Here is a 103,927-nt window from a genome sequence, read left to right as displayed (position 1 = left end):
GCAGGGGAGGAAAGCACTTAAGCAGGCGTGAAAGACATGTCGATGAAAGAAAGAAGAAAACATCACATCACCCTTTATTAAAAAGAATATGAATAAAGTGACCTCAAAAATATTTACTCATGACCTGGGAGTCATTAATAACCTGGTAAGTGGACCTTGAGTTAAGATTATTGTCGCAAACTACTCAAATTCATAACCAAGTTGCCTATAAAAAAAATAGAAGCAGAAACCGTTTTCCCTTCCACCCCTTTTGCTATTACTTTCCACTCATCTTAATCTGACAGACAGCATTTGGCATCACAAATGCAGTCACACACTTCATCACATGATGGTTTATGATATATTTATATTTCTTGAAGGATTAAACCTTTAAATGCTCGCCTTCTATGGACCGACAGCACAAACAAGATAATTTAAAAAAAAGAGATTTAAATTATGTTTGCTTCATTAATTTAATTAAATGTGTGCATTAGAAAAGACAATTTAATACAATTGCTCTGTTATCGGTGACACAGTAAAGAGTTATTTTGCCAACATTTGACTGCTTCACTTGTTTGATTCTTGTTTACATCCAATCTGTAGTGAGTGCTGAGGTGTGAAAACCAGCCTTCGTTGCAAATTCGCGAGGATTTAAATTGTTCTTTAACATTTCATTACTGACTAATGCCCACTGAAGTCAGTGTTGTCAGGATGTAATACTGCTTGCAGTACAACAGGGGGCAATGCTAAGCAGCCATGAACTAGTGGACATAATGAAAGGTTGCTCAGTTTTTAATCTTTATCATTCTGCATAGATATCAAATCTGAACTCAAAAAGCACTTCCTTCACCAATTAAGGCTGTTTAATTTGGCTTAAACCCCTGTGGTGAAAGTTAAGTGCATTTGTAGCTCAATAACAATTCAATCAGATCACAAACCTGAGGCATTCTGAAATGAATTAGCATCCTACTTTAGAGAAAAGTATGCTAAATGAAACATAAACTGGGACTCACAAAAGATAAGACCAGGAAATAGGTCAGAAAGAGATATGTTTTTGATGTCATGTTTATATATAGACAGCATTCGTGTAAATTATGATTAATAATCAGGCGGCGATATCTGGTGCACTGTGTCCTCTCCTCCTCTGAGCTGATAGATTCAGCAGGCCAGAAGGCAGGAAATGTGATTAGGAGCAGACAGCACAGCTTCAATAAGATTTCTTCTCAGTCACTGTCCGGCCAGGTGCAGTTCACGAGCACAGACCACAGGACAGAAGAAAGCCTGAAATGTTTAATTATTGGATTACATCATCTCTTTTTTAGAAAGCACTTTGGACGTAAACATCAGCGCTCGCGTTGTTGTTTCAGATTGATTTGGGTTTAATCCATTAATCAAATTTCTTCTCCTCATTTCCAGATTGCCTGACCTTCAGACAGCTTACTGACGGGAGAAACACAAGAAAAAAATCGAAACAAAAATTGAATTAATTCACAGTAAATGCTTTAATAATACTTCATTATTTCATTTGGTTCTTGGAATGATATAATACAATTGTAAAATGCTTAAATTTGGAAATTAAAAGATGGATTGAAAACTACAAATGTAAATAGATACATACATACAAAACTAAACATTAAAAGACTTTAAGTGATCTTATAAAATGCTTCACAAGTTGACATTTACCAATTAAAATACTTCCTACATATTCGTTTTCCTTTTTGCCTTTCCGATTTGTCGTTAACAATACTCATGTAAACTGAAACATACAACTCAGGGTCGTAGGATTGAAGAAAGAAAATGAGTCCAAGTTCCCAATTACTGTTCAATTGTTTGGATTTTTCATATTCTAATGTTAAAGGTAAGTGAAGCAGTTATTTCAACCATTCCTTTGAAAATAAACACATTTAAAAAGTCAAGTCTCATTGAAATAACTGAGTCTCTACAGGACAACATTACATAGTACTTTCCATAAAATGTCTTATGAGGAAATTGCAGGAAATGTCACCTTTTTACTCAAGTCTAAATACTTTGTCAAAGTAAACTTTTGGTTAACATATTTTTTAGAATACTGAAATTTAGTAATAAAATACACACCATGTGATATTTTTACTGTAGAATATGAATTCCTCCCAGGTTCAGAAAATAGTACTAAAAATGTCAAATCCCCAGACAATAAACACAGAGGACTTGACCTCAGTGTCCTCAGTAATATCTACAACCCATAAATTGATATCCAATAAGAGACAACAACCCAGTCATATGTCCTCCTGGTCCTGTGTTTTACCCTCTTCCTTCACAGAGCAGTTGGAAAAGGAAGTGTGTTGGGTTGTTTAAACATGGCAGTGGACAATGGCAGAAGACATTTACGATTTGAAATACATCTGAAGGATATCTCAGCACCTAAAAAACTAAATGTTGAGAGAGGATCCGACAAACTTCCATCTATGTGATGTGGGCCAAACACTTGATTCTCCATAGCTGGATGGCCTGCTTGAAGGAGGGTGGAACAGAAAATAAACACATGATAATAACCCCCCAATGCTCTCAATTGGATAGTTTATATGTATTTTTTCATTTAATTATTCTTTTTTTTCAATAGCCATGGGGTCATATCCATAGGGGGTAAGGTTTAGGTGAGTATTGGCACTGGTATTTGTGTTGCTTATCTAATCTAATCTAAAGTTTTCTTTTTTCATTTCTATGTTGTAGAGACAGAGATGTAAATACATGTTGTGTGTGTCTCTGACTGTATACACAGATACATTATAGATCAATAATGGTGTAGGTTCTTTGAACGAGTACGTTCAGACTCCTTTGTGTCTCTGTCCGTTCGCTGAACTAGAGTGGAAAAAATAAATACAAAATAAAAACTTGGCAACAAAGAAAAGAGATTTCACTTGAACATATTTGCTTCTGGTATTACAGAAGATCTTGGATATGGGACAAACTTAGCGCTGACGGGTGTGAAACTGCTTCTGCTTCTCTCTTTGCACGTCACTATGTGTGGGTGGGTTTCACAACTCTTTTCACACTCTTCAGATTCATGTGAGCCCGTGTACACCAAATAACTACTGTAAATGGCCTATGAGACAGAGATACGTCTGTATATGCAGCCTATCTATGCTGTGTGAGAAGTAAACAACGGCCTTTGTACACCACTGTTGTTTTGAATATATCTTCCATTCCACTTCCCAGGATGGCCAACCTACGCTCACTATGTCTATGACGAGATCACGCGAAAATGGGGCGTTTGTAAAGGAGCCTTTACAACCAGTTAAGTGTGGAGATACGTCCACCTCACATGATCTACGACCCGCAGAAGCATCTCCATGACCTACTTTCCATACATAGTTGACTCTTGATGGGAACGGCCCCCTTACAAAGGTTGCTTTGCTTTGGGGAGTGTCCTTCCATGGCCTGCAGCTGCATGCACTGGCTGACACCAAATGTGTTGTGCAACTGTTACGACACTTTAAAGAAGGTAGAGGGGAAAGTAACTTTAACCTTGGACTCATGAGTTAATCTATCACGCTAGTTGTTTTGTATTCTTCCGACTTGGAATAGCAGACTCCCAAAAAAACCCAGCTGTAAGAGCATCTTCCATTACCATTGTCCTTGTAAAGACTCAAGAGAAGTGTAAGGACTGCATTTTTCAAAAGGCAAACATTAAGTCAGTGTTATAAGAATATATAAAAATGATATGAAGCCTTAAAGCTGAATAGCAATACAAGTAATACCAGAGAACTCCAGGCCATATTGTAAGCTTTAAACAATGATTTGAAACCAATAACACAACAATGATTCAGGGGGTAAACGGGTTCTATGCTCTCAGTCAGTTAGTTAGGCTACACACTGATCTTTTTTTAGCAACCCCCACTCACATCTGGAGTCCATTCACCATTTGAGGTGCTGTGGCTCACATGTAGCGAGATTTATGACAGCGTGACGTTAACATGAGACTCATTTTGCATCGTAGTAGTTTAACTCTGAGTTAGGCCTTTGTAAAGCTCACATTGGTTTATGGCACAAAAGTTGTAACAACATAATGTACCTTGTTTATTAAAGCTCATACCAATATCTAAACAGACAGGGATCAAAACAGGAAAATCTCACGTTTCCTTTATTGTTGTCATATACTCTCGCTGCACATAAACATTGATAGGAGGGCTAATCGATTTGTTTCAATAACATGGTCAAGGTTTTTGTCTTAACCAGAGGACTGAGACGTGGGGGATGGGCAGCAGCTCACAGACAAGAGCTGTTGTGTAGGCTCTCATTACAGCCTGTTGCAGCTGTTTCGCAGCACACCAGTTAACCCACACAAACAGGGACTGAGGAACAACAAATCCATGTTCATACAGCAGACAAACTATGAAGCAGGCTACATCAATAGATCTAAACCCTGGACGTGTTTACCTTTTTATTTGAACGAGGGATTGACATCGACAAATATACATATTGTTGCTCCAAATTTAATTATTACGTTGTATGTAACCGTGGAGTTTTTTCTTACGTAAGATAGCGTGAAAACTGAACAGTTATGGTGCTTTGAAAGAGTTTTTTTTTGTCGTTGTTTTCTCAGGAAATACCCGTGGTCCAACAAAGGAATGGAGAGGAGTGTCAGCGATTGACGTCACCGGTCTGGCAACAGGCGTGAATGCGTCTGGTTGTCTCGTCGCTGATTGGCTGCTCGGTTTCGAACTTGGCGCATGATTGGTCAGATCCGGGCTAGAGCGAGCTACATATCTCCGCTGTGGATTCCATTTTGTTGCAATTCAGACGGAGACGGGAGAGAGTGTCAACGGCGTCGCGCGCGGCCACTGTTAAACAACCACCTAAGCTTTCGAGGGTGACGGGGATTTTTGTAGGAAATATAGCGCTTGCTGTGCTTCCTCACATTATCCGCCGAGGGATCACATATAAAGGCTTATCGCATATTTTCTTGGACGAAGGGCTCTTCAACAACCAAGCCTGAGGAAGTCGGTAAGAGAAGCTGTTTTTGTGCCTCGTCGCCATATTGAGCTTACCAGTTCCTTTGTTATGGTTCACTTCCAAAACCAGTGGTACTGAGACTGTAAACATGTAATTTAATAAACATATAGTTGGGGTTATTAATTAAAAACCACGGCCGTCGAGATTATCATGGTCTTTTATTGTTTTGTTTTTTTTTAAACCCGGAAATTATCTTTACATAAAGCGACTTGGCAGGAACAAAGCGACAGCTTGATAAGTAGAATAACATGTCGCAGTTTGCTTATGTAACACTTTGTTGTGATAATGGACCACATTAACAGTTTTGTACACCTGTAATGTTTTAAGAACGGATGGCTACCTGCTTATTATTTTTTTAAGCAGTATTCGCCGCAATGACGCACTCTGAAATACACGTCCGCTGGTAGAAAACACGAATGCACTAAACAAGATAACCGTTAAAGTCAATTTAGCATCTCTAACTGACATCCCCCCCCAAAAAAGGTCTTCTTGGAGCATCGTGTGCCGAGTGTGAATTGATGTTCAGCTCGGCTGTACGGGAAAACAACGCTCTTTGGCACATGAGAACTTCAGACCTCGCTGGACACAGAAGTACAGCGAGAAGTAGACAGAGAACTACTTCGAGGACCTGGGGCCCGATTGGAGGTGAACGATTGAAGAGAGATCTCTGGTGCACCGACTTTCTGACAACAAAGAGGTGAGCTGGGGCTGTTTTGCTCTCGGGTTGTGTGTGTGTGTGGGGGGGCGGGGGGAGGGGTGACGCAAGCTGTCTGGCGTTTCCGCACGTAACCCTCTTTGCTTGTTTTCATTGAGGTGCGTGTGCTGTGTGGACGGATTAGGCATTACCGAGTTTTACCCCTGCCAATAACAATGATACTGATCTCGGAACACGATTTAAGGTTTCCGAGCACTTTCAGTAACAATATATATATTTTCATCACGCAGGTGACACGTAGTGCAGAAGCAGTATGGGAGGTGGAGAGAGATACAACATTCCAGTTTCCCACCCAGAGCGCCCTTTGCCCAAGAAGAACCACCAACTGGGCCGGGCTAAACAGAGGAGCCGTGACCAGAACGGAGGAGCAGCAGCGTCTGCAGGAGGGGCGGGTGGCCTTCACCACCACGGCCACCGCCGAAGCGACAAAGTCGCAGCTTACCACAGGTCGCCTGAGGCGCGGCAGGCCGCGTCTGCAGAGAAGAGTGCTTCTGTCCGCTTTGCCACCAACTATGATCAGAACTGGGAGGGTGCGGTGTCTCACCTCAACACGCTCCTGGCCACACAGGGAAGTCCGAGCTACGCGGGGCCCAAGTTCAGCGAGCCGCCCTCACCGAGCGTGTTGCCTAAGCCCCCCAGCCACTGGGTGTCCTTCCCGATGGGCTCCTGTGACCACCGGGAGATGATGGCCTTCCAGCTCAAGAGCCTGCTCAAAGTGCAGGCCTGAGAGGGATACCCGCACTTGACCGAAAAAGCCCACGTATGAACTGGGACTCTCTTGAGGGCAACCTACCCACCAGGAACACCTCAGTGCTGTAATACTTTTAGCTGTTTTTAAGATTGACCTCTGTGTTAGGAGGCATTTGCAGCAATGTTTGCTGTGAAATGGGTCGTTCAACACAAAATTTTTAAGCCTATGTTTCTAGATATTACAGCCTTGGAGCCTTGCTGGTCGGTAATGCCTGTCAGTGGAGTCAGTTTCTGTGACTAATGACAAACTGGATATCCCTTCTACTTCTCTCTTTGTTTTGTTCTTTTTAATGTTGGCTATCAAAAGCAGATTTGAGTGTCCTGTTACATCCCAAACAACGGTTATAGTATAGGTCAGGTAAATTCCCATCACTTTTACGGTCCATTTCTGTGGACAGAATGCTTTTTCATTTACATAAGTTTTATGATGAGCCTTTAAGGTCAATTCTAAAGCTTCAGGTGCTAAAGCAAACTCACATTTGTAGCATTTATTTTTTTTGGACTAGGGCCCACCTTTTCTTTTATGTGTAACAATCCTTGTTTGGGATGGAAAGGGCACTCAAAACTGCAATTCTGCAGGGAAAAAAAGCTTTCTTACTGGAGGTAATACGCTGTTCAGTACAGGTCAAAAGTATAACCTCAAACTGAAGGGTAATAAGAGACCATGGCACACAGGCCTCGGACTGTCCACTCCTGTACCTTTTTTATTGCGCTGTGCGCACATGCACTATAGGAGTTGAGCTTGTCCGAGGCCCATAACACTCTATCATAGCATTATTTTGTACAAGCCCTTGATTGTTGTGGTTGAAAGATATAAGAAAGTGCTGTGTAACCAAAGCAATGTTTTTGCTGTATTTCGTTTCTTTTTATTTTCTTCTTTTTTGGACATCCTCTATGCGGTCGGCGTTGTTGCCGTTGCCACTTAAACCTTACGAGCCCGTGTGGTGAAAGAGTGACGGTCCCCGCGGCCACTTCTAACCGTTCACCTGTTTCTATCAGTACTGTTATTGCTCCTCGGTCTCTGCCTTTTTTTCAGGACGGTGCTGCAGCTCTAACATGCGGAAGAGGGCCAGGCTTAGTTTGAGTTTCACTCTCTTAAGTCATGTGACATGGCCCTGTTGGCTGCATGCATTCGTAAGCAAAGGTAAAGCAGAGCGGAGGAGGGTTTCTGAAGTGAAGTGGCCCAAAGGACTCAACATGAGGCGGGAGGTTGGTGTTTATGTTTACAGAATAGGTTTCAGTAGTTGACCATCCCATAATCAACAGACACACTTGCCTCTTGTTAACCCTCTTGCACTGCAATCAGACTAGTTTTTAATAAGTTACAGGCCAGGATGCTATTGAAATGGAGGCGTAATTGACTATCTCCCTATGGATAATTTGTTTTTTTTGTTTTTTTCCACTGAATTCTCTATTGAGGCTCTTTTTGCTTTCCCCTTGCAGAATTGGAGCTGTTTTTTTTTTTTTTTTTTTTTGCCAGTCTAAAGATGACAAAACAAAGTATGAGAGCTTGTTAATGTGTTCAAGAGCCATGTAAATAATGAAATGTATAAAGTACTTGTAGCATATGTACATTTGCAGGCCGAGTTTGAGGCCTGTCTGACAAAAGTATTTTTAGTAATAACACTGAATGTATAAGACATGCTAAGGACGTGTCTTGACTTCAATGTCTTGACTTCAATACTGAAGAATATTTTTGTTAAAAAAAAAAAAAGCTGCAAATAGCATTTCTCAGTACCCCTGCACTGTTATCTTTCCAGAGATCTTGCACATGTTTTTTTATTGTTTTGTATTATGCAGTGTAGGGTGACATATGCTTAGTGCGAATTAAGTAAAACTGCAAAACATCGATTGGATCCTAGAGGAGACTTGCCTATGTATCAATTTGAGTTCTGAATGTGCTTACATTATGTAAGTGTGATGTTTTTAATCTCGAGTTGACCTGTTTGTGCCTAAGTTGAAATCCATGCTGAAACTGATTATTTTCATTTTGGTGGCAATGCCACAAGTTGACCAATGTTTTTTCATCAGAACCATCTTCAATCGTCGGCTGTTCTTCCGCCAGCTGACGACTGAATGTGGCCTAATGCTGTTTTAAGTTCTATTTACTATTGGTTGTTCATGTAAACATTTGTCTTTCTTGCCCTGATCGAGTTGTGCATGGCAGTCTCCTTATTCTAAATTTGAAACAGTGTAATGAATTGGCTGTTAATTTGTCCCCCTGATGAAACGTCACTGACTATGGAAAGAAAATGCCCTGTTTATGATTGGTATCGGTTAGTTAAAAAAAAAGAAGCAATTGTTAAAAAAAAAGCACTTTGTGAAACAATTACAAAATTTTACCCCAAAAAAAAAGAATAAATCCCTTTCCCTTCCCCCCTATTCTTCTGTCTGCTTGAGTCTCTTCATCTGGTGCCAACACTTGTTTAGTATAGTTATATCTCTTTATTATCGTATTCTATTACAGCACTCCTTGAAAGCTTAGTCACCAGAATATTGTTTTAAAAAAAAAAAGTTTCTTTATTTTCAAAGCATATCAAGTAAAACTAGAACAGTACTAAGAAACACTTGAAATATTCAACCGACTTCAACTGTTTCACTCACTGAACAGTACATGAAAAATGAATGCAGTTGATCTTAAACATATTGTCACATAGCATACTGGACAACACATTAGGTAGCAACTAACTGCATTCAATACATCAGCTGTTTGCAATACTAATAACAGCTACTGCAGTTTACAGTTTGCCTGCTGGATAATAGCTGAGACAGCATAGTTGGTAAATACTAATAAGTCGCGGCCTGTGAGTAAAATGTAACTTTTATTCATGTTTAGATTACACACAAATAGAACCAAACTGAGACGGGCATCAATAAACATGAACAAATCAAAAGTACAAAAATATTATTGGCAACGCCAAAACTAAAAACTGACATTTGTCCTCCTGCAGTAACCGACATTACACAAGTCCAAAAACAACTTATCAGGTATCAGCCGTGCTTTCACGAATCACTTTGGAACAAAATACCTTTTCACTAAAAGAAATGCATCAGCTCTCTGCTGCTCTCGTCCCCCCTTTGGCAACAGACTCCATTATGTGATGATAAACAAAAGCAAACAGAGCCTAATACTCTAACTGAACGCAAACATCCTTGGAGAGATTAACAGGGCCGGGGGGGGGGGAGAGACAGTCAGTGGCCTCCAGACTTGCGTCCAGCCCAGGACCTGGAGCGAGACCGAGAGCGGGACACGGATCTAGAGTAGGAGCGGGATGGAGATCGTCCCACAGGCGGTTTCTGGGAACTGGAGGTGGGGTGGTAGTCCTCACCCGGGGTGTGGGACCGGGACTGGCTCTTTTTACCTTTGGGCATGGGTCTGGAGGCTGAAGGGGAGCGGGACGCAGAGTGTTCACGGTGTGTCCTGTGGTGGTCACGAGGAGGCCCTCTGGACCTGGTGAGATGAACATCACTTATCAATGAGAACAACTGTGGGTTGGAAAGCTGCAGTACAATAGCCCTCGTTTATTTTACATACTACAAGATGAGAAATTAGACTACTTGTCATTTTCATGGCTTCTGCTCCGTCTGTGTCGACTGTAGGACCGGGATCTGTAGAGAGAACAAAACACAAACCGGTTCATCAGGGCGTAACTCGGATTCTATAAAAAGGCCAGGTGCAAGAGAACAGTGAGTTATAATAATTAGGCAATTAGTGTGGCTTCCTGCTTCTTTTACTGACCCAACTGGTTTACACCATCTCCAGAGAGGCTAAATATCGAACTTTTAAATCATTAAATATAGTATAAAGTTGGGAAAGTTTACTGAATTTTGATGCCACAGTAGTAATAAAGTATTGAGTCGGCTCTAATTACTACACACATTGTAGGACAGGACTGTCACTCCGACTAATTTGTAGATAAAGTGAGCAAACATTTGAACTATTGAAGTGATTTAAGTTACTCCAAGTGCAATAAAGCAAAAGCTGCCAGGACTCACTCTCTGGGGCTTTCAGACCTCCGTGGCCGGCGCTCATAGGGGCTCCGGGACCTGCGGCGCTCGTAGCTGCGGCTCCTGGAGCGTCTTCGGCGGCCGTCCCGATCGTCGTCGTGGCGGGAGGAACTGCGAGGTGAGTGCTCCTTGGTCTTCATCTGGTTAGGAGCTGGGTGGAAAAATGCACACCAGAACATCCGTTGCTTATAAACTCAATAGTTTCCATACGATGCTGAATGAGGCTTTACTGAAGTTAAATGTAATGATGATTATTTTCATACTCTTTCTGTCCCCCTGGGCGAACTGGATCTCGATCTGACGCCCACAGACCCATTTATGGTCCAGGTTGTGAAGAGCGTCCTCTGCATCCCGGACATCTTCAAACGTGCTGTGTTGTTAAGGCTTTTTATTTTGATATTTGGAAAATAGGGACAGAGAAGGCTGCACACATGCACAACAATTTCATAAAATAAAAAGGCTGCAACACAGGTTGACAGCTCCAGTCTATGAAACACAGCTCCTGGACTTAGATCATTAAAACAACATGAAACTGACCCCATCTGTGATCTCAAATTGTGAAGACAAGACAAATATGGATGATCAGATTCGGTAGGATACAAAACGTTTGGCTTGTTACCTTTAACCTTCAGCTTGATCTTTATTGTCTTGGCAGAAGAACTTGAGGTTTCCTGCTTGTCTTTGCCCAATAAACACTTTGCTTTTCCTCCCTTTGGTAGACAAATGGAAGCCTGGGTGCTCTCTTTTCTCCTCTTTGTATCTTCATGCTTTTGCTCTCTCTTTATTTTCCCAATTCCACTATTGCTTGTCGCCTGGGTGTGTCTTGTGCTTGAATCTACTCTACAACCGCCTTTCAACTTTCTTTGGTGTGGGATCTCCAGAACTGTATCTTTACCATTCTAAGGCAACAACAGAAGAAATATTGGTTAGGAATAAGTTTGAATCTGAATACATGAATTATTAGAAACAAATACTTCTCAGAAAATAAAATTACACACACATTGTCATCAAGTGTCACTGAATCAACAGTAACCAAAAAGTCAGATTCAATGCTTTACAATCGCTTTGTTAAAACACCATTTTCAAATGAAAAGAATAAAGGATATTGAATGTAAGCAAATCCTCTTCCCCGCCGCGTATAGAAGTCAAGTGGAATGTAGACGTCTACTATAGGCCCATAACGACCAAACTCACGTCGTAAATCCTCTGGCCTAAAGTGTCATGAAATAAGCACATTTATTCTGCTGGCTGTCATGTGAATTTAGCCGGAGCTCAGTGAGCAAGATGTACACAAGAGCCGGTGCCAGCATAGCAAACGACAAAACTTATTTGCAGACAAATCAAATTTACTCTCCCACATCAAAAAGGAAGTTTTCTCATTTAAAATGTGCAATAGTACAAATAAAAAAAACAGACAGTCAAATTCACACATCCACAGCAGACATAAAAGATAGAAATTGCATGAATTATCTATTAACAAGGTGGCAAAGTCACAGGGGTTAGAAACTTGTCAGAATTTATTACAGAAACATCTCAAAATCACTGATAATATAACAGAAATACGTATTAAAGTGTGACGAGGTTTTCTGTGTTCTGCCTACTATATCTCATCATCAGCAATTTTAAGTATTTTGTTTATGCCTACCCAACGAATTTGGGGGGCAGCGCCAACTTAAACTTTCCAGTAAAAAGGGAAATTATGTACATAAATAGATGTAAAGTGGCAGAAACGTGACTGAAAACTGAACAAAGCGAGGTCTGTGCAACGTAGCTTCTGATTATTCCACGTGTGTTCTTTTCATGAGCACAAATGAAAACCAAATGATCAAAAACTATCTGCATGTTTAGATACCTTTTTAAAGGTGTGAGAGCGCGCGTGTGTGTGTGTGTGTGTGTGTGTGTGTATATATATATATATATATATATAATGTGATCTGGGTGAACATTGTATAATTTCTGTTTCATGAATAACAGCAAACAAAACATGTACCTTTTAAGAAAATCTAAAATAAACAAGTCATTAATAAGTAACTAATGTAAAAAAATAGTGTCAAGATATTGATTGTAAAGTCACAAATTGCAGGTTACCTTCAAGGAACATTTTTATTTAGGTTTTAGGCAACAAGTCACTGAGTAGTTGCAATTGTCTGATTACACGTTTATTATTTTACTGTGTTAATGGACAATCATTTTATAGTTTTTTTATGTAATACGTTCTGAACAGTGGTACAACAGCTCGGATAACAATAAATATCAAAAGTTTAATGAAGCATTTAGGCTTCTCTGCATTTCGTTTTCCACATTAAAATGGACCGACACATTAGCTCGACATGTTATTAGTGTTGTGTCTGTGTTCGGCTAACGTTACCGAGGTAGCTAACGTTACAATAATGTCTTGCTACGTCTGAAGAGAGGTTGACGCTGGTGGCAAAACTAAAAATAGACCGGTGAAAAATAGACACGCTCGTTAACGTTCACGTTACGCAACGTGATCCACACAAACACCACCGACTATTATTGTTGTAGTCACGCTAGATTACTCATTTATGTCCTTAATATAGAGGCAGTGAGTGACGTTAGCTTCTCCCAGCTTCGTGTTTGCTAGCTTAGGTATTAGCAAACCGTATGCAGGGAAACGAGTTAAACTATGTGATGTTAGCAGTTATATGGAACAATATTCGGTAAAACGTAACTAAAACCTTTGTTGTGTCCATCCCTAATTTGGGAATCACTCGTAACGCTGCCGTGAGATAGCCATTTTGGTGATGTTTGCTAACTACCTAGCATTATGTTAGCTTGACCATGAGTGCACACACACACACCAGAAGGGTTAAACCGACAACATACCTGGAGTCGTCTGCGATGTTTCTGACGAAGAGAGATGTATTAGGCGGCCTCAGATACCTCGCCATGTTTTTAACGAGTCGTTGTAATAATTATGTGGCAGTGAATTTGTTTACTATAGCAATTTTCTTTTCCACAAACCCTGACGCTTTTAACGTTACAGCAACCGACGGGGACTGCGTGGTCTAAGTGGTCCCTTCGCAGTGCGCATGCGCACGGATGTACGGCCACGAAGGCAAATCAAATGAGCGCGCGCGCACACATACATAAACACAAACATAAACACAAACAACCAAATATATCCAATGATTCTAGTATTTCATTTTACATGATTCTATTTTTTTTCTTGCATAACAGGCATCTATGTTCACTGCTTGTCTGTTTGACAATAAGGATGTTGGAAGTAGGCAGTAGAGTGCCATTTGCTCAAAAAAGATGGTGCAAAAAACACACTTATTAAGTAACATTTTTATTTAAATATAAATTGGTTTCTTCACTGCCAAGTTTACATCTTTTTGCTCCTCCTGATGAGAGTTGTTGAGCCCATGGTCAAGGTCTGAAAGGGGACACAGGAAAAGAAAACACTTTTAATTTGTGGTCAGGAGACACATTTTACAATACATATTAGCTTAGGATACATCAAGGTGAAACAGAATGAGTGAGTTCTTGTAAGAGATACCGCACCTCAACCATCTCTCCTCCCTTGAGCTCTTGGATGTGGCAGGTTTTGCCGGTGTTGCAGACCAGTTTGCCACCCTCCAGATTGACAATGCACTGCAGGTCAGAGGAGGAGACAATTCATATCACAAAAACCTCTGAAACAGGCCAACCTGAGCAGGCAGGAGTTCATGAGACACTGTTCGCTCGTGGGCAGTACTCTACAACATTTTTCGGTGGAGGGGGAATTACACAGATAAGAATCAGATAAGAAATCATATGTAGAAAAAACAGTGATGTGGTATAAAAATCGATAGTAAACTATAAGTACAAACCTTGAGCTTCTTGCCGTCCATGGTGGTGATGTCAGCCTCCTTTCCGATGGTAAAGGTGTTGGTCACAGTCTTTCCAGGTGTCTTGGAGGTGACAACAAAGTCATTACCTTTCTGCTTGATCTCAGTAATGGGCTTGATGTCCTTGGCCATCTTGATGACCTCCTCTGGGAGTTCTGGTAAGCAAAGCGCATGTGTTTTTGTTAATTCCTGCACAAGTGTCATCTGTGTGGTTACATTTAACATTAGAAGGGTGTCGTCGCATCAAAATAGCCACTTTGTCTTTAGCTTCCAAAGATATTAGATGTATTTATGTTCTGAAATGCCAACCAGAGTCACTGGTTTGTTTTCTCACCCATGGCCCTGAGGAACGCCTCGTAGTTCTCCTGGGAGTAGACCTGCCATGTTCCGTTGAAGTCCATGTTCTCAAGAAGATCTGGGTTCTCCTTCAACAAGGTGGGCTGGAGGCTGAGACAGCTGTGTGAAGCTCAACACAATGTGGAGGATGTGACTGTTGTGCTGCACCTTCTTATACAGGAAAGCAAGTGTCTAATGAGTAACAAACCCCCCTCTGGAGTAATCACTGCTGTTTGAACAACCTGGAGTTCACTTACTCCTGTTAGGACTAAACCTTGGCTTCCACCAAAGAGGAATTTAGATAGTCATTTCTGTCATGTGTGATCAAAAGTCTCACTGGTAAGAAATATGTACAGACTTCTTGTTTTGTATTTCAGAATTAAAATGACAATTATTTACATGATCTTCATTTACTGGGAAGTTCACAGAGCCCCTAGTGGAGTTTGAGGATTTTAACTTGCAGGATCAAAAAGAGAAAATGATTTATTTAATGCACTATCAGACATATTTACATGCATTCTATTTCAGGACTCATTCATTGAACATTAGATAAACTCCATGCATGGCTGCAACCTTTCCTCAGAGTGTTGTTTAACCTACCTGACTGAGGCCCAGGAGGTTAATGACACTACGGACTGTTTGCTTTTAAGACATGATCTCTGCCTGCAAAATCACACACAAAGAAAGCTGCAGACCACATTTTATTTCATACTTAATCAAAATGAAGGTAGTTTACTATTTAGGAATCTGAAGATGTAATATAGTATATGTGAGTGCTGTTGATAAATAAAATAAAAGATATTCACTTGAAATTGCTTTATTCACAACACACACAGAAACAAATGACACACCTGACATACCAACCACTCTACAGACTGGTAGGGTTTTGCACTTTTTCTTTTGATAGATTCTTAGTGAACACTTAAAACAAGACACTTATATAATAAAGGTTGAACAATGAAATGTAATGTGACAGTAGCACAGAGAAGAGTCAAAAGTCGGCAAACTGGCTTTCTCAATCAGCAAGCTAATGTTAGCTCATTTATGCTAATGTGAGCTGACATCCAGTTGCTTATAATATATAAGTTAGCGGACATACCAGACCGAGTAAGTCTGTATAGCAACGAATCCTCTGAGTGTATTTTTAATTGATTAATGGTGCATTTTACTGCTTATGAATTCAACTTGTTATTTGGGGGAATTGATGCAATTTCCTCTTTCAAAATAAGTCAGCTCAATCATTTTAATAAACAGAACTTTGCTATTCTGCATCTCAGTGCAGCAAAAGCCTGACATGTTTGACGGCATACACTGTTTATAATTTAAATGATATAGACAGTTAGCAATATAAAGTTTCCTAACACATGAACAATCCAGCATCATTCTATCTCATCATCTATCAATCCATCCACTTTCAATTTATTCTTTCTCTTTCAATTCACATAGAAAATCTCCATCTCAAGCATAAAATCCCATCTCCACGGCGTGTGTTGGCGGCTTATCCCCATGCTTGTAAACGCTCACGGTCACGTCGACCTTCTCGGAGCCGCACTGGTTGCGCACGAAGATGCTGTATTTTCCAGAATTTGCCATGTTGACGTCGTTGATGGTGATGGTGCTGCACTTGGGCTCCTTAGTGATGACAAACTGGGTCTGGTTCGCGATCTCCTTGTCGTTCCGAAGCCAGATGACCTCTGGGTCTGGTTGGCCGTCGATGAAGCACGTCAGACACAGAGACTGAAGAGAGGACGAGGAGCAGTCAGGAAAATATGAAATCAAAAGTGAAACTGTTAGGCCTTCAACCACGCAAAAATGATGACGATAGTACCACAACATAGTATAATTGAGTATGAATGTGTCTGTAAATAGTACTGCTTCCCTGACAATGTCGTACCTTGCCTTCCATAATGGCTACCACATCAGGAAGACCCTTTGTCACTTTGGCCCGATCTGAAACAAAACAAGCGACAATAACTCCCTGCTGACACGCACTCTAGACTCTTTTAACCTTTGTTGTAGGCAGAAATATCTCAGGATTCACACATAACCTGTGACTCACTTTTCTCAGCAATGGCCTCTTGCCTGAGGGACGAACACAAAGGGTCAAATCAATATGATGTCTCACGGCGTCAGGCCACAATAATCTGTCCTGAGATGTTTTCAACTAATAGTTTGTTACCTCTGACTGCTCAGTGTTTTCTGTTAGTGCCACTGCAAGCCATGCTAGACGCATCATCTATTCTACTGCATGTAGCGCAGCACTTACTTCAACCTCTGGTGCTCCAGCAAGGCATCAGCAAACACTGTTGAGAAGGAAAATAATCATGATTATTATTTATCTGCTATGAAATTCTTTTCTCAATCTGAAATTGTCTTTTAGATCCTTTAGAGCAAACTTGTCATTTCCACCCACCTTGTCCAGACAGGTCGAGATACCGTTTGTGTGTCTCTTTGCCGTCGAACATCTCCAATGTGTATTTGCCTTTATCATTCTCTGTTGGGTTACAGATTTCAATCCAGACTTTCTCCGTATTGCTGCCAGGCTTTGTCCTGGTTTCCTGGTCAATCCTCTTCTCCCTGCACGGAAGGAAGCAAACACGTTCCTTTGTACGTCAGCTTTACACCGACACTTACAAAAAACATGGTATGGACATAATCCTGCTCTGGAATCATACATTTTATTCAGGACTAAACAAACTTGTCAGTCTTCATCACACTAGTCAGAGTTTCTTCAGCTGTTTGTTCTCGTTTGTAAAGGCTTTCCTTAAAGCCCCCAGCAGGTGGTGCTAGTAGCCTTGCTATGGATGCTGATTTCACCCTCAACCATGCCATAGTCATGTTTCAGTTCTCCCTTTAAATCATTTTAAATGTATTAAATCTAATGTCACAGAGTCTTTCAATTAGATAAAATGCACATGCACGACAGACCACCTTAGAAACACAGTTTAACAATCAATCCAGTGGAACAGCTTTCTCTCTTTCTTAGTTATTTTATGGACTGTTCATAATTTTATTCATCTGCAAAACTCAAACTGATATATTTGGCATGTTTAAAAACTTCCAAGCCTCCTCTAGAAGTTCTGGGGTTTTCAAAAATGTTTGGCTCCACCAAATTATTAGTATTGATCGATCATAACAGATGATAATAGGATGAACCAGGTGTTACGGTGTCCAGATGTGCCAAAAGGTGCCACATGAGAACGTTTGCATGAAGACAAGATCCAGCTCTACTTTCACATCTAAATCCTGAACTCTTTAAGCGGTCAGTAGTTGAACTTTGATACTCATTTTAGAGGCTGATCTTTAGTAAAGGAGCCCTAAATGTTGCCACCATGGAGACAAATGTCACAGTACATTAAAATACTTCTGAACTTTAATGGGTTTGTATGTGTGTGTATGTGAGGCAGTCAAGTCAGTATGTGTGTCTTCGTTTTATGGTCTGTCATCTGCTACTGTGGCTGTGATGATTACCTCCTGTAATACTCCACTTCTGTGGCTTAAACAATGTGACCACACTGCTAGATGTTCTGAACACAAAAAGAAACTTTAAGCTACTTTTTATTTGCTTTTGGAAGAAGATGCACATAGGGTGTTAGGTCAGAGAGGAGCTCTGCATGTGGACTCACTTGAAGAGCCAGCTGGTCTTCAGGTGGCTTGTGTAGTATTTGAGTGAGCAGTAGAGCATTAAACCCACAGCGGTGCTCTGAACCTTCAGTGGGCTGGCAGACAATGCTGCAGAGACGGAGAGAGAGAGAGAGACACGGCAGAGCTCCTGGTTATTTAATGCCACAGTTTGCATTCACTTTCATTTAAACGCATTCATTTTCCGAAACAACACACACAACAAATAATTAACATGGCTTTCAGTTGTATCATCCTCATCCCAAACACAGCAAATCTGCTGTAAATTCATTGGCACATTTCACAAACGTGAATAACTCTAACCAGCTGTGAATAACTCACCGCACTGTTTACTCAGCTGCTGGAGAAGCTTGTCATACTCTGTAAATAAAAAGAACAACGAAGCTTTCAGACAGTCTTTTATATCGATGATGGAACTCAATAAGTACTAAACGCAAGATTAGTGACAGGTAGCGGAATACTGAGGATACATAGTGAGATGAAGAGTGTGAAATAAAGATATTAATCCCCTCACTTTCATTATGGATTGACAATTGAAATGCACACAGGAACAAATGGGGACCGCTGTTTGTGGATACTTGCTCGCTGGTGACAACGTCACACCGTCTCACCGTCATCCAGTAGCTCTAAAGTGCTGACGTCCTTTCCTCTCCCGTCTGACACCACAGCTTTGAATGAACCCGCCTCTTTCTTGGTAACCTGAGGGGAAAAAAAACATCCAATCCTTATTCATAGGTTCTCTGATGAAATATTGATGACTCCGGAGAACAACCAAACACTTTAATTCATCTTTTATTTAACCTTAAAATATACTCCAGGGTGAACCTGGGAACATTTCACAATAATACAGAATACGAGAAATCGTATAAACATTAACCAACTGCTTGTCTTGTTTTGTCTCACTACACAGCTACCATTTATAAATGCTGGTTCACACTTGCTTGAGCTCTTAACTCCCCTCCCACCTCTAGTAGTCTGAAAATAGAGCAGAATCGTTTTAAATACCTGTGGGATGGTGAGTGTGCTGACCCCTGATGACTGGTCATACACAACTCGGGTCACCGCCGTGCCTTCTTTAAACCACTTGAGTGACGTGTCCTTGTTTGTATTTGTCACCTATGTATGGAAAAATAAAAGTCCTCAAAAATGTATTGTTTTACGAATTAAATAGTGAAATCTTTGTAATAAATGCAACCCTGTAAAGGTTTGTCATTTTGGGGAAAGTAAATGAGGGAAGTCACCCAAAATGTAAAAATATTCCTCTGATAAGTAATAATAAGAGTAGAACGTTGTCTTTGCTCTGAATGATGTGGGAACTTAGCAACAAACTCAGCAAATTTTACAATATAAATGATTTTATAAGTAATAATGAAAGATGATAATTTAGGCTAATTCTATTATTGCCATTAGCAACTTTATTATGTGAAAAATGTACCTTGCATTTTATAATCAGTTCACAGTCCTCATTTACACTCCACGACAAGTATTCCTGGAAATACGGTCCTTGGGAGCCGAGAGAACAGAACACATGATTATCCCACTAGAAACAGGGACCACCAGACGATAATTTATTCAGAGCAACCACTCAAACACAAATGCATCATTATATGGCAATCTATGGCAATTACTGACAGTGACAGCTGCCTGAAATAAGAGTGGTGGGATAATTCATAACAGCATGCAGGTAATAAACACGTCCCACTTCAATATCTGCTTGCATCATGCTATTCTGCACGTAATAGACAAAATGTGCTGTGTGGACTCTGGGTGTCACGAGTACTTTGAACAGTAGACAATTTGTAAGGCTGTCTGTTTGCACAAGCGGGCACTGGGGCACTGGCCTCCAGACACAAAAGAGTTGTATAGCTTCTCCTTATCACATCTGAGAGCTCAGGTGATAAAAACTCAGAGTTCAGTAGCAAAGGAGGCTTCCTTTCTTTCTGTAAGCGACTCTTTAGTCTTAAGAGGTTTGGACAAGATGAAGCAGCTGTGTCACGACACAAAAACATCATCAAAAAGCTATTGCCACTATTAGATCTAATCATATTTACTATAAAATATGTTAGTGATGTTTGGAGACTACTCACCAGATTTCCTCTGATGGTCACGCCGGTTTTTACCAGCCAGGGCCAGCGTCTGACGAAACTCTGACAGAGACACAAACCATATCAGTACAAAACAGTAGAATCATGGAGGTCATATGAGGAGAAGTGATGACGATCTGTTGCTCCAAAAAGTTATTTTACTTCCAAAATAATCTCAACTGTTCGGCCAATCGTAGGAGGGGTTTATGTGTGGGGTGAGGAAGTGGACTTTTGAGTGAAAGCTGCCAAAAATGGATAGTAGAAATCAATCAGAATAAAAACAAACACAAAATAATCTTATGAATTGAGAACAGGTTGTTCATGTGCCGTACAACAACATGTATAAAGCAACACAAGAGAAGATAAGTATAGGATCATTTATTCATCCATTCCTTCCTGAAGTCATTGTGGCACAAATCAGGTCCTCTAATTGTTGTTGAAAGAAGCAGGTAATTACAAATATATTTTCCAATCAGAAATAAATGCTGATAAACAATGACTTTTCCACATTTTACTGACATATTTGAGCTCTACATGTCTCTCTCGGGGCTGTAACTTGGATTTTCTTGGAAGTCTTGATTATTGTGGTTTTTCATATTTCCTTCAATTATTTTTGTAAATGTTATTTATTTAAGACCTAAGCGTTCAAAACGCTTCTCTAGTCTGCCAGGAATAAATATGTGGTGGAGAAATTCTGAATTATTTATCCCTGTCCTAAAGCAGAGGGCTTCAGAGGGCCTCCCCAGCGGGGCTCCAAACAGTTTCAAGGGAGGCTCAGTGAATATAAAAGTGGAAAATATTAGATTAGTTATCAAAAGAAGATCACATAAAAAAGATTAAATGTGTGATGTGAGATTTGGTTAAAGAGATAGTTCAGAGATAAAGTGGTTTTGGGGAATTTGTATGTTTTTTCCCACTTTCTCAGAGTCAGAAACAAATAAATTACATTTTTATATATTTGGTGTTTTATGAAGTTATGTAAAACAGCAATACAAGATTATCTTGACTCAATTATTGAGCGTATATGGGATTCAATAAGATAATTATGATCCTATAGGTTAATTGAGCAAAGCTAAGATTTGTCTGAGGGGAGGCCAACGTGGAAGTGCCAAAGGCTGCAATTCCTCAAATGACCACTTGAGGATGGCTCCAAACGCAAGCAAGCCCCATAGATCACAATGTTAAAATGCCCAACTTAACAGCCTTTGGTCTCTATAGTCTGTCACTTTCAGGAAGAAATATTTCATCATTGTGTAATATTTAGCTAATATGATGTCTCATTTACATTACTGCCTGTTCTGTTCTATTCTGCCTCTACAATTGTCCTCGTCTTTTTATCATGGTATGTTAAAAAAACCCTGAATGGCAGCTTAGTGGCACCTGAGTAAAAGACTCACTCTGATCCACAAAGACCAAAGTGGATTGGTTCTTGGCGCGGCCGTCCTTCAGCTGAGCCGTGTACGAGCCCTCGTCCTCCAGAGAGAGCGGGTCAAACAGTATCTCCACCAGACCTTTGGCCTTGTCGAAGTTGATCTTACGGTGCTGCAGAAGAGCAAACAAGCATTGCCACACATGCAGTACACATCAGCTCATGTGCGGACAGATGATCCCCGATGGCAGGTAGACACGCCACTTGCAATCTATTGCATAGCTAGAATATAGTGGGAATCGGTGCTTGAAAAGGGACTGAAACGACAAAATGCACAGCGTAGATGAAATATTCCTTTTTTCTAACACACTTACACACACACACACGCACACACACACACACACACACACACACACACACACACACACACACACACACACACACACACACATACACACACACACACAGACAACCAAACAGGAGGCAGCCTCGTTTTCATGACTTTTATGTTCATCGAGATAAGTGTAGGCCTTGCATGTTGATAGGCCTCAGTGGTGGATGTGATTTGTGATGTATGGCAAGCCTGAGGGCCCTAATGAGCCAAATGGCTTTTGGATTCGCAAACCTCAGCTGTGATCATTTAGAAATAACGTGTGATCAGTGCTGTTCAGATGGAGCTCTGATATTGAGAAATAATGTAATAAATGAAAATGCAACAGGAGCAATGAACGCATGCTGCTGAATACGAAGCAGTCGCCCCGACTCGCACAAACACAGTCACACAAAATGTATCTGACAGAGTTGTGAAAGCACAATAAATAGGCTGTGTTGTATTTGCTTTCCTCTCTGTGGACACGTCAGTAGAAGGTTCAATAACCTTGACGGCAGCGCTGATTATTTTTAACTTGGTGTCATAACACATGTGAGTGCTGAGGAGGTTTGTTCACATTCAGTTATTGTTCCTTCATGATTATACTGTTTCATTTTAGGTCATATGATTGCGCTCCAATTGTACTTGAAAGTGAAATCCCTCCGTCGCTATTTTCCACATTCATCCTTGTTGAAGCGTTACATTATCTTGTCAATAACAAGTTGAGAATGTTCATGGCTTTTTTTGCAAATAGCTTTGGCTTTCACTGAGCTGTTTTATAATAGTAAATCTGGAGGACATTTTTGAGATTTGTGAAACACATATTAAAATATTAGAGTAGGCAGTATATTCGTGTGGCATCATTGGGCAAAGCATTCCATAATATTCTTTTAGCATATTGTAATTCAAGTAGTAACACAGGGTAGGCAGTTTTCTGGAAAAGACAAAAAAAGTTTGATATCACAGCCCTCCTCCTGCAGCTCTCTTCAGACTGAATCAGACAGAATTTTCTTTTCTCTTCAGAAGAAGCACTAACTAATGAATGAGGTACTTTATACATGGTTAGGTAGTTTAGTTCAGGAATGGTTCCGAACCTGGGGGTCAGGGGCGCTCAAGAGGGTCACAAGATAAACCTGAGGGTTGTGAGATGATCATGTAGAGGTTAATCATGTGTAATCTGTGACACAAATCTGTGTATACATTTACTTTTTACATATGTTGGAGAGTTTGACAGCCTTATTTAAATGAAACCATCTTGGAAGTTTACAGGGATTTTTTCCCATTTTTTCCCACTCCCCCCCCCACACTTTTTCCCATTGTTTTTAGCAGTTCCTTGGTGGAACTGCTAAAAACTCCTAGACATTTGAAATGTGACATGGGTGAACTGTTTTTTTAACCGAGAAAAAACGCTCAACATTTCAGAATCGCTGAACAAATCCGATGTTCAGCGATTAGGACTGGGACGAGGCTAAGAAAGTTATGAATCACAGTTGATATGATGGTTAGTCTCACCAAACTCCCTTCAACTTAACTGAACCTAACACTGAAATCATTCACCAAAAACAACATAGTAAGATTAGTGATTGTTAAAATTGTAGTATGGATTATAGATTTTGCTCACACTTCACTCTCATGCACTGGTGAAATTATTTGAATAAATGATGGTTTGGTGATGGGCCCCACAGAATTGTATTTGAACTATCTTTTTCCAAACCTGGCAACCATGAATTGGTCAACTTGATGAGCAGCAGGCTGACAACTAAAGTGCTCTGCCATGCGCTCATAAAAGTAGAGTAGCAGTTAGTCTCCTTTCCAGAATATAAAAGCCTAACACATGCCGGGTGAATCATTTTAACCAAAACCTTTTAAGAACTGTGGATATCAAATCTCTGTGATCCTGAATAGGATAAGCGGATACAGGTAATGGATGGATGGATATCAAATCTTATACTGAGCTGCAGTATCACGGCGGTTCTTACCGGCGTGCTGGTGATTTCTCGGTCATTGAAGATGAGACGGAGCTCAGCGGCGTCGCTCAGACTCTCAGCCTGAAGCCAAAGACGGACGTCGCCTTGCTCAGAAACCTCCACCTGCCAGCCCGACTTTAGAGCTATCACTGCAAAACAAACAAACAGAGCATTCAGGACAAGCTGAATGAGTTTCGATGATCATTTAATCATGATCAGTCTTGCTATTTCTTTTTACCATGTGTTTGAACGTACTGTATTTTCAAGTCAAAATAACAGGGCACCAATACCAAAGTTTAGCACATTTAATGATGAGAATAACTTTTTTCAAAGTATGATTTCTATTATATGCCAGCCATTATATGTCTTTGGTACATACGTGGATTTCTGACTTGCCAGCTGAGTTCTTTGAGTCGTTCAAGGTCTGTAAAAAAAGTGAAACAGTAGCTGGAGGTTAATTCAACTTTGAACAGGACTAACATTTCTTAGCTCCTACTTATTGCCAAGGAACAACACGGGTCACATGGCTCTATTTTCAAGCCGAAAGCTGATTGAGAACATATGCTTAGTTGGACGGGTGACCTTGTGGAACCGGTTGTGAGGCGCATAATTATTTGCTTGAGAGAAAAGCTTGACAACCTTTAAAATTGAAAATCCTGCTATTCATGCTGCCGTCAGCTCAATAAACACAAGAGACAACTGATGTTGAATTAACCGTTCTTGTCGCTGTGCCTGAGGCGAAGTTGCGAATTGGACGAGACAGTTTCCTAACCTTCTACTCACTCTCAGTTTACCTTCAGCTGTGAAGTCGTAGCTGGACGACTGGTTTGGGTTGTCGCTCATCTCAACTGTGTAGAGACCCAGATCCTCCTCAGAGGGGTCTGCGAAGGTGAGGACCGTCCTGAAATGGAAAATAACAGACAGACCAGCACCCTCTTGTTTATCTGTCCACCATGCAGCGCCCACGGGGGATGAAAGTGCTGTTTTGTGCTGTCAGCCATCAGACTTCACAGTGCTTTCTGTCCCAAAAGTGTAATCCCAATGTCTTTCAGCTAGCTATTGTTTTACATGATATCAATGAGCGCAACAGTGGGCAGACAGGCTTTCCTTAAGCTAAGAGAAGAGATAATTAAAGGAGGCTTTCAGTGGGAATCCCAGGGAGAAAAGCTTTAAAACTATTTGCTTCTCACAGCAAATTGAATTGGCCTGGACCAAACCTAATGTTAATGTAATCTATCTCTCTGTATTTTAATTCGGTTATTATTATATTGTATTATCTATCCAAAGTTGCAGGGTAAACAGAATTTCTCACAAATGTAATAAGCCTGTCTAAATATCACTTCTTGTTCCAGCAGACTGCCACAGACATTTTGGATCTAAACAAGAGCAGATGTACAGTGGATGTTGCACATAAACAAGCCGTACCCGTCCTTGTTGGTTTCTGCCTGTGCCCTCCTGGCATCGATGGGCTCAGTGTAGTTCTTATTCCACAGAAACTTGCTCTCGTCGTCCATCTCATCAGCCTCGTAGCCCAGAAATATGAAACCGTCGTTGTCCACTCCGATCTCAATGTCTTTGGCACCTGAAGGTGAAAGAGTCGGTTAGTGCGGCTGCAACGTGCTGCAGACCCTCTTAGCCAATTCATAGCATTATAAAGGAGATGGATAATTAGATTTATCTCCTACATATGGTGCACATACTGCATATTTCATTGTACTTCATACTTTCACTTATTTTTATCCAGAGTATGTGCTTATCTTTTTATTTCTAATAGAATTTTTAGCATTTTCATTTCTTTCCCTGCAAATGCTTGAACTCATTTTGTTCAAAACCCTGTATGATGTCAATGTCTTTTTGCGATATCACCACTTGATTAAAGAGAACCGATGTTGACAATGTCTGTTTGGGCATGAAAAGATGCATTTAAAGGAATGGTTCAAGATGAAAAGATGAAAAGATTGATATCACTCTGATGTCTGTCTGTTGAATATGAAGCTGGAGCCAGACGCCCTTGGAAAAGCCAGGCTAGCTGTTTCCCCCTGTTTCCAGTCTTTATGCTAAGCTAATTAACTGGCTCAAGCTTCATACTTATAAGTAAGTTAATAAGTGTTAAGCAGTCCTTTGAAAAGCATTTGTCATGTTTTATTTGTATAACCATGAATGTCCCTGAAAGCTTGACTTAATAAATAACGATTCCACAGATTTGAGTGTGTGGAGGCTTTCCCTATTATCATATATCTTATGTCTAGAAGCCTCCAACAAGCCATGGAGGTGATTTTTCTTTTTTATTGCAATATTTGTATTTCTGGAGTCGTGCTGGCTGACCTGGTCGGGCCTCAGCTGTGACCGGCTCAGTGGGCAGGGAGGCACAGCCCACTCCAGCCTCATTGACAGCCGACACACGGAGACGGTAGGTCTGACCCGTCTGAAGACCAGACACCTGGATGTCATAAGAAACACATCAAATATTTACAGCTGATTGTCATAATGTATCAGGACTATTTAAACATTTAGACCCACAGAAACACTGGAGGAATGAAATATGGGGTTTTTGGAGTAATAATAATTTAATAATTTACTGGCACTTGCAGTTATTAAATACACTCATACTTTATACAACGCAGCAATAGTTAGCCCGATCAGATAATGGATGAATCCTAAATATACATTTTTGTTATCTTGAACTGAAGCTCGTAAACATTCACTCACCTTGTAATGTGTGTCACAGATCGGCTTTTCATTCAAAGCAGTCCAGTTGTCTGATTGGGCACCCTGGCTGATTTCCAGGAAATAGCCAGTGACGGGGCTCCGTCCCTCATACAACGGAGCCTCCCACAACAGCACCAGGGAGCCGTCTCTCACCTCCCTGAACTGCGCATCATAGGGACAACCTGAGAGGAGAGGAGACATGCTGTATATCAGGGTCCATGCTTTGGTGCAGGGGAGCTTCAAGTGCAAAAGGAAAACAGAGTGTGTGGCCAAAAAACTGTAATAATATTCCCACAAAGAAATAAAAAAACAAGGAAATATATTCTCTCAGTGACCATATAAAATGAAACCACACAGGACTTCTTGGAAAGTCATAACAAAACAAATCAGAAACAACACTAAAGTCAAAATGAGTACAGTGACTTTACTTAATCTACCCCCACTGACTGCATGCCGGCACTTGGTAGTTAATTTGCTTAATGATTTTCGGTCACTTTTAAATTATTAACGGCACAAAGGGAAAGCCCATTTGCCAAGATTAATGAGCTGCTATTTAAAAGTGGCATGTGTGAGAGAGCCTCTCTCCATTTTCAATATTAATGTCACAAGAAGCTTAGAGGAGCGGGCCATAACTGCTGAACCAACACATACTGGAGTGACTTTGAATGTGTGTGTGTGTGTGTGTGTGTGTGTGTGTGTGTGCAAATACAGTATGCGTTTGTAATAATAATACAATGGGTGTGATTTCACCTTTTAAAATCCTATCTATGCCCCCCCACATTTTTATTGTTTCAGGCTCAAATCTAAAGATTGTTTTCTTACTGTCCACAGTCCAAATGAGAGAAGAGAGGAGTTGATAGAAATGTTGATATTTCCATCTGAGCCTCCTTCAGACTTCCTTCTTTTCTGGACTTTTTTGCTGGTGGATGTTTTTTCATGTAATCTATATTTTAATTACAGTTTAAAGACACATGAATACAACAACTAGCAAAGATGAGGCAGGAAACGACAGAGTTCCTTGTTGCAAAGGTGCAAATAAATCTTTCATTCAAAGGAAACTATTTTGAGTATTGTTACTGCATCAACAATACAGCAGAGATTAATATAGAATCTCTATTTTTAATGTGTACATTTTTTGCTATGCTGCCATTTATATTTAAAAAAGTTAATCATCATTATTTCTTAAGCGCTAGATTGATTTAAGTGTGACTGTAACTTAAAAAATACATTTATACTATTAATAAAAAGTAACAAAAAATATATGAATCTGTTTTTATTCACCACTTTTCAGAGCAGCTGATATCTACCTCTAACTCTTGGATATCACTTTGGCTTTTTATTATTGCATTTTGCACTTTAATAGCATAACATGCGTTTTTTAAATCTATTTTGCTGTGAGAAGACTGTTTGTACTTTTAATGGTGTAATTAAATAAAAACAAAATGTTAGAGAGTGGTATGGATCCTCCAGTTGATGGATGGTCTTTGTATCTATCTAATCTCCCTTTCCAAGCCGGGGTCAATAAACTTTCAGTTTTGTGAACTAACAGCCTTTAGCAGAAACTGCAGGTCAGGGTGTTAATAGCAAAGGCTCAAATACTCAATGCTAATGCTCTGAAATAATTGGATGATTTGGAAAACGATTCATTTCATGTCAAAGTCCCCTTAAACTAAAAGACGTATGCGTCTCACATTCACCGAGGAGAAAAGTTTCTCACTGCTATCTTCAGTTTAACGCGTGCATGTAGAAGCAAGTTTGGAAGCTAATCCTGCTCAAACATGCAACCTACACAAGTGTGGTGTGGAAAACTGAAACCTTCAGTGCATCTACACTGAGAATGGAGCTGTCAGAGAACATCTTGAGTAGTTCAAGTTTTAAAAGGAAAATACTTGCATGTTCAGATATTCTAGAGTTTTTAATGAGGTAGGGATAAATGTCATTTACTAACATGGAAATTGAAGTTTTTTTTTAGGAATAACCTTAAAAGATACACAAAATATTCAAAGAAGAGTATTTTATGTGTCTTGAAACATGTTTGATGGAGATTTTTAAATAATCCTACAAGCACCAAGATACCGTGCAGGAAGGTTTTTACTTGTAAGCCCTCCAATGCACCCGTCACACATTGACACAGAGATATCTTCTCTGTAATTTCTGAAAGCGAAGTGACATTTTCTCCTCACCTGGCTCTGGCATGGTCCACTTCTCACACAGGAAAGCTTCACTGGCCTCAGATGGCTTCCCCACGCCGGCCATGTTGGCAGCAAACACACGGAATTGGTAGAAGTGTCCACTTGTTAGGTTGCAAACCTACAGATTTGCATCAGGCACAGAACAACTCATCAACTGTAAAATGTATATGCAGCATAAAAACTTTCCTACATATCAATAACATTCACATTGACTTTCGAGGAAAACACGGATCAGTTGGCACATCGCACAGGACCAAAGTTCCCTGTTTGTACAGTCACACCTCTCCAGACTCAAGCAGGCATTTTACAAGGTATTAGCTCTGCTGCTGCTGCTGCAACAGCATTTTTTTGCTGAGCCCTCGGGGCACTTTGGCTTTGGGAAGAGAAGGGATTCAGTCTTATTGATCCGTTCATTGATCTTCCTATTCACAGCCACTTAGACTTTAAGGCCCTTATCGCCTCAGTGAACGGTTGTGAACTTGCTGCTGCTCCCGGCAACTAATTGACACAACCAGTGGGAGCTTATTTCACAGTAATAGCAATGCCTATCTAAACCCCCCCCCCCCCCCCCCCCCCCCCCACACACACACACACACACACACACACACCACCACCACCACCACCTATAGCAGTCCCTTCATTATCTATAGATCCTTTTCTAACCACATTTAGGTAGAACGACAACCTTCTTATCAGATCGATATATACAGTTCACCCTGAGGAATGCAGAGGTTGTCTGCCAAAATAAGTGGGGGAGAGTAGAGCCTTCATCCACTAGATGGCGAACAGGCTCCACTTGATTCATTTGACATATAGCTTTTCTCCTCAGGGAAACATCAGCAGGTTTGACTGTTGGGAGACTGAAACCATCAACATATGCTTCATCATGACAAACTCACTCACAATACAGCAATCCTGATACCCCATTTATATTTAGCAGTGATTGGAAGTAACTAAGTACATTTACCCAAGTACAGCTCTCAACTGCTATTTTGACTTTACTTGCATATGTCCATTTAATGCTTCTTTTATTCCTACTCTGCTTCATTTCAGAGGGAAATATTGCAGTATTTTTTTCCACTATGCTCATCTGACAGCTAAAAAAAGATTTTACATTAAAACACATGTGATAAGCTTAGAACATTTAACAGCGGTTGCCAACATGTTTGGCTAGTAGTTGGGCCCCTGTCATGTTTCAGATGTCTATGAGTTGTTAGCAGTTCCAAAGATTTCTATTCTACTTCTTCTAAACTTAAATCATAGTTCGGTCACTCAAGATAATCCACAGTCCCTTGTCGTGAGCAGTTATAAAGTGCTTACAAGAAGGTCATGATTTCTGGAAAGAGACGTTGCTGTTGAGTTAGTTTGTTTGTTGTTGCTTTGAGCACTACCATGTAGTCACATTAAGTTAGAGAGAAGACAGACATCTCTATGGCCGATACCTCCAAAACAAGTCAACTAACACCAAAACAATGTAGATTGATAAATAGCACTATGGCTAATAGGACAAATGTCTTTCAAAGTTTGGGGTGAACTGTCCCTTTTAAGTATATTCTGCTGATAATACTTCTGTACTTTCTCAAGTTTTTAAATTAAGGACTTTTACTTGCAATTAAGTCATTTTACAGTGTTTTGTTGGTATTTGACTCAAGTAAGTAATCTGTGAACTACTGGATGGTTTGTGGTGGAATTTAAATCCAAAAAGAAAACCTTGTTTTTGTTCTAATGAAGCAGGATCAGTGACATCCTGATATCTAGATGTGGAATCCTTCATGGCAAAGTCATTCACATGTTCTGCACACCTTCAACCTGGAAAATGATCAACATTCAAATTAGTATCTAAATTGCATCTAGAAGGTCAGCAGCCTGATTTAAATAGCAACATAAAACAGTGGGAAGTGGACACTGCACATGGTGAGGGTGTTGAAGTAGCTAATTTACCCCAAAAGGGGGAGCTGCATGTTCTCACCAGAGGGTTCCTTCAGACAGAAGGATCTCCAATCCTCAAGGCGCTGCACTTCACAACATGCAGGGCTAATCTTCCTATACAGTCATTTTCTTTCTAATTGGCTTTGTCATTGTTTTTCCCAGGAGCTAAAAACAACCACTCACATACAACACATTTGAACAATGTCTAATTACGGAGCACCTGTAATCTCCCTGAGACAGGTTAAAGATTTAACTTTGCTCCAGGTCTCCATGGACACTGCTTGTTGCCTAGTGACACAGCCAATGTGGATGTTGGAGCTTTGACAAATATTTCCATTACTTTGAGGCCACTGCTAAAAGGAGAGGTAACTTGTGTTTTTGTGTTTGTATAATTATATTAAAGTAAGCCCTTATTGGTAGTAGTGACAATAAATATCTCTCTTACTTGGAGGGATTTTTAATGATTGTTTCTCCTTCATCTCCTTCATTAAATGTGGAAAAATGAATTATTTGTTGTCATACTCTCAGTGAACAGAAAATACATTGTTGTGCATTATGGATACTGCAAGTTCACATGTGTATTATGTAAAACATCTTTCTAGATTGCTTCATGCATATGATGTGAAAGAAAAAAGAGAAAAGTATACACTTAGAAACAAGAGTCTCCAGCCTTGGTGGCAGCTCTGTGAGACTTTACACGCTGTGACCTAAATGCTTAAGTCGGCATTCCTACATGCTCACAATGACATGGCTAACATGCTGATGTTTAGCAGGTATAATCCATTTCATGTTCACAATCTTAGTGTAGCGTGTTAGTGTTGCTAATTAGAACAAAAAAAGCAGAGCTGAGGATGATGGGAATGCCATTAGCTTTGCAGGTATATATTGTGCCAATCCATTGTATTTACTTTATATTTTAATTCATCTTTATTTAATTTAGAAAAGATACTCCCATTGAAATTTTTAATCTCTTTTACAAGGGGGTCCTGGCCTTGATGGCAGCATAAGAACACAAATAGCAAGACAACAGACAGTAAGAGATAACAAAATGTCTGTGTAGCTCTTGCAGCTACGAATCATTATTGCCGTCAGTAAAGAACATAGATGAAGAGGCAGTCTGTGACCTTAAACAGAAATGTGTACCAATGTTCCATCTCACAGTTGTATAAGGAGGACAAACCATCAAATAGTTGTCAAGATATTTAAAAAAAAAAAGCCCGAAAATGTCAACCTGTTGGTGGCGCTACAGGAAAAGCGAGAGGATCATCAACGTCAGTAGGATCGATCCTCTGGGCACCAGACATGTTTGTACAAAATGTCATGGCAATCTATCCAACAGTTGTTGAGATTCAGTCTGGAGCAACGAGTGGACTGACTGACTGACTACATCATAATCGCACCATGCTGGAGCATTACTGACCTTAAACTGCCTCTCTTTGGCAGGCTTGACGTTGACCTCCCTCCACGTTTTCATGCCCCCTTCCATCTGGTCCAGGTAGTACCCACGCACAGGGTCTCCCCCGTTACGGGCGGGGGCCCTCCAGCCCAACACCATCTCTGATCCAGTGCACAGTAGCAGGGCGATGGCAGAGGGAGCAGAGGGAACGGCTGGATCAAGCAGAGGGGATTAAAACAGAAGGAAACATAAGTGATAGCAGAGAGAATCTCAGAAGGCACCTATTCTTGCTAAATGGACCGAGAAATGCCAATAACTCCCCGGCCGACTACAACTCCAGCCTAGAGTTGCAAATTCATAACTAAAGGCTCATATTGAGCGTTTCTCAATGAGAAGGAAAGAAATATTCATCTCAAACTCTATTTGATAAAAATAAATTTCTTGCAAAGAATTGGACAGAGGCCATTTATCCTCAGGTAATGGCTGAGTGGCAGAGTAGATGTGAGGATATTCTGAAGAGTGAGTGGCAAGCAGAATGAGTCATCGTTGCACTTTACTGCAGGCTGCAGAGAGCACATTATCTGAGACTGCAACACGGGAAGTACGAAGGGTCAGCAGCTCTTCAGCAGGTACGTCTCCACACAGCTACAGTACAAACCAACCACAATAAGAGCAAGCATGACGTGTGGAAGGAGCACATTCTAAGTTAACTATGGTACCAGTAGCATTGAACAGTGTTGTTTGACAACATTATAAGCTGTATAACTTGAATAAAAGATTTGAAAAAATACATGTCTTAACTATAAAGCTATTATGAAAGGTGAATGCAAAAAACATTCTGTAACGCGTACACATTTTTCAACTTTGGAGACATGCATGCAATGCTCCTGAGGCTATGAAAGAAAACTACAAAGCATGAGTGAGTCTGTTTGGAAAGCTCTTGTGAATATACTTTAAAATCGAGTCAATAATCTGATAGCTCAAAAGGAGGCCAAGGCATTCAGTGCGCAAAAGTAAAATAATTTGATCTCACATGCCAAGAAAAGATGCGTTTTGGTCTAAAATCTAACCTCACAATCACACAGGAAATGTCTCTAATGTGAAATAAAACATGAATCTACCTGCCGTGTTAGTTTTGAGTACAGCGCATAAGAATAACAAATCTGCACAAAACCTTAAAGAAGAATACATTTAAATGCTACATTTTAATCATACCTGCTGTAAAATAAACCTGTGCAAGTGTTGCTTGATAAGTAAACAAGTTAGAAAAGACTTGAGAATGTCCTTGAATTGTGTCCTGAAAGAAATTTCATGTCCACTATTTTGGGACCTCAAGGGTACACTTACAAATGGCTGATTTGACGAGGATGGGGAGAGACTCATCTGAATAGCTGCTGTTTCCCGCTCGGCTCACCGACTTCACCCTGAACACATATTCCTTTCGGTTCTTGAGGCCATGAACTGTAAATCTGAGAAGATGAGACGAGGTTCAGGCAGGATGAATCAACCGCTGCACCTTTAGCTCCATGTAATTACCTGGCTGTATTGATACTGTTGTTGTTTTTTTGCTGTAACTATTCTTTATTTTTCTGTTTAGACAGAAACATGACAATAAAACATTCTGAGACAATGTTTTAGCTTATCTGTCCCTACTACCTGGTTTTGGTAACAGGCTTGTTGTTGACAGTCTTCCACTCTTGTTTGCCAATTTCACTGTAGTACAAGTAGTATCCCAGGATGTCGTCCTTTTCTTTGGGCTCCTGCCACAGGAGCAGCACCGAGGTGTCCGTGTCTCTGACGGCCATGACGGAGTGAGGTGGAGCTGGCACCGCTGATGGATATCAGAAACTTAAATCATCAAATGGAAGTTCAATAAAAGAGAATTCAATCCACTCTTCCTTTGATTTTGGAAAATTCCCACAGAACTTTAAGTCTTATCTAGAGAAATATTTCCATTTTAGGATACTTTATACTTCTATTCCTCGTCATTTTACAGATAAATATTGCTCTTTAACCACCCTATTTGACAACTAGTTATCAGCTACTTTTCAGATTATTATATAGAATAGGATCATCAAACACAATGATGCATTGTTACAAATAAAACTTGCCATCAGTATATAGAGTAGTTAAAATGAGCTCCAATGAAACAGCTACAACATTACTGCTTATATGTTAAGAAATACATCATTAAGATCTAGTATGTAATAATTGAACACTCTAAAAGGGGCAATGCTGTATCATGAGTCAATTTCCCAAATTTTGAGGCAGGTATTTTTACACTGCAGTATTGCTTCTTTCACTTATATGGGATCTGAGTACTTCTTCCAGTTTCCTTTGAGTTGCAGGCTATGAAACATAGATTATCACTACACAAATTACTGTTATTATTATTATCAAACCCAAGGTATAACTGTGCAAGTTGTGATCCTGAGTGTGCAGCTACACAAGCAGGCAGATGGTCTTACAGGACAAATCAAAGTTAAGAAATCCCCAGAGAATATAGGTGAACTTTATCTGTTATGATGATCTATGTTCGCACAACTACAGTAGATCACTACTACAAAATCCAATTGACCTTCACAGGCAGAGTAATTGATGGTTACAGTATCGTACGTAGCACATTTCTCACCTTGTGGCTTTCCCAAGGAGATCGGTGCACTCGGCTCAGAGGGGTCACTGACTCCGTACTTGTTGATGGAGCGCACTCTGAAGCAGTACTGCTTGCCCTTGGACAGGTCGAACACTGAGAACCTGGGAGAGTTTACCTCCATGTCCAGACTGGCCAGCTCCCAGCTGTTCTTCCCTGCCAGGGACTGATCAAAAAAAAAGAAAGAAAAAAAAGACACAAAGATAATTTCAAAGCACTATCTACATCTATCTCAAGGACATGTTCATTATTCAGTCTCCTTCAGACATGTTGGAGGAGTCAACCTGCCAGGACTGCCAAATACTCTTGCATAATCAGTTACTGTGTGGTTGCAAAAATCTGGATTCAGAGCATTAATATAGCAGCAAACTACTATTTGCTATGTAAATATATGAGCTTCTCATTGCTTGATTGACATAGCGGGGCGGTCCGCACACCCTTTTAGTGCATGTTCGTGCATTTGAGCATGCCCGGCTAGCTAACTTTAGTTTACAGCTCTGCACTGCTCTCATACAGGCGTAACAGCTGAAAACGTTGCAGCGGAAGCGTAGCGTAGCGCCCACCCTCCCTTCAGATAAACAGCTTCGTAAGCACTTTTGCTGTAGTTTGCACTGTTAGCGCTGTTAGCACCATTAGCCGGCTCAGCCGACGACATGTTTGAGAGCCGTTTAGAGGCAATGGAAATGCTTGCACCTTTAACTGGCGATTAATTTGTTTTGTAGTAAACCACTTATATTGCAGACAAGAGCAAAGAGAAATAAAGATCAGCAGTCTGGTGTGACTGGCAGAGAAAGACATCTTCAGTTTCAGAAAGGCAAACAAATGTGCAGATGTAAACAAATCCCCAGATTGAGAAAAAAACAAAACAGATATGCCAAGATGTAGCCAAAAAGACAGATGGACATGTACTGTAGGTAAATTGTGGACAACCACCACCTCACATTGACGTCTTTCTTCATCTTTGTCAATTAATCGTTTCAGCTAATGAAGCTATATGACAATAACCTTCTCTATTTCATAGTCTGCGTTTACTTTTCTGTTAGCCTCCTCAGAGTTACCATTATTTCCTTCCCTAGCTCCCTGTTTGAAGAAGAAAACCTAACAAAAGGGTACATTAAAGAGATCAGGGATTATAAAGTGCTTGCTCAAGGGGCGAAGGGGATATTTGAATGTTCACCTCATTATTTAAGCAGTGAAGCAGCAGACTTTAGTAATTTCAGGTGCCTTTGACAGATTTGACAGTTTTATTACCACGGCAAAAGTCCAATAAAAATCTATTTCCTATGGCAGTTTTCTGATTATTGGAGCTATAGAAGCTGGGTGTATGGGTTGATATTGGAAAGCTGAAGCCCTTTATTGTTGTAATGAACAGGTCAGCCCCCACACTTTGATTTGTTGGAAGAAAATGTTATTTTGGTATTCTTTTGAACACTGCAATTTGAAAAATCGCACTATAAGCTGTTTCTTTTATAGAAATGCATCATCAAGAGTAAAACAGTGCTGCATGCACTACTAACTACAAACTAGAATTCACTTTTGACTTATTTGAAACCAAAACTTTAGATCCCACGTCCAGGTAGTTTTAAATCACCAGTTAGAAAGTATGAAAGCCAGAAAACCAAACAAAAGGCAAGTAACATCAAGGTCTGCTCACTTTTAATGAGTCCACAAATTCCCACTTAAACTGACACAGTGGTAGAAGTGTGCGTGTTTCCTCCTTGTGTCTCTTTAATTAGTGCTGCGGTCAGGAGCCTGCTGTTAATTTGGCTCACGCTCCAGCAACAGACGGCCAAAACCCAGCAAGTGAATGGAGGAACTGATGATGCAAGAAAATTGATCCTTGTGCTCAGTGGATGTATGTTACTAATTACAATGGTGGTTAGAGTTTGAATATATTCATACTTGTACACGTGATCTTGTGTATAAGAGATAGCATGTCTGTATCTGACTGCTTGAATACCTCTTTGTGTGTGTGTGCTTTCTTGTTTTCTATACTAATGAAGACAAAAGAGCTTTTGACATTAAAAAAAATTGAAGTAACCAAAACAATGAGTTGAAAGATACTAAAACACCTCCTAAAGCTGAGAGAGACTACAGATTTTGGTGAAAAATCTGTTGGTTTGTCACTACAAGCGACCCCTTACGCAAAAAAAATTACACAAAACCATCTGACCTATTTTCAATTAAAATGTACAGCCGCTTAACCTAAAAATCATGTCTATATTACATAACTGCTGCCCAATTTTCACAGCTATAATACATTCTTAGATTAATTTCCCACCTTCAAGGCAGCCATTTATTATTTTATTTATTACTTTGCAGTCATGCAGTTGTGAGCAGTCTGTGATGGTGTGATGTCTTGCAGTCAAAAATGACTTCAATGGATTTAAGAAGTTTGACCTTTAAAGGCTTTTTCCGACCTGAAGAGAAACTGAAGAAGCATTTTTGATAAACAATAAAACATCTTCAATCAACACTCCAGACCAGTGATTTTCATCATCCCTTTCTCCAGACATTGCATTACCTCAATGACTGAGATGAACCTTTACAGACATATTGCTACACAGTTTGGCAAAGAGAACCTTAAACTTTTATGTGAATGTTTTAAAAAAAAAACAAAAAACTTTGCCCTATTAGGCAGCAGGATCTGAGCTTTGGAAGAAACCATTTTTTTAATGACAAATCACCAAAGTTCTCCATTACAACACAGTTAAAGGATAGAAGCCTACTCTCAAATATCAGATTTTGTTGCTTCCTTGAATGCACCAGCTTTCAAAACCTTCACTGCTCTCCCAAACTTAAGTATCATAAAACGACAATATTATAATCAACTTCAGTCAGAAAAAAAGGATGACCTATTTTAAGCCAGTTTCAGCAAGTTGTCCATTAGGAGGACAGGGGTTATGTTTAGGTGAAGGATAAGGGGACAACTGTCATCAACCAAGCTCCCCAGAGTTACTGTGATATATACGTGTGTGTGTGTGTGTGAGTATAGACTGACCCGCTCCACGTAGAAGGTGAGCGGCTCCCTGCCTCTGGGTTCAGGCTCGGTCCAGCTCAGCACCACGTAGGTATCGCTCACCTCACAGGCGTGGACATTGGTGGGAGGGAAAGGAGCTTTGACCTGACCTGCAGGGCAAAGAGAGGAAGAGGAGGAGGAGGAGGAGGAAGAGGTGGACAAAGAAAACAAGTTAGAACAAGGTCAGTGAGAATGTGGAATCCTTACTGCCCCAAAATTCACCTCCATTCCTAATATATAAGGATATCTGATAACATACAGCCAGATGTGTTGAGTCAGCACACTTTCAATGACTCTCCAAGTGATTCAAGGACAATGGAAGCGTTCAGATTTAGTCAAAAGTCTTGCGTTTTTGTGCCCGTCTGTCTTTTTGTAAGTCTTTGTTTGTATCCCCTGAAGAGCTATAGAGCTGCAGGGTGGATCAGAGAGGAACTCCAGAGCAAAGAGAGTGCAGTGAAATGAAAGAAGCTGATCTGGTAGAAGCATAGACTGTATATAAGAAGGGGTAGAAGTAGCAAGCCTGTGTGAGTGTGTGTGTGTGTGTGTGTGTGTGGTATGCAGTAATATTTTTCTGTGCAGTAGCTCTGCACTCAAGCACCTTTGAAATGAAACCATGACTATAAGGTTAAAGTGCTGATGTTTCATTTTTAGGGTGAGGTGGATGTTCACATCCACGTTGGGTGAACAGTGTACGACTCAGGACAATGATTCTAAACATGAGGCTAAAGAAATGTATATAAAGATATTTAAGGTCAACATGTAACTGGAATGTAACCTGAAATAATAGTCTTTGAAACATGCAAGAGGTAACTGTTTTGAAATAATCTTTCTTTTTGACCCGTTCAAGTTTTATTTAGTATTTTACATAATATTTTATTGAAAGGAATAGTTTGAAATTTTGGGTATCCACTTTCTTGCTGAGAGTTAGATGAGAAGATCGATACCACTCTCGTGTTTGTATGTTAAGTATGAAGCTGGAGCCAGGACAGGATTAGCATTGCATGAATAAATAGGTCCAGCAAATAGCTCCCCATAAAACCACAACTTGTCATTCTTACATTCCTGTACCGGTTTAACAAGATAAACAAGGTATAACGTTTTAGCTTCAGGTATTGGCTTAATCTTCAACTTTGGACGGACTCAAGCTCATTGTTTCCTGGGAATAAATAGCGTTAACATAAAAAGGATTCAGGAAATCAATTGATTTGCGGCACACTTTTCAAACAAAATACATGAGTCATTGCCGTTAAAATCCAAGTCGAGTTTTGAGCCTTTTTTCATTAAGTCAAGTCTAAATTCATAACATTTGTGACTCTCTACCTGTCTCGAGTCCAAGTCATGTGACTCGAGTCGACACCTCTGGTATTTGGTAGATTTTAAAAAAGCATTTCAAATGTGTATTTGCTTGAATGTATCTTTCTCTCTCTGTCATCTGATAACTTGGATTAAAGCTGCACACAAACCCACATGCATGCATGCTTTCTCTCTTTATTTCACACACACACACACACACACACACACACACACACACACACACACACACACACACACACACACACACACACATACTTTCTGCTCCATTAAAGAGCAGGATAAAGAAAGCATGAATGCACTGTCTATGCTACATTTATTTTCTTGTTGCCTCGTCGAAAACATCTTCCTCCTCCTCTCCCTTCATCTCTGTCTTTGAGTTACATTGCCAAGGTTAGCAGTCCTCTTCACAGGCATTCACACTTCCTCGGGCCATTATGTGCATTTACCAGGACACCACCGGGGATTGTTCATTCTTTTCACTTCTGCAAATGGGGGAAACGCTCATTGCCTCAGCCATATACAATTACTGCAGCTCGTTGTTAAATATAATATGAAGATGCATTAAGCCATGAGCCCGAGGCAGCCTAAAGGCGAGGAGGCGGCACCCTGTGTGCCAGTAAAATATAGATGCTATTTCAAATCACAGGTGAAAATGCTCAGCGTTCATGCTCTTTTTATGAGTAAATTATACACGGTGAAATAAAAATACGGCATTCTCACCTTCGAGGTCATCTTTGGTAATGGTGACCGTCCTCCCTCTGTCTACTTTGACCACTGAGAAACGGGGGGAGACAGAAAGGGAGATAGGTTGAGGGCAGAGGGAATCATGAGGGACCTCGTATCAGTGTAATGAAGTTATATGAGCGCCCGTGATAACACTATTAGCGCTAATGTTAGAGGAGCAGCCACCGGTGAGAGAGCCAGAGACAGACACAAAGAGATGAGAGGGAGCGACATGGAAGGATGGACAGCAGGCTGGAGGCAAGTCAACCTTCTGCCTGTCCTTCATCTGTGGTTAATGATCCACAGCGTCGGACCAGAGCCCATCTGTCCTCCCTCTAACACACACACACACACACACACACACACTCACAGCCGCACACACTCAGTGATCCACACGACATCTCTCTGCATCACCCCTCCACTGTGTAAAGTATTTAACACAACCTTAAACACATTTAGCCCTTAAGGATAAAAGTGTTATAATGCAGGTCGCTGCAAAGAAGCTGTCGCAGTAACATCTGCAAGAACCTTGAAGCGTTATAAAATGAGATCCACATCTGTTTTCTCTGGTGGTGCTGATAGTTTGCAGGTGTAAACACAGCAACTGAGGCAGATGAGGCGATTTAACAGCAGGATTGAGTGGTTGACACATTGCTGATGCTCTTTGTAGTAGCAGATGCAAAGTGACAAATTAAAGGTAAAAACCTGAATAAATAAGGGCACGATGTGTTGCTGAATAATTTGAGGAATGTGAAAATGATGTGAATTGTGTGCTATGACCCTCACAGTCCCAGATCTCTCCTCTACTTATGGAAGATTTTAAAGCAACGTATTAGACAGCAACACCACCATCATCAAAAGACAGATGCAAGAATGGTGTTCATCCCTCCAGTAGATTTCTTTAGACTTGGAAAATGTACCCCAAGTGGTGGTGTAGTCGTCGTGACGTCGTCATATGATTTGTGGACTGCGGTTTTATAGCCTTGAGTTTGGCATTCTGGCCATCGCCATCTTGGTTTTTGGCTGTCGTCACATAAACTCATGTTTACAACGTTTCCTGAGGTAATAAATCAAGTAAGAACTAGTGTCATTTCCTCATCGACTTCTATACAACCAGACTTTTTTTTTCCCAACCAGAGGGTTCGCCCCCTGATGGCCAGTAGAGAAAATGCAAGTTTAGGGCACTTCCTCATTGGCTTCACTTTTCAGAACTGGAGATTTCCGCCTGGTCCAGGGCAAGGAAAACATGAAGTAATGTGAACTGATAGGTACTGATGGGACAGTTTGGGCGATTGCAATAGACAGCGTCAGCTGAGGCGATCAGGTGATCAGAATTTGGGGATTAACAGCAGGCCATGCTGCACTTTTACTGCACCATGTGTTTATTTATCCTCTCAATCGAGCTCACGAATAAATAAGTGAGTACAAGCATTAATAATATAAACTGCATCTTGTAATGTAACATAACAGGGGGGACAGTTGTGTGACCGCTACTTATTTCACTCACTTTTTATAAGGAATCTGGAACACGGTGTGGGACATAAGCTCAGCACGCCTCTGTTTTTAATAGCTTGTCTGATTGAAAAGCCTACGTGGCTACTAGATGATGAAGCATACATTCCTTGAGAGGAAATTTCATGACTAGCATACTGATTTAATAATGATTCATCCTATTAACTTATGCTAAAATCCCATAACTACAATCACTAAATCTTGTGGTTGTTCTGTTTTTGCTTTCACACCACTAATGAACTTTGTTTGAACCAAACAGGTGTTGTTGTTTTTTCCTTTAAATTTGTCACCAATTTGTGTTTATCTACTGGTGGTGTTTATGCCATGCCACAGTCAGACTGTCAGAGTGTGTAATGTGGTACCCATGGTCCTGGTGTGTTCCAGGGGGTCTGCGGTGCGGACGGGCTCCGTAGCCTTGGAGGGGCGTCCTGCTCCAGCCTGGTTAACAGCACGAACTCTGAACTGGTACAGAGTTCCTTCCTTGAGCCCAAACATCGGGTAGTGGCAACTTTTCTGAATATGCACATTGCAGCGCACCCACTCACCCTCACGGAGGTCATATCTGAGAGAGAGAGAGAGAGAGAGAGAGAGAGAGAGAGAGAGAGAGAGAGAGAGAGACATTTAAATAAGAGGTAAACAAAGAACAAAACACATAATGCTGTGTTCAGTATGCAGGGTGTAACATTATGGAAACAATTTGAAAGCATTTTAGGCTACATTTTAGTCAGTAAATATCCCACCTAGACCCATAATTGGGACCAGACACCGACATGGAAGAATAATGGGCCTCCAAACGGTGAAAACTGGCTTTTAAAGCAGAATGCGAGCTCAGATTATATAACATTCACAACAAACTGTTGCAACTTGCAAAAAAGACAAAAAGAGTGCAGTTTTCTAACCATAAGGAGGTTGCTAGGGAACTAGGTATCTTATGTTATCCTCGCCTCACCCAAAACCCCCAAAACATTCAGAAGTCTTCTACACTGAATAAAGAAGGTATGCAGGAACACAAACACACATATGCAAATAGACAAGCTTGACTTCCATTTAGCAAAGACACACTTACAAATGCACAAATTAACAGGTTTTTACTCACCCACACACACACACACACACACACACACACACACACACACACACACACATATGTAAACTCACATACAGGACAATCCTGATTGATTGATTGGTGTTAGTGATAAGTGCAGCACCTGTTCTCCTGCGGGAGTCTTTGACTCTGCTGTTAACATAGTGTTGAGGGCTGATAATTACCATGTATACCATCCATCTCATGTGAACGCTGCCAAATGGATACAACACAACTGCTGGCCATTTTTACCTGCCCTAATCGAATTTCCTCCACAGCAGCATGCAGAGCAAGACGAGGTTCAGCAGGATAAACTTACTGTTTTGTTGACTTGCAATACAGGAAATGGCGGTAAATACGATCTAAAATAAGACTTTTTATTATTATTTATTTCTTAAATCAATGTGAGTTCACTGTGAGAGATCTATTCTTTGTTCTGGATATTCCTGGCAGTGGAAAATCAAATGCAGTCAAAAGACTTTTCATCAATACTCTAAAAAAAAATTCTACTGAAGCACAAATGCAATATTAAATACATATAAAATCAACCATATGTAATTAAAGGCAGATTTTACTGCAAGTTTATTATTATTAACTAACTGATAAAAAATGTATTGACAAATCAATAAAGCAGTAATGAATAGATTCTAATAATCTGACATTCTAAATGTGAAAAAATATACAGAATAGTAAATAAAGTAGATTAATCAACTTTCAACAATAATGAAGTTGAAAGTTAAAAAATAAGTAATTTTTTGTATTATTTTAACAAATCAGATTTCGAATGATCATTTAGTCAAACGACAAAAAAATGATCAGCACCTATTTTCAATCAAAAATGCTTCATAATCTCTAGTTCCAGTTTCTCTCTTTGAAAGATTTGCAGCTTTTCTGTGTCTAATGTGACAGCAAAGTAAACATCTTTGGCTTTTCAACTGAATTTTTGTCAGCTTGGGCATTCATTGGGCACAATGTTCGTTAATTTTATACACCAAATGTTTAGTTGGGTAATGGAGAAAATAATCGTCAGATTACTTAATAATGAATCTCATCATTAGTTGCTAATGATGATCATTATGATTCAATTCATCTGCTGAAGTCTTGTGATTCATTTTCTAGAAGCCGACGCCGGTTAATATGTTTTGTGTTATTGAAAGTTTGCAATCACACTTAGTGTTCAAAATCACACGACCATTTGACAGCTTCTCGACTAGCTCGACAATCAAACTTAGTTGCCAGAGAAGTGAAGAAAATTCAGAGATTCAGGCTCACTCACCTTTCCACATAATAACCATCCACAGGTGAGGCTCCATCAGCACTGGGTGGCTGCCAGGTGAGGAAGACGTAGTCCTTGTTGACATCAGACACCTGGACAGCCAGAGGAGAAGCGGGGCCTCCCAGCACTGCAGCTGATGCATCTGCAGCATGAGGGGGAGAGAGAGTCAGGGAGAGCAGAAAACAACCAAATACTTTGGAAGGAATATTTTGCACGGAAAAAAAAGCAAAGTGAGGAATTACACAAATAGGAGATGGATATGAGTCTGAAATTGAAAATCGGCAAAAAGAAATGAGTGTCAGAGAGAAAAGTGATGTGAAACATGCAAGAGAGGAAAATGCCATTTTGGTATTAAGGAGTTGAGGCTTATGGCTTCCACGTATTATTTGAAAAGTGATGGCAAAGGCCGGAGGAAATAACATATTAACATATGTTGCTCAACATATTCTATAAAATCACAACCAGTGGATGTGAGGCCATAGAGAGAAGGCAGAACAATTTAATGAGGAAATTATGCTAAGCGGTTTGAAGCGACTGGATGTGTTCCCAAACCTTTTCTTGAGGCTGGGAATAGATGCCTTTTTCAACAAAAGACTCAAGCCAACATCAAGCTCATCTCTTTCCTGTTTTTAATTTGCATCCTCACCCTCCCTTTTCCTCCTTCTCTCTCATTTGTTTTTGCTCGCCTGTGCTGCCTATTTGTAATGCAAATATGATGGCTGAATGAAGGAGAAAACCCAGAAGCAGGAAAGTTCGCTGATTCACTAATTAGTACCTCCAGCTCTGGTAAAGAAGCTCCTTAATAAGAGGGAGAGAGAGACCTGAGCCAATTTTTACATAAAAGTGTTGGCGAACATGTGTGTGTTTGGACTAGTAAGATCTTTAGGTATGCGCATACCAAGTTCATGAATGATTCAGTGCACATTCTACTGTGATTGCGGCTGTTAAGGTGCAATACATACAGGAGTAAGCACTGGCATTATATCGAAAGATGCCAAGCCTCTTTGCAGAGCTGCCCGGGTACATTTCAAATGTTTGATGAGTCAAGTGGGGCTGTTTCTCTGCTTTATTTGCATGCGGCAAACAATGTACGAGAGAAAATAGCAGCCTGTGAAGAAAATATAGTTTCAGCCGAACAAAGTTAACAAGCCCTCTGCAGCAGAACAGCATGATTGATGGTGCAATTCCCCTGTATGAATCAGGGAAGTTCGCTGACAGGAAATGAAAGTAGACCCCAAAATGTGGTGAATGCAAATAGTGTTTTGAGTGAAGGTTACAATCAAAACACCATTTATCCAGTTTGGGACAACAAATGATGATTCCACCCTCTAAAAAACACACAGGTATGTTGGTATGCAAGGGTCTCGAGGTCACTCCAAAAGCATTTGTCAGGTTTTTCAAACAGCGGATAGATCACTTCAGAATGAAGCATACCATTTGAATTGCAGATTGGCCGGCAGTTTAGAGACACCATTCAGCATTAGAAGGGGTTTCTGATGTGATCTGTTGTGACAGCTATTTAAAGGCCTGCCCAGGACAGATGTGATCTTTATACAGAACATCTTTAAAGGAGTTGTTTGCCATTTCAGGATGTCAGTGATGACCCAACTCCAAAAACCCACATGTACATAGCTTTTATTCTCACCAGATAAATAGAATAAATGATGAGGTATTGAAATTAGACAGGCATCTTTTGGTAGATCAGCTATCTATCATGCTATCTACAGTTCCTGCTTTAATTCATTTTCATACTTTATTTTAGAATATTTCCTTTAATGTTGACAAAACAATCTTAGCAAACAAAGATCCACTTATAGCCTCCTCCAGGGCTTTCAACCATCTCATTGTCTTCATAATAGCCCTGCATGGAAAAAGCTTGTGAGCGGACCTTGTGTTAGGATTATTTTGCCAAACTATTATATCGGTTAAAGACTGAAACTTTACCCTCAACATCCTCAACATTTCATAGTGAAACGCAACGAATACCAACACATTTTGTTATGAATAAAAACAACCTGACGTTTGAGAAACAGCATAATAATTACTCATTTCAAAACAAATGACAGGATAAAGGATAAAAGAAACAGGAACAGTATTTACATCACAACCACTCTCTTGTTTGCTCCTCACCTTCGACATAGACAAAAGCACTGTGTTCCTGCATTTCCTCCCAGGTCCTCAGTCGGGCAGTGTAAACACCTTCATGTTCCTTGTGTGCAGCCTTTAGAGTGATGGAGGCCTTGTCGTCCACTGTCTTGATGTCCACATTGCTAGACGGATGCAGCTGGATGCCTAGAGAATGAATAGAAAAACGAACTGACAAGCCTCGAGCACGAATCTAAGATGTCAAACATCTGACTGATATGATTCATCTCTAACAGTACTTACCGTCTCTGAACCAGGTGACGTCCTGCTGGAAGGGCAGCAGAGCTGAGGTGAAGGTACATTGCAGGGTGAGGCTGTCACCTTCTGTCACCCATGTCGGGGGGAAGGTGCTGCCAAACTGGGCTTCTTTCTCACGCTTGAAGGCTAGGGGAGAGGGGGGTGACACGGTAAGAGATAAAGGGAAAGATGAAAGTGTGAAAGTAGAAAGACAAGAGGAGCAAATCTGAGGAAATGGTAGACAAATCAGTAAGAAGAAAAGTAAAAAGGAAGCAGAGGGAAGAACTTTTCATCAATATGTATTTGCTTTCTCGCTGGAGTAGGGCAAAGATAGCATTAATATTGAAATGTAGACTCCAGATACAGACTTACTGCTGGAAAAACACCACATGTATTAAAAGTGCAAAGACCTCCTTTGGACCGCTACAAAGGAAAGAACCATGACAGGTAAGGAGGAGAGGAATCAGGGAGCCGAGGATGTGCAGGAGTTGTGAGCAGGAATACAGATGCGTATTCCTGAAAATAACAAATAAAAGCACACTCCATCATCCCAACTGTTTTTACCAAACCGGGTCAAAAAAGCTCACGTCTCTGTACCATGGTTTGTGCTCAGTTTTTTTCATTATTCTCTGCCAGCTAGCAGTAACACACTCTATCTTCCTCAGGTTCTCTCACTAGTGGCAGAGAATGAAACCAAACAAAGCAACCAAGAGGGTCTTCAGCAGGCGGCTACCTCTGCTTCTGAATGGTCTCAATTGCTAGTTTCTAGTCTTCTTGAATACAGCATGATGTTCATTTAGTAAATGATGGTGCTATTTAGAGGAAAATAGACAATAAAGCAGGATATGCTTTAGGGCGAGGCTACCTTGAGCCATATACAGAATCTCTACAATGCCATCAATACCAATATGGCGATGGCCAAAATATCAAACTTGAGGCTTCTAAACTGCTGCGCACATTCCAATGGCGTCAGACAACTACGTCCATTTTTCATATACAGTCTATGGTCTTAAGAGATAAGAGAATGACCGATGTGAGGCATTTTACTTTGAAATTAGTGGAGCAAAACTGCTGAAGTAAAGTCAACCAACACACACATATTATAAGGACATATACTGTATATACTGTATATATATATATATATATATATATATATATATATATATATATATTTTGGCTACACAACATCAATCCTTATACATGAATGTGTTTTTTTTTCTGTAGCTATCTTGCAAATACACCGTTGGCTCTGCAGAAGTAATATGTAGGTGTGTTCAATACATTCCCCACACACTCAGAAATTAAGTGGCAATCATTTTGAATGAAGCTTCATCAGCTTGTAACGGTTGTGGGCCTTTAGTGCTACATGAATGTCCTGAAGAATTGCATGCAGCCATTTTTATGTAACTGATACTTGATTATCTCACATTAAGCAGATCACATTTTACAACGTGAATCACTCAGTAAACAAAAGCGCAACTGTGGTGAATTTATCATAATCATCACTGCGCTGAGGGAAAGTTTGAATTATGGTGAAATAAAGATCCAAGCGGTGGGTTTTTTTTTTTTATGAAGCTATACGCGCATTCCTGTGATATTCTGGACTACTAAGCATAACTAGATCATTATAAGAAACATGTCACAGACTCTCAGATGCATTCCTGTAAATAGGATTTGACGATACCTCGTGGCACACATATCTCTCACTTCCAGATTGTATTGCTTCAGTGCTTTGACAAGTGAGAGAATGGCAGCTGAAGGAATAACTTGTCAGGAATTGTTCACTTAAAAAAAAAAAGTCACATCTTCAGCCTTTTCTGCCGTCGTCTGTTTTTTTCCTCCGGGGGATGCCTCGCCTCACTGTCCCTTTGTCTCTTTGCACTCTTGGATGAAGCAGAGGGTCTTCGTCTATTATGGCTAAGCAAGTTTAATCTTAAAAGTAGGGCTGGGCAATGGAGTGGAATCATATGGAGATGAAATCATATATCAACGTATTATGAGACAAAATTACTGTAAATTGATAATAAAAAGAACACACTAACTCAAATTTCACAGAAAATCTGATCATCTTGCTTTTATGAACAGCTACGCTGATCAGATACTGAGCATATGTGCAGGTACAGGCTTAAAATGTCATGATCCCCCACGCATGGTGGAGGCTAATCTAGGCCAAAGAGTGCCACGAGCCAATATAAGATGCTGCACAGCTTGGAGCAAAACAGAATAAATCACATGCTGTCCCTGAAATTAAATATGCTGTCGCTTTTGCTCATTTGGAAGCATGTCTTTCTATCCCCGCAGGAACTGTAGTCTTACATACATCCCATGGCCCGCACACCCACACAGAAACATAAACTCCCATGACAAACAAACAGCGTCAACGCACTGCTCCCCTTCAATGCGTCCATATCGTCATCATGAGGTGCAGCATGCACAGCGGAGGAGAGCGTTGCGTCACAGTCTTCAAAGCTAACCCGGCCCTCCCTCCCCTCGCTCACTGGTGGAGGGGGGAAGAACTTCAAAGGGTGGCGGAGAAAATGAAAGGGGACACTTTTCATTAGGCCCTGGCGTGAAACTTACCGGGGGTCTTCGAGCGCTCTGAACCAGCCAATGCTCCAAGATATGCTGAATTGCAAGGGCGGCAGCAGAGCGGTAGAGCAGGACAGATTGGAGAACGCCAGCAAGGGTCAGAGATGGAGACAGAAACAGAGACAGATGTTGTGAAACGAGACACGGCAGATATATCAAACCTGGCAACGCCACATTTATGCAAGTCACATCTACTATTCCCTTTAACCTATTTTTAACAACCGAAGAAAGCGGCTGAATTATAGATGACAAGGAGAGGCCTTGACGTGCATCATTAAAGCCCTGACCATCCAAACAATCTACGACATTATGGAGCTTTACTGCCAGGCACCGAGCGGGTCATTTAAAAGATGTAAAGAGAAATCACCAACGGAAATGTTTCTGCCACAATGCTGTAAGGCCACAATGCTGACTGTAGATGTTTGCCTATCGGTCACCACTACACCCGCTGTACTCTTTATAATTCATAATGCATGAGTTTTGCAATGAGATCTGTTCTTCTCATCATTTTAGTCTGGTGCAGATTCTCATTCAAATATCAAATATATATACAAACTGTAATAATGGGGATAGAAAACGACACTGTGCACAGAGGAAAAAAAAGGAGAAAATAGCATCCAAACTACAAATCATTCTCTTTGGGCTTACTTAGAAAGAAAGAAAATATATCTGACTCAGGCAAGGACAAGGTTGGAGGTATTAGGAAGATGGGGATATATGGTAAAAATTGTCAAAGATGGTGTCAGCACCTTGGGGGCATAAATTAATGTATGTGCCCCTGCAAAATAAAGTGAAAACAGTAAATGCTCTTTTAAAAGCCAGACCAATATTGGATTTCTGAGGTTGTTAAAATATTGATATTGGAAAGTTTTAAAATATGATAATAGCCTACCGATTAATATAACTACATTTCAAACTTCAACTCATTACATCAAACTTTCCTGATAATTAAATATGATTATGAGATTTTACAACTGTGACCTAGATATGTAGCCTAGTTAGCAGGACAGTTGGACAAACAACACCATTTCTAAATTACCTCAATTACCAATCTTTGACATGTCTTTATTGCAATTTCTGGTTATTCATTGGCCAGCATATATATTTGGTCAATTAATCAATTTGGGCTCTATCATGAGTATTGTACAAAATAATCAATGTTACAATAAAGTAATACATGCATTTTATTCCCTAGTACAATATTTGGAAATTGTTTACCAAAACCATGCAGATTGTGACTCATCTCCACTCATAATTAATTACTTTTGACAGCCTAAACAATGGCCACACTCATAGAATATAAGGTATCTGATGTGTGAAATAGCTCACACATAAATAAGTGGATTTATTCTTATATTTTGAGGTCAGGGATTGTGACATATGCTAATTCTATGACTATCTTCTATGACGAGCACTAACTCTGGATAACTCCACATGAGGCAGCGACTAATATAAATACAGTTAGCAAGCTAACTAAATAACTTTAATTTAATTTAATTTCTTCTCATTACTCAAGGTCTTCACTAGCAGTTGGGAGACCGGATGTGGAAGCAACAATTTGGGAACAATTCGGCCCGAGCGGTGTGCAAAACGTGGTGGAGTTAGTTGCTGCCCACCAGAGCTGACTGAAGCATCAGCGGCTACCTGTGGCTGACGTTCGTCAGGTGTTTGCACGCAGCTGCGTCTCTCGGCTGTTGGACTTTCGTCAACATTGTCGTTGAATTGTGAATGACGGTGAGTACTAGTACACACGTGTGTTTTGTTTTGCTCTCTGTGCACTGCGGTCAGGTCAGCAGACACTCCGATATCCGTGGTCAACTCAGCAGCAGTCACTTAACTTTTAGTGCGCCTATATGCTGAAATTTATGGTAAAAGCATTCAAACAGCACAGATCAGGAGCGAGCGAAGGACTTTGTAACGTTAGCGGAACGATTAACGTGAGACAACATCCGGTTTTCTTCAGACGAATATCTGGTTTTCAAAATAAGATGTTTCGTCTGAATGTTGGATACTTTGTTGTATACTTGAAACAAAGTATACATATTGCATAATGGAAATACGATGAAATGAATTATATTCACTTAAGTATGAAACATGTTACCTGCATCTTGTGAGTAAAAGGGAAAATACACCTAAATTGTGCGTAAAGTGTCTTTATTCTTTGATTTGAGGGTTGCTGGAAAGATATTAAAATCAATAATACCTGACTGACAGTCAATTAAGATATTTTACTAAGCAACAACTGAACTGAATTTGTACCTTAAAATGGCAAATTTCTGAAATTTTTAAGGTGCTATAACATTTTTTTTATCAATAATTCCACACAATGACTGATGTATATGATAAAGGCATCGTTGACTCCACCCATACAAAAAATCAAACATTTTTACTGTACGAATTAAGAGATATTTCAAAGTAAATGTCATACATTTGTACCAAGAAAATATCTAATAACTGAATATTTGAGGTGTTCTAAGAACAATTTTCTCAATAATTCCAGGCAATGACTGATAACACATACATATCAGTCATTGTCTGGAATTATTGAAAAATGTCTGCTTTTCAGCATGGTTGTTGTCAAAGATGTCTTGAACACATATACATCACTCATTGTTTGGAATTATTGAGGAAATACTTTTAGAACACTTCAAATATTCAGTTATTAGATGTTTTCTCGGTAGAAATGGGGTGACCGTGGGTAAGTGGAGAGCAGGGCTGCCTTTCAGTCAGAGGGTTGGCAGTTCGATTCCCAGCTCCTCCTCTGCTAGTCTCATATCAATGTGTCCTTGAGCAAGACACTTAACCCCAAAATGTCTCCCGTAGCTGCGTCTACGGTGTGTAGATAGATACTGAATTGTAAGTCGCTTTGGATAAAAGCGTCTGATAAAATGACCGTAATGTAATGTAATGTAGAAATGTAAGACATTTACTTTGAAATATTTCCTAATTGGTACAGTAAAAATGTCTGATTTTCAGTATGGGTGGAGTCAGAGATGTCCTCAACACATGCATATCAGTCATTGTCTGGAATTATTGAGAAAACTTTTTTTATTACACTTCAAATATTCCATTTTTAGATATTTTGTCAGTAGAAATGTATGACCTTTACTGTGAAATATTTCTTAATTGGTACAGTAGAAATGTCTGATTTTCAGCATGGTTGTTGTCAAAGTTGTCTTGAACACATATAAATCAGTCATTGTGTGGAATTATTGAGAAACATATTTTTATAGCACCTCAAATATTCAATTATTAGACGTTTTCTCAGTTCCAATTTATGACTTTTCCTATGAAATGTCTCTTAATTGGTACAGTAAAATTGTTTAATTTTCTACATGGGTGGAGTCAGAGATGTCCTCAACACATATACATCACTCAGTTTGGAATTATTGAAGAAATACTTTTATAACACTTCAGATATTCAGTTATTAGACGTTTTCTCGGTAGAAATGTAAGACATTTACTTTGAAATATCTCTTAATTCGTACAGGAAAAATGTCAGATTTTCTGTATGCGTGGAGTCAACGATGCCTTGATTACATATACATCAGTGATTGTAGCACCTTAAAAATTTCAGAAATTTTGCATTTGAAGATACAAATTTTTTGCATATTACAATATCTTAATTGACTGTCAGTCAGGTATTATTGATTTTAATATCTTTCCAGCAACTCGCAAATCAAAGAATAAAGACACGTCACGCACAATTTAGGTGTATTTTCCCTTTAATTCACGAGATGCAGGTAACATTTTTTTTACTTAATGTGAATATAATTCATATAATCTTATTTCCATTATGCAATATATATATATACTTTGTTGGCATCTTATTTTGAAAACCGAATATTTGTCTGTAGAAAACCGGAAGTTGTCTCACGTTAATCTTTCCGCTAACTTTGCAAAGTCCTTCGCTCGCTCCCGATCTGTGCGTTGAATGAGTTTACCGTTAATTTCAGCATATAGGCGCACTAAAAGTTAAGTGTCTGCTGAGTTGACCACGGAGATCTGAGTGTCTGCTGACTTTACCGTAGTCTCTGAGCTGTGTTGCTACTTGTTATATTTAGTTAGTGCTCTTGATCGTCTTGCTGTTCAGTTCTTCCTTCGTGAACCCTGTTTGTAAACCTTTTCTGCAAACCTTTTTCTGTAAACCTTTTTCTGTAAACCTTTTCTGAAACCTTTTTCTGTAAACCTTTTTTGGCCTGGCATAAACGTTTCACAGAGATTTTACTGTCTTTGCACCGAGTTAGAAAAATGATGTTCAAATAGGCTATAATGCAATTTGGTTGCACGAGCAAATCACATTTTTGTATGAAATTAAGTAAGTGACATCAAATCGACCCTTGTTAAAAATATTTTGTTTAGTATTTCTTGATTCTGTTACTTAGATTTACAAATATCAATACGTGTTGATACTCTGGAATAACACACAATTGTACACATACTATTAATGCTATCCAAGTGTTTTTCATAAAATATGTATATTAATCACAAACAGACCATTTAATCATCTAATGATGATTTTACGAATAGGAAGATGTATTATTGTATGTTTATGTAAGAAAAAATCTTTGTTTACACTTGCAAATGTGTCAAGCTTATTCAAAAAAGACACTAGGGGGCAGTATCATCAATATTTGTAGTTTTTGAGTAGGGTGTGCAGCGTTTTAATGGACCCCTTGAGCCAAATGCAGTTGCTCAGTCCTAAAGCTGACCAGTGTATGTTTTTAAAGGTGAGTGCACCACTTTTAAAAAAACCTTCATATCCCTGCACTCATGCTATTTGGACTTTAATATCACTGACAGGGTCTCAGTGACCCATAACCAGTTTAGAGCCTGCGACAGAGCTCTTGTATTTCAGTCATTGTATTGTAACCCATCTTTGTATTATACATAATGGATTTCCAGCAGGGTGGAGCTGATATGAAACAGAAAACTACTCACAGTTCACCAGAAGTGTTCCAAATGTCATAGCTTCACCCAGGGGACTCTTGGCAATCACTTTATACTCGCCAGCATCATCAGGAGAGCACCTGAGGATATACAATGTACCCAGAGCTGAAATAAAAATGTATCTGTCGGGTTACAAGTCTGTGCTTTCGTTGCACGTCTTATAGCAGTAGTAGCAGTATTTTGATTGCTGTTAAATTAATCCCAAATACCACATGTGGTGCCTTACGATCAGAACACTAAACTTAATTGGCTCTCTTCGTTCTTTGAAGTTAGTTAACGGAGCAGACTCACAATTTAGCCCCATCATTAATTTCTCAGTTTGACAGCCACATTATATCTCATAACGGCAACCTTTCCTAACCTACGTTTCTTAAAGGAGCTGCATTGAACACTCTGAACATAATATAGCAGCAACCAACAGACATGGTGGAGTAACGTCTACCTGAGCAGAGTACAATGCTGTTAGCGCTGTTAACTATGAGCCGTCGGGCACGCCGTCGACACGTTAAGAGCCTTGCAGATCTTGCACCTTTTTAATTATTAATTATATTCTAAATTAATCAATAGCAAGGTTGTGCTATCCACACATGCCCCATCTTACTCACCTCTGCCTCATTCTCTTCCTGCGTAGAGCTTTGCATCCTTAATTAGGGATTTGAGCTAGTGACCTACCTTCTGATCTCCAGTGAGTTAAGACCAAATTTTTGTTGAAGACTGTAATTCCATGGCTGGTCAGACATTCTCAGTGGCGCACCGTCCTTAAACCTGAGGCAGGAAGTTAGAAATCGATTTGAGTGTGTTCAAAGTTTAGGGTTTCTGAATATCAAAGAAAAAGTGAACAATGGGCTTCACGTAGACGGTTCGTGATCCTGCCCTATGATTACTTATGCACGTCTTTAACTGATCAAATGTTGGTTTGGCTGAATCCATAACAACCAAAGGGGCCCTTTGATCTCTTATTCTGTCTTGTGCTGGCCACTGTTGAGGGCAGCCTTTTGCAGCTCATTGGGCCCGATGGGTCCCATATGGGATGGTGAAACCCACAAGCTTCAAGTCATCTGGATCTCAGCCTAGGTTCATGAATACTGAGCACACGCAGTCTATTCATCAGCTAGTCTCACAGCAGCTCAAGTATCAAGGTCGACAGTTTGGAACGTTGCCTGAATTAACACAGGTAATTTCATATTTATATAGAGGGCCATATTCAAGTCAGGGTTCAGATATGTAGTGCTATGACTTGTTTTTACGAGTCTTATTTTGCATTCAATCATTTGCATGTACAGGCGTATAACCTAACCTCCTTACATCTAACATTCCTCTAATGATCACAAATGCACCAGTATTTCTTTGTGTCATATCATGGATGAGCCATGAATTAATGACACAATGCAGGACTGCAACTAAGAACTGTTTTATTATTTTGCTTTTTATTTTTTCAGTAAATGGTGTTGTAATGTAAATTAAAATGGGCCATCTTCCAGTTGTTTCTTTAATTTGTCTTGCCAGTTCAAAAAGGAAATATATTTAACTTGCAGTGATATAAAACCGAAAATTTTCACAAACATTTCACAATCAAGAAGTGATAAAATGACTTAAATGGTAATTAATCAAATTTGTTGTCGATTAGATTTTTGTAGATTGACCGAGCGATGAATCGACTGATTGCGTCAGCTCAAATGCAACGTTAACGTAAGATATGTCAGGAGTGCACATCATTGTTCATCTTACGCAGTGGTCCACTGAAAAGCTGGAACTTTGGGCCGTGTTACTTTTTCTCCTCTAAGCCTTTCCAACCAAGCGAGAAACTGAATTGAAATGACACCGGTTTGCAGTACGACCCAAGCAATCGACTTTAATAGAAACTGCTGGAAAAATAATTACCGTAGGCCAAAGGAGGCCAAAAGAATGGAGTGCAGCAGAGACGGAAGTTCTTACCATGTGACCTTTGGGGCTGGACAGCCCTGGACGGTACAGGAGAGTGTGACCGTCATGCCCTCCCAGACAGTGTGAGCCCTTAAGGGGATTGGAAAGTCTGGGGCCTTCTGACTCAGACGCTCCAGGTACTTCATGTGGGCAGATGCCTTCTTTTCTGCCTGCAGCAGAGATGGAGGAAAAGTACTGTAATGTACTGATAACTATGTTGTGTATCCCTTAACTAAACTTAATTTGTTTTACTGCAAGCGTTCACCGCTCCACAAGACTTGGACTTACAAATAACAAAAGAATGAAACATAAATTAAGAATAGTCTGGAGAAACATCTTCCTCGCCTAACTTGTTTAAATTACCAAATTTGCCCATAAAGTGCCAGTCAGCTCACATATGACAAACCAGATGCATTAATCTGACCGAACAGAAGCTAATAGAATTGCAAGGATATCATGACAAGGCTGCCCGATTTTGTGGTCTCCCTACTGAAAGTTAATGCACCAATCCTGCAAAGTGCAAGTTATATTTCATTTTAAATCAATGGTTCTCAACTACATATCACTGAGACCTACGATTCTGCAATGTTTCTGTCTGTTGCTGTGAAAGCAGCTTTGATGTTGCATGGTTAAGCACATGAGTAATATCAATAGTATTGCGTTGACAAATTACAAGGCAGTCCTTGTTATTCCGTAGACCAAAACTGGACTTTCACCTGCTTGCGAATGGCCATTTTGTCGACGCGTGTGCGTAACGCATGCTGGTTCCTGATCACGTCTAGCTCCACCTTCTCAGCCTCGTTCCCAAACCTGGTCCACTTGTCTCTGTGATACTCTTCAGCCAGAGTTCCCTTCAGGATTTCCCTGGTGGAGCACAGCACATATTTTTCAAATATATATTCAGGACTAATTAGCTAATAAGGGAGGTGAATACAGAAAGCAGATGCAATAAAACATATATTTTTGCAGACTTGTTGGAAAGTTTTCAATACAGCAACATTTAAATGACCAACGCATACATAATACTGACGAACAATGTTGTAAGTATGCTATTTTGCACATTTTAATTTTCAGCTGCACAACATATTTTCAACCAAGACTAGGTGGGAAGTAATTTGCCTAATCTGAATATTTTGAGTAGGTTGTCAAAGCAATTCAGACCTCCATCAGAGGAGGTGACAAGAGTAGAAACAGCAATTCAGACAAAGGCTTGAACACTGTTTGAAACGACATGGATCGACCACTGAGAGAAACAAAACAGCAATTTCACATTGATTTCTTTTGGCACATAAACGTTTCTTTTTGTCCCAGTCCATTTGCACACAAATGCTAGTTTTATGATATTTGGCAGTTTGCCGCTTAAAAGGCTCAGGGATGAGGTCGGTGGTTTGCTGCTCCATTTAAACCTACGTGTCATTTCACATGAGCACCATTCTCGCACACGTTTAAAGTTTTTTCTTTTTTTTTCTTTTAGAAGTTGGTCTTTTATGAGCCCTGCTGCCACTGCTGATTCACATCACTGTGAAGAGATGCGTTGCTGGTAAATCTCTGACATGAGTATATGTGTGCCTCTCCAGGACGCCTTCAGGTGGGGACAGTTCAAATGGTTGTTGTGTCGGCGCCTGTGTGGCATCCTTTACCTGCCTTTCATCAGGTTGGTCGTCAGGCGATGGCGGGGTGGTTGTGATCTATTCACTCAGAAAACAAATTTTCTTTTTTCTTTATCTTTCTTTGTACGGGCAGTGGCATAGTAAGTAGGGTAACTGTGGTAACTGGGGGACTGTGGTTCAAGTCTTGCTTGTGATTTATGTGTTCATTATATAGGGGTCGTTATGCAGCACAGTGAATCCCCACCAGCTCTATGGCTGTTGAACCTGCACTCTGAGCTCATTGTAAAGCCTGTCAAACAAAACCAGAAGGCCCTCTGGTAGTTTATAGTATATACGCATGTGAAAGGTATGTTGAATACCATATAGCTTACACAGCATTGCATATTCTCTTGTGTACATGCAGCAGTTCATCCATATGCATGGCAGTGTATACGCACTCCAACACGCACATTCATGAATTCTGCCTGCTTTTATAAATGCAGCGCTTTAACCAGGGGTGGTATCCTGAACCGTCTTTTGATTGACGGTCCCCAGGGCCTAATTATTCAAACACGTACTACACACACACACACACACACACACACACACACACACACACACACACACACACACACACACACACACACACACACACACACACACACTGCCACAACAAACAGAGACAGAATCTTAAGTATTTACAAGCCCTTCTCTGAGCATGAATGGCCCAACAAGTGATTGCAATAATTCAATGAAATACACAAACAGCATGAATAAATATGCAAGTAAATACGTGCATGCATAGATGCATATGCAGACAACGCACACACTCGCACTCCAAGGCGAAAGAAAAGATGGTTTTGACTTTTCAACGTTTAGTAAAGTGTGTGCTTGACAGTATTTCTAATCTCTGTGGGCTCAGAGATTTAAGCCTTGAGGGAATAAACCAATGCAACACACAAAGTCAGTGGGTATGAGCGGTCTTATGGCTTGATTATTGCTCAAAATGTGAATTTTAATATTGCTTATTGGTGCGAACAACAGCAAACCCCTCCTGCCAAGACAAACCAGGCATGTATGAGTCAGCTGCATAATTTACATGTTACTCCGTTACCACAGGGAGATGATAGTGGAGAAACCATTATGTGAGTCACATGGAAATCTGCAATTGGAGCCACACTTGCCAACACAAAATGATCCAGCGCATTCATTTCCACACAAATCAAAACAAATGTCATGCTCCAGCATCTTTAAACACTCAGGCCCCTTTCAGAAACTGTGCGCCAATCTCCGAAAGCTTTCAACTTCATCCTTCCGTCCTTCCCCTCTCATCCTTGGAGGAGTCAATCATCTCCAGCATTACTAGATTTCCGGCCTCCATCCTAAAATATCCATCCTCACCATCTTACTCATAGCGCTTCTGAGGGGGGGGGGAGATTGATGATGAGATGGAGGGTTGTGGTGGTGGCATGGGAGAGGGCACCAAAGAAGATGCCAAGTTGGCAGGGCCACATCGCTGCAGCTGAGGCTCATCACTGTCAGATGTGTTTTGTCTTTCAAGAGGGTGTGATAAGATTGCACCCTCAATGACCCCCCCCCCCCCCCCCCCCCCCTTTTTCACTCTCCCTCCTCTATATTCTAGTATTACCCATCTTCTTCAATACTCATTGGGACCTTTGTCCATCCATCTAATTACTGTTGCCAGTCAAAGCTTCCTTACATGGCTAGATTTGTATTAGTTATTTATTTTTAGCATTAATAAAGAAGTCTTCATACATTGGAGATGTCAAATTCTTTTTGGCACAGCAAGTCCAATTTCATTTCTGGACGGATTAGAGAAGAGTAAAGAAGCTGCCACTAAGTCTCCAAATGTGAAAGTGCTGTTGAGAGTACCAACGCAGACAGACTGCGTGACCCAGACATGACAAGGTGCCCCTACAGAAGAAAAGGGGATTTAGGTAAAGCAAATCGTGTCACAAGAGGCGACCATCCCTTCGCTTCATGTTCTCGGTGACCTAAACCTCCTTATTCTGGGACCTATTTTTAGATATATGACATCCTCTTCATAGCAGCTGAGCAGTAATCCTGTCCTCGCAACATGATCATAATACACTTGAAAAGTAAAAGATGGCTCGTACATGTCATCAACAAAATCCTCTCAGATTCTGATTCACTAATAAGTTAAAGACTTTCTGTCCTGGCAGGAAATGAGGTCCAGCTTCCAGCCACGTGCTACCTTCTTCTGTCTGGCACATTTTTCTGACTACCCGTTGCTTAACATATAATTTATATATCCTGGATTATCAAATTGTTTTTTGATTTTGATGTTTGTGATTAGAGTTGATCATCTTTACAGTTTTCTTTAAGGGCTACAACTAATAATGCAATAATCTATTTATGCAATTGGTCTGTAAAATCAGAAATATGAAATAGTGAAAAAATTTAACTACTGCCCAAAGTGATATCTTTAAATTACGTTTCTTTTATCTGACCAACACTCCAAAACCCAAAGATGTTCTGTGATGAGCAGCAAATTCTCACGTTTGAGAAACTGGAACCAGAAAATGTTCGGCATTTTTGCTCAAAGAATGACTTAACAATTAGTAGATTATCAAAATAGTTTCAGAATGATTATCTGTTCATCCATTAGGCTAATCAGCTTTCCTCCAATAGGGTGTGAAGCTCCTTCTTCTTCCCCGTCAATACAAATAAACAAAGGTTCCCACTGTATGACTCAATTGTCATGGCTTATTGACATCTGCGAGGCTGCAAATGATTGGAGAAGTCCCCAGCTGGCCTTTTACAGACGATTCAAGTGAAGAAATAGCCCGGATATCCAATGTTTATCGAGACCCGCTGTTGGAATAAGAGCTCATGTGCAGTCAATGGCTTGCAGGGCAAAGCACCAGTGAAACTTCACCCACTCCACTTTCTCGAATAAAGTGGAGAGAGAGGATGTGGTGGTGACTACTGATGGGGAGGCAGGACTTTATGACAAGCACATCACATCATTTAGGAAGGAAGTCTGCTGGAGGAACGTGGAGGCTTGCTTACAATTCTTTGGATCAGCATGAGAGGAAGAGACTCATCTACAGTTGTTGCACATTTTGTACCCACAAAAGACTCCAATCCCTAATGAGGAATAATGTGCCCAAGCTGAGAGCTGCAGATGAAGGCTAGTAGAATAGGACTGCAACTAACGATTATTTTTGTTGTAAACATTGGATATAAGATTTTTTTGTTGTTGTAATTTTCATTATATTAACACATTTTGCATTTTGTTTAAGTTTCTAGCAGGGATGTACAGTTTATGATTTGTATATATTAGATACAAACGGCTCTTATTATGCAAATTTGTTGCCTAGTAGGAAAAACGGCTGGGGGTTACACCAACACCTAGAGATGTCTTGAGCCGATTCTTAGGATCAGTATTGTGTAGTTTAATGGATTGGTATTCGGTAAAATAAAGTTGATCAACTGCTGATCTTTTCTTTTGTTATTGTCTTCCTCAGCCTACTAAAAAACTTCTGCTACATTGTAAATATACGTATCGGATCAGGCCCAGTATCGCCAGATACCCTACATTAAAGGACGCAACCAAAAAATGTTTGTTGGGACAACCCTATTACCATCATATTAGTCTTGTTAAAGGATCTGCGTTAAACACTCTGAACATTAATAACGCATCAAACAACTATTTTGTATGTAAAGATGTAGTGGAGTAAAGGTGAACACTGTTAACTCTGTCAGCACTTTTGTCGTGTTTGTACTGACAAACTTACTTAGTTTACTTAGTTACTTACTTAGTTTAAACTTACTTACTTACTTAGCGTAATTAGCACCGTTAGCTATAAGCCACTGTCGACGTGTTGAAAACCGTTAAGAGGCGATCTCAAAATTTTCCCAATCTCGGATCTTGCACCTTTTGAAGCGTGACCGATACTGTGAGGCATAATACATTTGCCAACCCTCAGAGATTTTTCCATACTGCTTATACTGTGGTATCTACCCCTTTAACTTCTCATCGTGTATTGCTCCATTGTCGGCAATGTTGCAAATCAGTGAGCAGGTCTGCTTTATGGCAACATAAACATTTTTATGATTTATGCATCACTGTGATGTGAAACAGACACCCATGCCTGTTTATTTTACACTTGAACAATTTCTTAATTGATGCTCCAGCATAATTACACACTCTATAGTGGAGGCTTTTATCCATATCAACGACCCCTCAGGTCTCGTTGATAATCAACAAAATCTGCCATATATTTAGCCGGATCGTAAATCTCACCATGTCCTGTGGCGCGGAAAGTTGTCCATGTCCAGGATCTCCTTGACGGACATCAGGTCAGCGGGGATGATGGGATAGAAATCGGAGTAGGAGGGTTCCTCATCACTGTTACATTCAGAGAAGGTTGGATAATGGAAAATAAAGCAGAGCCTGATTAACACGATATATCTTCCACATTATCAAATAACACAGGTGAAAGACAAAAAAAAAGCCAACGTATTTTCTCTTGCCATCCTTCACAGTTATTTATTCTGTTGATAGAAGGATTGAGTGTTCACATTACCATGCCTATTCATTTTGTCATGGTTTACGGCGTATTATCCAATCTCAAGTTCATCAGACCACTATTCTCCTCTGCCACTAGAAAGCAGCAGTGGTTCTCCTTTTCTCTGTCTGAACAGCAGAGGTGGTCAAACATCAGAGAGAGCTCCGGTTGATGTAGGCAAACATTATATACATCAGGTGTCGTTTAATCGAGCACTCCAGGGATTCTGTTTAAAACGGGCAACTCTTATCTTATATCGTTTTTTTTTTTTTTTGTCTGCTCTCTTTCTGTTGTGAACAAGGTAAACATTGACAAACCAAAATCAAACAAAGCAACATAAACTGTAAAGGAGTGAGAATCCATGAAAGACATAACCCACTTTTAAAACACAATGTCAATATAGTGTTCCGCACTAATACCCGCGTCAGTCTGTGCAGCTCAGGGGTAAGCCACCAAGTGTGGTTCATTGTGTGGCACAGCAGATTTGTTACTGCTCAGTATACGACTCCACAGTGTTTCCAAACATATTACAATGGAATTTGAAGATTCAGATGTGAATGTATTGTAATTTCAACCATCTTCTCTTGACAAACAAGAGATGAGAGAGCGCTAAGAAGACATCAGTTACAATGGCAGTGCTGGGTACAGATCTGTGTTACACAGCTGCTGGGCATTAACTGTGTGTAGTCTCTTCAGCTTATTTTCTATCGGGAGCGCGTGGTGCAATGTTTTCAACACTTTAAAGTATTTTATCGGATTGATCTACTAGTTGCTTCCCATGGGTGAGGTGGAAAGCCTGATCCAGCCACCCAAGCAGAGCAGCGCATGACCTGTTTTCTCTCAAGCGAGACACGTTATGGCCACCATCAGCTGCTTCTGCTCCGCTCTGTGTTCCTCTTTTACTCACTGGTGTACACACACACGCGCTATTGTCTACAGGGAGCTTATATAATCAGGAGGAACAGGAGCCGCTGATGTGCACACACAGGCAAATGATGACAATGTGGTGTTTATGAGCCAAAGGGTTCTTGGATCTGAGCCAATAGGTCGCTCACGGTACAATGGCAATTGTAACTGTTCTGGGGCATCATGCAATTATCAGCAATGTTCAGTTTTTAAACCCACAATGTGTCCGTGTCAACTGGTAGTAGAGCCGGGTGTGTTCCAGGTGATGAACTGGAACACAAACTGAACATGATGAACCAAACACACGGAGCAGTCACTGGACACATACAGTAAAGGGGTTCTAAATCTGAAGCGCTGACAGCTGCTGCCTCCTTCTGTAGGACCTTTAAATTAGTCTCTTCATCATAGTCATGCAGACACACACACACACACACACACACACACACACACACACACACATACACACACGTGAGACTACACGAAAGCATGAGCTCTCCATTTAGTGCACAGACAATAAACTGAGCTGACCTTATCTATGTGCACCCCCATAAACAGGAGAGGGGAATTTGTTGGTCGCGACAAGGTCACTTGAGGCAATGAAAGGCATTTTTGTAACAAGAGAGGCATTCATTTCTGCCCTCCCTTAATCCACAGATGACTGTTGCTCTTTTAACAAGAGTTATTACAACCACAGTGAGAGGATATTTTAACGTTGCATGCTTTCCTTTCAAGTGTTATTAGTAGATCTATATTTACAGCATGCTCAATGGCCTAATGTTGAGGTAAAGTACATTGCAGTACAACACAACTCCATTGAAAAGGATAAATACAAAAATAAAAATCTCAAAGTTTGCATGCCAGAGCTGTATTTTTATACCTAGGTGTGTGCTACTACACAACCCCCAACTACTGTTGCTGTTAACCTCTAGCCTCAGGCATTACTTTCAACCAGCCACCTTACAAATGGCAATGCAAATTGACGTGACTTCTCGTTTTCTGTTGTTTGTAAGTTGGGAAATTTCCCCATTTCTCGACACCCAGAGGACAACTTCTGCTTTTGCCGTCTTATTTTTCTCTTTGCCTTTGTTTAGGTTCCCTTTGAGTGTTTCTGAGAGGCAAGGGCTGTTGAATAATGTAGTGCAGAGCCTACGGCTGGGCAGTATCGCTCAAGTACAGCTCACAGATATACACACACAGGGACACAAACACTCACGGCATGGATATAAACAGGAACATGCACACACATGTGCACCCACGCAAACAAACCTTTATGGTAGAGCTGGTACTGTTAATGTGCAGGAGAATGGAAGTTGTGCATTTATGTGTTCAATATAAACAGGCTTCCTCAAAATATTAACTTAAAAAGAGGCACTGGATGATCTGCCCTCATTGTTGTATGCACGTCAACAACCTGTACTAATAGTCTTGTAGCAAAAAACAAGAACTAAACTCTTTGAGAAAAACTGTGGTCTTCTTTGGTCGTTTTGTTTGTTAGACTAACCCAGAGGCCACTTTGTACAGTCTAACATGAAGATACATTTGAGTGTCCTCCCACTGAGGATGTTCTAGTTCAAATAGAGAGATGAACTTTAAGTTTGGCTGATCTAAGCCTGATGGAATAATTGCTTTTTGTTCATCATCCCTAATGAGGAAAAAACATGGGTCCAATTCCATTTATTCAGCCATGGAGATTGCAGACCCACAGATTAGCCAAATTTGATAACTCACTGCAGCAGTGGGGCCTGTGAAAATGAAGTTAAATTTGACTTGAGTCTATTGGGCCGGTTCAGAAGTGATTCCTATTACACCTCGCTGGCATCATCTGGAGCACTGGTGTACTTGCTATGTGAATTTTTTTTCTCTTCTCCCTTTCATGTCTACCGTCACTGTGCAAATTGACAGGCCAGAGGTGTGGAGTGTGTGCAGGTGTAGAAAGAGACACCGATTTCCCAGTGTAATGTAAAAAAAGACTTTTACATTTATGATATTTTACCTGGGTAATAATCCTAAATCATATTACAGCTGGTAAAGTCAGTGACTTGAACAGCAGCAAATGGGTTGAGTTACCAACACATTGTGAGCTACAATGTGACATTACAAGAAACAGAACACCTCTTGGGGGTAAAATTCATCTTAAGGTCCATTTAGTCGCTGTCCTGGAGCTTTCAATGATACCACATAATCTTCATCAGCAGCCCAATTGTCATTAAATTGTAGAAGTTCACATTTTTTATTTCTTTTAGGATGTCTTGTCTATATTTGCTTAAAAGATGAGGTTCAAAGTTCATTCTTCACCTTGAAATTGTTTTGTCAGCTGTTGTTTCCAGTGTCAGTAATTAACTTTGAGCATCATATCTCAGACGTCACTCCAGGACAAAGTGGAGCCAGTTCATGCGTCACATAAAAGTAAGCCAATGCCGCTGCCTGTTTCTTATTTTAATCCGTCAAGCCATTGTTGTATCCCTTATTTGAGAACTGTTGTGTCATAAATGTTTGCACTGTTGCCGTCCCATGTGCTGCTGTTCATATTTATCTTTCAAGCCGCACTGGTTGACTGGAACGCCGCCCATTTACTGGAACAGACACTCCGGCTAAAATCCATGGTACAGTAACGCTACTATCCACAAAGTCACTGAACTGCAACTGTACACAAAGTTGTCTTCATTTATTCAATGGCCAGCTCCACTTAGTAGTGTGTGTGTGTGTGTGTGTGTGTGTGTGTGTGTGTGTGCGTGTGTCTGTGTGCGTGTGTATCTTCACTCCTTAAACATGCTGAATACTCTGGAGAATAAAATGTCAGATAAACTGCAGAGAAACACTGAAATATAACATTATTGACATATTGGGAAACTTTGTGTAGCAGTGAGAGCTTGAGGTAGTGAATACAGTATGTGAATGTATTGTGCTAGCAGCTACTAGCGGCTCACAGGGTATGCTTGAGTGAATGTTTCTTTATATTAAAAACTCTGTCAATCTGCTGTGAGCAACTAAATACTAATCAAATGTACCTACTTTAATATTTATAAAAGTATAGATGTTAGTCAGAAACTGTAAACCCCACAGGAGAATCATTTTTCTGATTTAAATGTTCTTTGCTATTTGTGAAATGTAGGTTTATTGCAAAACAATCTCAGTCTTACCAAGTTTAATCTGTAAATCCTATCATAGGTTGTTGAAAACAAATGTATACATCTGTGGGTGGAATAATTTGACTTGGTTCCAAAAGTTATACTTTTTTCATAAATAGTGTACTGTAGCCTTAGATGCCCTTTTTTCTGATATAAGTCCACTTATTTATCATTATTTTGTCTAATTTCTGAAAAATGCATGAAATAAGAGATGCTGCAAGGGAAAACTGAATTATTATTTCAAATCGTTAGCAGAATTTTAAGAATTACAATCAGGGTTAAGGGCTGAACATGAGAGTTGATGACATTTAAGTGTTGTAATGTCACAGGTGGAACCTCTCAAGCTATTTACACATAATACTAATCGTACAGTTTTGTTTTAGGCAGGAAATACAGAAGCAGTGTTGTCCCAAATGTGAGGTGAGTGTGTTTGTGTTCCGTAGGCTCGTAGTTCAGATTCCTAAACAAACAATGATATAGGTGGTAAAAATAGATAAGCCCATGTCCTCTTGTGCAATGTGCACTTGGTCGCTGTAAATCCATCTATACAGTAAAACAACTAAACTGTAGATTTAATTGTAAGCCCAGAGTTTTAATTTTGTATTACTTTATTAAAGTTATACAGAGAGATATGGCAGGCAATATTGTATATTTCTATTATTGTTAACACATCTCATGTAAAGTGAGCACTTTTCAGCACTTTTGCCGTAGTTTGCACTGTTAGCACCTTTAGCTATTATTACGATTTATTATTAATTTTATTTTTTAAATACATTTGCTAATAATACTTCTGTACTTTGAATGCAGGACTTTTACCTGTGATGGAGTATTTTTGTTGAATTGGTACTTTCACTTTCACAAATAAATTATCTGACAACCTCTGCCACTTCTGAAGTCAGGAGAGCATGTTTGCACCTGGAAGTGAAGGTCCTCTTCTTCATCTGGGACGACAGCTGCATGCTGTGAGACATCTGGGACGACTGCTCCTCCTGCTCTCGCTGCATCACCATCCTGGTTTCCATGGTAACCAACTGGCACCTGTGGAGAGAGGGAGGGGGGGGCTAGAAGTGAGGATGCAGAGGAGGCAGCGGGATGAGAGTCAATGGGAGTCAGTCAGACACTAAAGGCCGCTGTAGCCGACTCAAAGCTGTAAGTTTCATGGGTGCAGATGAGTTGCCAAATTAATGGCCACTTGGCAAGAGACAACTATCTTTATTGTGCTTTGTATTCATATGGGGCCTTACAGTTACATTTCAGTAATTTGTTCAGTTGAGGTGGTAGATTTATGAGTATTCCACATCATGGTGGTGCAGGATTGTAATTCGGTCTTCAGCCTCATGAGAATTATAATTGAGCCCAAACGGTGGGCTGAGTGTATGCAAAATATTCACTGCGCCATTTATCTCCTGAATAGGTTAGCGCTATCAAAAGAGGCACAAGTCTTCTGATATCTTGAAGTGTCTTGGGACTAGCAACGCAAAGACCAGACGTAAGAGAGTGCTACTAATACCATTATGTGTATGAATTAATATCTGCTGCAATTACAACCTGGATCATGCATCCAACGTATGTCACCCTCCTGACTTCCATTTTCAAAAGAGCACGGAGGCAGAAACTACTTTTATAGAAGACCACGAAGAATGGCAAATATTCTTGAGAAGGTGACATCAGTAATATTTTGACTGGAGTATCCAGTGTATGTTTTTGAATCAATTGACTATTTTTTTTTGACTCGGTTTTAAAAATATCCCATAATGTGATTTACTTTTATGCAAGCAGACATATTTTATGCACAGAAGTTTTCACATTTAAAAATGGCCTTTGTTGTAGCTATTTTAAAATGAAATATATGACTGTCATATTTTGTTTTGTCATTGGAGTCCAGTGTGGTATTAGGTAGGTGTGGAGAAAAGGTGTGTTTTAGTCCCACGTTACATGAATCACCCCTTTGTGGGCCGCTGAGCCACTAATAATTCATCAGCTGAGGTCCGCCATGCTGCTGCCCTCACCCTTCCCATCATTAATCATGCGGCTGCTCTGGGGAAGTGAATGCAGAACGCACCCAACAAACAGAATCAGGTCGTGCCTGAGTGATAGCTTCATTCACCCACTCCCAATTGCAACCTCCTGATGTTTGCGCCATAAACAAGCATAATGTGTTATTTCTTCTCATCTCCCTCAATTACATCATGGAAAACTGTAGCGAGCTAGCTAACAGGCTAATAGACTAGTGGGCCTGCTGATTCCCATGTTGCTTTTTTTGTGGTTTGCTGTAGAGCAAGGAGAGAGGTTTGTTTGAACAGTTTTAATGGAAGGTCGACCTCTGGCACATTAAAATTGATCCGTCTCCATGGGTAGTCCTGAATCCTGGACCCCTGGAGGGAGCAAAAGCGAAACGCAAAGCAGTGCTCTTTTCTACACGCAGTGCAGTTTTCAGTCTCTGGAGTGAATTGAAAGCTTGGTTTCCAGGTCTCTGATAATAAGAGAGAAAAAAAGCAAAGCTGTATCAACAGCTGAACAAGAAGACAAATGATGTACTATTCTACTCGTTGAAGGGGATGGCGTTGTCTGAACACGACAGGAGCTTGCTGTTTGCCATCCCCAGAGAGTAAATAAAAGTTACATCCACCGAGGCCATCAAAAGACGAGACCAATAAGAAGTTAAACTAGCTGGAGAAGAAGCAAGCAAAGACTCAAGAGTAGAATCCTTTCTGACGATACAAAGAAAGAGGAATAATTAACAGCATCATACAGATGTACTGTAGAGGCACAGTGTGGGCATTTTACTCTAATTCCTTGAGGGTTATCATGTACTCTAATGTGCCAGTAACCCGTCTTAACTGATGAAAGACAAAAAAAGCTGGATGCCATTTGAGCTAGATGTAGATGAAGACTGAGTAAAGGAAATCCCACTCACGCTTTCTTTAAAGAAACAGGTGAAGTCCTCTGAGTGCCAAAGATCCGTAGGACGGATATATCCCACTTCCTTTTCCGTCTGACTGTCTGTCTGTCTCCTTGAAGATCTTGTCTAGTCCTGCTGTCTCACCACTCAGTATTACCTCTCACTGTCTGTCTGTCTGTCCGCGTCTACCTCGCTGTCTCCTGTCTCTATGCTCTCTTGATGAAGCGATGAGGGTGACCCCGAACACAAAGTGTCCTTCAGTGCCAAGAATGTGGACAACACAATGCTCTCTCATTCTTAAGTTGGTAAATATAGACCAATGACACCTCCCCTGCACACACACACACACACACACACACACACACACACACACACACACACACACACACACACACACAGACACAGTCTGATTGATTTACAGGCAGCTCTGAGGACAAGCAGCTAAGAGATGACACAATAGCTCCCTGTGCAATTAGAGAGGCCGGACCAAATGACCTGAGCAGCTGAAAGTAACAGCTGGAACGGCCTCAGGAGAACTGGCTGCGGTGGAACTACGAATGCCTGTTCCATAAATGTCACTAAAATAAATATATATTCATTTCAGCCCTCTCAGCACCATCCCACCTGGGTACAAAGAATGTGAATGTGAAATGCCAAGTGGGACGAGAGAGGAGACGGAGGGCTGTGGAGAGATGGGGAAGACAAAAGAGGTAAAAGAGAAAGAGTGAGAGGGTCTGAATGGAAACGGAGCAGATCAGCTGTTAATTAGGAGATGAGTCTGAGAGAGAGGAACTCCGACCATTTCATTCCTCATTAAAAATCTGCCCTTGAACTTGAAAAAGCAAGAGGTTAAGAATGGTGGAGGAAACACCTGAGACTTCCCACCTGATTCTGCTGTTATACTCCATCTTTCATTCTACTTCTATTTCTTTTATTCACTTATCTCTTCCTTTCACTCTTTCACGTCTATATTTCCTGTATTGCTCCTACATATCATACAATGCCATTTTTTTAGGAGTATAAACACATTTTCAATGTAACTTCTTTGGCATAGCTATAGGGATGGCAGTTCTGGTCGGAAACTTAAATTGTATACACACTCTATATTTCCCAGAAAATAATTCACTCTGACTTTCCTGATCCCCTGACTTTACACGTAGACCCATCACCGGGTCAACATTTTAATTTGTCCAATATTTTCTGACCAAACCAATGACATTCACATCAGCCTCATCTCTACTTTGTAGTTCTGAGTAACAAATGCAAGCATGCAAGCTAAAATACTTTATAAAGTATACCATTATGTTCTATAGTGTCCCATACATTACTGCTTTATTGTACATTGACGCAAGGTGATTCTCTGTGACTAGTACTGGTATCATTAGTTCTCCTTCTCCTTGTTCTTGCCTCTCGTCTTCTTTTGCAGTGGTCTTTGATTAGTTCCTGGAACTTGTCCACGGTTTTGTCTCATTAAACAGGGTACTCTGTCTGGCAGACTTTATTAGGGTTTATTAGAACTACGTGTGATGTGAGGATATCTAGTGCCTCTGGAAAGTTTTCTTATATTTGCTCTGCTAACAAAAACTCGAAGAAAGCCCAGTTGTTTTACTTGAAATGATCTTTTTCGTTCTTGCTGTATGATTGTGTGTGTGTGTGTGTGTGTGTGTGTGTGTGCTGAAATGCTTTTTTTTAATTCTTTCTTTTTCTACAAATAATTTGAAGGAAGCCCACATTTTCTTCTTCTACCTCTTTCTATGGGCTTTTCAGATTGAAACAGTAAAGAAGTATTTTACGTACAGGCGTTAAAAAATCTAAATCAATAGACAAAAAGCATACATACAAAACCATAATCAAGACAACAGTTATACCGTATATACTATTAGCATGCATGTATAAGGCAAAGTATTGCAAATTAGTTTAGTTCAGTTCAAATATAGACAACAGGAAAATGTATTAAAACAATTTGCATTACAAAAATATGAATCAAGTTGAATCCAGGTTAGTTTGTGGGAAGTTGAGAAGTTATTGAAGTGATATATAAAGGGTCGCGAGATCTGGTGGACTCCTCACTCCCTCTCATTAAGAATTATTATCATTTATAAATGCAGGTACTGTATGACATTTTTCAAAACAGCAGAGTGGGCTGGAACCTTTGCTTGCTTCCAGTTTAGTAATATCATTGTGCATGCTGGAAGGGTTACAAATGTTATCATGTTATATTGAAAGCTGGTTAGCACAAGCTCAGATCCTTTGACTCTAAAGACAGACATTCGAATGATCTGTGTCATGGTTGTACGGTTTAGTGTGTGTGTGTGTGTGTGTACTTGTGTGTCCAGTGGAGTTGACTGACGGGGACTAAAAGAGCACACATGGGCTTCGAGGAAAGAAGGCATCACTCAAGGCAGCAGCATTGAATGGAAGGATGAGAGGTTATTTATAAGCCTTTAGCGGCTACACCTGCCCCTGGAATATCAGCACACAATACAAGCTACGTTTGCCAGGCCTTCTCTTCTCATCATACATCAGCAGTGACTGTCAGACTAAGAATAACTACAGGGTAAGGTTATCACGATACCGGGATTCAATACTAGTATTACAAAACATACTCTGTACCTCAGAGAACAATGAGGGCAAAACAGCACCAGCATCTGTCAGCACGTTAGCGTGTACCACTCGTGTAATATTTTTACTCTACTCTGCTCCCCTTTGTGTGTGTGTGTGTGTGTGTGTGTGTGTGTGTGTGTGTGTGTGTGTGTGTGTGTGTGTGTGTGCGGCAGCACCACCCTCACTCAGTGAAAATGCAAAAATGCAGACCAGAGGACATTAATGATGTGTGAAATCTTAGCAGCGGTGCTCATAATTCTGCAGCGGCGGTGCTGACGTTAGTTCTGGACCTGCCATGGCTAACTCTAATTTGCTTCTTGAATTGTCAGGGACAGGTCCCTCATTGGCTGTTGTGACATCCACTCTCACACTTTGCCTCGGCCCCCAGTCACATGGTGCGTTCGTTGCTGGAGAGAAAGCCGTAATAGTCACAGGATCAGGACCAGTTCATTTTCTTCCTAGTTATTTCAGCTTTGCAGCCTTGGGTTGAATATCTTATTGTAGATATATATATATTTTTTTTTATAGCTTTGATTCAGCTTCCAAGTCTGCCACGAACATCTCATGTCAGCACCATCTTCTATTTCTTAAAGTGCTAGAAATAGAACTATAGTAGAATGGGGGCGCTGCTGGGTTTTATTGAAAGTGCTGATTTTTAACACTTACTAAGAAGTTTCTGAAGAACTGCCATCCTTAAAAACTCAACCAGTGCAGCCTCTGTCTGTTTAGTGCCTGATTTATTTAGACCACTTAGGCAAATAAACTTGGTTGCACTTTCACCTGAAGCACAAAAATATGTAATGAATTTGTACATGTACAAGGTGAAACTTATACAAGCCAACAGGGAATAAATATGTGCCGTACACTGAGAACGTCTCGCAGTGTTTTATCAATCATTAATTCTTATTCACAATTCATGAGCGCTCTGTGCTTTTACGTGCATTAATTATGAATAAAAGCCAGAGTCAGAGTGACTGTCTGGCAAACATTGATTCCCTGATGTGTGTTCTTGCATTTTATCTGCACCTCGCAGATGCCAAGGATACCATGCCCTTACTGTATGGGTCACTGTGAAGGGAACAGACTGTGATATGCTGACTGCATTTGAGTCCACTTTCACATTGACATGTATATCATGTTGGAGAGCTCACATCTAAAATATTTTATTTATGGATTTTAGAAAAATCAACCACAAAAGAACTGTAGCGGCATTGAATTTGTAGGACCTCAAACTGCTGTTTAATCTCTTTAGCTTATTGCAGTGTTTTGCTGACAAAATTGTAAGTTTTTTGAGTGCAAGCTATGATATAGCCTGAGCTCTCATAGTGATGAAAATCCCCACACACCCTATTTGTAATAACAACTTTGAGGCTAGTGTTAATGTTTTTCTTTTTCTTCAGTTTGCGGCTCATATTAACAGTAAATGTGGCATGACATGAGCCAGAGGCCAGGATATAAAGGGATATCATTTATTTAATATTGTAGACATGGCATGACAGTTTTTGATGTGGGGGGTTTTTCTTCGTGTTTTGACAAGCAATAATATAATAATATCACTATTTTTTTACATAATTAATCTGCTATTTTTATTCAGCATATCCCCGTTGAGTTACTCTTAGCAGCTCTTACTTCTTTTGGCAGTTTGTATGTTGAAAAAGTGATGTATTACTTTTAACACTATTGGCATGCTCAGGGTGGACTCTCTTCTCAGTGTTCAACAGCCATCTGTCAGTTTGAAATCTGAAACGGCCATTGTTCGATGGGGAATTGTCGTGGTGGAAACTAGATATTACAAAACTTTCTTTTCATCTTCTCCCCTTCCCGTGATCGTGCCCAGAATAGACCTTAATGGACACCAAAGTCTCCTGGATGATCCATCATTTCCTGGCCAGCCTTGACAGCTGTTTTCGTGCCTTTTTGTAATCAAGGACCCATTAAGAGCTCATTAGAATGCAAGCGAGTAGAGGGAGGGAACGACGTGATTGCATCCAATTATATGCAGACTTCGATTCATCAAGTGATTTGGTCCTGAGAGAAGTAGGTGCCTTTTTAATGGGGATGGCAGGAACAGGGCTGCTTGATGTGATTCACTTATGTCAAATCAAAATGGTAAAGTACTATGAGGTTTATATATATATATATATATATATTTATACGTATGAATTAATTTAAATGGTATAGGAGAAGCAGATAAAATATGCTAAATGGAGCTAGTAGTCTGGTTCCAACCTTTGAACAGTCGCCTATATCTCAGATTCATTCACGGGGTGACTGTGGCTAAGTGGAGAGCAGGGCTGTCTTTCAATCAGAGGGTCGGCGGTTCGATCACCGGCTCCTGCTCTACTAGTCTCATGTCAATATGTCCTTGAGCAAGACACTTGACCCCAAAATTGCTCCCGTAGCTGCGTCTACGGTGTGTAGATAGATACTGAAATGTAAGTCGCTTTGGATAAAAGCGTCTGCTAAATGACTGTAATGTAATGTAATTCATTTCGGGATTCAAATAGGTCTGTTCATTTTATAATTATCCACCAGTTGGAGAAACGGATGAGCAATCAAAATTTAGTTGATGAGATTAAGAATGGGGATAGTATTGTCCTACTAGCTGCTGTACAGATTGTAAAGCCCTTTGAAGCTAAATTGTGTTTTTGGACTACATAAATAAAATTGACATGACTTAACTTGACTGACTGAGATTGACAAAGCTGTACAAGCTGTTGACAGTCCACAGAACTCTTAAATGGACAATTTTCTTTTATTGTCATCTTACTCAGGATGACCCTGACTATGACCATGTAGAACGTTATGTTATTCATCTGTACAGTTGTGAATTCAACACTCATTCTACCACCTACCACCACATCAAATTCCAGTGACAAATTCAACACTCTAAAGTGTCCTTCAACTTTAAATATGTATCAGTTACTTATCAAATATTTGTCAGTAACTTTTGAAAATGTTGTATGCGTGCTTGCCGAAGGCTGGCGCCTAGAAATAAGAAAGCGCAGGCAGACGGCGGTGTCTCTGCATATACAGACAACGCAACGTACTTCTAGTGGATCATTCGTGATGATTTAGAGAGATTTTTTGTTGTAAGAGTCTATTGTTTGTCCATTATGACTCCATTGTTTTCATGAAAGATCCTGCATAATATACCTTTAACTGCAGGCCTATTTAATCAGAGCACACAAGGCCAAATTACCACCAGGGTTACCATATGATTAGTTAGTGACAAGCAATGTAGCATTTAAAATGCTATAATTTTTTATATGGAGTCCGACATAGTGCTCACTCCACATAAAAACGCCTTCGTCTGTCTCTCCTCTGCTCTGTGTTGAGAGCCTGTTTCACAATAATCAGTGAAACAGGAGAGCAGAGGATATTAATGATTGTGTGAAATTTTAACAGCAGCAGTGCACCGCTGCAGATTGAATATAAGGGAACAACTGAGCCCTGTGAACCAAGTGATTGTTCATACTCTTGCTAGTGACATTGCTTTATATGCCTGCAACACAGTCTTAACTAGCAAATCATGAAAGCCCTCTCATGGAGAAACACAGGAACAGACTACTCTTTGTCAGTCTTTCAATAGTCACACTTTTTCTTTCCATTATCTCATGAGAGTAAATGAGAAACAGTCATAAAGTAACTTCATGGTGCCAAATCAAACTTAGGCCATGTCCATACTACTACGTTTCCATTTTGAAACGCATATCTGCTGCTACGTTTACACTGAGCATCCACACAAGGCCGGAGTTTTAGAGCACCGGAAACGGATACGTTTAAAAGCGGCGTTATCAGCCCTACGGAGCGGACGTTTGAGGTCACCGTTTTACGGCTTTGAGGAGGGCGATGGACACAAAACGGAGGACTTTCCTTTTGTTACTAATGCTTATTTTGTTCTGCACAACTATTGTGAAGTCCACACAGAAACTGTAAAGGGAGACAGGAATAAATGCTCTCCAGTGTGATAGGGACTTCAGCCACCAGCAGAGCTACGAGTGAGAGAACTGACAACAACGAAACCGAGAGGAAATGAGTGAAAGACGTGTGTTGAACAAATTTGTTGACCCATAATCTGGTAAACTTTGATTTGTAAGTGTTCATTTTGAAGTATATTTGATGTGTGTGTGTGTGTGTGTGTGTGTGTGTGTGTAAGAGAAAGAGAGCGCAAGACCTGCAGCATTGTAACTAAGTTGGAAAAATCAAACTTTTGAGTTTCAGTATATAGATTTTAGAGGAAGATCTTAAGTATCGAGCACTACCTTTCATTACTAATGGCTACTATAATACTCTTTCTTTCTGTAACCAAGTCACGTGATATTAATTTTCAGGCTTACGAGTATGGACGGAAATCATTTTGCAAACGATGCTGAAACACCCATGTGGACGGAGACCTTTTTTGTTTTAAAACTCCAGTTTTAAACAAAAACGTATTAGTGTGGATGTAGCCTTAGAAATCAGAGTACAAAATCATCAGCAGTGAGGCATGAATACATTTCATTTTATGAATACATTTCACTGGACCCAGTTAACTCGATGCATCTTATCAGAAAAGATAGATGTATTTTTTTTTAAATAGCTACCACCAAGATAGTGTGAGTTTTTGATGATAGTTTTATAGTTTTAGACTTACTTAGAATTAATTTAACATCTTCAAACATTTTCTGAGGGGCTACAACCTGCTTGCGTCCCTATGTGCTCTCAGTACGAGAAATGACTTAAGTGGCCATCATTATATCAATTGATCCAGGCCAGGCGCACACACACCTTCAGCTGTGATCGAAATTCTATTTGTGCAGAAGCATTGGGTTCTTCTGAACTACTATTCCCCATTCCAAGTTTTATTATGCCTGTGGTACTCAAGAGGGCTTTGCAATCTCCCATTCGATCTTCTTGGGACTTGGAGAGTTAAAAGACGAGTCAGACAGCTTTCTGGCAGACAGAAAGAGAAGAACCTGTCAGAGCTGTCAGCCAAGTAAAGAAGGATTTTTTTTTTCGACACTTGTTTAAAGAAGGGCAAGATAGAAGAAAAGAACATGATGAAAAGCTGGACAACATGCCCTGTGCCATATATTTTCCAAACACGTGAGAGACGTAAAATCCCTCTCACAATGAAAACACCCTGTCTTTCTCTCTGCAACGGGGACGTGCAGTCAGGCAGAGCCTCACCTGTCATCATCAAAGTAAAATCAAAGTAAAAAACAAATAATGCTAAAATAAATATTAATATTTATCTACTGATCTGTGCTATAAATGTCATTTCTGTATGATTCCAAGCATTTCTATAATCAAAATCGTTGAATTAGCGCATATCCTGTTCAAACAGAGGAGACACTGAGGTGAGGCAGTGACGAGCTGAGCCTCACCTCAGACTGTGAATCCCTCACTAACTGGGTTGAGCGCGTGTCTTTTGCTTTCTCATTGTTTGTCACCACTGTAATATTTGTAGACACTTGTATTATATGTCCTTTCTTTACATAGAATAGTTACTGTATTTCACGTCTGTGTAGAACATATTTAGTGTTACTGATCTGACATTAAACCGCAGTGAAAAAGCACAGAGGGACAAACAGTACCTCTGCCTCAAAGAAGAGGGCGTGTGAGAGCCCACGGGTCGGTTCATGCTTGTTCTGTCGTTGCTCTTCTTCTACACTTCTCTTCTTCTTCTTATATTTTGCTTTGACCACAAAAATGTAAGATTCTATATCCAAGCTTAAAATGTCTCAAAGCTCCGCTTCTGAAACGCTCCCGGTGGAATCAAATATGTACCTTACCTATGTGTGTAAAGAATGCTGATATGAAAAACAACCAGTAGTCAATGTGCATGCTGCCAATTGAATGGTGATTTAAGCTTCTCTATTGGGTTCATATATTTGTAAATCTGACTTATGTAGTGTCAGTGCCTCACCAGCCACGAACCTCACCGCACGTCACTGCTCTGCAGTGTGCTGTCATGATAAAAAGCTGCGAGTTAGAATCCTCCTGTGTTTCCCTGGTTCCCTCCTTTTCACATCCTGTTTGATTCTCATGGAGGTAGTTGTCCCAAAAATTGTCTTGACTGGATCTAACCCAATTTCTTTGTCTATCTACCTCCCACTTACTCCCACTCACAGTAGCCATTTCACATATTCATTTCATCACCGTGCTTTTTGTGTCAGTTGCAACATTGAACTTCACTGGTGCGTTGCCAGTTCCAGCGCTCTGCTCATGTTAAATCATCCTTTACAATGCCCACTTTTTCCTCTACTTTCCTCTACCACTACAAGCACAGAGCCCACTCATATGTCAAGGGCAGCATAGCTGACTTGATCTCAGATAGAACAGATGCATCATGTTCATTGACATGCTTGTGCTTTGATGTAGAGAGGGTCACAGAATGCCTAAGGGCTATGAAATAGAATGTGCACCGTACTGGTTTATATTAACATAGCAAAATGTATTATCAGCCCCTAACAGCATCCACTATCGTAGCTATTTTCCAACAATTGAGTAAAACCTTTTCTGCTGTGTTCCTGATCCTGTAAAAGACAGAACTGAACAAAGAAGCCCTCATAAACTGTCTGTCTAAACCTTAGACTGGGCTTCATCTGTGACGTGGCAGCAGATTGCGTCGATAAATAGTTGAGTTTGTTTTCATCTAATCATTAAGTTATGGAGGAATGAAAATGAATGACTCATCAGACAGTATAGCTTCTTTGCATTAATGCAGGAATCAAAGTTATTTTTTGTTCTTGTGACTACATGAGTTTTAGTCTATATTTGGCCTTGAAAACATAAAATAAACGTCAGGATCAAGTTTTTTTAGCCCAAGCATGAGTCTTAACTACTGTTTCTGCCGATAGCAAATTCAACCATCTTGGGACATTTATAGTAATATATATATATATATATATATATATATATATATATATATATATATAGTTAGGTATATCTGTTACTTCTTCCCTTACCTGTGTGTGTGTGTGTGTGTGTGTGTGTGTATGTGTATAGGGCTTTTTCTGTAAAATATTCCATTTGGGTATCTGGTAGCAGTTGCATAACCAAGCACACAATGGGTATTAAACCAGAGATCCACCCAAGGCTTATGTTATCCCTTGGAACAAGTCCCATGGGTGCAGATAGATGCACCGTTTCTCTCTCTGTGTTGGACAGTTAAATGGGAGGATCACTTCCTCTTCTTGCTGTTCGGAAAGAAAAGGACCTCAATTTTAAATTGCAGGTAAATCCCCCTCAAGGTTACAAAAGCTGCTCTTTTTTTCCAGATAATTTGAAACCAGATCAAATTTATTTCCTTGAGATTCTACAAACATATATTTTTAAAACATATGCTAAAACAGTTTTTTAATGTTCTTTCTAACCATTAATCCAGTTTTCCACATGAGAAAGACAGTTACACTTGGTAAACAGTGTGCTGTTAAATTACTATTTCCTATGTGGTCAGTTGTGCATTGTGGCTTTTAACATTTGAACAGCTTATTGGTTTCAGTTAATTTGCTGCACAGCATATTAGCCCTCTAGAAACCTAGAGGGACCTGAAATAAGTATACAATGTTTTTAACTATTACATATATGATCCTGGACATTCAAATCAATGCAAAACAAGGAAAATGGATGTCGCTTAGCATTTGGTATGCCATCATTGTATAGACTGAATTTCTCTCAGCAGCCTCAACTCTGACTGACATCCACCGTTTTGAATTTTGTCTTTTTCCTAGAAATTACACTACTGGATTCTTTGTGCAATCCACCTCAGCAACAACTTTATTGTTTGAGATGAGGAACATAGTCGGTATGTAGCAATGATATTTGCCTTTTTAAATACATCACTTTTTATATTTAATATGGTACACAAGTTTATTTTTCTGGCATGTGACTAAGACTATTAATGTTTGTCTGCAAGATCTGGTGTCAATAATGTGAAGAAACACTCAAGTTCAAAATCATTATGCAAACTTCCCCAACCAAACTAGCAAATACACGTATTGACAGTTTTGATTGTTGCAGTTAGAGAATTTCTGTTTTGAAGAAAAGGTTCTTTAATTAATATACATTTTTCAGAATTTCAATAAAACAAAGCAGACTTTCCAACATACTTTTAGTAGAAATTCACCATCTGTAAATACAGAATAAAACAAAGTTTAACGGTATATTACATTCATTCATTTACATTAATTCGGGACACTTTTGTCGACAATACAATCTGTCATTATTTTACAACTGTGTGTAAATGATTGTTAACTAGGCTGCTAGGCTCATAAAAACCTAGCTGTTATCAAAGTGGCTTACGTTGCACCATGACCACACCTTCTTATATGTTCTTACACAGCAAACAATGACAATTACAAAATGAGTTCATGAACTTTGTGAGTCAAAAAAATACAAAATATATATTTTTATTTATGCCACAGATGTAAACATTGACACCACTGAATTTAAAAATAGGAATATTTTAATTTCCAGTAGAGATTCAGTCATTTTAGTCCCATTTTAGAGATGACAGTAGGCGTCAGACTGTGTCTAATGCTTTGTTCAGCCACAAAGCAATCCGATTTGATTTCTAATCTAATCTTTAAGGCTGACTGTCCACATTGTAATATAAAAGTGACCAGATTGGGTTTGTGTATTTAGAGAGTGTAATAAGTTGCAATAATGTGTCGCCATAGTGATGGCACCCAAATGCACATGCTGACTACGTGTGATTGCAGCTCTGTTGAAAAAGAAAACACTTAGAAACTGATTTGAATGGTCAGACTGAGTTGAATTGTAGGAAAGTGATCTAACTGCATTTCAAGCCCCTTACAATACAAACGGTTTTCATAATTATTAAACAAAACAGACATTAGCTGTCTGAACACAGCTTTATACTGCCATAATAATGTAAATGTTGACGTGAAATATACTGATGTGTGTGTGTGTATATACACACATAAATATAGAAATGTTAAGAGTAAGGGACACTTCATACTTTTGTTATATTTTCCTTCTTTCATATACACAATAAACACATGACAAGAGGAGTAGATTATATCAGTTATGAAAGAAGTTAACTTTGGGTTCCTCTTTCAACAATTCAACATCTTTTAAAATACAAAATAAAGCTGCAACAATTAGTCGATTGAAAAATAATTGCCAACTATTTTAGTAATCGACTAATTGTTAAAGTACATTTAATGCAAAAATACTACATTCAGCCTCTCAAATGGGGAGATACCTGCTTTTCTCTGTTCCATATAGTATTAAAATGGTTGTCTTTGGGATTTGGACTGACAAAACAAGACACCTAAAGACATCGCCTTGGACATTGAAAATAGTGAAAATTGTCCATCCCAGTTTCTCAGACATTTTATATACCAAACGATTAATCAAAACTTAAGAAAATAATCCGCAAATTACTCAATAATGAAAATTATTGTTAGTTGCAGCCCTGTAACAAAAAACAATGACTTAACAATATATATTCACTGATGTCTTAAAATGTAAACACACAATTTACAACTATCCATACTAATATTTTACAAATGTGAATTAATGAATAAATAAAAAAACAGATGAACAACAAACCATAATTTATCACTTTAATTTGTATTTGTATTTAAAGTTCCAGATGTGGTTGTTAAATATGTCTTAGTTCAGAATAAATTCATGTTTAAAACATCTGCCTCTGCATCATACAGCAGACAGCAAAACCATTCAGATCTGTATTGTTACTAAAGCTGCTCCCATTAATTTCCTGCATTGCAAATTATTCTTGAATTTGTACCGCCCAACCTCCGAGAAGAATTTGCCTTGTCTCCTCTTCTCCTCTGTCTTCATCTTCCTCACCTTCCTCCTTCTCTTTGGGACCCATCTAGGTCCGTGGATAGTCAGTCTTTCTATATTCACAACTGTCTGTGGATGCAGTTTCAAAAAAGATCGCAGGCAACCAGTTTTCTTCGCAACCTAATTCAAGTGTGGCATCACTAGATGATGTGTTCTTCCATCCCTGGTGGATATAAGGAGCAACTGATTGCGATGGGAAATAATGGGTGTTGCAGTAGGCCTGAGTTGGTGTGGTTGCAGTGCTATCGTCACACCCTGAGTCTGTCAACTCTGAGCTGTCGAAGCTCTTCAAGGATGCCAATGTTGGCCCCTCCGTCTTGGAGTATATGAGGTCAGATAAAAGGGGTTTCCTCTCTGGGTTAAGGGGTGGCACAGTGTCATCTGTGCTGTTATGTACCTGAAAAATAAGTGAAGGCAACATAAGTTGTCCATTGGCGTCCCGCACTGTTTGTAAAACCAGTGACCTGCCTGGATTGCTCTCACAAGGGTCCATATGAGATAAAGGTTGTACTCCATTATCCCAGCTGTCTCCACTGGAAAACATTAGTAGGTTACTGGTTTCTCTGTTGTCATTGGTAGCCTGCTGAATGTCTTTATTTTGTTCATGGACAGCAACTACACTGTAGATTTCGGAGGACTGGGCACTCGTGTCCTCTGGATTTGGGGTCAGGCTGTTTTCACCTGTGCCAACAGAGGAGCCAGTGCCGCCTTGCCAGGCCTGGCAGGGGATGTCCTGGGGGGAATAACCTCCAGACCCAACTGAGGGCATATTAGGCTTCGTCCGGATCGTTGCGTAAACTGTTTGGTCACTTTCAATGCGGACCTCCGCTTTGGAAAATTCGAGATTTTTGTCTGGAGACAGCAGTACTCTGTTTGGGGTGCTGGAGATGGTAACCTGTTTTGAAGAGAAAAAATACAGACTCATCAGTACATATTGGGTATATATATATATATATATATATATATATATATATATATATATATATATATATATATATATATATGCTTAGTGGTCTGCTGATCTACATCAGGTAAAACATTTGATGATGGGTTAAACATTTTACACTATGATAAAAAGGCCAAAGCCAATAATACACATGCAAGATACATGGAATGTTTTGAAGAAAACAATTGCCGTCATTACCACATTGTATTTGTTGTTCAAACATGAGTCACTGAAACTTCCTCATTATTTTAATGTCTTTAATTACTTCTAGGTTGCTGTAACACATGTGTACCCTGTACATGTGTACAGTCATTCAAGTTCCAGAGAACTTCATTTTCCAGTAAGTCAACATTTCCTAGACACATCAAAGGACACCACAACATGAATAGTCTTACCAATAGCTGTGGCATGCTCTTTTCCTTTCCACCCTTTACGTAGTTGCACATCCACACGATTGATGTTGTGATTATGGCCGTCAGAAGAGCAGCACTCACAAGAAGCCATGGCAAAAGCATCAGGGGATCACCTGAGGGACAAAAGAGTTGGTGTCATATTCCAATTCGGGAAAACACAACATATCTCTTACATCAGATACCCTCAAGCGCTTTAAAACAACAATTCCCATTGTGACACACACGTTTCTGCATGTTGTCAGCGAGTCACTGTGGCATGCCTTCGTGACGTAGGGCTGTTGATGTACCAGTATATATAAGTACTTTCCAGAAATACTTGAATGTTGGGTAACAGGAACTTCGCAACAGAAATATACAACCTATAGAAGTGGATTTCCCCTCTTCAGGAATATGAGAGCTATGGCTTTTAAAGTTGGAACTGCTTGTGCACCTGTGGAATATTATCAAGGTAAAATGTTGCATGTAGTTGTTTAAATTAGTTACCGTCGGTGTTAGCAGTAGAGAATACACAACAAAGCTAACTAAGGCGAGAAGAACATCACCTTTGCAAAACAGACTAATCTAATCTCCTGTCTCATCAGTATGACAGCAACAGAAGAGGGAGAGGTGAGACTGATTTATAAGAAACTGTCTTGATATATTTCCAAACACTTGTTTCCATGTGGCTGCAATCACTTGAGGAGATGAGCACAAACTATAGTCAAACATAGAAAATGCAACATTTTCAAGGATCAGTCTTGCATTTTCTCCACAGCAGGTGGGTCCTTGATAGCTTCCCAGTAAGATGCTGAGTGCCACACTGTTGCCTCAAGTAAAAATAAAGTTTTAATAAATATATACTGTATAAAAAAAAAATATAATTTGCCAAATGCATATCTTAATAATGCCCAGTATTAGATAGATAGATAGATAGATAGATAGATAGATAGATAGATAGATAGATAGATAGATAGATAAATTCCATGAGGTGAAATGTTTTCGCTACAGCAGCAATTATGGTACAGGTAACAATAACAGAGTAAAAATCTTAAATATCAAAATGCACAATGTAGACAATGAAATAGAAAAATATTTAATTAACTTAACAGTAGTGCAAAGATTTAACCAAACAACAGACAAACTACAGTGTAACAGTGTTGTAGTTTTGTGATTGACATTAATGTGCTGGTAAGTATATTGTGCACTTTTACGAAGAGTGTGTGAGAAGATGATTATATTCAACATTGTCCTCACCTGGCAGTGTGACACAGAAGGAGGCAGGCTCACTCGCTGAGCGACCCCATTCAGTTTCGGGCTTGTACAACACGTAGCCGCAGTACTCAGTTTGGATGTTCTTAACGCTGATGACGAACCGGCCTGTTGTGGTTTCATTAACCTGAAGACAGAAAGCGACATTTGGATGGTAACTGATTTAGTCCATTGCTGGTTTTATGGGTCAGATAAACAAGAAAATTCTGGAAAATCCAGAAACGCGAATGATAACAGGAGCAACTCAACAACGTCACAGTTTAAAGACCAAATCCTTTTATCATATTGAGTAATAGAAAATTTTGTTTTTCTCAATAGTTTAAAAAACTGGCATGTTAATTGAAAAAATAGGCCTGTTCTCAATGCTGTCAACATACAGTCAACAGCATCTGAAAATATGAACTTGTTTTTCAGTGTAGAGGAATGTTTTTGGTATTATATCATCTGATATGGCTTGTATGATGATGTTTGTTCAGTATATTCTATTGTTTAAATGGAGACTCACCTGTGCAGCCCATGTTGGGTGGGTGATATTTAAGGTATATTTAATCGTTACAGTTTTGTGAGGCCCATTTTTGCTCCTGGTGATGATGTCAGCAACGGAGACTCCATTTGGCCCCAAGGGCAGCGTCACAGTAACATTGAAGGACGACACTGTTGGGTATGTAGACAAAATGGGCGGACCAAGAGTAGCTATGGAGGCAAAGAAAGTTGAATGAATCAACATTGCAATCGAATACATCTGGCTTAGCAGGAAGTAAAGAAATGCTTGGATGAGCGTGGTGATTCTTACTTTGTGCTATAGGTTTTAACCTTTTGGTTGTGCTGCCACATAAGCGACCGTTACAGTACACCATAGCCCGGTAGTGAACGTCATGAACTGATGGGGTTTCTGCAGTCAGGTCACAGGACAGAGCAGTAATGTTCTGACACTCCTCTTTTATCTGGTATTGCTCCGTAGCGTCACTATAAAAAGTGCAGTACAGTGTGATCAAACTGTGATACTGGAACCACTTGATCATGGCAGTGTATCACTTTTTGTTTGCTGTTACCAAAACAAAAAAAACAACATGTGCTCATACAGTTTTTTATTCACTAGTTTACGTAAGTCACAGACTTCCAAAAGATAAATATTATTATGTATTTTTTAATTATATTTTGGCACTGAGGCAGTCCTGTGCAATACATGGCTACAGTGAAACAAACACACAAAGATCATCCTGACCATGCCAAATCAGCCATTCATCACTGGAACACACAGTTCCTTTCTGACGGAGACAAATGACAGTATTTTGTTGTAACCAGCAACCGACATTAAGGGAGTATAGACAAACCAGTCTTCCTCTGCAGCTGATTTGATGATGGAATTCACTGCAGCATTTCCAGGTGACAGTGGATGGGAGAAAAGTCAATAGCACAGGGGTGTCACTTGACATTTGTCTTGGAAACTGTGTTATGACTAATTAGAAGACAACCAGATGACATTTCCACTTTGTTGAGATCTTTCTTAGAAACTGAGTGGATTGAAGAAAGATTAAAAAAAATTCTGCGTGGAAGCCATGAAAGCGCTTTATGAGCATCTTCTCAGTGCAGGCCCTGCTTATGGCTGAGAACTCTTCTTTGTTGTTGCGTCTAAGCAGTTGGTAGTTTAGTTGAATCCAAGCAGCAGCATGGTACGCTTAACTGCGTGCTAGTTTTTGAGTAAAACATTTATACAGCCACTAGCCATTTCTATAAGAGAGCGAGGGATTAGAGGCTGCAAATGAAAGCCAGAAATGTACCTGGTAGTTGCCTCCCCACAAGATACAAATCCTAGATCTCAAAGGATAAGGCTGGCTATTGTTGTTATTTTCAACAAATCCCATGGAAAGACCAAAACTAACAATGACTCTACCAAATTGTCTGTGGCTCTCAACCCCAATTCTAATTGTTCCTAGTGTAGACGTCAATCTAAACACACAAACACACTTTGTTAGCTTTGAATAGCACCAGACATCCTTTAACTAAAATACAAATCTTAATCAGCTTGAGATGTTACTATAATGAAAAAAACTGTAAAATGCAATATGTGATTTGAGTTTGATACAATGTGTTGTTACCAGTCTACAAAATGCTCATTTTATGGACACTGACACTATGAGCAAACTGGGTGTTTACCCTGCAAACGCATTCTTCCTGCTTTGACCCACCTCTCCATATAAATCTCAAGCTGCAAGAGGGAAATGGGAGTAAAGGTGTAATTATAATCACTCATCCGTCATCTTAGCTCTTACCTCCAGTACTGGACGCTATAGAGGACCTTTTCCCCAGGGATGGTAGGCTTCACGAGGTCCCAGTGGAGTACATTGAAAAAGTTCCTTGAGACAAAATACACTTTCCCATTGCCAGTCGAAAGACAAGCTGTAGGAAAAATGGGCACAAGAGCAAAGTCTGTAAATCATTTCATATTGAATGCTAATGTGGTGTCTATGTTCTCATGAGCCTGGTTTCATTTTCACAATATCTGTAAAATTCATGAATCCAAATCTATAATATAGTACAGTTTTAGTTTTTGTACTGCTAAATTACACCTGGGCGATACAGCACACATACACTGGAACCAGGAACACAAAGAGATTATGTAAGATGGACTTGCTTCTGCTGTTGGCTAAAACTGAAAACTGCATTTTGTTCTTGGATACAAGAAAATAATTGTGCTGGCATAGAGAAAAGGGATGCAGAACATCATCCTGTATTTAACAGCTTGAGTTATTGATATGCAGACCATATTTCCATGATACAAAGCCATATACTCAGAGCTATGCGATTTACCAAATCACTGCATGTTACAATTTTAATGTTATTACCCATGCTGTGTATTGAGTAGTTAATCTAAAATTAGCATTCGTATAGGCTGTACAATGTTATAGACAATATTACATCAGCTAGACTCTAAAATGAAATTGCATTTTCCATCGATCACTATCATTTAAAACGACCCAAGTCCTCATTGTGTTCTGGGACTCTCCTTCATTTCAAATGAGAGGGAATCACTCTCTGTCAAAAACATTACTAGGCTTTATTACGTTGGTGTTATTATTTATTTCTCCTATTAGGACTGCTTTGTCAAAAAAAATGACACATTAAGTGTTTGACTGCCTGTAATTTAAATCATAAATCCATATTAGATCCTCTGTACTCACCATAGCAGAACAGGAGGAGGGTGATGACCTTCATAGACCACATCTTCATTAGGTATGTAGATCAAAAAGAGAAAAAGAAAGTCGGAAACTCTGAAGCTGCCGCCGCTAAGTCCTAACTTCTAAACAAAAGCAACATATAATCCACACCACAAAAACTAAATCAAAACAAAAACCCTCTTATCGCCAAAATTCCTCAAAACAAAACCAGAGTCAATGTCAAAAGGTCTGTAAAATATAAAAGCTCGATAGGGTTTTAGTGCGTTTTTCTGGCCTCCGCTTCTCAACCATCTCTAATGCGTCCTGGGAAAGGAGTGGCTTTACTCAGGTGTGCAGGTGTACTTTGGCACTTGGTTATCACTTTGTTCCTGTTTTTCAGTTTACTGTATGTTCCGCCCACTTGCATTCTAACTCCAGACCCTTTACTTCCCTTTTCCTCCCTTTACCTCCTCCTTCCTTCTCCACCTTGACTCTCTCTCTCTCTCTCTCTCTCTCTCTCTCTCTCTCTCTCTCTCTCTCTCTCTCTCTCTCTGCTCGTTTTTCAGGTTATTTCTGGTTTGTAGAGTTTACGGGAAATGAACAAGACCTTCAACTGCAAAAGACTGAAAGTGAAAGAACTTGTTTATACACACATGGGGTGCATTTGTCATTTTTTTTCAATCCAAGCGCCGAAGCGCCCTCTGGCACAAACTGCACCGTTGGGAAATCCGGAGTGCTGTTGGAATATTCAGTTCGGTTAATCAGAGAACCACACTCTCGGAGAGGCGGAGCGTAATCGGGTCACTGGAAAGTTGTTTGCCATGCTAACACGTTTAGCTAAACTGACTGAGTTTATGTTACATTTTCACTACATTAGCAATAGCCTAAGTTTTCTGACTCATTTTCTATATTTTCTATCTATTTTAACTTGAAAAAGCATGCAGTAGGAAGGTTTTTAGTACCCGTTTGGTTATTTATATCAAAATCTAACACTCAGTTTCTTTGAACATCATTGCTCTAATTTTAGTGTAGAGCGTCAGATTGGATTTACGAACGCACCCATGGGGACTAAGGTGTGTATATCTGGTTTTAAGGCCATTGTGTACATAGAACCTGATGTTGGCTCATCGACAATATTATTACACAGTTTCGGTAATGAGCAAATGAATAGCCGAATGAATGAATGTATGAAAAGGCATGGCATTTATGTTCTGTGTTGTAGTAATTATAGTATTAGAGTAATGAGTTGTAAAGCCCAGGGAGATGTGCCCTTGTTGTGTCCTGGTGTAAACCTTGTATGTCAATTCAGAAACCTGTTTAGTAAGAATCATAAAATGATACGCCATATCCTAGCTTATAGTTGCATGGCTAGCTGCTATACTGTACCAAAAGTTTGAGAATGGTTGAAAAAACACTCGCTGGGTGTCTTGTCACTTATCAATATTAGATTAAACCAATATAAAATACAACTCAGTGATAACATGTCAAGTAACATTTTCAATGTCGTGCTGCTTGTCAACCCAAATAACAACAACAACAACACAAGTTTAATAAAATGTTTTTTACTACTGCAACATTTACAAAAAACAAGAAATAGTTGAAGACAGTACGATATGGTTTGTTCGTACAGGTGGGACGTTTTTCCATCAAAGAAGTACTGAACCAGAGGTGAACAGGTGGAATTTGTCTTGTAAACAAATAGATAGATTCATCCATAACAGCAAGCGTCAGCATTGAGCCTCTGATGAAAGATTCATAGATTCTCTTGTCAGACCTTTTGACTTGGCGTGTCAGAAAATACACAGTAAATGGATAATGACCGTTTCATTTAATTTTCTAAACAGGCTAGCATACACTTGGATCTCTGGCACTGGAACACCTATTGTGAATGGAATGCAGCTATTATCAGTGTTAGATACACCTGTGTCAGGTGTCAACACCTCACACAGTCGTGAGGGAAGCGTATCGTGTGAACAGATGCACTGTTTAAAGGGTGGATTTACGTCTTGATGAAGTGACACATTTGAGGATGTTTGAACTCTTGGTAATGACTTTACTTAAACTCTACTTGGTGTATGTATGCGGACACCCAAACATTACACAGAAATGGTGACAGAAATGTATGTGATATATCATGAAGCTGTCAAGTAAATTATGTTATAATAAAAAGCATTACTTCTTGCAACCAGGTTCACCCACTGTGTGCAGCTCCTCTCATGGACTGAACAAAACAACAGGTTCATAAAGATTACATTTAGGAGAGTCTGAGCTCTGTGGGTGTTTAAAAATACAACGAAAGGATGGTTAAAACCTCCTGTTTGCCTTTAAATTGTCGGGTTCTTTTTTGACACCTTTGACACCTTTTGTTCTGTAACTATGGCACTTTAGTTATATTTATAGAGTTTATATTATATTGTATTAGGGTAGCAGTTTGCTCAGAGTTTCTGCATGCCTTTGGAATCTGTTCATTTGTAAAATAAGACTTGGAGAAGCGATTGTGACTTCGATTTTTCCTTCCCTATTTTCTCATACTGACGGATTGAAAAATGTAGTCCTAAATGTTGTTTTCTTTCTCAATAACCTATGCCTGGTGAATTCAAGCAGATCCTATTACCTGTTTTTCTGTACAAGTCTGCAAAATAACTTATTTGAAATATGACCATGTGAGATGATATTGAGCCTTGAAAGTGGCCCAAAAGTTACTTTGCATTTATGTTGTTTTTTTTTACAACTTTCACGTTTCTTGCAAGGAAATGTTAAAAATGTTTTCTTAATTTTCCTAAACTGGAATTTTTCCCACTGGCTCATTTCCCTGTATGACTCCTTGTCTCTCATATTTCTATGAGTTGTTAGCAGTTCAGCCAAAGTGGAACATGTAATGAGAAGTTACATGTTCCAGAGTAGAAGTTGATTTAGCTGACTTTAAATTCAGTGTTGAATCTACTTGTGCTAAAGAAACGGGGGTTTAACAATAAACTATGGTCATAATTAGGGTGCTGCTATTCCAGTGTTGATGAACAGTGTGGCTGTAATTCCCCCTCTACAGCGAGATTTTTAAAGTATACTCCAAGTCAAACCAAAAGAAGCGATCAATCTAATCTCAAACAGACTGACAGACTTTAAATGGAGGAAGTTCTTGTTAAATATGTCACATAACGGCAGGCTTTACTCAAATTGCATTTGCAATAACGACATGTAAAGCGCAGATTGATTTGTTGCACCAAAGCAGAGACAATCTACTTCACTAAGCTTGTTTAAATCCTTATTGATTTCAGTCTTTTCTTTACATTGCATGTACTGCTTTTTGTGTACGCAATCTGTCTTATCATCAGCTGTTTTCAGTTGGTTATGGTCAGTGACACCTTATTATAGCCAATAACATCCTGGCAGTGATTTGCTCCGATGGTTGATTTTAATTAGGCTGCTGTTTGACTACTCTCCTGTAACTGCCGTCATCACAATATGCCACCTGGCTGCTAAATAATAAAGGCTCTGCCTCACTTATAAACCTTAGACATCACGTTGGCTTTAAATGGAACCTGTTGACCTGTTTTACACATGCGGAGCTGAGTATGTGATGTGCTTGGCCTTCAGTTGGCTAAACTTGTGATAACAGAGTTTCTACATACCAAAATGGACACTGTAGGAGTCTCCTTTATTGTCTTTTGAAAGTTAGGGAATGATTTGGGGTTTTCTGCATTTCAAGAAAATGCATGGTTTGGCTCATTTCAAATTCATAAATATCCAGTTAGGCATTAATTTGGGCTCATTAACACTGTAATCATGACTCCGTTTGAAGGGAACATCAGTCATTTTAAAACCAGCACATGAAAACCTTATGAGTTAACTTTGGTTGCAAGCAAAACACAACAATCAATTAAATCCATCCTTTGCTGCACAGTTTGACACCATCTCTGGTATGGCACCTTGTTTTCACTCTACGCTTCAGTGAATTTTATTGCGAGAGAGCCTTTCCTTTTCCCCTTGTCACAAATGAATTTACAGCGGTGGCATTCCCGAGAGGAAGAAAGGCTTTGATGTTGCTGGACACAAACTGAGGAGATGTGATGTGGGCTCAAGGACATCATCAATGACTCATCCTTTGCACTGTTGCAGCAAATCAAATGTATTTTGCTTCTCTCACCTCACCAGCGTCTTTGAGTCACAAAGACTGAGCGGCACCTTTGATGTTATTCAGTAAACACAGGTTGGACTTGGCAGACCCTGGATCTGGTCTAGATCAGGAGAGACCAAGTTTCTTTTCAGCAGAAACATTTTGAAGAATCCCTCTTTCCCATTTTTACAATTCCACAATTTTGGAGCAGTTCAAACTGTTGTAGAACACATATTTATTCCCAATGTTAGCTACTCTATAACAGCCAAAGAAAAACTTTAAATAAAGGAGGGAAGAGAGGAACATTAAAATGATGAGTAGAAAATGATGATGCATTGCACATCAGTAGTTTCCTTTGTGTATTTTGTGACATACCCAGTGAAAAATGAACTGGAGGCACTGAGGACACAAACAGGCCAAAAGACAGCAGACTCCAATTCTGTGTGATTTTGAGACTGGGGCCTGCTCATACCAGGGATTGGTTGGAGGGAGCGATGGTGATCTCAAAGCCTCTACTGCCTGCTGTGAGTCCTGTCTCCCCCTGCCACATCCTCCACCAACAAATATCATCTATCCTCAACTGTCCCCCAAGAGAAATTGATACAAGTTCATGAAAACCTGACAGATGAGCAACAAAGAAAAGGTCTGTTCTATGCAGTGTTTAGTGTAGGTTATCACTGAGCGGCTGACGGGTCACAAACAGACAAGAAGGCAAACAGAGAGACGGGCAAACAGACGAGCTGCCAAGTTTACAGACAGGCAGAATGAGAACAAGATAAAAATACAGTTCTAAAGATAAGCTGAAAACACACGAGATGGGTAAACAGATCACTCCCATAAAGACAAGGCAGTGAGTTTAAATCAAGGGGATAGTCCTTGACAACATATTATTTTGCTCCTATTAAAAGCACATCGGAGACTGCACAACCAGCTTAACCTTAAACAAAATTAAGTAAGATTGCATTATTATTGCGTCTGCATTAATGCTCATTTAAATACACTAAGCACCTACAGTATTTATGGCTCATTGGAGACATATTACATAGAATCCAAACATTTTAACCACAACAGAGCGACGAGGAGGTATGTATAATGAGGCAAGAATGTGAAAGTTCTGAACAAATATAATACAAAATAGATTGATTCTTCTGAACGACACGCTCACTAATAGCAACATAATGGTGTTGTGAGATGTGCCCTTTTCAGAAATTAATGAGGATGGATTTTTTTTCTATGTTAAACTCGTCTACAATCTGTCTTGAGGCTTAGACCCTTGGTCTGATCAGTAATGTGATTTGTGTTGTGCATGCCTGGCCTCATGCCATGGCATTATCTAAACCCATCAATTAACGCAAGATCATTATAGTTTGAGCAGGGGGTGGGGGTGTTTGTGAGGGCAGCGAGTCAAAAGGAGAAACTGGAACAGCATTAATACTGTGATGAGGAGGGAATGCACCGATGAAAGGCCAAGGCTATGACTCCAGCATGGGACTGTTGATGTATACCTGAGTTTTTCATATGAATTTTTCCTTACATTGAATAATGCATTAACCACACATCTAGTCCAACATTTACATTTACAACTACTTTTAAACCCCTGTCTACTAGTTGAGACCAGTTCAACCGAAGATACATTTTTCTTTTCTTGTTTCATTTGAATCATTTCTAAAAGGCCTGAAATTAAAAGATTGGTGGATAGTCTGAAAAATTAACATTCTTTAAGGGAGCAGAAACATCATTTTGCGGCTCTACTATCCTGTTAATCTTCTGGAAACCCCTCAAGTTTAACCTGCGATCTCAAAGCACACAGGATGGAAACCACTCCTACTTAAACCAGAGATTCTTAACATGTTAGTCAGGAGGTAAAATAATAAAACACAGATGTTTTTATTGCAACATTTCACAAGTGGTTAAACTGGTCTCCCAGAGGGAGCACTGAGGTCAGAGCATTGACAAGTCCCTGTCATTAGAGAATGCTGCGACCAAAAGTAGATCATAACAAGATCTTGCCTGGCTATGCATGGCTTGCTAAAGCGCCTACATATTTGTTGTAACAATCATACAGTTATGAAAACAGCAGCACACAGAAAGTGGAGGAGCCCAGTGGCGAGACATACCAGCAGTGCAGGTGTGTGCAACAGAGGAACTGGGCCTCGAGAGGACCAACTAAAACAGCCTTGCAAAATGTTATATTTACCCCTCCCTCTTTTTCCTATTCCATTGCATTACAACCTGGAATACAAATTTTATTTAATTCAGATTTTATGTAATGGACCTAGACAAAATAGGAAAAATAGGTGAGGTAAATGAATAATAAATAAATACAAAAAACTGAAAAGTGGTGTGTGCATGCATATATTTATCTCCTTTGTTATGGAACCCCTAAAACCTAAATACAGTCCAACTGTGTGCAATCTAAGTGTCTCATGATTTGTCACATGATCTAATGGAGCACCATTACATCCATTATTACCAAATGGAAAGAATATGGCACCACAACAAACCAGGCAAGGAGGACATCAATCAGAGAAACAGCAAAGAAACCAAAGAGAACCCTGAAGGAGCTGGAAGCCCAGCTCTGTGGAGTGAACGTCCTAAAGTGGTCCTATGGACAGATACTCCAATCTTCGCTGTGGAGCTTTCAGCTCCTTCAGGGTTGTTTTTGGTCTCTCTGTTGCCTCTCTGATTAATGTCCAGAGAGGTGCCATTTGTTGTGGTGCCATATTCTTTCCATTTTGTAATAATGGATTTAATTGTGCGCCGTTACATCATGTGACGGATCATGTGAAACTGCACACAGGTGGACTTTATTCTAACTATACTATATATATATACTAACTCGGTGACTTCGGAAGGTAATTTGTCGCACTAGATCTTATTTAGGTGCTTTATAACAAAGGGAAGCAATACATTTGACATTTTTTCGACAATTTTTTTTAGTTGAAAACAATTTTTTTTCTTTACTCTTCACCAATTTTGACTATTTTGTGTTGGTCCATTACATAAAATCCAAATCCAATTTTTTTATTTCTATTTTTAAAGGGTTAAGGCAGGCAAGAAGTAGTCGTCAAAAAGCAAGTATATGGTCATAAAAACAGACACAGTGAAGGCTGTAGCGCGAAGGCAACAACTGTAAGTTATCCCCTGTGATGAGGAGTGGTAACTATAGCAGAAAAATAACTCCCTTATGACGGCTAGTGGACAGGTGAGGAATAGCAGGTCTGAAGCATCTTGAGGGGTTCGGATTACTGTGAGGAACTATGGGCGGGGAGGACAAGAGAACAACTTTTCAACTTTGACACATTACTAAAGGCTGAGAAAATTTGTCTGAAACTAAATAGAAAAACATTTCACACGGCCACACTCGTATGATTATCCTTCAAACTGACTGGTCAAAGGTCAATGGAACAATGTCTTAGGGAAATGTTGGTAAAACTTTATTAAATGATACTACTGCCTCAATAGATGCCAGCATGAGCCTCTTTATGTAGCTTGTTAATACTATCTCTCCTACTGTAATGACACCAAAACTGTTTTACCTAAATGTCTCTGACTCAGCTGAATATAAATATAAATCCAGAGCCAACTTTAATGTATTAAGGCCTCGAGTAAATCATTGATTATTAGAGTACAGACAGCCGATATCCAGTGAACTTAACTGGGAGGGTTTTAATGCCAGTCTTGTCATTTTGAACTCAACAGTAGTGAGTGATGTGGATCTGCGGCAGCCACCTTGGAGAGCTTGGGAAGATACAGGCTAGTGACAGCGTTTACCGCAGGCCCCATGCGTCATCCTGGTCTGGCAACCACTATCCATCATTCTTCCCAGGGAGCCAGGCATATTGGACGTTTCATGCGTGGATAAAAGACAAAATACATCACAACAGAATGATGCGTAAATGAATGCAAGTCCCCTCTGGGCTTCTCTAAGGATTCACAAATCAAAATGTGACAATTTAAAGGCACAAACCAGCCTCTAGCCTGTAGCCTGTGTAATATTTTACTGATTTGCGCTTCACCTTGGGAATTGAATTATAACGAAGGCATAAATGTGCCCTCCAAAGGGCATATCGTGTCCTCCAAGTCGCAAGTGTATTTTTCCTTATTAACGCATCTTCAGAGAGGACTATGGATTCACATGGTTGACTTTTTCAATGTTGTCTCATGTCATATAAGTCGATATTTATCTGGATTTGCAATGTAAATAGACCTATTTCTCAAAACACCTTGCAAGTCTATAAATAATATAAAATAATACAACGCCCTTTTTATGAACCCTCACCCTAAAGAACATGTCTTTAAATCACAATCCTTCTGAACTGAACACTGCTGGGGAAATGCAACACAATATACTAAATGAATTGACTTATAGCGTATACTTTGTTTAACACATTCTCACTCTCAACTTGTCAAACACCAATGCTTGGTCAGTGGCCCTAAGCTTCAAACTATGACGCTCTATTACCCTGCTAGTGTCAGTTTTGGACGTGGCAGGGACACTCATTACCTGCTTAGTGTGTTTTAAACTTTAAGCTTCAGTCTTCACAAGAAGATAGCTTTAGGAGAAGAATGGGTTTCACGTTACCTTGACTAACAACTCGTGACTTAGTGACTCAGGAGATTAATGACTGATGTGACAAAATGTAAATGTTTACTTTTAGCTCTGCACCGAGCACCAACAGTCTCCTGGACAAAAGACCTGGGTTTGTTTGACCCGTACACCTCCCTTCCCATCCGCCTGCGTGGACTATCGTGCTCTTTGTATTTCGTCGGTTGCTCTGACCCTCTATTAAGTTAGTTAGTTGAAAGCGATGTGTGTTGGTATCAGATGCCGAGGGGCACTGACCAATCATCGGTATTAGTATTGGTAGTTTGGGCATGAGACCAGGTTGCATTGTTCGGCAAAATAACACCCAAAACCTAACATTAGAGAGGTGGAGCACCAAACTCCAGCACTAACGCTACCAAACAAGCTGGCTGACCAATAAGCCTGTTCCTATCAAAAGACCTGCATACAGCAGTGCTAGTGTGTGACATAATGTTAGTAACAGCAGCTCTCCCTCCTACACTTGTGTTTCCACAAAAGACATTTAGCCATTATGTAGTATAAGTTCTATATCACCAAAATCATCAGACATTGGCCTTCATCAAGATCAGTTAGCTTAACTGTCAGTTATGTTTTTTATTGCAATTCAGTGAATAAAAACAGAGAATGGTCTGGCTCACAGTGCATTAGAGTAAGAGAGGGAAATGAGGGCCCCCCTTTTCCATTTACTGAATAAAGAATCCATTTTGAAGGGAAATCGAAGCAAATCGTAACAAGATTCCCACCCTTAGCTAAAAGCTTAGTTTACCACCGTGACAATCGAATGTTGACCACCTCTCAGTGGCAGAAAACCATCCCAACTTTATCTGTGCTCACAACATTGAGCTTGCTTACTCACTGCAAATTAGTATGTATAAAAGCATCGATGGCATGCCTAGAATATAAACATAGTGTTGGTCTGTCTGCATCTGTCAATGTTGCAGCCATCTGTGATGCATTTACATTTTTTTACCATCTAGTTAATACAATGCAGAGTTACTTGAACAAGATGAATTGACTGCTACAGCTTCTCCTTTTGCCATTTTCCATCCTCAAGCTAGGTTTACCACTGTGACCAAAACAAATTGTACAATACTAAGGTTGAGCCGTGCTGCACAGACCTTTTTTTCCACAACATCAGCTTCATGATTGTGGGTAGTTTGTATGAGTCTACTAAATTTCGAGCAGGTTTTTCTCATCGTTGACACGGACCAGGCAGGCTGTGGTTTGTTTCCTCCGCTTAACACCAGCCCTGTGAGTCCTCATTTCAACTTTTTGTTGTTTTCGAAGAGAGCTTCCATGTCCTTGTTCGCGGAGCATCCTATCCTCAATTAAACTACACTCACTAAGCCGTTCAGCACCGGGATTATTCTGCATGGTAGTGACATTTTGTGTGTGGCCGTACTCCCGTGGGTTTCTCTCACATTTAGAAAGCTGCTTACCCACTCTGACAGCATGGCAAACGTTAAGCCAAAGCACATAACACCACCCTTCAAACTCAGTCAACGTTGAAATGAAATTAAACGAAAGATACATAATAGAACAAAAGGTTCTACCTCGCTGTTGAGAGAAGAGAAATGAAAGTATTCCTTCTTTGAATCACTGACATTGGCTGAACTGGAATCAAGAAAAAGAGACTGAGATGACAGAAAGGCAGCGAGATGGAATGATGAGAAATGTAGAGAAAATGTATTATTTAAATAAAAACAAGAATGCAAGATGTAATCAAATATGTTTAGTATATAGCACCACCAGTACCGGAATATAGCTCAGTGCACTACAATAGGGATAAACAAAAACAAATGTAAAAAACCAGCCGTAATATAAATAATTCATAAAAGTGCAAAAAGATCAGTTTAGCAGTAAGCTAAAGTTTGGTATCTTGCTGGTTAAGGAGCGGTTATGCTGATAATGAAGAAATGCTGTTGCGGTCTCTCTCTTGGTGTGTGACTCTTAATTTAGTCTGACTTGATCTGAGGAGCCGCGTCTTTTATTGGACATCACAGTGAAGTGAAGAGGCATTTTGTGATGGTGGAAGACGTTAGGATATTCTGTCAGTTTATCTTCTATTTCATTTATTCAAGTCAAAATTGTAAAATCTTTGTCAAAAGGCAGGAAATCAACCTGACAATTCAACCAGAGCTGGGAAACAGATGTAGAGCACAACACGGAAACTTAGCTGGAAGAGCAGCAGTTTGATTTGAATGTGTGACAACATACAGCTGTGAAGAATATGGCACTCATTATTATGTAATTATGCAAAAAGTCACAACAAAGTGAAGATAAACTACTCATTAGTGATTTCATTTTTTTAATTTGCATGTATGAATCATTACTCCACCACCCCTAGAGTGTAATATTATATTATTGTTGAGAACTCCTCATATACACTGTTCCATAAATACACAGTAAATGTCAAAGTCTGTATTGTTGTATAATAGGTTCCTGGCCCTGCTGTTATTGTCTGCATGACGAATGTGTTATATGCTAAAATGCAGTGTTCGGTTGACAATGGACTTTAAATAGTAAAGCGCAAAACTATTGAGTCAGCTCACACTACATTACGATACAGTAAAAAGTCTTTGAATACCTTTTACTAAACGTGGGAACAATAAATCTTTCGTGCCGCGCAGAGCAGTACTAGAGATCGGTCGTGGTCTCGAGACCACTTTTTGAAGGTCTTGGTCTCTCTTTACTTGGTGTTGTTTCGATCTCAGGCAATGAGGACTTTTCAAGATTGTTCCGAACCAAAACTGCGGGTCCACATTTAATCGTTAGTGTGTCATGCTGTGGGAGTTACACCGGTCTGGTCTTGCTCTTGACTCGCCCTCCACCTGCCGAGGTCTTGGTCTTGATTTAGTCTTAACCCCTCAAAGTCCTGGTCTTGTCTGGGTCTCAATACACTCTGGTACATGGACTTGTACTTGTATAGCGCTTTTCTAGTATTCCGACCACTCAAAGCGCTTTAAAACGACATGTCATTCATCCACACATACACTACACAAATTGCTCCACAGTCACGGTCTTGGTCTTGACTACATTGATGCAGAATATGTTGGATTGTTTGTTGTACACAACAGTCCTACACTCAATGACTTCATGTTTTTTAATTATTTTCTAATGCCAGAGAGAGTATTGAGCCATATGACACGATTTGTTGCACATCATTTATGTTCAGTGTGTGGTTCATCCTTTCATTATTATTGTTTTCGGAAAAGATAATGATAAAAGGATATTTTCTCTAAAATAATTCCTATAGCAGGTGCATCTCATTGCGGAGTAACTGCCTCCTAGAATGGTCACTATAGCAATGTCTCTATGAAAAATGTGGTCATATTTTATACAATGTTGAAATGTCTAATTTTGAAATGACTTCACTCGGTACCAAAACACTTCCATTAATAGGGAAACATAATCTTTGATCTGTTTCTTAAATTATGCACTTTAATCAAATTACTTATACTGCGTTTCCCAATTTTCCCAACAGATCAATACCTTATATATTATTTTAAAGTTAAAATATGAGTGAAATATGCTAAAAATGTAATAAAAAAACCAACGTATTTTTGTAAAGCTGTGGATTGATTATTAATTGAGTTTATAACCAGGTTTAGCAGAAGATATTAATGTTCTATACAGCTGTTTTTTCTTTTTATTATCGATCCATTATTATTTATTTGTATTAATCTCTTACCTTTATTTCTTTCTCACCTCTGATCTTGTGTTGTATTATTTTTTCTCTCACCTGTCCTTCTTTGTCATCTTTCATCTTTATTTATCACACACACACTGAGAGACACACGTCGTTTTTTTTCTCTTTAGGCACCATTTGCTCTTCGCTTCCCCTCCTCCTTTCACCCCTATACTCTGTGTTGCCCTTCTCTAAAGATTTGATTAATTCATGGGCGAGAAGAGAGACTCCGAGCACACATTAGCAAAGGAGTCACCGGGAGTTCACTTTGAAGAGAAGAAAGACGCATATCCATGACCTCCAGCCACCATATTTGGTTGACGAAGACAAATCTGTATATGGGTATACTTAATAATGCACTTGAATGCAAGTTACTCAAATATTTGGTACAATTAGATCAAACCCTATACTAATATATTCATATTAATTATAATTAATATATATCAATATAGCACTTTTCAAACGAGAAGCAAGAGAGTAGTTTATAAGGAGAAAAAAAGAAAATACAGTACAAGATAACTAAAAGATAAAAACAAAGTATCACTCCAACGTATTATGTATCACTCCATGGACCCATTTTTTCTTTCTTGTTTTCCTTTTGTAATAAGTGTTGATTCTTCAATATGAAGCACAATAACCACCACATTTAGACAGTTTTTAGACATTTTGATAGTTTATTGAAAAGTGCTCCCTCATCAAAGGATAATTAGTAAAACCTGCTCAGAAATAAATCAAGAAATGGCAGAGTAAATTCTCTAGCAACAAAAAATTGAAAGGTAAAATCTGCAGGTAAATTCTCCCCCGAGTGCAACACTTTTTAATCCCCCCGTTAATTAATCCAGGATAATCACACTCTTATCATAGAGGAAACCAGTTGAATGCAGGATGGCTGTAATCATTTAATCAGTCTCTTCCTCTCTCCATTTGAAGGCGACTCAACGGTTTGAGCTAACAGAGAAGCTATATTCTTAACAAAAAGTAATTTCTTAACTGTGATGATTTGAGTAAACTTTGGTCTGGGAAATTCGAAAACATGTCAGGCCGGTGATTATACAGAAGACCCCCCCCCCCCCCTCTTTTAATAAATTAATAATAAATGAGCACTCACAGATATCAAAGATTTACAGTATCTTTTGCCATTTCCCCAACTTCCTAGTTCTGATGGCAAGACTTTAAATAAGTCGCTATTCCATTAACCTTCTGGGTAGAGCAAAGGGCAGACTTTTTCAAGCTCTCTCTTGGTTTAAAAAACACGTTTTTCTAGTCCCCTTTTTAGCACCAAGGTTTTGGATAATTTAATTCATTACATAAACATTTTAGGGATAATAAGTGAATATTGATTTATTCTTTTTCCTGGGTGACCTTGGCACAAATTGGTTTTGAAAATGCTTTTTTTCTGTAGAACGCATAATAAGTCACCAAGAGTGCTGTAGGTGTATCAGCTAAATGATAAAAAAAATTCTATGTAAATTTGGACTTCATCTTCCACAAGAGCTCAAAGCAATACAAATATGAAATGATTTGCTCAAGGTTATCTGCCACTCTTCACACAGCCATTCCCTCCCATTCTCTCTTCTTAATATCCATCTTGCCTCAGAATTTGGCAAGGATGTCTGTTCCCATTTCTGAATGTCGAGGAAGCACTGTAATCTTTGTCGTGTCTCCTCCTTTCAAAAGCAGAATGTGCTCAATAATCATACCTTCGTGCGAAGCCATCACATCACATCATGTTGAGGGTTAACAAGATAAGACCTTGTGAATGGACTGTCACAGACGTCTATCTTTCAGTGTATTCTCAAACACTTAAGATAAAGGTTTTATAAAAACCTTTCTCACAAGCAAAACATCCAGTGCATCAAAAAATAAGAAATGTGTACATGTTATTATCGGTACATGATTCATCAAATTGTAGTACAAACGGATTCTAGTTGTTTTACAAAAACGTATAACCCTACCCTCACATCATATATTAAAAGGCACTGCCACTACTAGATGCTGCACCACTGAAGAAAGAAAGAACAAATGTAGATGTTGTTTATTAACTTATTTTTTCTCCCCAGCATCCAGTTTAAAATATGCATTTTGTGTTAAAAATGCCAATTGAGAGAGTTACAATGTCTGACAAACAATCTCCAGCAGGATATGTAACATGGAAAAATAAATTCAAGGCAAATTATTTTTGTGATCATTGCCAGTGTTTTCAGCTGCTGTTTTGTAAAACAAACAATTACAACTGGCAGTTCAATAAGAGATGACGGAATGAGGGCTGCCATCTGAAGAAATATGTGTTTTCGGCATATCTGAACTCAGCCAGATTCAACTTTCTCTCCTTATGTGACCCAGAAACACTTTACGGCCCTGTGACAAATTTGTGGGCTCCAAAAGGGACCAAAATACTCCCAAAATACTTGGAAACGGTGTAAACAGGTCAGCAAGAGAACTTGCCAGACTTGTTTTTATTATTATTATTTAATGGTTGATAATCCACAGGCCCATGATTCCTCTGGAGCTCTGTCTCTTCTCCTTGGAAAGAAGGCGAAAACTCAGATAAGATGTGACAGGCTGATAGCTGCTCGCTGTGGCTGCTTTGGAAAAGCAAGACAGGCTCTGTTTGTGTGATGAGATATGCTCCGGAGGAAGACAGACGGGGCTGGGAGGCAGTGAAGGGGGGAGAGGGAGCGATGCGGGAGAGAGGCAGTGCGGTGCAAAATGAAAATGAAACAGCAAAAGTGCTGGATGGCGCAGTGTGACCTTTTGCGAATAGATTTTTGTAAACTTGCTCGTTTTTTTTTTTTCCTGGAGAAATGAAGGGTAATGACCATGACATTCTGATTACAGTCTTTTTTTTTATTAGTGGTGATGGATCCCGCTCATATGCACACACATAAATACTCATGGAAACACGTGCTCACCCACAAACTCTAACAATATATGTCCTGCATGTGGGCCAATTTTCAAAGGAAAGGTCAGGGCTGACAATGATTTGAAACCCTTTCTGGATCTGCCGGCCGTGAAAAATACACAACATTACCAACGGATGAAGGCAAGAAGGAAGCAGGGAAGGTAGTGGAAAGAATTATGCAACAGCTTCGGGCATAAATGAATGATCTGAGGACCAAAGTCTGTTCTCCTTCAATATTTTATTACTTTTCTGTGTATTTATGGTTGGTGACTTGTGTCAGTCATTCTTTCCGGCATAAATCTCATCTCTGCGAGTGAGACTGTAAAACAGCAGTGCAATAGAGAGTGCAGCGTCGAGCTGACATGAGATAGACAGCTGTTGGCTAAAAGCAGCACTGAGGCCGTATGGAGATGCAAATAGACTTGACAGTACACAGAAGATGGCTGTCAATCCCCCCCCGACATATCCTCCAATCTCATTCTTAATGACAGATTATCATAATTACCACTTTCTGCATCCACATGAATTAGTCCATATAAGGCTTTACAATATTGATGGCAGTACATAGGTACCCTCAGGTATTAACTGGTCAAATGCCACTTTTTGTCTGGTGGCATCACAGAGCCATCATTCTGTGATACAAAGCGCCTCCTCCAGTATGTTGCAATATGAAATAACTGTTACACGTGTCTAATAGAGAAATAAATATGTCTCAATGTGTTGTCCAATGAACTGAATATTGTTGGCTCATCCTCAACATTGCCTCTTCTAAAGCCAACTTATAATTCACTAAATACATTTTAGAAGTCAGTTTCATCATTTATCACAGACGATTTTCCAGCCAACAGGCTGCAGCACCATAAATGTATGAATGTTTTTAATCAAAACTGCATGAATAACTTTGGAATATCACACACTATTGTTATTATACATGAATGCATTCTGCTGCTGCACAGATTCACCAAACAAATTCATGTTTTCATTTGCCGTAATGGTTCAGACAAAAATCTGTTACCATTAATGACTTCTAGTCCATGTTATCGTAAAAGCTGAATTTGAACATCCACAATTTCATGACGACTGGGCAAACTCATTGCTTTCTGTCAGAAGGAGATGCTTTTGAATGCAAAACAATTTGAGCTGCAGTCAACATTTATTTTTTGAAGCATTGATTGTTTTTGATTACATCTTCCATTAATTGGTCAGTGTTTAGTCTATAAAATGTCAGCAAACAGTGAAAGATAGCAACGTTTCGTTTGGTTTTGTTCGAACAAGAATGTGAAACTCAAAGGTATTCAGTTAAATATTGTCAAAAAACAAGAGAGGAGAAGCAAAATCTTATTATTTGAGAAGGAATTGTGCAACCAGAAGTGCAACCAGAGAATGTTTTGAGGAAAATACAATGAATCAATAGCTGCCTGGTTATTTCCTGTTGATTATTTCCTGATTGATCAACATCAATCAAACATATGCTGAAACCCTATTTGAGTGAAGTTGAAGAGCCTCATCAACAACACCAAGTTCCACAGCTGATGTCTCATTATTTGATTGACATGTTTATTACACAGTATTGCAGACTGTGAAAGCTGTGTTGATGTTATGTTCAAACTGCTGTTTGAGGCATTTTTGTGCCCCTCCCTCTGTAAGAC

At 39.7% G+C, this 103,927-nt stretch overlaps 5 protein-coding genes across 5 annotated transcripts; 1 reads left to right on the top strand and 4 right to left on the bottom strand.

Moving 5' to 3' along the window:
- The first annotated feature begins 4,763 nt into the window (after positions 1-4,763).
- pnrc2 (proline-rich nuclear receptor coactivator 2) lies at positions 4,764-8,818 on the top strand. The gene is made up of 3 exons (XM_068735343.1): positions 4,764-4,962; positions 5,455-5,668; positions 5,917-8,818. Exon 3 carries the CDS (start codon positions 5,940-5,942, stop codon positions 6,411-6,413), a length of 474 nt encoding a protein of 157 aa, XP_068591444.1. The 5' UTR covers positions 4,764-4,962; positions 5,455-5,668; positions 5,917-5,939; the 3' UTR covers positions 6,414-8,818.
- Positions 8,819-9,238: 420 nt separating this feature from the next.
- srsf10a (serine and arginine rich splicing factor 10a) lies at positions 9,239-13,503 on the bottom strand. The gene is made up of 6 exons (XM_068735342.1): positions 13,292-13,503; positions 11,551-11,655; positions 10,708-10,811; positions 10,433-10,595; positions 9,995-10,045; positions 9,239-9,887 (listed from the first exon to the last, which is right to left on the bottom strand). Exons 1-6 carry the CDS (start codon positions 13,354-13,356, stop codon positions 9,629-9,631), a joined length of 747 nt encoding a protein of 248 aa, XP_068591443.1. The 5' UTR covers positions 13,357-13,503; the 3' UTR covers positions 9,239-9,628.
- A 238-nt stretch (positions 13,504-13,741) lies between these two features.
- fabp10a (fatty acid binding protein 10a, liver basic) lies at positions 13,742-14,790 on the bottom strand. Its single transcript, XM_068735344.1, has 4 exons — positions 14,633-14,790; positions 14,281-14,453; positions 13,973-14,062; positions 13,742-13,844 (listed from the first exon to the last, which is right to left on the bottom strand). The coding sequence occupies exons 1-4, from the start codon at positions 14,697-14,699 to the stop codon at positions 13,794-13,796; spliced, it is 381 nt and encodes a 126-aa protein (XP_068591445.1). The 5' UTR covers positions 14,700-14,790; the 3' UTR covers positions 13,742-13,793.
- A 655-nt stretch (positions 14,791-15,445) lies between these two features.
- myom3 (myomesin 3) lies at positions 15,446-68,842 on the bottom strand. The gene is made up of 37 exons (XM_068735345.1): positions 68,811-68,842; positions 66,809-66,931; positions 61,595-61,699; positions 56,431-56,578; positions 55,727-55,884; positions 54,464-54,556; positions 53,783-53,871; positions 48,833-48,877; positions 46,259-46,399; positions 46,001-46,162; positions 43,871-44,012; positions 41,873-42,072; positions 39,996-40,049; positions 37,944-38,071; positions 34,925-35,108; positions 33,949-34,123; positions 33,640-33,761; positions 32,317-32,504; positions 28,959-29,085; positions 26,776-26,957; positions 26,392-26,506; positions 25,492-25,648; positions 24,861-24,967; positions 24,446-24,490; positions 24,079-24,215; positions 21,758-21,902; positions 20,364-20,423; positions 19,712-19,779; positions 19,282-19,392; positions 18,888-18,975; positions 18,598-18,636; positions 18,261-18,366; positions 17,048-17,211; positions 16,901-16,937; positions 16,694-16,716; positions 16,529-16,584; positions 15,446-16,371 (listed from the first exon to the last, which is right to left on the bottom strand). The coding sequence occupies exons 2-37, from the start codon at positions 66,913-66,915 to the stop codon at positions 16,093-16,095; spliced, it is 4,287 nt and encodes a 1,428-aa protein (XP_068591446.1). The 5' UTR covers positions 66,916-66,931; positions 68,811-68,842; the 3' UTR covers positions 15,446-16,092.
- Positions 68,843-79,779: 10,937 nt separating this feature from the next.
- On the bottom strand, positions 79,780-87,326 carry ifnlr1 (interferon lambda receptor 1). The gene is made up of 7 exons (XM_068735341.1): positions 87,011-87,326; positions 86,102-86,228; positions 84,622-84,794; positions 84,334-84,521; positions 83,814-83,955; positions 82,563-82,693; positions 79,780-82,116 (listed from the first exon to the last, which is right to left on the bottom strand). The coding sequence occupies exons 1-7, from the start codon at positions 87,057-87,059 to the stop codon at positions 81,250-81,252; spliced, it is 1,677 nt and encodes a 558-aa protein (XP_068591442.1). The 5' UTR covers positions 87,060-87,326; the 3' UTR covers positions 79,780-81,249.
- Positions 87,327-103,927: the final 16,601 nt, after the last annotated feature.

This window comes from Cebidichthys violaceus, unplaced genomic scaffold (assembly GCF_023349555.1).
Source record: "Cebidichthys violaceus isolate CVI_PGR_0920_01 unplaced genomic scaffold, fCebVio1.0.p SCAF_7, whole genome shotgun sequence".
NCBI lineage: Eukaryota > Metazoa > Chordata > Actinopteri > Perciformes > Stichaeidae > Cebidichthys > Cebidichthys violaceus.
This window is presented reverse-complemented; position numbering and strand designations above follow the sequence as displayed.

Bases quoted from the DNA above. Each gene is read 5' to 3' on its own strand.
- pnrc2 (XM_068735343.1), top strand. From the start codon at position 5,940: ATGGGAGGTGGAGAGAGATACAACATTCCAGTTTCCCACCCAGAGCGC.
- srsf10a (XM_068735342.1), bottom strand. From the start codon at position 13,356: ATGGCGAGGTATCTGAGGCCGCCTAATACATCTCTCTTCGTCAGAAAC. The intron at 11,656-13,291 runs GTATGTTGTCGG...ATGACACTTTAG, and splicing joins AACATCGCAGACGACTCCAG to GCCAGAGGATTTACGACGTG. The intron at 10,812-11,550 runs ATATCCTTTATT...ACAACACAGCAC, and splicing joins AGAGGATTTGCTTACATTCA to GTTTGAAGATGTCCGGGATG.
- fabp10a (XM_068735344.1), bottom strand. From the start codon at position 14,699: ATGGACTTCAACGGAACATGGCAGGTCTACTCCCAGGAGAACTACGAG. The intron at 14,454-14,632 runs GTGAGAAAACAA...TTTGCTTACCAG, and splicing joins GGCGTTCCTCAGGGCCATGG to AACTCCCAGAGGAGGTCATC. The intron at 14,063-14,280 runs GTTTGTACTTAT...TCTGACCTGCAG, and splicing joins TGGACGGCAAGAAGCTCAAG to TGCATTGTCAATCTGGAGGG.
- myom3 (XM_068735345.1), bottom strand. From the start codon at position 66,915: ATGGAAACCAGGATGGTGATGCAGCGAGAGCAGGAGGAGCAGTCGTCC. The intron at 46,163-46,258 runs GTAAGTACTGTT...TTCATTCTCTAG, and splicing joins CGTCACCTGGTTCAGAGACG to GCATCCAGCTGCATCCGTCT. The intron at 32,505-33,639 runs GTAAGTGTACCC...TGCTTGATCCAG, and splicing joins CCTCGTCAAATCAGCCATTT to CCGTTCCCTCTGCTCCCTCT.
- ifnlr1 (XM_068735341.1), bottom strand. From the start codon at position 87,059: ATGAAGATGTGGTCTATGAAGGTCATCACCCTCCTCCTGTTCTGCTAT. The intron at 84,795-86,101 runs GTAAGAGCTAAG...CACTTTTTATAG, and splicing joins TATAGCGTCCAGTACTGGAG to TGACGCTACGGAGCAATACC. The intron at 82,117-82,562 runs GTAAGACTATTC...TCTTCAAAACAG, and splicing joins AGAGCATGCCACAGCTATTG to GTTACCATCTCCAGCACCCC.